This window comes from Bos indicus, chromosome 9, assembly GCF_029378745.1.
Source record: "Bos indicus isolate NIAB-ARS_2022 breed Sahiwal x Tharparkar chromosome 9, NIAB-ARS_B.indTharparkar_mat_pri_1.0, whole genome shotgun sequence".
Classification (NCBI taxonomy): domain Eukaryota; kingdom Metazoa; phylum Chordata; class Mammalia; order Artiodactyla; family Bovidae; genus Bos; species Bos indicus.
Genome location: NC_091768.1, coordinates 55,495,077 through 55,639,255, shown reverse-complemented (window position 1 = coordinate 55,639,255; position 144,179 = coordinate 55,495,077).

The window sequence follows — 144,179 nt, the reverse complement described above, 5'->3', positions numbered from 1 at the left end:
AAGAACTGATTCTATTTACTTATTCAATCATTCTTTCTCCATTCATTCATTTTTATTTGTCTTTCCTGGGCTCAGTTTTCTCATCTAGAAATGGCATATAAAATTAGGATTACCTCATAGGGCTATTAGGAATAATTAAGAAACTCTGTGTAGCATGTTGAATATAAAGCTCCAATGTGTTAAGCACATAATATTTATTAATTGTTACTTTTATTGTAGTAATTGGTAAAATGAACTCTTTCCTAGGTCTGTTCCTTCTATAGAGAGGATTTTGCATGTAATTACTCTTTGGAGTCCTCCCAACTTATATATATATATCCCTTTTTCTTTTTGTCATTTTTTGCTCTGTACATTTAGGAAGTTTTCTGTGTTTGAATGTAAAGCACACTATTTAGCATCACTGATATGACTGTAGTTTCACCTCTCAATTCTTAATGAACAAATGATCAGGAGAATTCTTAGCCAGAATTTGTTAAGAGAAATGTATTTATCCTGTCCAGAATTTATCCAGTTCCTTATTCTTCATTAATCAACTTGTTTTGATCCAGACACTTTAGAAGTCACATTGTTCCACTGGAAGGTCAGTTCCTTGCCTCATTTCTTTTAACATAACTTGCAGAAATTCATGATTCTACATCAATTGTATTTCTTTCTCTTTTTTAAAAATTTATTTTTAATTGAAGGATAATTGCTTTAAAATATTGTATTGGTTCCTGCTGTATGTAAACATGAATCAGCCATAGGTACACATATGCCCCCTCCCTTCCTCTTGAAACTCCCTCGTGCCTCCTTCCCATTCCACTACTCTAGGTTGTCACAGAGCCCCCGTTTCAGCTCCTTGAATACAGCATATTCCCACTGACTATCTATTTTAAATATGGTAATGTATATGTTTCTCTGCTACCCTCTCCATTCACCTCCCCCTCCTTCCCCAACCCCTGCCACATATCCACAAGTCTGTTTTCTATGTCTGTGTCTCCATTTCTGCCCTGCAACTAAGTTCATCAGTATTATCTTTCTAGATTCCATACATACACGTTATTTGTTAATATTATTTGTTTTGCCTTTTCTGAGTATTTCTTAATGATAACTACTTCATAGACTTAAAAAACATTGAAATATAGAGAAGAATTGAATTTTCTTTAAGTTATTGCTAAGTGCTTTCTTCAACTAGTTATTGTCCCAGAAATGACTTGTCTTTGAGATTTTTCATGCTCTTTCAGCACTCCTCTTTTACTCTGAAAAGATACCAGAGTTCATTCTCAATTACTATCTCTGGTCAAAGTTTAAAGCAGACCTTTTGAAAACCCACATCAACTTTTGGAACAGAGTAAAAACCAATTGGTAAAATTGGTTACATTTTCTTTAACTCTTCTTTGGTCTCTTAATACAGAGTCAAAGTATAACCCTTTAAAAACATAACTAAGAATATATAATTGAAATACATTAAAAGAACAGAAAGAAAAGCATAAGGCATAAAACAAAATTTTTCTAAATTTTATTACATTTAAGAAAATGAAAGTTTTAAGACAAAGCAGAAACATTCATATATTGCAGATGATAAGTAATTATACTGTTAGAATTGATAAAATGGAAATTGACCTAAATTTGACCAAAATAATGAGAGAGAATGTTATGAAAAAATAATTTTTAAGAAATATAAATATGCATTTACATAAGAAAAATTATCAACATGTAACAGTAAACATATTTAAACTCTTTGTAGTAAAATACAAAATTAAATACTATTAAAATACTGTGTCCTACCTATTACATTTGAAAGATATACTGATGTAGCTATTATCCAGATATCTACCAGTGTGAGTAAGGGATAGGTAAGGAGATGTAATGTGACAATGCTGGTAATAATATAAAGTAGTTCAGGCACCTGGAAATCAAGAGGAAGTGGGAATGAAAAACTGTAAAAATCACACATATTTGTTAAAAAAGAAAATCCTTTTGTAAGAATTTATAATTATAAAAATAATAGAAGCAACTAAAGAATTTATAAGAATAATCATCACAATATGATCTGCTATAATATGAAATAAAAAATAATCTCAGTTCTCAAAAATGAAATTGCATAGATAAATGACATTGTATACAGTTAGTCAGAGTCAAGTTGTAGAATATAATTTTGTGACTGAATAAAGCAAGCTAAAACATCAAGCCCCAAAGCAGAATGTGTAGTAATTATGACATGTGCATTTATGCCAAGAAACCTTTTACTCAAGGATATGGACTTATGGGTGAAATTTTTTCTGTGTCAACCAATTTCTTTTCCAGTGAATATAAACTGGCTTCCTGATAAATGTCACAAAATTATGAAAATAAATAAAAATGTACAAACATTTACAAGCTTCAAAACAAATGCTTTAGATCTAGTAAGTGACAGTCAAAATTAGAAATGCAATAAATATATATTGCTCAGTTTCTCTAGTGACCCTGAATTAGAAATCAAATATGAAACAAACTGATTTATAACTAGGTTAAATTTTGAGATGATGTAGATCTTTATGAAGCTTTTTTGAGAAGCACACAAAACTGCATAATAATTAACATTCTATATTTTTTAAAATGACAGCAGTAAATGGAAAGAAAATCAGCTGATTATGTACACAGGAAGCATACTTTGTGAAATACTGTGGGATTATTGAAGTTGTGTATAAATAAGCCTGTGTTCTCTTTCAAATTGTTAACTGTTCATCCATAATTTCTAATAAAGCTATTGAACTGTTCACTAGGGATAATATATCTGTTTAAAAATGAATTTGTGAGTTTCAGGGTTTTTTGATCTGAAAAAATTTGAGATTCAAATTCATTATGCATAGTTGACTTTTGCCCCTCCATTCAAAATGAAAAAGGACGTAACAACAGTGTTTTCTCCTGTCAAATAAAGCTGTCATTCTGCACATTAATAAGAACTTCATCTATTGATTGAATCTAATATGAATGGTATGGATGTCTCCTTTTGGTTTTATCACTTCGCTGTAAAGTCTATTGATATTTTATTGAGTAGAGAATGGAAAATCAGTAGTTTTATTCTCTATGGCCAACATCTAATTTAATATATCCTTATAATCAGATGCAAAAAAGCAAAATGGCTGTCTGGGGAGGCCTTACAAAAAAGATATAAGGATCTGAATTCAGAGTTCCAAAGAATAGCAAGGAGAGTTAAGAAAGACTTCCTCAGCGATCAGTGCAAAGAAATAGAGGAAAACAACAGAATGGGAAAGACTAGAGATCTCTTCAAGAAAATTAGAGGTAACAAGGGAATATTTCATGCAAAGATAGGCCCAATAAAGGACAGAAATGGTATGGACCTAACAGAACCAGAAGATATTAAGAAGAGGTGGCAAGAATATAAAGAAGAACTGTACAAAAAAGATCTTCATGACCCAGATAATCATGATGGTATGATCACTCACCTAGAGCCAGACATCCTGGAATGTGAAGTCAAGTGGGCCTTAGAAAGCATCACTATGAGCAAAGCTAGTGGAGGTGATGGAATTCCAGTTGAGCTCTTTCAAATCCTGAAAGATGATGCTGTGAAAGTGCTGCACTGAATATGCCAGCAAATTTGGAAAACTCAGCAGTGGTCATAGGACTGGAAAAGGTCAGTTTTCATTCCAATCCCAAAGAAAGGTAATGCCAAAGAATGTTCAAACTACTGCACAATTGCACTCATTTCACACGCTAGTAAAGTAATGCTGAAAATTCTCCAAGCCAGGCTTCAGCAGTACATGAACCGTGAACTTCCAGATGTTCAAGCTGGTTCTAGAAAAGACAGGGGAACCAGAAATCAAATTGCCAACATCCACTGGATCATGGACTATGCCAAAGCCTTTGACTCTGTGGATCACAATAAACTGTGGAAAATTCTGAAAGAGATGGGAATACCAGACCACCTGACCTGTCTCTTGAGAAACCTATATGCAGGTCAGGAAGCAACAGTTAGAACTGGACATTGAACAACAGATTGTTCCAAATAGGAAAAGGAGTATGTCAAGGCTGTATACTGTCACCCTGCTTATTTAACTTATATGCAGAGTATATAATGAGAAACGCTGGGCTGGAAGAAGCACAAGCTGGAATCAAGATTGCCAGGAGAAATATCAGTAACCTCAGATATGCAGATGACACCACCCTTATGGGAGAAAGTGAAGAGGAACTAAAGAGCCTCTTGATGAAAGTGAAAGAGGAGAGTGCAAAAGTTGGCTTAAAGCTCAACATTCAGAAAACAAAGATCATGGCATCTGGCCCCATCACTTCATGGGAAATAGATGGGCAAACAGTAGAAACAGTGTCAGACTTTATTTTGGGAGGAGCTTCAAAATCACTGCAGATGGTGATTGCAGCTATGAAATTAAAAGACACTTAATCCTTGGAAGGAAAGTTATGACCAACCTAGATAGCATATTGAAAAGCAAAGACATTACTTTGTCAACAAAGGTCTGTCTAGTCAAGGCTATGGTTTTTCCAGTAGTCATGTATGGATGCGAGAGTTGGACTGTGAAGAAGGCTGAGTGCTGAAGAATTGATGCTTTTGAACTGTGGTTTTGAAGACTCTTGAAAGTCCCTTGGACTGCAAGGAGATCCAACCAGTCCATTCTAAAGGAGATCAGCCCTGTGTGTTCTTTGGAAGGTATGATGCTAAAGCTGAAACTCCAGTACTTGGGCCACCTCATGCAAAGAGTTGACTCATTGGAAAAGACTCTGATGCTGGGAGGGATTGGGGGCAGGAGGAGAAGGGGATGACAGAGGATGAGATGGCTGGATGGCATCATTGACTCAATGGACGTGAGTTTGGGTGAACTCCAGGAGAATGTGATGGACAGAGAGGCCTGGCGTGCTGCAATTCATGGGGTCACAAAGAGTCAGACACGACTGAGTGACTGAACTGAACTGAATTATAATCAGATATGTTAAGAATAAGTGTACTAACAATTACTTTCAAAGTTCATTACTAGAAATTCTTGCAACTTAAATATAAAGTTTAACAGAGAACTATATGCATACAGTTTCCTGGTGGCATTAGTGGTAAAGAACTGGCCTGCCATTTCAGGAGATGGGTTCTATCGAACATGGGTTGGATCCCTGGGTTGGAAAGATCCCTTGAGGAGGAAATGGTCACTCACTCCAGTATTCTTACATAGGAATACTATAGATAAGGAGCATGGAAGGCCACAGACCAGAGGATTGCAAAGAGTCGGACGTGACTGAAGTGACTTGGCATGCATGTATGCATACAAGCATACAAAAATAATTGGCATATATTCCTCAAAATAATTATGCTAATAAGCCCATGAAAATCCTAGTGAGCATAATGTGATGGTATGTTTTATATCCATGAATCAATATTAGACTTTCTGAATAAATATCTTATCACAGATTCTTTGAATACAGGAAAAGTGTGAACTAATCTAATACCAAAACAAGAAGAAAGTATAAAACGCAGTAAGAAAGAGAATGAAAGAAAGGAAGCAAGCAAGGAAGGAGGAAAAAGAGAGAAGGAGAAAGACACTTTCTCAGCTGCAGAGTGAAATACTTCTGTGGAGTGAAAAATTCCAACTTTTCCTATTTCACCTTATGCTTTTTAATACACTGTGCTATTTAATCTTCTATCTGGATCAATGCTTACAAGCCCATTTTGAAGGTCTTTTTGCTGTACTAGATGCTCTCCAATTTAAAGGCATTCTTAGGTCATTAGTTTCATAAGTAACATTTTTTTCAGGTCACTAGGTTCTCAGAGTTCTTTTTTTATGATATATTTTACTTGATATTTCTGTACTTGGTCTCTTGATAGACGCCTCTGAGTAAAAAAGCAGAAGAGAAAAAGGGCAAAATATGTAGGCAGTAACCTAAGCAGCAGTGCCAGAGCGTATTAAATGCTCTAATTTATTTGAACCGATAAAGTACATAGACCAATTTTATTGTTGTGAATGGGCACTTTTAAAAGGTGTGCAGCTGTGCATGTGTGTGGGTGTGCATGTTTTGTTTGTGTATATTGATAAATGAATTTTAAACATTTCTTTACTTCAACTCTAGTCAAAATTATGAAGAGACAAATGATTGAAGGTGCATTTCATGTCCTTAATTTTTGGGCATATACCCTAAACTTCAAAGATACAAATGAAAAAAAATATTATCCAATGTTATAATCCTTGTTGATATAAAATATATACAAGAATATAAAAGACAAGTTTTTCTGTTTTTTTTCTGGAGAAAGTGAGAGAGAGCATTTAAGTCTTTGAGAATAGACTTGTATCTTCAAGTTGCTTCAACCCATATGGATATATGGAAAGAACCATTTCTCTGCCATCATCTTTAATCTCAAGACATGTGAAAAATGCCCATGAGTCTGAGGGAACAAATTCATGATGAGGACACTTATGAATAGCAGTAGGGGTAAAAAGAACTAGGAGAAAATTGAAATAATGAAACTATTTCCAAAGTCACTTTGGAAAAAGCCAAAAATCAAATAGCAGGGACATCGTTGCAATGCAGAACAAATTCAGAAAGCATGAGGCAAGAACTACTGGAGAAGAGAGAATTCAGAGTTTTTCAGAGATAGGATTTAAATAAAAGCATGTAAATACAAATGAGGAAGATCCAGGAACTATGGCTAAATGAGGTGGTGGTGGTGGTTTAGTCACTAAGTAAAGTCAGACTCTTGTGACCCCATGCACTGTAGCCCACCAGGCTCCTCTGTCCATGGGATTTTCCAGGCAAGAATACTGGAATAAGTTGCCATTTCTTTCTCCAGGGAGTATTCCTGACCCAGGAATTAAACTCCAGTCTCCTATGTTGCAAGCAGATTCTTTACCAACTGAGCCACAGGTTGTAGTCAAGTGGTATATGTGGTTGTAGCGCTTGTCCTTATGTCCTTAAAGAGCTAGAGACAGGATGAGATTAGTGCTTTACCCAAAATATCAATAATAAAAATATTAAGTGAGGAAAAGATTAACCTAATTTTCTGAGTGACATAAGCCCTTTCATTTTTATATTTTTCATATGCATAACATAGGAGAAATTTAGGGGATTATTGGGTAGGAAGCAATATAGCTATTATAACTATTAGCATTATTATTATACATAATTATTATTATAACTATTATAATCGCCCATCAATAGAATAAGTTATAATATTTTCAAAGTATTTATTTAGGCAGAGACTGAAAACAACTATTATGTTTGCTGCTAAGGAAATAACTGAATTATCTCAGCTTTTTCTTTCAATGCTGAAATTCTGTTTTGTTCAAGCAAATAGACTTTTTAGAGACAAATATGGTAGAGTGGACCTCATTTTGTTAAAATGAAGAACCATAAAAAGTAATCTGCCAAAGCAAATGCCTAAAGAACCATTTTGGTCCTAATTTAAGTTCCTGTAAACAAAAGAAGATACTTCTAATAAAGTAATTCTGATCTTGCTCCAAGACATATGTGCATATTTACATAGGCTGTTTATTCAAATATAGAGGTTTTTTTTTTTTTTTAATTTTACTTTCACTCCCAAATGGCACACACAATCAGAGGCTTTCTTGTATCACATCTGAGTTTCTTGTTCCCTTGCATGCTGAAGGTTTTCATCTGTAATAACTCAAACTCCCTTCATTAGAGATCTCAGGGATCAATACACCAAGTTCAGCTCAAAGCAATAACAGGCGGAAATCAATGAATGAATACATTCATCTTACCGTAACGGGGCTATATATCTTTGAAGAAGTTTTATATGTCTTCCAAAAGGTCCACTGATTTGCTGGAAGTTTCCCAAAGTGCTGGGCTGGATGAAGCACAAGCTGGAATCAACACTGTTGAGAGAAATATCAATAACCTCAGGTACATAGATGACACCAACCTTATGGCAGAAAATGAAGAAGAACTAAAAAGCCTCTTGATGAAAGTGAAAGAGGAGAGTGAAAAAGTTGGCTTAAAACTGAACATTCAGAAAACTAAGATCATGGAATCTGGTTCTATCACTTCATAGCAAATAGTTTGGGAAATAATGGAAACAGTGACAGATTTTATTTTTGGGGCTCCAAAATCACAGCAGATGGTGACTGCAGCCATGAAGTTAAAAGACACTCACTCCTTGAAAGAAAAGCTATGACCAACCTAGACAGTATATTAAAAGCAGAGACATTACTTTGCCAACAAAGGTCCGTCTAGTCAAACCTATGATTTTTCCAGTAGTCATGTATGGATATGGAGAAGGAAATGGCAACCTGCTCCAGTATTCTTGTCTGGAGAATCCCGTGGACATAGGAGCCTGGTTGGCTACAGTCCATGGGGTCCCACAGAGTTGGACAGGACTGAAGCGACTTAGCAGCAGCGGCATGTATTGATGTGAGAGTTGGACTATAAAGAAAGCTGAGCACCAAAGAATTGATGCTTTTGAACTGTGGCATTGGAGAAGACTCTTGAGAGTCCTTTGGACTGCAAGGAGATCCAACCAGTCCATCTTAAAGGAAATCAGTCCTGAATATTCATTGGAAGGACTGATGCTGAAGCTGAAACTCCAATACTTTGGCCACCTGATGTTAACAACTGACTCACTGGAAAAGACACTGATGCTGGAAAAGATTGAAGGCAGGAGGAGAAGGGGACGACAGAGAATGAGATGGTTGGATGAGATAACCGACTCTATGGACATGAGTTTGAGTAAGCTCTGGGAGTTGGCAATGGACAGGGAGGCCAGGTGTGCTGCAGTCCATGGGGTTGCAAAGAGTCAGACATGACTGAGGGATTGAATCGAACTGAACTGAACTGACCAAAGTGCAAACTTTCCTATTAATGTATTCTTGGTGGATCTTATTTCCACCCATGTCTCATTTTCATTCCTTTCCCAGTGTTTGCTTGAACTACTTCTCACAACAACCAAACCTAAGACAAACGCCAACTACTTTTTCTACAAAGATTTTTGTGATAACTTATAAGAATACAAGTGACCTAATAAAATGGAGATGAGAAATACTAAGTTCCTAAAGTTTTAAATTATATGGCATAGTTAAAATAAGCTTGAAAATTTCAAAGCAAGTATTAAAGTCACAAAGGTATATACAGAAAAAAAGTAATCCTATAATTTTATCAACATATTGAAATCACAGCATATCTGTGATATAATAAAAATAATTACCTTGGGAATTGCCCATAAAATAATCATTGGAATATCATTATTGAATATGATCCACTTAAATGTTGGAAGCATAAATAATGTTTTAAAATTGTTGACATAAAAATATTTTTTCTGAGACTAACCATCTATTTGCTTGTGAAACCAAACCTATGTAATAAGTATTTAACAGGGTCTTGGTTTTTTTATGTAATACAGGGAGTGAGACATGATTCACACAATCAGAAAACATTTGTTAGTTAAAGCATAAGTTATATGAAGGGATGTCATTTCAGTTCAGTTCGTACCTCAGGCATGTCAGACTTTTTGGGACCCCATGGACAGCAAGACACCAGGCTTTCCTGTCCATCACCAAATCCCGAAGCATGCTAAAACTCATGTCCACCGAGTGGGTGATCCCATACAACCATCACGTTTTCTGTCGTCCCCTTCTCCTCCTGCCTTCAATCTTTCCCAGCATCAGGGTCTTTTCCAATGTCAGTTCTTCGCACCAGGTGGCCAAAGTATTGGAGCTTCAGCTTCAGCATCAGTCCTTCCAATGAATATTCAGGTCTTATTTCCTTGCTGATTGATTGGTTTGATCCCCCTGTAGTCCAAGGGACTCTCAAGAGTCTTCTCCAACACCACAGTTCAAAAGCATCATGGCTTTTTTGGAAAAACCATAGCTTTGACTAGACAGATCTTTGTTGGCAAAGTAATGTCTCTGCTTTTTAATATGCTGTCTAGATTGGTCATAGCTTTTCATACAAGGAGCAAGTGTCTTTTAATTTCATGGCTGCAGTCACCATTTGCAGTGATTTTGGAGCCCCCCAAAATAAAGTCTCTCACTATTCCATTGTTTCCCCATATATTTGGCATGAAGTGATAGGACTGGATGCTATGATCTTAGTTTTTTGAATGTTGATTTTAAGTCAGCTTTTTCACTCTCCTCTTTCTTTCATCAAGAGGCTCTTTAGTTCTTCTTCACTTTGTGCCATACTAGTGGTATCATCTGCATATCTGAGGTTATTGATATTTCTCTTGGCTATCTTGATTCCAGCTTGTGCTTCATCCAGCCCATCATTTCTAATGATGTACTCTGCATAAACATCAAGGCTGTATATTGTCACCCTGTTTATTTAACTTATGCTGGGCTGGAAGAAGCACAAGTTGGAATCAAGATTGCCAGGAGAAATATCAATAACCTCAGATATGCCGATGACACCACACTTATGGCAGAAAATGAAGAGGAACCAAAACACCTCTTGATGAAAGTGAAAGAGGAGAGTGAAAAAGTTGGCTTAAAGCTCAAGATTCAGAAAGCTAAGATCATGGCATCTGGTCCCATCACTTCATGGCAAATAGATGGGGAAACAGTGGAAACAGTGTCAGACTTTATTTTTTGGGGCTCCAAAATCACTGCAGATGGTGATTGCAATCATGAAATTAAAAGACGCTTGCTCCTTGGGAAGAAAGTTATGACAAACCTAGACAGCATATTGAAAAGCAGAGACATTATTTTGCCACCAAAGATCTGTCTAGTCAAGGTTATGGTTTTTCCAGTGGTCATGTCTGGATGTGAGAGTTGGACTGTGAAGAAAACTGAGTGCCAAAGAATTGATGCTTTTGAACTGTGGTGTTGGAGAAGACTCTTGAGAGTCCCTTGGACTGCAAGGAGGTCAACCCAGTCCGTCCTAAAGGAGATGAGTCTTGGGTGTTCATTGGAGGGACTGACATTGAAGCTGAAACTCCAATACTTCGGCCACCTGATGCAAAGAGCTGATTCATTTGAAAAGACCCTAATGCTGAAAAAGATTGAGGGCAGGAGGAAAAGGGGACGACAGAGGATGAGATGGTTGGACGGCATCGCTGACACAATGGACATGGATTTGGGTGGACTTAGGGAGTTGGTGATGGACAGGGAGGCCTGGCCTGCTATGGTTCATGGGGTTGCAGAGAGTTGGACACGACTGAGTGACTGAAATGAAACTGAACTGAACTCTGTATAAAAGTTAAATAAGCAGGGTGACAATATACAGCCTTAACTTACCTTTCCCATTTGGAACCAGGTCATTGTTCCATGTCTGGTTCTAACTGTTGCTTCTTTTCCTGCATACAGATTTCTCAGGAGGCAGGTCAGGTGGTCTGGTATTCGCATCTCTTTAGGAATTTTCCACAGTTTGTTGTGATCCACAGTTAAAGGCTTTGGTATAGTCAATAAAGCAGAAGTGGATGATTTTCTGGAACCTTCTTGCTTTTTCTACGATACATAGGATGTTGGCAATTTGATCTCTGGTAACTCTGCCTTTTCTAAAACCAGCTTGAACATCTGTTAATTCTTAGTTCATGTACTGTTGAAGCCTTTGGAGAATTTTGAGCATTACTTAGCTAGCGTGTGAGATGAGTGCAATTGTGTGGTAGTTTGAGCATTCTTTGGCATTGCCTTTCTTTGGGATTGGAATGAAAACTGACCTTTGCCAGTCCTGTGGCCATGACTGAGTTTTCCAAATTTGCTGGCATATTGAGTGCAGCACTCTTAGCAGTATCATCTTTTAGAATTTGAAATAGCTCAGCTGGAATTCCATCACCTCCACTAGCTTTGTTCATAGTGATGCTTCGTAAGGCCCACTTGACTTTGGACTCCAGGATGTCTGGCTCTAGGTGAGTGATCACACCATCATGGTAATCTGGGTCGTGAAGATCTATTTTGTATAGTTCTGTGTATTCTTGGCACCTTTTCTTAATATCTTATGCTTATATTAGGTCCATACCATTCCTGTTCTTTATTGTGCCTATCTTTGCATGAAATATTCCCTTGGTATCTTTAATTTTCTTGAAGAGATCTCTAATCTTTCCCATTTGGTTGTTTTCCTCTATTTCTTTGCATTGATCACTGAGGAAGGTTTTCTTACTTCTCTTTGCTACTCTTTGGAACTTTGCTTTCAGATGGGTATATCATTCCTTTTCTCCTTTGTGTTTAGCTTCTCTTCTTTTCTCAGCTATTTGTAAGGGCTCCTCAGACAACCATTATGTCTTTTGCATTTCTTTTTCTTAGGGTAGGTTTTGATCACTGCCTTCTGTACAATGTCATGAAACTCCATCCATAGTTCTTCAGGCACTCTGCCAGATCTAATCCCTTGAATCTATTTGTCACTTCCACTGTATAATGGTAAGGGATTTGATTTATGTTATACTGAAATGGTTTAGAGGTTTTTCCCACTTTCTTCAATTTAATTCTGAATTTGTCAATAAGGAGTTCATGATCTGAGCCACAGTCAGCTCCCAGTCTTGTTTTTGCTGACTATATAGAGCTTCTCCATCTTTGGCTGCAAAGAATACAATCAACCTGATTTTGATTTTGACCGTCTGGTGATGTCCATGTGTAGAGTTGTCTTTCATGTTGTTGGAAGTGGGTGTTTGCTATGATTAGTGTGTTCTCTTGGCAAAACTCTATTAGCCATTTTCCTGCACATTTTGTACTCCAGGGTCAAACTTGATTGTTACTTCAGGTATCTCTTGACTTCCTACTTTTGCATTCCAGTCCCTTATGATGAAAAAGACTTCATTTTTTGTGTTAGTTCTAGAAGGTCCTGTAGGTCCTCAGAGAATCATTCAACTTCAGCTTCTTTGATAGTAATGGTTGGAACATAGACTTGGATTACAGTGATATTGAATGGTTTGCCTTGGAAATGAACAGAGATCATTCTCTCATTTTTGAGACTGCACCCAAGTACTGTATTTCGGACTCTTTTGTTGACTATGAGGGCTACTCCATTTCTTCTAAGGTATTCTTGCCCACAGAAGTAGATATAATGGTCATCTGATTTAAATTCACTCATTCCTGTTCATTTTCATTCACGGATTCCTAAAATGTCAATATTCACTCTCACCATCTCCTGTTTGACTACTTCCAATTTACCTTGATTTATGGACCTAACCTTCCATATTCCTATGCTCTTTACAGCATCGGACTTTATTTCTATTACCAGTCACATCCACAACTGGGTATTGTTTATGCTTTGGCTCCATCTTTTTTATTTTTTTCTGGATTTATTTCCTCCACTCTTCTCCAGTAGCATTTTGGGGACCTACCGACCTGGGGATTTCATCTTTCAGTGTCATATCTTTTTCCCCTTTCATACTGTTCATGGAGTTCCAAAGCATGAATACTGAAGTGGGTTGCTATTCCCTTCTCCAATAGACCATATTTTGTCAGAACTCCCCACCATGACCTGTCTTGGGTTTGCCTTATATGGCATGCTTTATATTTTCATTGACTTGGACAAGGCTGTCATTCATGTGATCATTTTGGTTAGTTTTCTGTGAATGTGGTTTTTATTCTCTCTGCCCTCCATGAATAAAGATAAGAGGCTTATGGAAGCTTCTCAATGGGAGAGACTGACTGTGGGGGAAACTGGGTCTTGTTCTGTTGGTTGGGGCCTTTCTCAGTAAATCTTTAATCTAATTTTCTGTTGATGGATAGGGCTGTGTTTGCTACCTGTTTTTTGGCCTGAGGACTCCTGGACACTCACAGGCAAGTCTGATTCAGTCTCTTGTGGGGACACTGCTCCTTTCTCCTGGCTCCTGGTGCACACAAGGTTTTGTTTGTGCCCTCCAAGAGTCTTCCTGATATCAGGGGCTTCCTGATAGCTCAGTTGGTAAAGAATCGACCTGCAATGGGGGAAACCTTAGTTCGATTTCTGGGTCAGGAAGATCCACTGCAGAAGTGATAGACTACCCACTCCAGTATTCTTGGACTTCCCTTGTTGCTCAGCTGGTAAAGAATCTTCTTTCAATGGGTGAGACCAGGGTTTGATTTCTGGGTTGGGAAGATCCCCTGGAGAAGGGAACGGCTACCCATTCCAGTATTCTGGACTGGAGAACTCAATGGACTGTAGTCCACAGGGTTGCAAAGAGTTGGACATGACTGAATGAATTTCACTTTCCAAGAGTCTGTTTCCCAAGTCCTGTGGAAGTTCTGTAATCAAATTCCACTGGCCTCCAAAGTCAAATTCCCTGGGGATTCACCACCCCTTTGCCAGATTCCCAGGTTGGGAAATCTGTTGCGGGTCCTAGAACTTTCTTAATAGTGAGAGAATTTCTTTGGTATAATTGTTCTGCAGTTTGTGGGTCATCTGCTCAATGACTTTATGGTGGGTTACATTGTATGACCCAGGTCTGCTGCAGCCTGAGCCCTGTCCCTGTGGCAGGCCACTGCTGACACTTGCCTCTGCAGGAGACACTCCAACACTCAAAGGCAAGTCTGGCTCAGTCTCTGTGGGGTCTCTGGGTCCTGGTGCACAAATTTTTTTTTTTTTTTTTTGAGCCCTCTGAGCTTCTCTGGCTGGTATGGGGTTTGATTCTAAATGCAATTTCACCCCTCCTGCCATCTTGTTGCAGCTTCTCCTTTGCCCTTGGACATGGGGTATCGTTTTTTGGTGGGACCTCCTGTTGATGGCTGTTCAGCAGTGCATTGAAATTTGCTACTAATTGCAACTAACTGTTAATTTTCTAATCCCTGGGGTATTATCCATTTATAAATTGATCACTACCAAAAGCTGTAGTAGCGTTAGTCACTCAGTCATGTCTGACTCTTTGTGACCCCATTGTCTTAGCCAACCAGGCTCCTCTGTCCATAGGATTCTCCAGGCAAGAATACTGGTGTGGGTTGCCATTCCCTTCTCCAGAGAAGTTATGAAGGGACATATATATATATATATATATACACACACACACACACACATTTGGTATATATCAGATCTAGTCCCTTAAATCTATTTCTCACTTCTACTGTATAATCATAAGGGATTTGATTTAGGTCATACCAGAATGGTTTATTGATTTTCCCTACTTTCTTAAATTTAAGTCTGAATTTGGCAATAAGGATTTCATGGTCTGTGTCACAGTCAGCTCCAGGTCCTGTTTTTTGCTGACTGTATAGAGCTTCTCCATTGTTGGCTGGAGAGAATATAATCAATCTGATTTTGGTGTTGACCATCTGGTGATGTCCATGTATAGAGTCCTCTCTTATGTTGTTGGAAGAGGGTGTTTTCTATGACCAATGAATTTTCTTGGCAAAACTCTATTAGCCTTTGCCCTGCTTCATTCTGTATTCCAAGGTCAAATTTGCCTGTTACTCCAGGTGTTTCTTGACTTCTTACTTTTGCATTCCAGTCCCCTATAATGAAAAGGACGTCTTTTGGGGGTGTTAGTTCTAAAAGGTATTGTAGGTCTTCATAGAACCTTTAAACTTCAGCTTCTTCAGTGTTACTGGTTGGGGCATAGGCTTGGATTACCATGATATTGAATGGTTTGCCTTGGAAACAAACAGAGATTGTTCTATTGTTTTTGAGAGTGCATCCAAGTACTGCATTACGGACTCTTTTGTTAACCATGATGGTTCCTGACATTGTACAGGAGACAGAGATCAAGACCATCCCCATGGAAAAGAAATGCAAAAAAGCAAAATGGCTGTCTGAGGAGGCCTTACAAATAGCTGTGAAAAGAAGAGAAGTGAAAAGCAGAGGAAAAAAAGATATAAGCATCTGAATGCAGAGTTCCAAAGAATAGCAAGGAGAGCGATGCTGGATGCTTGGGGCTGGTGCACTGGGACGGCCCAGAGGGATGGTATGGGGAGGGAGGAGGGAGGAGGGTTCGGGATGGGGAACACATGTATACCTGTGGTGGATTCATTTTGATATTTGGCAAAACTAATACAATTATGTAAAGTTTAAAAATAAAATAAAATTAGAAAAAAAAGAAAAAAAAAAAAGAAAGCCTTCCTCAGTGATCAGTGCAGAGAAATAGAGGAAAACAACAGAATGGGAAAGACTACAGATCACTTCAAGAAAATTAGAGATACCAAGGGAATGTATCAGGCAAAGATGGGCTCAATAAAGGACAGAAATGGTATAGACCTAACAGAGGCAGAAGATATTAAGAAAAGGTGGCAAGAATACACAGAAGAACTGTACAAAAAAGATCTTCATGACCAGATAATCACAATGGTGTGATCACTCACCTAGAGCCAGACATCCTGGAGTCCAAAGTCAAGTGGGCCTTAGAAAGCATCACTATGAACAAAGCTAGTGGAGGTGATGGAATTCCAGTTGAGCTATTCCAAATCCTGAAAGATAATGCTGTGAAAGTGTTGCGCTCAATATGCCAGCAAATTTGGAAAACTCAGCAGTGGCCACAGGACTGGAAAAGGTCAGTTTTCATTCCAATATCAAAGAAAGGCAATAACAAAGAATGCTCAAACTACCGCACAATTGCAGTCATCTCACACACTAGTAAAGTAATGCTCAAAATTCTCCAAGCCAGGCTTCAGGAGTACATTAACCGTGAACTTCCAGATGTTCAAGCTGGTTTTAGAAAAGGCAGAGGAACCAGAGATCAAATTGCCAACATCCGCTGGATCATCGAAAAAGCAAGAGCATTGCAGAACAACATCTATTTCTGTATTATTGACTATGCCAAAGCTTTTACCTGTGTGGATCACAATAAACTGTGGAAAATTCTGAAAGAGATGGGAAGACCAGGCCACCTGACCTGCCTCTTGAGAAAGCTGTATGCAGGTCAGGAAGAAACAGTTAGAACTGGACATGGAACAACAGACTGGTTCCAAATAGGAAAAGGAGTATGTCAAGGCTGTATACTGTCACCCTGCTTATTTAACTTATAGGCAGAGTATATCCTGAGAAACGCTGGGCTGGAAGAAACACAAGCTGGAATCAAGATTGCCGGGAGAAATATCAATAACCTCAGATATGCAGATGACATCACCCTTATGGCAGAAAGTGAAGAGGAACTAAAAGCCTCTTGATGAAAGTGAAAGTGGAGAGTGAGAAAGTTTGCTTAAAGCTCAACATTTATAAAACGAAGATCATGGCATCTGGTCCCATCACTTCATGGGAAATAGATGGGGAAACAGTGGAAACAGTGTCAGACTTTATTTTTCTGGGCTCCAAAATCACTGCAGATGGTGATTGCAGCCATGAAATTAAAAGGTGCTTACTCCTTGGAAGGAAAGTTATGACCAACCTAGATAGCATATTCAAAAGCAGAGACATTACTTTGCCAACAAAGGTCTGTCTATTCAAGGCTATAGTTTTTCCAGTAGACATGTATGAATGTGAGAGTTGGACTGTGAAGAAAACTGAGCACTGAAGAATTGATGCTTTTGAACTGTGGTGTTGGAGAAGACTCTTGAGAGTCCCTTGGGCTGCAAGGAGATCCAACCAGTCCATCCTGAAGGAGATCAGCCCTGGGTGTTCATTGGAAGGACTGATGCTAAAGCTGAAACTCCAATACTTTGGTCACCTCATGCGAAGAGTTGACTCATTTGAAAAGACCCTGATGCTGGGAGTTAGGGGGGCTGGAGGAGAAGGGGACAACAAAGCATGAGATGGCTGGATGGCATCACTGACTCGGTGGACAAGAGTTTGCGTGAACACTGGGAGTTGGTGATGGACAGGGAGGCCTGGCGTGCTGCGATTCATGGGGTTGCAAAGAGTTGGACATGACTGAGCTACTGAACTGAAGTGAACTGAGCTGATAGTATATACATCTTTATACCTAATTTGGATGTTGCAAGGAAATTATATGGTCTCTGATTTTCAAAATAGTATTAAAAGTAGGTATTTTCAACAAGATGGGGTATGTAGACATACTTTTTCCCGATTCTTCTCATCAGTATAGCTAAACACTGTGGACATATATAATTAAACTAAAAAAATATAAGAACATTCTGCAATGTAGAGGAAAGAAGGCAGACTCCATAGGAAACTCTGGACCAAGAGATGTCATGGCAACATATACCCCAGGTTTTCTTTTGCCTCATATATCTAACCTGATGGTAGGGAAGCTGGCAACCCCAAAATACCAATAGCTAAAGACAAGGAAATTCTCAACAAAAACTTGTTCTCTCTCATTGAAGTACCAAGAGAATTCTTCAACCTCGAGGTGTATAGCAAAAAATCTATAAATAAGTCTATAATAAAGAATCTAACATTCATCTCATCAGAGTTCCAGATGGAGAGGAAAAATAAAGTGGGCCTGAAAGAATATTTGAAGAAATAATAGCTAAAATTTCCCCTAATTTGTCAAATTCTACAGATTTTGTAGTTCTACAGATTTAAGAAATTAAGTGAACCTTCCCAACAGGAGTTTTACTTTCCCTCAGATATAAGAGAAAATCAAGACATTAGTTAAAACTAAGAGAATCTGTGGCCAGGTGACCTATTCTAAAAACAAAATAAAACAAATGGAATAACAAAATTTTAGAAAATAACATTTTAAAAATAATATAGAAGAAAATACCCAATTACCCAATTAAAAATACAAATAAAAAGATAAAAACATATCCAATGGGTATTCATGGTACTCAGAATAGATATTAGTCTTATTTCCCTAGGCAGCAATGTTCTATAAGATCAGCTCCTTTCTCTTTCTGTGACTACAGTTTCTGCCACCTTTCCTTTCTGCACTTTAGTCAGGGCCTTTTTTCAATTTCTTAACCTGTAAGCTCCTCAGGCCTCTAGGCCTTTGTGCCGGCTGTTCCTTCTGCCTTGATTGTTTTTCCAGCTTTAGCACTTCTCCTCTCCTACCACTCACACCCATCCTTAAAGAATGAACTTTTCAACCTCAAAGCTAAGCATCACCTGCATTTTTTTTTCATTGCACCCTGTGCTTTTTTCTCCTAGTATTTATCACAAGTTATAATTACGTGTCTATGTGTTCTGCGTTTATTTGCCTTACAGATCATGAGGTCTTGCTACTCACCACTGTAACCGTGAAACCTAGTACATGGTAAACATTCTGTAACCACTAATATAGGAAATGACAACCGCTCCAGTATTCTTGCCTGGGAAATTCGATGGACAGAGTAGCCTGGCGGGCTACAGTCTGTGAGGTTGCAAAGGATCGGACACAACTGAGCATGCACACATCACAAATGTTCAGTAAACACTTCATAACTAAATAAATACTAATGGTAGAATTTGTGTTTGAATATACACTGTTTTAGAGAAGGAAATGGAAACCACTCCAGTACTCTTGCCTGGAAAATTCCATGGATGGAGGAGCCTCGTAGGCTACAGTCCACGGGGTCGCAGAGAGTTGGACACGGCTGAGCGACTTCACTTTCATACATTGTTTAATGCAAGATTTTTTTTTTTTTAGTTTTCTTCTGTGTTTGCAAATGTTCATAATAAAATGGAAAACACAAATATTTAAGTGAGATTTAATAACTGAGAACCCGTAGGATATTTATCATAATTTATTATTAAATATTCCTATGAGTATATTTGGCCTTCCCAGGTGGTGCTAGTGGTAAAACAAAGAAACTAAAAAAAAAAAAAAACAAAAAAAAACAACCACCACCTGCCAATGCAGGAGGCATAAGTGATTCGGGTTTGATCTCTGGGTTGGGAAAATCACCTGGAGGAGGGCATGGCAATCCACTCCAGTATGCTTCCCTGGAGAATCCCATGGACAGAAGAGCCTGGTGGGCTGCAAAGAGACGGACAGGACTGAAATGACTTAGCATGTATGCATTCTTGCACACATACACTTGGATAGATTCAGAGATCAGAAAAGGTCAATAATGCTGAAAATAATTTTGTTGTTGTGGACAGAAGGTTTGAGATGATAGAACATTGAATGATTAATAATGGAATAATTATGTATACATGCCTGCTGGATTTTTTTCTTTTTCACATTTTGTAGAGTATGGAAACCCTATCTGCAAACTCATTAATAAGATCTATTGTATCATGGATTAACTAAGCATGTAATGGAATAATATTGAGATATATAGGCATATAGTCTACTCTATTGGACAGCACAGATATAAACAATATGCTCAGTGCATTTAGACTAAAACATGACTTACATTTGTAGAAAGACTAGGAATCATCAATATATTCAGAGTTTTCCCATTAGACTAGACATCAATAATTCTAGTGGCTAAAACATTCACTGAGTGCAGTTAAATCAAATGAACTATTTGAAGAAAAATACTGATTCATGAGACACTAGACACCAGGAAACCAGAGGCTTTATTTCAAATGTTGTAAAGTATAAGTTCTAAGAATCTTGAGCAATGTCTAACATCATTGTTTATCTATACCCTTTCTTGTGAGTGCCAAAACTTGACAATCCATGCCCCAAATCCATTTTTATTACCAGTTCTAAAGTTAGACCTGGGGCTCTCCAAAACGGTTTGATTTATTAGGTGTATGCTTTTGTGATGCAGTAAGAAGTTTATTGTAAGTTTAACATTTTATAGTGTCCTAAAAAGATTCTTCAGTGTTTGATTTCATATCCTGCTATATCAACCTTGCCAAGGACTCATGTTTGTTTGCTTTTTCTTTCCCCATCCTTTAGTGTATCATAGAAACTACGAGGATGAGATCCATATTTTCCCCAATAGTGAACAAGAAAATTCTCAATTTCATCCATTTGTGTAATCAAAATGAGGAAGGGTTTTCATTATTCTTGATTTCTTAAAATAATCATTCATATAGCACAGCCTTATAATGCAGAATATTGCACATTACTGGTGAGGAAGTAATAGGCTAGCACAAAATTTGGACAATAAATTGTAATTTAACATAATATATCCCTGTTCTTACAGGTTGGACAAGCTGCTACTAGCAACTTGTTTCTGGCTATCTTTAGTTTGACCAGTGCTCTGATCTTACCATCAATGATAACTTCAAAAGTAAAAAAAAAAAAAGAAAAGAGCTTGTGTGGCATTTTTTTTTTAATAAATGAAAGAATATGAGAGAGTGGTAAAGAATTCGGTAAGATATTTGAGTATATTAGTGCCAGATATTTGGCAGTCTTATAATCCATGGAAAATGTATCAATCCAAGTTCTCCAATACAGGAAGTGCAGGAGGTTTGAGAGGGCAACATGTGTGAGAGATATGGATAAAGTAGGATTGGATAGATAATGGATAAAGTAGGATTGGGCATAGAATGAGATAGAATAAGAGGAATAAATAGTGATTTCTGAGATTTTTACAAAATCAGCTGGATTAATGATGGTACCATTTGATGAAAGGAGGAAGATTGAGAGAGTGGTAGGTTTGGGAGGAAGAAAAAAATAGTTTTGCATGTAAAGAGTAAGGTACCTTTTAGATATTCATGTGGAAATACTGAGTAGGCAATTCGATATAGGAGTTTGAATCTCAAAGAAGTGGTCTAAGCTGAATATACATTTTTGTAAGTCATAGCATATCACATTTAAAGCCACAGGATTGTGCAGAATCAATCAAGGGATAAGTGTAGATGAAGAATGAACTCTAGGAATAATTTAATATTCAAAGTCTTGCACTAAGGTAAGAGGGAAACTGGTGGAGTTGGGTATTTAAGAAACTAAGTGTAGTAGTTGGGGTTCTCCAGGAAAATAGAACCTACAGCATATAAATATAGCATATATCAAGCACAAAACGCATTTTAAGAAGGAAGAAGTAATCAGTACTGACAAATTGCTGTGAGAGGTAATTTGCTTTTGTGAGAAGACTCTGTTCCATAGACTTACTGAAAAAATTTATTTTAGGACTGTCTTCTAAACTGAATTATTTTCAAAGTTTCAGGAAATAAATTTAGATTTTCACCTTGGGCCCACATTATTATATACAGAAAAGCATATTAAGTTACTCTGAAAAATCTATATTTATTAAGTTATCAACTTTCAAAACCACAGGAAAAAACCTTAGACTTTTACCATTTAATCCTCCCCTTTCTTTCCACTAGACTTTGGATATAGAAGGAGTTATATAAAATTTATCTGAGAAAATTATACCACTCTATTCAGAAGGTAAGACGTGCCATAATAAAATGTTTTTGACTACTATAAAACAAACAAAACTTTGTTTTCATTCTTATTGCCTCATTCTATGACAAAAGGATTTTAGACTGAATGCAAGACTGAGTACAAGCATGCCCCCTAGTTGTTTGGGGTTTTATAAGAATCCATTTTATACTGACTGTACTTCTTTCCCTTGCAGTCATATATGTTGCTGTAGAGACTCAGGTGTGAAGGCTTTGAAACTGACTAGTGCCCAACTGGAGAAGGCAATGGCATCCCACTCCAGTACTTTTGCCTGGAAAATCCCATGGGCGGAGGAGCCTGGTGAGCTGCAGTCCATAGGGTCGTGAAGAGTCCGAGACGACTGAGCAACTTCACTTTCACTTTCATGCATTGGAGAAGGAAATGACAACCCACTCCAGTGTTCTTGCCTGGAGAATCCCAGGGATGGGGGAGCCTGGTGGGCTGCCGTCTATGTGGTCGCACAGAGTCAGACACGACTGAAGTGACTTAGCAATAGCAGCAGTGCCCAATTACTGTGACAACTTATTTCCATGTTTTTTTGTTCTTCCTCTCCATTATGAATGAACAATGATAAATTCCTTTCTGGCTTCTTAACCCTAAAATTGCTCCAAAGCAAAGGGTCTTAGCTTTTGTAATTAGCAAACATTTTGTGGTTTCTGATATTCCTCAGATATATAATTTCTTCAACACACTTATATGATGAGAGCCCTTTCACATAGTATGGAAAAAAAACATAGTCATTTTCTCTTGTCACTGTTATAGTTCCCTTTCCTCTGTACTGCTTTCCTTTCTCTTAACTTTTAGTGTTTCGGAGACCCTTTATTTAGACAAACTCTGTTTGCTACTTTCTGTGTCAAACTATGTGAGTGACAGGTATATAAATCATGTTTATTTATTAGCACTTTGCTTTTAATGTGAAAATTATGTATTAGTTCAGAAACAACTTCATGAATGCAAAAGCATCTTGAATATTTTAGGAAAGCTATCTTTCCAAAATTTCAAGACACTTCATTTTGTCCAGGGAAGAAGCAGTGATTGTTACACATCAGTCACATAGATTAGAACACTGTGATTGTGTGTGTGTTACTAGCTCTTAATTTCCCATGGGGCCCTGTAATCCACAGAAATTCACAAAGTGCTCCAGTGGAGTGGAGCTGGGGTTGACTGTGAAAGACAGGGCTCCTTCCACTTATACCCTTACTTCAACAAAACTGAGAGGCAGAAATCAGTTTAAAAATGTTTTATAATGCATTTCCAATGAAACAAAGAGAGCTCATTTAATGGCTTATTTAACATGCAATAAAACTTCTCACATCCTGAGGTTTTAGAAATTTGTATAGTCCTTCAGTTAGTTCTTAAGGTAAACTAAGTTTAACCATTGAACATAAAATATATTAAATGGTTTTAAAATATTACTGTAGAGTATATTTTAGACAGTTATAAATATATACCCATCTCTGATCATGTTTCTCATCAGGGGCACAGTGAGAAGTGCCTACAAGTGAGAGAAAGAGGATGGAATATCAGGCTTCAGAGGACGTCCCACAGGGATATCACAAAAAACTGGGAGGCAGAAAGTACATCAAGGAGACTCTGAAAAACTCACACACTTACCCAGGAGAAGACAAGCATTTAAACTCTTACCTGACAAAGAGCATCTCTGTTCTTCAAGGTTGTTTAGAGGAACTTTAAGAAAGTTACAGTTACACTCAGTTTCCCTCTTTCTCCCCAGTTCCAATACACAAGAGGAACTAGACCTTGAAGTTAAAAAAGTGGACAAATATCTCAGAGTCAGACCATGGCTCTCCTGTTTTCCGTAGAGTCTAGAATTCCCCTCCCTCCTATGAGGGCATAGGTGGCAATGAAGTTTAAATCTGTGTTGAAATTGAAACTTTAAATTTTGTTTAAAAATAGAAAGAACCTCAAAACTTAAAGGACCTGCACACGATATAATTGGAGAGGAAGAAAAACCAAAATCTAAAACAGCATTTATTGATCCTTTAGTCAGTGAATATTTGTAGCAAAATTTGCTCTAGCTGTTGAGGGCACACATACAAACAAAACAAACAAAAATGTCTGCCCTTGTGAAGCTTAAATTTAAATTCTATTGAGAGCCCTTTTAAGACAGTAACTAGAGAAAAATTAAAGCAATTCCTATTTTGATTTCAAAGTTGTTAAAACCAGTATGAGAGTCTCTTGAAATAAAAATGTAAGCTGTTTTTTCCCCAAATATATATATGGTTGCAATTTATTGTAATATATCAGCTTTCCTATGGTGCTACACTCTGTAAATTGCTCAGTCTTCCACATTGTCCTTGGCTGTATCTGAAGGGGCCATCAGGGAATGGGTGGAGGATAGCATTTTCAGTTTCCTTCTGCCCCTGGTCTATTAGGGATCTAAAGATAATTTTAAGTCTTAAATAGTAAACTTTCTCTCTCTCTCTCTCTTTTTTTTCTCCCCACATCAGTTAATCATTTAGCAGTACATCTCATATAAATACTTAGTGAACTCCATTGCTAATTAACAAGCCCACAGATCTTTGGGGACATAATTTTCAGCTGCAGGATATTTCTTGGTTTTTGCACCCTTATCTTTGTTTGTCCTTACACACTTGTGTTTGCATATCCTTTGAGCTTATCTGACTTTGGTGGGACTGTCAGTATTCCTGTTTTCCTTCCCTGAGTCATTTTGTCTGAAAGGATTTGGTTGTTCCTAGATCCTCAGCTGATCTTTATCAGACTCTATTAATTTCTGGGTTTTAATAATGTAAGTGATATCATGCCCCTAAATCCATCCATTTTTTTTTTCCTCAAAAATTTCCATATCTTCTTTTCTTATTGTTCGGAGTCTAACATTGGTTGACTTCTCCAATACTGCAAAGCCATGGATTTCTGACATTCTTTCAAAAGTCTCGCTATCTTGCTTGCAAATGGACAAATTCTGAGTTCTTCTCTCTCTCATCAAAGAGAGATGTTTATAAATAGGCAACCACTAATAGGATATCCTCCCCCCATCCTACAAGTTCATTTCCTGTTATCATCTGCCTCCAAATGTGGTGGGTGACACATCACTTTTTGCCACTGTGTGATGTAGATTGCCGCCTTTCAAGCAGACAAGATAGTGTTCCTACTATTCAGTCTTTGGACTTCAATCAAATGCTCACAGATCATTTTTTTCTTCCTTTCTCTCTCTCTCTCTTTTTTTTTTCCCAGAAATATTTTTTTCTTTTACAATGAATGTCAGGAAGAGAATGGGAAACCCATTTAATCTGCATGTAAAAGAGCTATGAGGGCTTTGTTGGGCAAGAGACAGTAAAAGACCTATGGGTTGGGAACTGAGAATGAAGAATTTAAGATGGAGAAAATAGGCTCTATGAGAAAGCTGAGTGCCAAAGAATAGATGCTTTTGAATTGTGGCGTTGAAGAAGTCTCTTGAGAGTCCCTTGGACTGCCAAGAGATCCAACCAGTCAATCCTAAAGGAAATCAGTCTGGAATATGCATTGGAAGGACTGATGCTGAAGCTGAAGCTCCAATACTTTGGCCACCTGATGCAAAGAACTGACTTATTTGAAAAGACCCTGATGCTGGGAAAGATTGAAGGCAGGAGAGAAGGGGATGACAGAGGATGAGATCACCTGATGGATGGCAACACCGACTCAGTGGACATGAGTTTGAGTAAACTCCTGGAGCTGGTGATGGACAGGGAGGCCTGGCGTGCTACAGTCCATGGGGTCTCAAAGAGTCGGACATGACTGAGCTTGTGAACTGAATTGAACTGTAGGCTGGATAAAATGAGCCCAATCCTATAGAGGAATGTTGGGGGTCAGGTATTTCTCTGATGTGTTTTGAGTGATAGATGTAAAGAACATTTTCCTTTATACTAAATGGTTGACTGTCAAACTTTGTTATAGATGCAAAAATACTCAGGTTTTCAACACTGGATCATGATTTCAAAAATGTTTACATGTAAATTACATCAGTCTCTTTTTCTGCTTAAAAAGTCATTGTCATAATTTATGGATGTTAACAATACTGATAATTTTAATACTGGGATGGCTTATTTTGTTTTATTATAATCTCTGATTAGATGTGTATAAGATTTATTATGGAGATTTTAAAGAACTATTTTCCTTTTATTACAAAGTATTAAGAGATTCTTATGTATTTTTAATGTCAAAGATAGTTGTGAAGTTTAATTGAGAGAATTCAATAAGGAAAACTTATTGTATTTTCTTTCTTTCAACCCAAAGTCAGTACAAAGCCACAAAGATTGTATTCTGTTTCTTTCATACCTATCAGTTTGATTCACAGTTACCTTAATTTTCTCTACTTTTCTCCAAAGCAAAAATACAAATGGATGGCTCAGAATAGGCAAGTAGGGAGCAGTTAAAAGTGATTATATGTTTGAAGTCTCTGATCCTTACACTGAAGATGTATGAGTTATATGTCAATTAAATTGAAGGATATATGTTAAATATTTGTTTTTGAACTTTTATTTTACTGAATTGTTTCACCACATTTTACCTTTGGATATGTAAAGCAAAGGAATAATGGAAACTAAAATTTGGAGCATGAATTTAATAGATTATTCTTAATGTATTATGTATTAAGTGCATGTATACTTAGTACAAGGGATAAGAAATGATAGAGTAATTGAAAAAGTTGAATTTTAAAAGTTAAGATTTCACATTAACTATACTGCTTCTGATACTAGCTATATTTGGAATTCTGGCAAGTTGCTTAGCTATCCAGGTCTTAACTTTTGTATCTTAATATGAAAATTGCCGATCTTACTAATTTCTGTTCTACTAAAATGGTATTGCAAAATAAATTTTATTTGTTACATATAAAAATATTTTTGTTTTGCAGTTAATGAAGTCCAGAAAACATGAGCTCATTATTTTAATTTTCTCCAGGTAAAAGGAACATTTGAACCTGAGTGTACATTCAAGTACATATTCTCTTGGATGAGCCGACATCTGGAAGTTTTCTATCCCAACTTTATTATCAGTAAATAATAATAATATTATGCATATAGTCATGAAGACAAAATAATGAAATATAGACACATAGACTATAAGGCAAAAATTACTCATTTTTAAAATATATATATAATATTGTAAAGTAATTAGCCTCCAATTAAAATAAATAAATTTAATTAAAAATAAAAATAAATAAAAACAAAAACAAACAAAAAATATATGTAATGAAAATACTATAGCTATTCCATATTTACTTTTCCTAAAATAGGTAAAACTAGAATCATATGTTAAACAAAGAAGTCACACTAGGAAAAGAAACAAAAAGCATCATCTGTAAGGTCAAAATGTAGCTGATTTAAAAACCAAGGGGGAGTAGAAAATAATAATGACCTTAACATGCTTACATTAGTTGGTGTTTTCAAGACATGAGAGTACCATAATGGAAAGATGTGATAAAAAAAATTCTTCATAAAAATGTTCTTTTCTTAATATTTCTACTAAAACCAAGAAGGTATTTAAAAAGATTAAAAAAACAATAAATTTCTGATAACTTTTATAATACAATAATGATTGGATATTTTAAGAATTCTAGACACCTTGACCAAATTTACAAACATACAACATAGATTCTTATAATACTTTTTTAATATAGCATATAGAATACACAGAAGAACTGTACAAAAGAGATTTTAATGACCCAGATGACCAGGATGGTGTGATCACTCACCTAGAGCCAGACATCCTGGAGTCCAGAGTCAAGTGGGCCTTAGGAAACATCACTATGAACAAAGCTAATGGAGGTGATGGAATTCCAGATGAGCTATTTCAAATCCTAAAAGATGATGCTGTGCAAGTGTTGCACTCAATATGCTAGCAAACTTGGAAAACTCAGCAATGGTGACAGGACTGGAAAAGGTTAGTTTTCACCCAATTCCAAAGAAAGGCAATGCCAAAGAATATTCAAACTATAATACAATTGTGCTCATTTCACACCTGAACAAAGTAATGCTGAAAATTCTCCAAGCCAGTCTTCAACAATACGTGAACAGAGAACTTCCAGATGGTCAAGCTGGATTTAGAAAAGGCAGAAGAAGAGATCAAATTGCCAGCATCTGTTGGATCATAAAAAAGGCAAGAAAATTCCAGAAAAAATAGCTATTTCTGTTTCATCGAAAATGCTAATGCCTTTGATTGTTATGTATCACAACAAACTTTGGAAAATTCTTCAAGAAATGGGAATACCAGACCACCTTACCTGCTTCCTGCAAAACCTGTATGCAGGTCAATAAGCAACAGTTAGAACCAAACACTGAACAATAGACTGACTGGTTCCAAATTGGGAAAAGAGTTTGTCATGGCTGTATATTGTCATCCTGCTTATTTAACTTACATGCAGAGTACATCATGCAAAATGCTGGGCTGTATGAAGCACAAGCTAGATTGCTGGAAGAAATAAGAATAATCTCAAATATGCAGATGACACCATGCTTATGGTAGAAAGAAAAGAGAAACCAAAGAGCCTGTTAATGAAAATGAAAGAGGACAGCGAAAAGCTGGCCTTAAACGTCAACATTCAGAAAACCAAGATCATGGCATTCAGTCCCATCACTTCATGCCAAATAAATGGGGAAACAATGGAAACAGTGAGAGACTATTTTCTTGGGCTGCAAAATCACTGCAGATGGTGACTGTAGACTTGAAATTAAAAGATGCTTTCCCTGTGGAAGAAAAGCTATGATAAACCTACACAGCATATTAAAAAGCAGTAACCTTACTTTGCCAATAAAGGTTTATTTAGTCAAAGCTATGGTTTTTCCAGTAGTGTTGTATGGATATGAGAGTTAGACCATAAAGAAGGCTGAGTGCTGTAGAGTGGATTCTTTTGAGTTGCGGTGTTGGAGAAGACTCTTGAGAGTCCCTTGGACTGCAAGGAGATCAAACCAGTCAATCCTAAAGGAAATCAGTCCTCAATATTCATAGAAGGACTGATGCTGAAGCTCCAAAACTTTGGCCACCTGATGCAAAGAGCCAAATTATTAGAAAAGACCCTGATGCTGGGAAATATTGAAGGCAGGAGGAGAAGGGGACGACAGAAGATGAAATGGGTGGATGGCATCACAAACTCAATGGACGTGAGTTTGAGCACTCTGGAACATAGTGAAGGACAGGGAAGCCTGGCGTGCTGCAGGCCATAAGGTGGCAAAGAGTTGGACATGACTGATGGACTGAACAAAAACAATATATTGTTTCAGTAAAATAGAGATAATTACTAAATGTTTTGATTGAAAGAATTTAAAAGTACAATTGTTCTAAATTTTATGATTTGGAAAGAAATATTGAAATGGAAGCATCATTCCGAATGTTCTATTTTTCACAAATATTGACGTATTTTAAAGATTATGAATTTTTTTAAGGCAAGCTAGGATTTTTTTTTCCTTCTTTGTTGGCCAGCATGAATTTTATAGTGAAACCTGACCCCACTTAAGCTTATAAACTCTTTCCAATTCTCATTAAACTCTTAACAGCTCAAATCACCATTTCATGTATTTGGATGCTTTTTCTGTTTAATGCCTTTACGTTTATTGTTCTGCCCATACGTCCTTTCAGGGTAATATATAATTCTCTCACAATCTGACTTTTGTTTTCAATATGGTGCCTGAGACAAAGTAAGATAGGATATCTTCCTTTATTTGCCTCTTGACTTTGTATGCTGTTCTTCATTTGGTTTTAAGTCCTGAAAATTTCATTAGATATTCAATTCAGAGAATAAGTCAGAAATCTCTACAAGGTAATTCAGTGGGAATTGCTGTAATAAAATTTTACCAGATTCTTTAGACAATTATGGTTTTATGGAACATTTCTTAGAAGAAAAAAATCTTGATAGATCCTGGAGGACAATTTTAAAGTAGTGATATTTTTAATTAAAAAATTTTGTAAAGCTAAGTATGTAAAAATAAATTGCACGTATCTTCATGAAAATTCTTTATCAGTGCTATTATTTTTATTTCATCCTTTTGTTTGTAAACCAGTGCTAACATATATCATGATTCTTAATTTTAAAAATACTTATTGCATCAAACAAAAAATTCAAAATAATGTAAAAATTATAAGATATAGTTTAAATTTTGAAAGCCAAAATTGCAGAGAGATTTTAAATTGCTTCATCTTTCTACTCCATTTAAATATATCTCCAGTAAAGCAAGATGATATCATCTTTACTGCCAATTAAAAGTTTAATATTTTTCCTTACTTTATTTTATCTTGAATGAATATTCTTTCAAGTGTTTCATCTGTTTTTAACTAAATGGACCTATTAAATAGTTAAATATGTTAATTAATAAAAAGTAGCCACTTTTGCAGTCTAAGATTACAAAAGAATGTTTAATAAGGTATATCACACTGTATTATCAATTTATGAAAGACAATGAAATGGTAATAAGTAAGAAATGACTTATGTTATGGCAAGAACTGATTTGCAGTGAAGAGAAGGCCAAAGGGTATAAAATGGCTATTCAATGTTGGAGTTAAATCGTGGTTCATTTCATTTTATGCTCTGGAATTCCTAGTGTTATCTTTTTGAAAGTCTTCCTGAAATAGTTGAGGTAATGACGATCTCATGCTTCTTGGTTTATCTTCCCATAAATCCTCCTCTCAAGCTTTGAATATTGATTGTAATCCCATTTGGTAACCAAATCTTTTTCAACAAATAATGCTAGTCTGCTCAATTATCAGTTGTTAAATATCTAAAGAATATCCTTTGTCTGGCCAGCTGCTAAAATGTCCAGTTGCTGGGTTTATTTGATCTCAAATGCATAGGCTGACTGCCAATAGCGTCCATCTCAACACCCTTCAACCGGTCTTGATATCATCCTTTCAGTGGCCAGCTGTTGGATTTGTAGTTAAATTGTTGCCAAACCAAAGGTCACAAAAAACAATGTCTTGTCTTTATTATTTTTTTTGTGTATGACTTTTATCTTGCCCAAGCTTCATCATCGATGTCATACTGCTGTGAGCTAGTGCCAGCATCCCACAGATATCCAGAAAACTTTTAGAACATATTTTGTATTCATGATAGATGGCAAATAATTGAAGCAATCCACCTGCTCTGGGGCTTGTCTGTCAACTTTGATAAGGTTGTGGCATGAATGACACTTATTTGTTGTTGTAAATTTGGAACTGTTTTTTCAGACAAATGAGAAATCTATGTTTTATGATAAATTATGATAAATAAATTATAGGTCCTTCAGCTCCTGAAAAGTGCAACTGAAAATTACAGTTTTTGATATTCATAACTGCATTACTATTTTACCTATGATCTCATTTTAAAAATAAAAATAAATTGAATTCTGCCCATAAAATAAATAATGACTAAGTGTATGAAATAGTCATTACAGACAGTGTATAAAGGAATAAATTATCTATATCCCTGACATTAAAATAACCACTTTTGATATTAATTTTAATTCTAGTCTTTTGAAAATTGTATATAAATGTGTATAGATGCCTAGAGGAGTAGGAAATGGCAACCTAGGCCAATATTCTTGCCTGGAAAATTCCATGGACAGCAGAACCTGACAGCCTACAGTATGGGGTCACAAGGAGTCAGACATGACTGAACATGCGTATATACATTCCTGCCTATATGAACTAAAATCATTAGATTATCCGTTACCTCAAACACAAATTTGGAATGCTATTACTCTGATGAATCAATACGACTTTAAAAATAATACATAATAATTGAGAAATTAGCAAAAAACATTGAAAAGAAAGAAAATTATTGATTAATGTTTTGTGAAAAATTGCTCCATATTTTTTTATTCAAGCATATTTTTACATATATTCATAGTAGTCTAAGTTTTGGATAACTGTTTATTTTCTTTAATACGTGCTTACAACAAACAGTATACATATGGATTTTTAAAAAAAGTTAATCATTTTCCCTTCTCTTCAATGCAGTGTTTCACAAAATAAATGAACAATATTTATTGTTACCTTTTCAAACATATTTCTATGTTTTTACAAATCAATATAAAAAGATAGATAAATATTCAGTTCTGTTAATTTCTGTCGCTCAGTCGTGTCAATTCTTTGTGATCCCATTGACTAAAACATGCCAGCTTCCCTGTCCATCACCAACTCAGGAGTTTTTTATTAAATATCATATTATACCCATTATTCTATAGCTTGCAGTTTTCATTTAACAAATGTACACCCCATTTTGTTCAGTGATTTTCTCATATATAAAGTTAATAACATTTTCCCAAATTAGTATATACGTATTAAAACTTAATTCCAAAGGAAGATAAAGTTCCACCATCTTTCTGAACACTCTTTCTTTGATTGTTAAACTTGTTCAAATTTATAACTTATAAGCACAGTCGCAATTAGCAACATGACTTGTGTGTGTTTTAGTGAGTTCTGATTATTTATTAGGATAGGCTTCTATATAACATAATGTTAAAATATATATCTTGATTCATATTTTCTCTTGCTTACCAGGAAGAAAAATTGTCTTCCAACAGTTTCAAATAGAATGATATATTCATCTTGATATAGATTTTTTATGTTTATGTACAAAAATCCTTGAGGCACATTTGATTTTGTTTAAAAATTCATAATACATTTGGTCCGTAAGACTTTTGGTCCACATCAAAAGAACCTTGGTATTTTGTTCTGGACAAGACTTTTTTGTACTGGTTTGAAAGCACTCATTTCCATCAAGTTGACTTCTGTTAATTCTTCTGGCATGGTGTTTATTACCTCTGGAATTTTTCCACAATCTATATCTTGAAGCACTTCAACTCTCACATTTGAAAATTTTTTATTTCAGATTGGGGTAGAGATGATTAGGAGAGGGCAATGGCACCCCACTCCAGTACTCTTGCCTGGAAAATCCCATGGACAGAGGAGCCTGGTAGGCTGCAGTCCATGGGGTCACTAAGAGTCGGACTCAACTGAGTGACTTCACTTTCACTTTTCACTTTCATGCATTGGAGAAGGAAATGGCAACCCACTCCAGTGTTCTTGCCTGGAGAATCCCAGGGACAGCGGAGCCTGGTGGGCTGCCATCCATGGGGTCGCACAGAGTCAGACACGACTGAAGCGACTTAGCAGCAGCAGCAGCAGCAGAGATGATTAACAATATTGTGTTAGTTTCAGGTGTACAGCAAAGTGGTTCAGTTATGCACATGCATGTATCTATTCTTTTTCAATTTCTTTTCTCATTTTGGTTCTTACAGAGTGTTGAGTAGAATTCCCTGTGCTATGCAGTAGGTCCTTGTTGGTTATCTGTCTTAAATATAGCAGTGACTACATGTCAACCCCAACTCGAAATCTATCTCTTTCTTTTTGCTGTGGTCAAAATCGCATGATTTTCTTGATTGGATATGCTGTATATTCTGTGAAGTGATGCACATCTGGACAGAGTTTTCTCCAGCAGGAACTTACTATTTCAGGTTTGATGGTTTTCATGGCTTATTCTGAAGCATCAATGCTATCTTCAGTGTTGTAATCCTTCTCGATTTCTATGATGCTTTATTGGAGCTCTCTTTTATAGCATTGACAAATCTTTCCATAGAGTTACCATGTGTAATGGGCCTTAAATTTCCTTGTGATCCCCTTGTTCTAGAGGCTAAATTAGAGACATTGTGTTTGGGGGCAAGTAGACATGGCAATCCACTCTAGTGTTCTTGCCTGGAGAATCTCAGGGACGGGGGAGCCTTGCAGGCTGCTGTCTATGGGGTCGCATAGAGTTGGACACAACTGAAGCGACTTAGCAGCAGCAGCAGACCTCGTCAATCCTTTTGATGTTGAACTCATTAGGCTCTGGAGCATTGTCCAATATCAAAGAACTTTTAAAAGACAGTCCCTTTCTGGAAAGGTACTTCCTGACTTCAGGGACAAAGCATCAGTGGAACCAACTGAGGAAAAATTTTCTCAATGTCCAAGACTTCTTGTTGCACAAACAGAAGATAGTCAGCTGGTATTTATCTTTTCCATTCAAGGCTTGGAGGTTAACAGCTCTATAGATAAGAACAATCTCTATCATAAACCTCACCACATTTGCACAAAACAGTAGAATTAGTCTATTCTTTTGTGCCTTAAATCCTGGCACTTGCTTCTCTCCCTTACTTGTTAGTATGACTCCCCCCCCCCCCCCACCAAGAATAGGACACTTTCATCTTTATTAAATAACAGTTCAGGCAGCTAGCCTTTCTTCACAATGATTTTCTTAAAGGCATCTGGGAACTTTGCTGTCTCTTCATCAGCAGAAGCTGCTTCTCCTGTTATCTTGACATTTTTAAAGACAAATCCCTTTCTAAAATTATCGAACCATCCTTTGCTGACATTAAATTCTCCAGCTTTAGATTCTTCACTCTCCTCATTTTAAATTGTCATATAATGGCTTTAATTTTTATTGGAATCATATTAAGAGTCTATAGGTGGTAGGCTTTTCTTATAGCAATTCTGCACTCACATTAAGGACAAAAATCTTGTTATTGTGTTTTCAATATTGGATATAAAGATATTTTGCCAAAAGAGCAAGGTTCTAGCTCCTGCGGGCAGCAATAACTTCGTGAATTTTCTTTTCTTTTTCTTTCTCTCTCTCTCTCTCTTTTAAAGTAGTACTTGGATTCATTTATCATGAAATGGCAGACAACCACAGCCGCAGACCACAATGTAAAGTACTTATCAAGCAATTCAACTTTTCATGCAATATTCTGACTTCTCTCTGCTTCTTAGGAGCATTCATAGCATCTCTAGTGGCAAGTTGTATGGGTCCTATGATGTTAATTTAAGGTGTAAGGTATTACAGTAAACATGATGGTGATTAGCATCACTAGATGTTTGAAGCAGATATTCACAACACTTGAACTCACTGCAATAGAAACAGAAGATGGATATAAAATTATTACAGTAGTACAATACATACTATAGTTAATTTTACGCACTTATAACTTGCCTCCTTTTTTAAGTTTCTCTCCACTGAAAATGTTTCCATATATGGTCTGCAAGTGTTTGTGAGCATAACTTTAATAAATGTTAACTTTGGACAGGGGAAGCCTGGCATGCTGCAATTCATGGGGTTGCAAAGAGTCAGACACGACTGAGCAACTGAACTGAACTGAACTTTGTATAATAGATTTATGTACATTTTATGGCAGTAAGTGATAAAATAGACTAGTATCTATGTATATTTAATATATTTATGACATCCATGACTTTTTCTTATTTTTTAAGTATTTCCAGGTTATGCAGTTCATCTGAAAATTGCCACAGATCTCCAAATATTTTTCCAATATATTTATTAAATAAAACCTCAATTTAAGTGGGTATTAACTCATGTTATCAAGGATTGACTGTGTACTTTAAAATCATTTTTTATAATCAATTAGAGAACAGCAACCAGTAAAAAAATTAATCTAATAAATAAATGGCATTAGGGAAATTCACTGATGTTTTAATATTTAAATACATATGCTTTCAAGCAGAAATTAATTGCAGTTAAATATTTAAATATAAATAGTTCAAAATCTGAAAAAATTAAAAGTAAAAAATTTTATGATTTTCTTTTTGCATAAAAGTGTATTTTCTTAAACAAGATATAAAAATAGTAAAGGGAAATAGTGATATGTGCAACTACAGAAAAATTACAAATTTAGATTTAATGAAAAATTCCACTAAAATAATAAAATATTAAAATGAGTTATTGGAAAGGTTATGGGAAAAGTATATTCATTGCTATGATAGTACAAATTATTATAACTGGTTTGGCGCAGATATGATAGTGTCTAGTACAACTTACAAGGCATATACTCTAAGACCTACTTAAGATTTCTACCAATTCCAAGAATCCCACTTTAAATATCTATTTTAGGAAACCACCCACATGTGTACCTGTAGAATTATAGAAAGTTAAACTAGCATTTTTTATAAACAAATGATAGGAATATGTATGATAAAAACCAAGAATCATGAGTTGAGATAGTAAAGAAATTTTGTTTTCATCTCTCAGTGCTCCTTTATCTTTATTCAATGAAGTTAGTTATTTTACTTTGAATATTTTTAAAGGACTTATAATTATTTTCTGAATATTCTCAGTCATAAAATATAATCTTAAATTAAAAAAAAAGACAGTACAAATAGAAAGCCCAGTCTTGTAAAATGATAATTAAAAAAACCAAATAACCCTGGTTGCATTATTTCCAAATCTGAGTTCTACTCTGTAGTGAGTGAGGAGTCTCTACCCTGAGGACAAAAATCTTGTCAGATTATTACTTCTTTCCTCTCCTCTATACTAACATTTTGTTAGAAAATGGCAACCTGCTCAGGTATTCTTGCCTGAAAAATTCCATGGACAGAGGAGCCTGGTGGGCTACAGTCTACTGGGATGCGAAGAGTAGGACAGGACTGAGCAACTGAACACACACACACAGCACTTTATTGTGCCGACTTAGAAGGTGTTACCAGCAGACTGTCAGAGCAACTCTCCAACCGTTGTGTTCTTCCTGTGGATCATGTTCTTTTTCTGTCTGCCTCAAACAAGTAATTTGTTGGCCTCCCCAGTTTTAGTCTGCTGAAGTCTACTTTCTTTGCCCGGTGCATCATGGAAAGGCCTAGTACGACACCCTCCTGTGCACTCTCCTCTCAGCCTCCAACGGGTCTATGGAAAACACTAATATGTTCCACCTTTATCCCAGATAAAATTTAGTTCAAGCAGATCCCACTGAGGCAGATAGATCTACTTTGACTTATCAGTTAGCAGCTAGCTAGCCCATCTCTAGACCTGTAGAGCTGTCAAGCAGAAATTTGACATCTGTCCATTGTATCCTAGAGGAAAAGCATCTGAACCTTCCCACATGGGCCGCTTGAATCCCTGTCATTTGACTAGAGGTGATCATCAGAGACATATTATGAACTCAAAGAAAACCAACAGCTATCTCCAGCAATCCTCCTCTAAAACTTACCCCCTATTAATTTCCAAATGATGTGTTTATTCTTAGTATGGGGTTATAACATATAAGAGCAGTTAGAAATAAAATGTAGTTTATTCTTATATTACATGTATGTAAGAAGTAAATTAAATTGCTTAATTTGAAACAATTGATAAAGATAGGTGCTGAAACCTAGTTGTTTATGAAAGAAATATCTTAAAATATTTTTTCAATGAATGATATTCTTTATAATTAAAATAAAAATAACAATAGATCTTATCTAGGGATAGACATAACTATATGAAATTATAAAATGAATTAGAGGAAAATGCAATGATAGCTACATTTTAGTGACTATCACAGGGAAATGAAAGAAAGTAAGGTGGTAAGTCAAATGTATGCATATATATTTTTCTCATTTTTCTTAAATTGTAAAGTTAAAATTTTGTTACATGTATTAAGATTTTGTATAAAATATGTTTGAAAAATTATACTTTTCTGTATTTAATTCTAATTTTTATTTCTGTTTTATTGGGTTTTTTAAAAGATATTTTTAAGGAAAAAAACTGTAGAGATGCTGAAGAGAAATTAAACTGAAGGATGATCCTGAAAACAAGGAAGAGAATAAGATCCATACCAAAATTGAGGGAGTGATTTTTCCTTTGTCATGAGGAGAGACAACTTCATCTTTATGTGTGTCTAACCTAGGAGAGATGGATGGAAATATTATCTATTGTAGGTATGCAATTAAGAAAAATGCTGATTCAGTAATACTTTTTTCTCCTCTTCATGCATTTCTTTGGCAATTCTCAATGCAATTTATCTGTTTCAGGTCACTAGGGAAGAGCAATTTAAATAGTAGCAGAGTGTATCTGTGTGAAAAGCAATGAACATACTCTGCTGGTGAACTAAAAGTAAGTGAATGCCTTTCAAATACTTATTACTTATATCTGGAATTGGAAAAATACAACAAACTAGTGAATACTTGAAGAGAGAAGTAGACTCACAGATAAAGGGAACATATTAGTGGTTACCAGTGGGGGAAGGAAAGTGCAGAGGGACAAGTAAGAAAGGGGTGGGGTACTAAGAGGCATAAATTAGAGTGTATTAAATTAAAAGGATATATTGTACAACATGGGGAATATAGCCAATATTTTATAATAACTGTGATATATAACTGTTAAAAATTGTGAATCACTATGGTAAACTTATAACTTACATAATACTGTACATCAACTACTTTAATTTAAAAAAAGACACTTCCCCAAAAAAGTGAATGCCTTTTAGGGAAGTTTCATTACACAGAACTTAAAATTCACCTTTCTTGACATTTGGAGAAGAAAGCACAATTATAATACTCTGTGGTCTGTGTTTCACCAGGTTAAAGGGATAAACATTGATTGCCACAATCTTGATAATGTGTGAGCTCAAATACTATGCAATAACATTTGTTCATTCATTTTGTTTATCTTGCAGAAAAATCTATGTGTTCCTGTCACCAAATTTCATGTTTTGTTTTTCCCTAAATATTATAGCAGTGTCTTAAGTTTTATCCCAAAAGCTGAGGAACCTTTTTCCCTTGTTCATTTCAGACAGTCAGAGAAACTGATATGGAGAAAGGTTTATATGCAAGCACTTTAATGTAACTTATTCACAACTCATCATACATTAACACACTGTTTCATACAATTTTTACTTGCAATCTCATTGTATCCACATTGTACTTTTTTGCTTTTTACTATTTCTTAGTGTACTTTGAAAATTTAATCTTTCTGTGGATTTAAGAAATCAATATTACCAGTCCATTTAAATTAGCTTATCCTTTAGTTATTCTTAAAGATCTCAGGGTTTATATATTTCTTAGGCATGTGGATGATTACATGAGAACTTTCTTAGTATTATAAAACCTTGATGGATTTCCTTTTCCATCTGCATTTTGAAGGCAATAAAATTTGAATTAAATATTGAATGTGAGGAGCTGACTTCATTAGTAGACCTTAGATAATCAACCTGTCTACTTTTATTTCCTGACTATAAAGTTAAAAAATATGAAAAAGGTCAAAGAAATGTGGTAAATATTGATAGAACAGTGTTCAAAAGAATGTGAGCTTTTTTGTGTGTGTTTAAGCAGAAAATATTATTGAAAGGAGATGTAATTTATCAAACATAATTTGAATATCTCTTGATGGGACATATAAGGGAAATTATAATACTTGCTTTGTTATGACTTTGTTATGAGTAACTCAGTCACCAAGTCATGTCAGACTATCTGTGACCTGATGAACTGCAGTACATCAAGCTTCCCTGTCCTTCACTATCTCCCTGAGTTTGCTCAAACTCATGTCCACTGAGTCAGTGATGCCATCCAACCATCTTATCCTTTGTCAGCCTCTTCTGCTTTTGCCCTCAATTTTCATAGCATTAGGGTCTTTTCCAGTGAATTGGCTTTTCACATCTGGTGGCCAAGGATTGGAGCTTCAGCTTCATTATCAGTCCTTCCAATGACTATTCAGGGTTGATATCCTTTAGGATTGACTGGCTTGATCTCCTTGCTGTATAAAGAACTCTCAAGAGTCTTCTCCAACATCACTGTTTGGCACTCAGCCTTCTTTATGGTCCAACTGTTATATCCAGATGTGACTACTGGAAAAACCATAGCTTTGACTACACGAACCTTAGTCAACAAAGTGATGTCTCTGCTTTTTAACCCTGGCTAGCTTTGCCATAGCTTTTCTTTCAAGGAGCAAGCATCTTTTAATTTTATGGCTACAGTCACCAGCTGCAGTGATTTTGCAGCCCAAGAAAATAAAATCTGTCACTGTTTCTACTTTATCCCTTCCTATTTGCCATTATATGTTAGAACTGGATGCCATTATCTTAGTTTTCAGAACGCTGAATTTTAAACCAGATTTCTTCACTTTCTTCTTTTACCCTCATCAAGAGGCTTTTTAGTTCCTCTTCACTGTCTGTCATTTAAATGGTATCATATGCATATCTGATATTTCCCCCAGCAATCTTGATATCAGCTTATGATTCATCCAGCCAGGTATTTCTTATGGTATACTTTGCATATAAGTTAAATAAGCAGAGTGACAATATACAGCACTGACATACTCTTTTCCCAATTTTGAAACAGTCCATAGTTTCATGTCCATTACTAAACGTTGCTTCTTCTGCTGCACGCAGGTTTCTGAAGAGGGAGGTATGGTGGTCAGCTAGGCCTATCTCTTAAGAACTTTCCACAGTTTGTTGTGATCCACATAGTCAAAGGCTTTAGCATAGTCAATGAAGGAGAAGTAGATTTTTTTTTTTTTTTTTTGTGGAATTCCCTTGCTTTTTCTATGATCCAGCAGATATTGGTAATTTAATCTCTGGTTCCTCTGCCTTTTCTAAATCCAGCTTGTAAATCTGGAAGTTCTTGGTTCATGCACTGCTGAAGTATAGTTTGAAGGATTTTGAACATAATTTTGCTAACATGTGAAATTAGCACAGTTGTATTATAGTTTGAACATTCTATGGCATTGTCTTTCTTTGAGATTGGAAAGAAAACTGACATTTACCAGTCCTGTGTCCACTACTGAGTTTTCCAATTTGCTGGCATATTGAGTGCAGAACTTTAATTTCATCATCTTTTAGGATTTGAAATAGTTTAGCTGGAACCCCATCACATCTACTAGCTTTGTTCATAGTAGTGCTTCCTAAGACCCACTTGACATCACACTTCAGGATGTCTGGCTATAGGTGAGTGGCCACATTATCATGGTTATCCAAGTCATTAAAATTTTTTCTGTACAGTTCTTCTGTGTATTTTTGCCACCTATTTTGAATCTCTTCTGCTTCTATTAGGTCTTTGCCATTACTGTCCTTTACTGTACCCATCTTTCTATTAAATGTTCCCTTGGAATCTCTAATTTCTTGAAGAGATCTATGCTCTTTCCCATTCTATTGCTTTTCTCTATTTCTTTGCCCCTTTCACCTAAAAAGTCTTTCTTATTTCTTCTTGCTTTTCTCGGAAACTCTGCCTTCAGTTGCATATATCTTTCCCTTTCTTCTTTGCCTTTCACTTCTCTTTTTTCCCCCAGCTATTTGTAAGGCCTCCTCAGACAGTCACTTTGCCTTCTAGCATTTCTTTTTCTTGGGGATGTTTCTGGTCACCTCCTCCTGTACAGTATTACATACCTCCATCCATAGTTCTGCAGGCATTCCATCTACCAGATCTAATCCCTTGAATCTATTCATTATCTCCATTGTAAAATCATAAGAGATTTGATTTAGATCATACCTGAATGGTTTAGTAATTTTCCCTGCTTTCTTCAGTTTGAGCCTGAATTTTGCAATAAGGACCTGATGATCTGATCCACAGTCAGCTCCTGATCTTATTTTTGTTGACTGTAGAGGGCTTCTCCATTATTGGCTGCAAAGAATATAATAAATCTGATTTCGGTATTGACCATCTGGTGGTGTCCATGTGTAGAGTCATCTCTTGTGTTGTTAGAAGAGGGTTTTTGCTATGAACAGTGTGTTCTCTTGGCCAAACTCTGTTAGCTTTTGTCCTGCTTCATGTTGTACTCCAAGGCCAAACTTGCCTGTTACTCCAGGTATCTCTTGACTTCCTAGTTTTGCATTCCAGTCTCATATGATGAAAAGGACATTCCTTTTTGGTGTTAGTTCTAGAAGATGTTGTAAGTCTTCATAAAACCATTAAACTTTAGCTTTTTCAGCATTAGTAGTTGTGGTATAGACTTGGATTACTGTGATATTGAATGGTTTGCCTTGGAAATGAACCAAATCATTCTGTCATTTTGAGATTGCACCCAAGTACTGCATTTTGGACTCTTCTGTTGCCTATGAGGGCTACTTCATTTCTTCTAAGGGATTCTTGCCCACAGTAGTGGATATAATGGTCATCTGTGTTAAATTTGTCCATTCCAGTTCATTTTAGTTCACTAATTCCTAATATGTATATGTTCACCCTTGCCATCTCCTGTTTGACTACATCTAATTTACCTTGATTAATGGACCTAACACTCTGGGTTCCTATGCAATGTTATTCTTTACAAGCATTGGGATTTACTTTCACAAGACATATCCACAACTGGGTTTCCTTTCTGTGCTCTTCCCCAGTAGCATATTGGACACCTACAGACATGGGAGGCTCATCTTTCAGTGTCGTATGTTTTTGCCTTTTCATACTATTCAAACTTTCATGGGGTCTCAAGGCAAGAATGCTGAAGTTGTCTGCCATTCCCTTCTCCAGCTGACCACATTATTTCAGGCCCTTACGAGCAGGGACATGCCTTTCAGCAGCTTCATGTAGCCAGAGGACATGCCTGGCATCCTGGTTTTTGTGCTGATGGTCCTCTTGAGTGTGTAACCCTTCCCTGGCTGCTGGGTGTTGGTCAGTGTGCCATCCAGGGGCCTGGGCAAAGACCCTGCTGGAGTTGTTGGCTGGAGCTCATTGATGTTGGAGGATGCCCAATAGTGAAGGACTCCATGGCCTCTCTGCTGCCTCTGGCCACCCTGGGGCCAATGGAGCCATGGGTAGTAGAGGGCTCCCCAGCCTCACCATTGCTGCTAGCTGTAAAAAAATTTAAATATAAAAATATTTAAGTATGGGTAATTTTTAGGTTATATTTTATTTCATAGCTTTATGATTTCATTTTGTTACTGAAAGGGTTGTTCTCTGAAGAAACATTTTAAAAAATTTAGAAAAAAAAAAACCCTTAAAAATAGAACCTTAGGATGTCCTGCCCAGCTATAACCACTAATTCATCATGTTTATTTTATTTTTTTAATAGAAAATCTTAACAGATCCATCACAAGCATGGAAATTGAAACTAATCAGAAATCTTCCAGCAAACAAAAGCCCAGGTCCAGATGGCTTCACAGCTGAATTCTACCAAAAATTTAAAGAAGAGCTAACACCTATCCTACTCAATCTCTTCCAGAAAATTGCAGAGGAAGGTAAACTTCCAAACTCATTCTATGAGGCCACCATCACCCTAATACCAAAACCTGACATCATGTTTATTTTTAAGTACTTACCTGATTTTTCCAAATTGAGTGCCTTTAAATGTACCTCTTGAAAATAATTCTATTGCATTTATATATATAAAAAAAAACCTATTGGAGAAGGCAATCGCAACCCACTCAATAAAATGTATTGATGATACTAATTTCAGGTTGAGACCTTACAACCAGTTCTAAGGCAAAACTGAGAGAGCATGGTGGGTGATAGTGGAGGAAAGAAGGGAGAGAGACAGAATAAAAGAGCAAGAGAAAAAGGGAAAGGGGAGAAGGAAGGCAGGAAGGAGGAAAGAGAAAGAGAGAAACTTTTTAACATATCCAGGAATTGACAATGCTATTTAGGAAAGGTATGTTCTATAGCATCACTGATTCAGTATACAGCATTTGAAATTAGACACTATCCTAAAGCCGTTGAAAGCCTTAGTGATTCTTGAGTTTATAATAGAGAATACTAAACATTATCTGAGCTCTCCCCTCAAAGCATCAAGTTACAGTGCTCTAAAGTCATTTGGTGTATTTTTATTGATTTATAGACCCTGGAAATAATGACAGAAAGAAAGAGATTCTGCAGAGATTTGAATACATTTATTGTGGCTCTTGACAGTCATCTGATAACTTGACTATCAAGTGGGGCTTGGGGGCCTGTTAATGGCAAAGCTGTGGAAAAAACTGGAAACTTTAATAGTATTGGACTGCTGATGCATTAACTTGTCTGTATCACAAATTTTTAGTCTATTAAACAAGAAGAAGATAGTGTGAATTCATGTAAGATCAAAATAATAAATCCAAGTGATTCTTTTTTCAGTGGCTCTGGGGAGTTATTTTGCACAGAAGAGAATTCCTGAGAAGCTGCAATCCAGGGAGACTTTTAATGAAAAACTATGTTTTACAGCCAGCTCAAATTGAATATTAAGTTAATTTTGTTTTAAAATAACAAGGACAAATGCTCCATGTGAGCACTGTAATGATATAATATAAATAGTAATTATAGCATATCTCATGTTTACAGGGTCATTGTAAGGATATTATACAAAATGCTTTATGTATATTTTCTCACATTTTCCACACAACTCTATGAGGTAGATTCAGTCATTATCTTCCTCCATAGATTATAAAACTCAGCCATAAAAAGATTAAGAACACATTAGATTCTATAAGCAGATCTAATAACCAGCAGATCTGGGATCTGAACCCAGAGAATTTAACTATATAGCCTATTCTTTGAAACAGTTTCTCCAAATTCTGGTTAATTTAAATTAAATGAGGCAAGAGTAATGCGGAGACATTACATTGGACATTATCAAGAGGAAGGATTACATTTTAGAAACATTCTTTGCAATTTTCTATTCCCTGGATCCTAATGTACCCTCTTCTTATCATGTATAACTTTTACTTTCAACCCAGTAGTGGTTTACTGTTACTCTGCTATTTCTCAAACCAGTCTTGAACCAAGAAATATTTTCCTTTGTCATCTTTAGGTTGTTAACCAAAATTTTAGAAACAAATACGTGATTGAAATAAAAAGGTGTCTGTTTGGAGTTAAGGCCAAATCCTGGGAGACACAGATTCAAGATACACTTAATTTGTGTTCCACTGGACTACAAAATGAGTGAGACTTATAAAAGCAAAAAACTGCAAGGTTATATTTATTTACATGAGCTGCTTCTCAAGAATTACAAGTGGAGCTGGCAAGAAGTAATGATGCTTTTTAAGTAAGGGCTGATTTGGATTCAAAATCATTGCATAATACAAGGAGACACCTTAAGACCATAAGCTTGTAGGTGGCAGCTGGTGTCCTTGGGCCTGGTACAGTTCAGAGAAAATTCAAATTCTCAGTGAGGCAGAGATGTGCCTGACTCTTTTCGACCCTGTGGACTATAGCCTGCCAAGATCCTCTGTCTGTGGGATTTCCCAAACAAAAATACTGAGTGGGTTGTCATTTCCTCCTCCAGGAGATCTTTCCAAACCAGGTGTTAAACCCACATCTCCCGTATTAGCAGGCGGATTCTTTACCACTGAACCACCTGGGAAGCCCCGAAATATGATTACTCCATTATAATTTTAACTTTTCATCAAAATTAACTGGCTGACTGAAGCAATGCAATAGAAAATGTTTGTATTATGTGACACAATATTAAATACAAATAGAATTTGTAATAGTCACAAAAAGATTAGTGTCTTGGAAAAATTAGGCTCAGAGTACAGGCATGATGGCACATATTATATATCTTCTTTATAGCATTGCAGGCAATTCAACAAGTGACACTGTATTCCTGATTAAAACTGAGATCCAATGGAAAGAGAAAAGAAAGACAGAGAGACAGAGATGGGAATGAGTCCTATTGCTGCTGTTGTTGATTTGTTCAGTAGTATCTGACTCTTTTGTGACCACAGGGACTGAAGTCCACCAGGCTCCTCTGATCATGGGATTTTCCAGGCAAATTTCCTGGAGTGGATTTTCATTTCCTCTTCAAGGGGATCTTCCCGACTAAGAGCTCAAACCCACATCTCCGTGTCTCCTGCATTACAGGTGGATTCTTTACCACTGAGCCACTGGGGAAGCCCATGAGTCCTATTACTGATTGGTTAAACAATTTGCTTAAATTTCTGGTAACTACAGTGACTTGTTAATACTCCATCCATAGATCAGGGTCCTTTCTTTGCACAGACATTGGCAGAATTATAAGCCTACCGGCCTTGTGCCCAGCACAGGGCATGCATACTCCCTTGCACTCACGCATGGCTGTGGTGACATGGGACTCAGATTGGAAGGTAGGAAATACCAAAGTAGGAAGAAGGAGGCAAGGGCCTGAGGGATACCTTCACAGTGTCTTCTTTAGAAGAAGACTATGATATACTATTACTCTGAAAGAATATGGAGTGTGTGTGTGTGTGTGTGATTCAGCAGAGGGTTCCAGTGGAGTAGGACAAAAGTCTAGTACTGACATTCTCATCTGAAACAACAAGAATTAGGAAATCATATTCCCCATTGTTTCTTAGTATGGACAATAATTTAATTTAATCATGCAAAATATTTTCATTTTATATTTAAAACATAATCAGAAATTTGAAAACAAAGCATGTCTATGATGTTTTATTTTATTCCTATAATATCTCTATAATATTTTTATTATTTTAACAGAAATATATAACATTTTCCTTCATATCATCTTAATTTTTCTCATTTTAAAAGATCAAATTATGTGTGCCCTATTATTCAGATTATCTTGTCTCTCTCAATCTCTCATACATATACAAACACACATCATGACAACCTTTTCATGATATTATATCATACTCTTCATTACTTCTTAATTGCTTCTTCATTGCTGCATTCACATACAATTACACAAGTTTTACTTAAACCCCTTTACAAGGACATTTGATTTCTTTCTGTTTTATAATTCCCATCCTCACTCATTGGAACTGTCCATCTTATTTAACTTTAAGCATATTGTTGATTAAGTAGCTTTCCATAAGTTATTGGATTTCCTTTTTAGGCAATACCTGTTCAAACTTCTCATTTGTGGGCGTTGGGGTGGGGAGTTTCTGCCATTTCTTATGGAATTCTAGTTCTTTATATAATTCCAATCTGAATGTTTTGTCTTACTTTCTGTGACTAGCTTCCATTCTTTATCTTATGTCATTTATTAATAGACAACTTAAAAGAATTTTAATGTAGTCCAGTGGAGCAATCTTTAATCCATTAGTGATTGTTTTTAGGCAATGATTGTTTATTTCCATGTTATTAAGGTATTCTCTTATGTTTTCTTCCAGAAGTTTTGCTGTTTTGATACTTATTAAAGTTGCCTAGAATTATTTTCTGTATAGAATATAAGAATTAAATTTATTTATCATTATTATGACTATTTGTCCATATGCATATTCAATTGACCTAACACCAATTAATAAAAAGACAACACTTTCCCACTGTCTTAAGGCACCTTGGTCACAAACCAGTGCTAAATGCTATTTCTGAATTCTACAGCTGATCTTCTTCTGCCCTTTCCCTCCAGTTAGTAGAGTTTTAGTATGAATCTTGATGTTAGATGATGAATTTCTTTCCACATTGCTCTAATTCATCCAGTATATATGAGATATAATTGATCCTTTGCACTGCTAATAAATTTTGAAATTTTTATTTCAACTGCCACCACAAAACATTTGAGATTTTTTAATGGAATTTAATTAAATATTTTGGGAGTACTAATATCATTAAAGCATTAAGATAACTATTTCATAATATAATATATTGCTGCATTTTTCTTTCTTTATTAATGTTTTTGGCAATGTTTTAAATTTTATTTGAAGCTTTTTTGTACATTATTTATTAGTTGTTTTCTCTTCACTTTTTAATATTTAAAAACAATATTTGAGTACATCTCATTTACAATGTTGTATTATTTTCAGGTGTACAGTAATGTGAATCAGTTTTACATATACATATATCCACTCTTTTTTAGGTCTTTTCTCATTGCAGAGTGTTGAGTAGGGTTTCTTATGCTATACAGTAGGTTATTATTAGTTATCTATTTTATATGTAGTTGTATATATATATGTCAATCCCAGTCTCCCAATTTATCCCTCCCCTCTTTCTCTTGATATTATATTTTCAAATTTTATGCTATTAAAAATTTCTTTTCTGTTTAGTTTCTAATTGCCTACTGCCTGTTTATAGAAATATAGCTTATTTTTGTATATTGACCTTGTGTTCATCAATCCTTGCTGACATATTTATTTACTATCTTTATAGGCTTATAGGTTTAATTTTTTACAATTAAAATAAAATAGTAGTAGTCTTATTTCTTCATTTTCAACCACTCATTGTATCATTTTATTGTAGCTTTTCACTAGTTATACCTTCTAATACATAAAAATGATGATAATGAGCATTCTTAAATCAATTCCAATCTAGAAAAAATATTTTACTATTAAATGTGACGGCAATTGTGTAATGCCATCTGTTTATCTACTCACACACTTTCCATTTGATAAATGAATGCTCTTTCTTCCTAGTCTGCTAAATTTATCACAACAAACTTTAAAATAATCTTGATATAATCATATAAATTGTTTTCTTTATTCTGTTAATCTAGAAAGTTCATTGATTGATTTTAAAATGTTAAATGAAAGTCATAATTCTGGAAAAAATAACTTTGATTATATTGCCTTATCCTCTTTATATACCATAATCATTTTGCTAATATATTTGACTCTATGAGAGTTGGACTGTGAAGAAGACTGAGCGCCGAAGAATTGATGCTTTTGAACTGTGGTGTTGGAGAAGACTCTTGAGAGTCCCTTGGACTGCACGGAGATCCAACCAGTCCATTCTAAAGGAGATCAGTCCTGGGTGTTCTTTGGAAGGAATGATGCTAAAGCTGAAACTCCAGTACTTTGGCCACCTCATGCGAAGAGTTGACTCATTGGAAAAGACTCTGATGCTGGGAGGGATTGGGGGCAGGAGGAGAAGGGGACGACAGAGGATGAGATGGCTGGATGGCATCACTGACTCAATGGACGTGAGTCTGAGTGAACTCCGGGAGTTGGTGATGGACAGGGAGACCTGGTATGCTGCGATTCATGGGGTCGCAAAGAGTCGGACACGACTGAGCGACCGATCTGATCTGATGTTTTTATTATGGATTTTTCAAATTGTTAACATTCTTACTAAGCTTTGTTGTTCCATAAGTTTCTATAAGAGTGTTAACATTTTCCAGTTAGATTTTGAAATTTCTACCTCTCAATTTTGTTTTATACATTTGAGGGTACATTGTTATAATGGACAATGTTAGTATTGCTATATTTCCCTGGTAAATTTCACTTTTTTATTATAAAATTTTTCTTTTTATCTCTAGTAACATTTTGTCATGACACTGCACTTCCAAATTCCAAATATTATTGGTTCTGTCATTTGCTAAGACCCTTTAACAAATGTGAATGATTAAAACGCAAGATCTTTGTAAGATTAACATAAAAATCCTTTAAAGTTTCCATGCAATTAAGGATAAATTCTATCACATGGCATTCAAAGATCTTCCATGACTTTTCATAAAATTAGCTTTCTAACTTTCAGCTCAGCTCTGAACAAATATACTTCGGCTTTTCATTTGCTTCCTCCTCTTGCAGTTAAAGTGACTAGAATGTACAACCCCTAAATTTTCCAGTCAACAAGGTTCATCTTTTAAGATTCATTTCAAATGCCAACTCACCTACAGAGACATCACACATTCCCATTGACTACACTTTCATGTTAGCTTTAAGTGAAGTGAAATTTGCTCAGTCATGACCAACTCTTTTTGACCCCATGGACTATACAGTTCATGGAATTCTCCAGGCCAGAATACTGGAGTGGGTAGCCTTTCCCTTCTCTAGCAGATCTTCCCAACCCAGGGATCAAACCCAGGTCTCCCCCATTGTAAGCGGATTTCTTACCAACTGAACTATCAGGGAAGCCATGTTAAATTTATTAATTATATTATGTATATAGTATATATGTAATTATGAATGGTGTAGTATAATATATAAGGTATATAGAGATTATATACTCTACCATAATATATTATAAAATTGTTGTTGTTCAGTCACTAACTCAAGTCTGACTCTTTGTGATTCAATAAAGTGCAGCATACCAGGCTTCCCTGTCCTTCACTATCTTCTGAAGTTTGCTCAAATTCAAGTCCATTGAGTCGGTAATGCTAACTCTCTAATCCTCTGCTGCCTTCTCCTCTTGTCCTCAATTTTCCCAGCATCAAGGTCTATTCCAGTGAGTAAGCTCTTTGCATGAGGTGGCCAAAGGATTGGAGTTTCAGCTTCAACATCAGTCCTTCCAATCAACACCAAGGACTGATCTCCTTTAGGATGAACTGGTTGGATCTCCTTGCAGTCCAAGGGACTCTCAAGAGTCTTCTCCAACACCACCATACAAAAGCTTCAATTCTTTGATGCTCAGCTTTCTTTATAGTCCAACTCTCACATCCATACAGGATCACTGGAAAAACCATGGCCTTGACTACACGGACCTTTGTTGACAAACTAATGTCTCTGCTTTTTAATATGCTGTCTAGATTGGTCATAATTTTCCTTCCAAGGAGCAAGCGTCTTTTAATTTCATGGCTATAATCACCATCTGCAATGATTTGGGAGCCCAGAAAAATAAAGTCAGCCTCTGTTTCCAGTGTTTCTCCATATATTTGCCATGAGGTGATGGGACCCGATGCCATGATCTTAGTTTCCTGAATGTTGAGCTTTAAGCCAACTTTTTCACTCTCCTCTTTCACTTTCATCAAGAGGCTTTTTAGTTCCTCTTCACTTTCTGCCATAAGGGGGTGTGGCATCTGTATATATGAGGTTATCAATATTTCTCACAGTAATCTTGATTCCAGCTTGTGCTTCTTCCAGCCCAGCATTTCTCATGATGTACTCTGCATATAAGTTAAATTGTCATCCTTGACAATATACAGCCTTGACGTACTCCTTTTCCTATTTGGAACCAGTCTGTTGTTCCATGTCCAGTTCTAACTGTTGCTTCCTGACCTGAATACAGGTTTCTCAAGAGGCAGGTCAGGTGGTCTGGTATTGCTATCTCTTTCAGAATTTTCCACAGTTTACTGTGATCCACACAGTCAAAGGCTTTGGCATAGTCAATAAAGCAGAAATAGATGTTTTCCTGGAACTCTCTTGCTTTTTTGATGATCCAGCAGATGTTGGCAATTTGATCTCTGTTTCCTCTACCTTTTCTAAAACCAGCTTGAAAAACTGGAATTTCACAGTTCACATATCGCTGAAGCATGGCTTGCAGAATTTTGAGCATTACTTTACTAGCGTGTGAAATGAGTGCAATTGTGTGGTAGTTTGAGCATTCTTTGGCATTGCCTTTCTTTGGGATTGAAATGAAAACTGACCTTTTCCAATCCTGAGGCCACTGCTGAGTTTTCCAAATTTGCTGGCATATTGAGTGCAGCACTTTCACAGTGTCATCTTTCTGTGGCCTTCTACCTCTGCTTAAATGGGAGAAACACTCATGCTTCATCTAAACCCCAGTCTCACTAGACTACAGTGACTAGTAACCTCTGGGATGGCCATTACTTTGGAGAAATGGAAAGGGCCTTAGACACTATTAAGGGTCTTGAGACACGAATATTGTCACTATTGAGACACTTGCTGCTGCTGCTGCTAAGTCGCTTCAGTCGTGTCCGACTCCGTGCGACCCCATAGATGGCAGCCCACCAGGCTCCCCCATCCCTGGGATTCTCCAGGCAAGAACACTGGAGTGGGTTGCCATTTCCTTCTCCAATGCATAAAAGTGAAAAGTGAAAGTGAAGTTGCTCAGTCGTGTCCGACTCTTAGTGACCCCATGGACTGCGGCCCACCAGGGTCCTCCATCCATGGGATTTTCCAGGCAGGAGTACTGGAGTGAGGTGCCATTGCCTTCTCCAGTTGAGACACTTAGGGCTCATTATTATAATCCTCAGAAGTATTAGAAGCTTCTACTATATTCTTATTTGCTTAAAGTTTAAGCCCCAAATTAATGACCCAACCATGACAAGATGTTTTAATTTTACATTAACTGAGCCCAGATTATCATTACTACCACTGTGACATATGCAGCTTCTTGATATGACTCTATTATTGATTTTTGTAACTTTGAAATTTATTTATCTGGTCTAAATCAACAATTTCATAAATAACAAGCATAAATTAACTGAATTATTTGTTAAAAATAATTAATAGAACTATTTGTGGGTGGGGTTAAAGCAAAATGAATTTATATTTTATATAAATTTTATAAAAAGAGGGCAAGACTTCCTCTTTAATTTTACTTTAGTAATGAGTTTGAATGAATTAAATATTTGTAATTACTGTTATGTTGTTGTACTTAAACTAGCCATGCATAAGAATAAGTTGGGAGAGTTTAAGAAATATTTATTCTGAGTGACATCCCTGGTGGCTCATATGGTAAAGAATCTGCCTGCAATGCAGGAGACCCAGGTTCAATCCCTGGTTCAGGAAGATCTACTGGAGGAGAAAATGGCAACCCACTCCAGGAGTCTTGCCTGGAGAATCTCATGGACAGAGGAGACTGGCGGGCAAGCTACACCTCCATGGAGTCAAATAGAGTCAGATATGACTGAGGGACTAACACTTCCACTTCATCTACCTCTAGATTATTTCTGAGAATCCAATAAAAATGGTGATTATGATGGCTTAAATTTTTTCTCAGCTTGATGAAAGTTTAGATAGGTGTTCTTACAGACTATGGGCACTTCACCTCCCTTTTCCAAGAGGATTTATTTTATAAAACTTACAATTATATATTTGTTCTTTTTCCTCATGTGATGTGAATCTTCTATAACTCAGAAATGTCTGTCTCAAGGACCAGGGAGACATTCCCTTGAATGCAATCATCAAGAAAGTTGGGCCCCTATATCCCAGTCCCTTTTGGATGGTGGAAACCTAACTCAGATAAAGCATCGATTATAAAGCACAGATGTACTAATGACAATGACCGATCTCTCATTAATGTCATTTAGTAATTTTTCTACTGGCTCACCCTTTTGTACTTATCCCTCCTTTTGTTTTAGAGGAGTTGAGTTCAATCCCTATTGCATCTCTTGAGTCCAAATATTGCTTATTTAACAAGTCCAGTGCAACTTTTTCTGACAATAGTTAACTAAGTTAACTGCTTTCACATACTTTCCTCCCTCACTCCCTTAATGTTGCTAAAATGATGATGAAAGGGTATCAAAAAGGAGAGATTCACAATGGCACTGAGAATAGGAGTTATAGACATAAGTGACTAGAATCTTAGAAGAATTTCTAGAAGATAACAGTGGGATAGTTTGAGGAATACACCAAAATATAGGAAATCATAGGTAACAAACATTTTGGAGAAGATGGTAGTGAGGATGGGATTCCTTTGCCATTCTTTCTAAGAAAGACTCTTTGGATCGGGGATTCAAGAAAGGAATCTACATGTATAGAAGCAAGATGGAGAAATAGGACATAATCAGCGTCATTAGCTAATGCCTTATAGAAATGACTATGTTAGTTCTCTTATTCACCTGCTCAATATTCTTACAGGTATAGGATTTATGATGGCAAACCCAATACCACTTCTTTGCTAAATTCAGAGATCTTTTCTTTTAAACTACTGAATAATTTGCCTGACAAGATGATTTTGGATGTGAATTACAGAAATTTCAAATAATTTCAAATATTTATATGATATAAATGTTTATCTTACATGATGAGAAGTCTGGAAGAAGGATTATATATGGTTTGACTTTGAACTCTCCTTCACCTTCTTCACCAATGATATAGTCCTTAAATGTGTACTATCATTGTTTTAAAATGGAATCACAGTCAGATGTATTAACATCGAAACAACAATACATCTGCTTTTCTGGCAATCTTTTCTGGAAAAGAAAAAAAACTATTTCTATAATTTTTTTTTTTCCTCAAAATTTCCAGTTGGGTGAAGTCAGAATATAAAAATATGAGTGCATGTGTGTGTGAATGACATAAGTGAATGCATGCATGACTTCTGTGATGCAAGCTAAACATCACAGTAATCAGCCAGATTTAGTTATCATCCATCCCAGGAAGGAATTTTTATAAATTTTTTCAAAGGAAAAAATTTTAAAAACTTATCTTCATTTAAATTTGTTTCTATGATTGTAATACTATATTTTAAATGGCTACTTCCACATACATTACAAATTTTACTTGAAACTGCTGTTTCAAATAATAATCTAATTAGTTAAAATATATATATATATACTAAAAAAGGAGGATCTTTACTCATTTATTTTTAGTTACCTCAAAATGTAAATGTTATATAATAAAGTCCTATTTCTCTTAAATTAACACTAGATAAAACATGAAACATATTTTTTTAAATGCCCTCTATGATGACATTTATTTTTAATCTATTTTGAGCACTTTTCATTCAATTTTTAACATCTAAAGACTGTTTACTTTGCATCAGGCACTGTATTTGCCACTGTGTAACTGACTACACAGATATGGAACTTGGAGACACTGTAAATATATACTATTTATTATAAAAAATCTTAACATAGCAAATAAATATACTACTTATTTTTATTTATCATAGCAATGTAAATATAATATTACTAAATATATAAAGTATATGTACTTCTTTTATAATAAGTTTGTGTTAGTAGCTCGATTGTGTCTGACTCTTTGCAATCCCGTGGGCTGTAGCATGCCAGACTCCTCAGTTCATGGAATTTTCCAGGCAAGACTACCAGAATGGGTTGTCATTCTCATCTCTAGAGGATCTTCCCAACACAGCTATCAAATCCGCATCTTCTGTATCTCCCCAACTGCAGGCAAATTCTTTACCCCTGAGCCAACGGGGAAGCTGATGTATAATCTACATATGTGCATCACTAGATGGTCAATATCAAAATCAAACTGATAATATTCTTTGTAGCTGAGGATGGAGAAGCTCTATACAGTCAGAAAAAAAAAAAAAAAAAAAAACAATAAGGAGCTGACTGTGGCTCAGATCATGAGCTCCTTATTGCAGAATTCAGACTTACAATGAAGAAAGTAGGGAAAACCACTAGGCCATTCAGGTATGACCTAAATTAAATCCTTTATGGTTATACACTTGAAGTGACAAATATATTCAAGGGATTGGATCTGATAGAGTGCCTGGGAACTATGCATAGAGGTAAATAATCTTGTACAGGAGGCAGTGACCAAAATCATTCCCAAGAAAAAGAAATGCAAGAAGGCAAAGTGGCCATCTGAGGAAGCCTTACAAATAGCTGAGAAAAGAAGAGAAGCAAAAGGCAAAGGAAAAAGGGACAGATATAACCAAATGAATGCAGAGTTCCAAAGAATAGAAAGGCGAAATAAGAAAGCCTTTAAAGGATCAACCTGTGGCGGATTCATTTTGATATTTGGCAAAACTAATACAATTATGTAAAGTTTAAAAATAAAATAAAATTAGAGAGAAAAAAAAAAAAAAAGAAAAATAAAATAAATTAAAAAAAAAAAAAAAAAAAAGGATCAACGCAAAGAAATAGAGGAAAACAATAGAATAGATGAAGACTAGCGATCTCTTCCAGAAAATTACAGATACCAAGGGAACATTTCATACAAAGATGGGCATAATAAAGGACAGAAATGGCAGGGACCTAACGGAGGCAGGGGCTTCCCTGGTGACTCAGCTGGTAATTAATCCATCTGCGATGCAGAAGACCTGGGTTCAATCTCTGGGTTTGGAAGATCCCCTGGAGAAGGAAATGGCTGCCTACTCCATATTCTGGTCTGCAGAATTCCATGGACTGTATAGTCTATGGGGTCACAAAGAGTTGGACAAGACTGAGTTACAGATGACACCACCCTTGTGGCAGAAAGTGGAGAAGAACTAAAGGCCTCTTGATGAAGGTGAAAGAGGAGAGTGAAAAAGTTGGCTTAAAGCTCAACATTCAGAAACTAAGATCATGGCATCCGGTCCAATCAGTTCATGGAAAATAGATGTGGAAACAGTAGCAGACTTTATGTTTCTGGGCTCCAAAATCACTGCAGATGGTGACCACAGCCATGAAATTAAAAGACGCTTGCTTCTTGGAAGGAAAGTTATGACCAACCTAGAGAGCATATTAAAAAGCAGAGACATTATTTTGCCAACAAAGGTTCGTCTAGTTAAGGCTATGGTTTTTCCAGTGGTCATGTATGAGTGTGAGAGTTGGACTATAAAGAAAGCTGAGTGCTGAAGAATTGATGCTTTTGAACTGTGGAGTTGAGTCCCTTGGACTGCAAGGAGATCCAACCAGTCCATTCTAAAGGAGATCAGTCCTGGGTGTTCATTGGAAGGACTGATGTTGAAGCTGATACTCCAGTACTTTGGCCACCTCATGCCAAAAGTTGACTCATTGGAAAAGACTCTGATGCTGGGAAAGATTGAGAGCAGGAGGAGAAGGGGACAACAGAGGATGAGATGGCTGAATGGCATCACTGACTCAATGGACATGGGTTTGGATGGACTTTGGGTGTTGGTGATGGACAGGGAGGCCTGGCGTGCTGCGATTCATGGGGTCGCAAAGAGTCGGACACGACTGAGTGACGGAACTGAACTGAACGGAAAGTAGCCATCTATGACTATTGAGCATTTGAAATGTAGTTAGTCCAAACTGAAAGTTTGTAAGCATAAAATACACAGTGGATTTCAAAGACTTGGTTAAAAAATAAGTAAAATGGTTCATAATTTTGTATTGATTGCATTGTTTTGTGTTCTGTACATATTGCATTAAATATAATTTACTATTCAAATTAATTACCTTTTTTATTTTTTAATACAGCTACTAAAAATTTATATTTATGCATGTGATTCATATATTTAATTAGATGATGTTGTTCTAATGCCTTTAAATATTGAATTTTGCCTTTAATGTCAATGTACGGGTTTGTTAGACTCTGGATACCTAAACTGAAACACAGGTTGCAAAGAGTAGAAAAACCAGTCTCAGAATCACCTCCCATGATGAAAATCAACAGAAATTTTACTAAATTTCCAATATACAACTATTTTTGTATATTATAAAATTGTATATTATAAAACATAAACATATTGTATATTATATAAATTGTATATTATAAAATAGCTAGTTCAATGTTTCCATCCTTCATATTTCCTTTGATTTAGAAGCTTACTAGTATTTTCTTGTGATATCAAATGACCATAATCATTTCTTTCTTAACTCATAGCTTCCAATCTAATTCTTCTGTATCAGTGCCCAAAATTCTAATTTTCATAAGAGATTTATGTATGACAATATGTTGGCTGGGTCAGAATCTCTCTCAATTTATTTTGAGAAATTATGGAAAAATGCCTGTGTGATTGTGGGTTCTTTGAAACCTACTCTCAACGAATAATAGAAAGTTTATGGTTTGTCTTAATAGTCTCAGAATATTAGGGTTATTGAAACATGCAGAGTGATGCCCTTTTTGATTTTAATGGGGAGAGGAGTTAATCTTAATTCACTATTAGAATTCTAATTAGAATGAATTTGCTAAATAGACTGGATGTCCAAGAAAATGGAAGTAGAAAGAGGTCATGAAAACTAAGAGGGAAAAGTCACAGGACTGAGGTAGTATGACTGTAAGCCACAAAGGAAGATAGAAACTGAATGTAAAATTAAGTAATATTTCTTACTACACTGTACATCTATGTCCGACTGCTCTTTGATCTGACTACCCTTAAAACTCTGGTGTAAATGAAAGAAGTGTACCACTATTGACCAAAGAGCTTTGCTATGGAAATTTTCTCTAAAAGAGTTGAGAATGATGAGACAGGAAGGAGTCTCCATGCTGGATGTGGGGAGAGAAAAGACCACAGAGGCTGACAGATTGAACAACCCAAGTTGGGACAGAGCCATTGAGGACAGAGCCATGGATAGTGAACAGAGTAGGATGTTAGGAAACAAAGTGAAGAGCAGAGGATTTTTTTTTTAAGTAGCAAGCAACATGTCTGATTATAAATGGCAATTCCTCAGTCTCAGAGATGGCTAGAGAAACTTTAGGGAAAATAAGTAGAATTGCACAAACAGCCTGAATTTTGAAAGAATTGTAAAAACATCCTTTGTATCATCAAGTCAAGAGTAACAGAACTTTGGGATATTATTGTAGATATGGCAAAATTTCGCTGTCTGGTGCGTCAGATGAGAAAGCATATATATATATATATATATATATATATTTAAGTTTCCATCCTTATTCACCTACTCCTGCACACATATTTACATTATCACCTGAAAAATATATCTCATGATATCCGCATTTTAAGGTTGAAATATCCTGGCCAAATTTAGGGCACATTAAAGGCTCCTTAGATTATAATATATATGGAAGACATCCATAGATTTTCAATAGTGGATATTTTCTTTTTTCCTGTAAACTTCAGGCTTTTCTCAAGTCTATGATATATATAAAGACAGTTTCTGTTATATACTTTAAATTATAAGATGATTTGTCTGTTATAGTCCAATGTCAGTGTTTAAAAATTCAACTTAGCTCAGTTGATAATGCCTGTTTCCTAAAGGTTTCAAGTGACTCACTCTGATTCCTTCAAGCAAGTCTGTGATACAACAGAAAAGTAGGACCCCTCAGTGAAGCAATTGTATCAGGTAAGAAATTCTACATAAATTATTCTTTGGATTGATATCTTGGCTTGTTTGCCTTCCTACACACACATCCATACACATATGCAGATCCTTTACCCTCTTTGATCACCTGAATGAGCCTTTACTCTTTCCCAACATTCTGCTATATGTTGTGGATGGAGTGATGAATCGAATTTTATGTGCATTAAAGTAATTGTCAGTTCCCATAGTAATTAGTAGTGAACCTTTGTTTGCGAATATGGAAATTATATGGAAAATTCAGCAGTGGGCACAGGACTGGAAAAGGTCAGTTTTCATTCCAATCCCAAAGAAAGGCAATGTCAAAGAATGTTCGATTGTAATATCAGTTCAGTTCAGTCACTCAGTTGTGTCCGACTTATGGCGACCCCATGAATCGGCACGCTGGGCCTCCCTGTCCATCACCAACTCCCAGAGTTTACCCAAACTCATGTCCATCGAGTTGGTGATGTCATTCAGCCATCTCATCCTCTGTCGTCCCCTTCTCCTCCTGCCCCCAATCCCTCCCAGCATCAGAGTCTTTTCCAATGAGTCAACTCTTCGCATGAGGTGGCCAAAGTATCGGAGTTTCAGCTTCATCATCAGTCCTTCCAATGAACACCCAGGACTGATCTCCTTTAGGATGGACTGGTTGGATCTCCTTGTAGTCCAAGGGACTCTCAAGAGTCTTCTCTAATACCACAGTTCAAAAGCATCAATTCTTCGGTGCTCAGCTTTCTTTACAGTCCAACTCTCACATCCATACATGACCACTGGAAAAACCATAGCCTTTACTAGACGGACCTTTGTTGGCAAAGTAATGTCTCTGCTTTTGAATATGCTATCTAGGTTGGTCATAACTTTCCTTCCAAAGAGTAAACGTCTTTTAACTTCATGGCTGCAGTCACCATCTGCAGTGATTTTGGAGCCCCCAAAAATAAAGTCTGACACTGTTTCCACTGTTTCCCCATCTGTTTCCCAAATTGTGCTAATTTCACATGCTAGCAAGGTCATGCTCAAAATCCTTCAAATTAGGCTTCAACAGTATGTGAACTGAGAACTTCCAAATGTACAAGCTGGATTTAGAAAAGGCAGAGGAACCAGAAATTAAATTGCCAACATCTGGTGAATCATAGAAAAAGTAAGGGAATTCCAGAAAACATCTAGTTCGGCTTCATTGACTAAAGCCTTTGACTGTGTGGATCACAACAAACTGTCAAAAATTTCTTAAATAGATGGGATTACCAGGCCACCTTACTTGTCTCCTGAGAAACCTGTATGCAGGTCAAGAAGCAACAGTTAGAACCAGATGTGGAACAATGGATTGGTTCCAAATTGGGAAAGGAGTAAGTCAAAGCTTCATATTGTCACCCTGCTTATTTAACTTCTATGCAGAGTATACATTTTGAAATTCTGGGCTGGATGACTCACAAGCTGGAATCAAGATTGCCAGGAGATGCCTAAGACATTCAGCAAATTCCCATTGGTTATCTATTTTACATATGGCAATGTAAGTTTCTATGTTACTCTTTCCATACATCTCACCCTCTCCTCCCCTCTCCCCATGTCCATAAGTCTATTCTCAAACAGGGGCTCTATATCAACCTAGAGGGGTGGGATGGGGAGGGAGGTGGGAGGGAGTTTCAAAATGGAGGGAATATATGTATACCAATGAATGATTCGTGTTGAGGTTTGACAGAAAACAGCAAAATTCTGTAAAGCAATTATCCTTCAATAAAAAATATCAATTAAAAAAATATTGCCAGGAGAAATATCAACAACCTCAGATGTGCAGATAACACCACCCTTATGGCAGAAAGTGAGGAGGAACTAAAGAGCCTCTTGATGAGGGTGAAAGAAGAGAGTGAAAAAGCTAGCTTAAAACTCAACATACAAAAAAACTAAGATCATGGTATCCAGTCCCATCACTTCATGTCAAATAGATGGTGAAGAAGTGGAAGCACTGACATATTTTATTTTCATGGGTTCCAAAATCACTGTGGATGGTGAGTACAGCCATGAAATTAAAAAAACACTTTCTCCTTGGAAAAAAATCTATGACAGACCTAGACAGCATATTAAAAAGCAGAGACATCACCTTGGCAACAAAGGTCCATCTAGTCAAAGCTATGGTTTTCCAGTAGTCGTGTATGGATGTGAGAGTTGGACCATAAAGAAGGCTGAGTGCCGAAGAACTGATGCTTTCAAATTGTGGTGCAGGAGAAAACACTTGAGAGTCCCTTGGACATCCAGGAGATGAAAACAGTCATTTCTAAGGGAAGTCAACCCTTAATATTCACTGGAAGGACCATGCTGAAGCTGAATTGCACTACCTTGGCCACCTGATGTGAAGAACCTACTCACTGGAAAAGACCCTATGCTGGGAAAGATTGAGAGCATGAAGAGAAGATGGTGACAGAGGATGAGATGATTGGGTAGCATCACCAACTCAAAGGACATGAATTTAAATAAACTCCAGGAGATAATGAAAGACAGGGAAGCCTGGCTTGATGAAGTCCATGGAGTGGCAAAGAATCAGACACGACCTAGCAACTGAACAGCAACAAATGAAAATTTAAAATAAGCACTAAATTTTTTTTAGTTCTTTAATTTTCCTAGATCATGTTGCCAAATTCTAATTTCCAATGAATATAGGTCCAGATTATGTGACACTTTGATATTAATGTCTAGCTAAGGAATGCAAAACTAGGAGTTGTCTCTCTTCAATTCTCTCCCTGTTTTTCATTGATAATGGCTAATTTTAAAATTTCTGTTAAAAAAAATATGATATGTGATATCTACTCATTCTTTCATTCAAACAAAAGCTGAGGAGTGTAATCTTGAATTTTATAGTCATTAATATTAACTATGGCATATCTGGGTTTCGCAGGTGGCTCAGCTGAAAATAATCTGCCTGCCATTGCTAGGGACATAAGAGACGTGGGTTAGATCCCTGGGTTGGGAAGATCCCCTGGAGAAGGGAATGGCAACATACTCCAGTATTCTTGCCTGGGAAATTCCATGGACAGAGGAACCTGGAGGGCTACAGTTCATAGGGTTGCAAGGAGTCAAACACGACTAAAGTGACTTAGCAATCAACCAAACATGGCATATCTAGTTAATAGGCCACCTTAAACCCCTTTTTCATTCAAAAAATAAATTATATTGTTATGAGTCTCTTAATATCTTTCACATTTATATCCCCCTCTATTAATAATGCCAAGAATGCATCAGTTCAGTTCAGTCACTCAGTCTTTTCCCACTCTGTGATCCATGAACTGCAGCACGCCAGGCTTCCCTGTCCATCACCAACTTCTGGAGCTTGCTCAAACTCATGTTCCATCTATTTGGTGATGCCATCCAATCATCTCATCCTCTGTCATCCTCTTCTCCTCCTGCCTTCAATCTTTCCCAGCATCAGGGTCTTTTCAAATGAGTCAGTTCTTTGCATCAGGTGGCCAAAGTATTGGAGCTTCAGCTTCAACATCAGTCCTTCCAATGAATATTCAGGTCTGATTTCCTTTAGGAATGACTGGTTTGAGCTCCTTGTTGTTCAAGGGATTCTCAAGAGTCTTCTCCAACACCACAGATCGAAAGCATAAATTCTTCAGTGCTCAGCTTTCTTTATGATCCAACCCTCATATCCATACATGACTACTGGAAAAACCATAGGTTTGACTAGAGAAATCTTTGTTAGCAAAATAATGTCTCTGCTTTTTAATATGCTATCTAGGTTGGTCATAGGCTTTCTTCCAAGGAGCAAGCCTCTTTTAATTTCATGACTGCAGTCACCATCAGCAGTGATTTTGGAGCCCAAGAAAATAAAGTTTGTCACTGTTTCCACTGTTTCCCCATCTATTTGCCATGAAGTGATGGGACTGGATGCCATGATCTTAGTTTTTTGAATGCTGAGTTTTAAGCTAACTTTTTCACTGTCCTCTCTCACTTTCATCAAGAGACTCTTTAGTTCTTCTTTGTTTTCTGCCATAAGGGTTGTGTCGTCTGGGTACCTGAAGTTATTGATATTTCTCCTGGCAGTCTAAACTGGAATGCATAGTCCATGGCTAATTTGCTTTCTCCTGGGTACTGAAATTTTTGCTTTAGAAATATCACTGCAACAGTATAGTGAGTAGGAGATTAAACATCAAGAAAATCTAAACTAAGTGAGGAGGCAGTCAATTCATGGCAGTGGTAGAGGAGGTGAGGAAGGGTGGAAAATATTTAGAACATAGGATTAGAAGGATTCTTTTTTGAAAGGATATTTAGGATGAGGAGAAAGTCTAGGAATCTAGGATGGCTTGTTTAACATATAAGTGCTTTGCAAATATTTTTCATTACTTGTTTTTTTTTTTCTAAGCATTTTCTTTTGTATAGGCATTTGTGAAATGCCATTGGATTGGCTGCAAATATGTGAGATTTTTCAGAGAGATAGGAACTAAAAGAAACAACACAAATATTGATTGAAGGAATGAAATGGTTGGGAAAGAAATAACTAAATGTACAGATACATGAATGTTTTGAAATTTGAACTAATGGTGATTAATATTTATTATGCAGTGCCAGATGTACTCTTTTAAATGTTTTTGTTGTAATACATAAACTAATATTCATAATAGCTCTGTAAATTAGGCACTGTTGTTTTTCAAATTTAACAAATGAAGAAACTAAAGTCTGAATCATTTAGTGTTTTCTCCAGTTCTATAGTTTGACAGGATAAGGATTAAAAAAAATTAAGTCTATAGACTTATAGACTTGCCTAGTAATATCTATACTCTATTGTCCCTATAATTTAAATTTCTGAAGTGCTCTTTAAGGGAAAGTACTGTATCATTTTGTTTTTGAAGGCAAAAAACAGTACACATTAAAATTCATTCTTTATACCTACTCAAAAATATGACTACTTATGACTTTGATAATCATTATATCATAATTTTATGTATAGGATTCTTACAGCTTAGCCCTATCCCTATCAACAGATTATTTTTCTATTTCTCTGTGTGGGAATTGCTCATAAATTGATATTCCTCACTAATAAAACATTATTAATATAAGTTGATAATTCCTACTAGAGTTTACCTAAACTTTTGATTTTTGATAACTTCATATCAAACTGATTAGAAGAGTTTGAAGAATAGTTACCTTAAAGCATTTATTTCCAGTTGTTTTTAAACTATATCATGATTTGATCAGCTTACAGCTTCCAGAAAAGAGGCAATCTGGGTTCAAAATCTGTAGTAGCATACAATTCTTCTCAAACATTCTTTAGTGACAGAAAACATAATAATATTATAGTGAACATAACTAACCAACCATTTTCAAGTATTTTTTCATTAATACATTGAACTTCAGACAACCTAAAATGAAGATTATTGTAGACCTCCATAATATCTGGAGAAATTACACATTTTACAAACATGTTAAGGAAGCTCTTTTGATTTTAATATCAAATAAGTCCTCTAGAATAGGGCTTTTCAATTTTGGCCTACATGAGAATCATCTGAAAGCCTTGTTAAAATTTCAATTATTGGACCCCAAGCCCAGGTATTCTTATTCAGTGTTTAGAAGTAGGCCCATGACTTTGTGTTAGTGACCAGCCTCCAGGTTATGCCAATGTTGCCGTTTCATGACTCATATTTCAAGGGCCATAGGCATAGTGCACATTTAAGATTATTGAAATATTGTTAAAAAAATTAAAATAAAATAAAAAGCAATCAAATGAAAAGAGAGAAAGATCTGTTCTCAGCTTGAATACTTCTTGTTTTGTGTATTTGTTTATTTTTGAAGCTGAATGTCTACCTATAAAATGAAAAGAAACAAAACCCCCCAAACTTTCACTAGCATAGTTTCTATATGGTAGAAGACAAACTACACGTTTCTGTACTGATGAATACATCCAGTCAGCCTCTGGATATAAACCAATTTGACCTGTGTGATTTACCTGTTAATCTTCATCTGTTCTGGCCATCCCATTCTCATTAGATCCAAGGCACACTAATCATGTATACTAAAATTAGAAACTTCAATAGAAAATTAGCAAAGGCAGGCCATGAAAACCAGCAATCTTAGAATTGTAATTTACATTCCAGTGGGAGCCATCTATGAAAAGACTTATTTTAATTTAATCCTCAGTGAGGGGTCCTGTTTTAAGAGTAGAAAAGAAACTGAAATCGGCTCTCTATGAACGATGCATAGTTTTAATATAGTTAGATTATAAGGTAATAACATTTTGAAAGTTTCTCAAAACTGATGCTCCCACACAGGTTTAATTGCTACAAGCCATTAATGGAGAACATTTTCCTGAGAAATATATATTAAACAAAAAAGGTGAATGGAAAGCAACGGTTTCAATATCTCAAACTGTGAAACTTCATGTTCAATATTTTTGTTCAATAAAAAAAAAAAAAACATTATGCTCTAATATAAGTTTAGCAGTTCTCAAATTACTCATTAAAAAAAATACATCACTGGGAACAACCTGTCTTGGAAATACAAAGAGATCTCCTTTATCCAAATTTCCTTTTTGTGTGTTATTTTAAGAGACTGAGTTAATATAAATAGCACAGTAAAATTTCAAAACAAACCAGTCTGGTAAGTATGCTTTTTCTCAGTTTACCTTACTATTACTACTAAGTTGCTTCAGTCGTGTCCGACTCTGCGCGACCCCATAGACGGCAGCCCACCAGGCTCCCCTATCCCTAGGATTCTCCAGGCAAGAACACTGGAGTGGGTTGACCTTTCCTTCTCCAATGCATGAAAGTGAAAAGTGAAAGTGAAGTCTCTCAGTTGTGTCTGACTCTTAGCGACCCTATGGACTGCAGCCTACCAGGCTCCTCCGTCCATGGGAATTTCCAGGAAAGAGTACTGGAGTGGGGTGCCATAGTTCTATTCCCCACCCTTTTCTATAATGCTCTCAGTCCAGGATGCTGATCTCTGGACATTGTATTTCTAAGATTCCTTTGAGGTGATACTCATTGCAGATTTAATTTGCATTATTCTAATAATTAGTGATGTTGAACAACTTTTCATGTGCTTTTTATCCATCTGTATGTCTTTGGAATCAGCCCAGTTTTTGATTGGGTTGTTCGTTTTTTGAGCTGCATGAGCTGTTTTTTATATAGCTTATATGTGGAATCTAAAAAATTGGTACAAATTAATTATTTACAAAACAGAAACAGAGTTACAGATGTAGAAATAGTCATATGGTTACCAGGGGGGAATGGGAGATTGAGATTGACATATGCACACTGCTGCTGCTGCTGCTGCTAAGCACTTCATTCGCGTCCGACTCTGCGACCCCATAGACGGCAGCCCACCAGGCTCCACCATTCCTGGGATTCTCCAGGCAAGAACACTGGAGTGGATGGCCATTTCCTTCTCCAATGCATGAAAGTGAAAAGTGAAAGTGAAGTCGCTCAGTTGTGTCCAACTCTCCGCGACCCCATGGACTGCAGCCCACCAGGCTCCTCCGTCCATGTGATTTTCCAGGCAAGAGTGCTGGAGTGGGGTGCCATTGCCTTCTCCACATATACACACTACTGTATATAAAATAACATATTAGTAGGTCCCAGTGCTATTCAAGCATTTCCAGCTCCTTTCTTACTAACTGTAAGGTAAGGCTACATTTCTCTATCCTACTGAAGTTAGATCTAGTCACATGACATTCTTTACTCAAACAAATATGTGCAGAAGCAGTTTCTTTCTGTTCTTTTTGGAATTGATGTTCTATAACTGGCTCTCATATTTAAACACAGTGAGAGTGAGTATTGGTCAGTTTCACATGTAATGATAAATAACATATATCATCACCTAGTCACAATGTTTACTGAGTTCATTAGTTTAATAAAGTTTATCTTTTATGTCTATCCTAAAATTTCAAGTTATTAAAAGCAAAGTTAGTCTTTTGTTAATTCATCATTTATGATGAAGGTATAAATAAAACACTGCATACAATTATAAACATCTTAGATTAGATTTAATATTATATTAATTCACAGGGAAATATATTTAATCACTTAAATGAAAAGCTAATATCTGTATCATATAACTCTTAGTACTTTAAGAAGGGTAAACTATTTTGCAATTAATTCTCTCTAAAATTATAAAATAATATTAATTATTAGCTCATCTACTCTCAACTCTTGAGAATTATGGAAATTGAAAATCTGCTGGCTGTAGCATATCTGAATTTTAAACTCATCTTTTAAATCCTCATCTAGTGATTTTTCTACTATCCTCTTTTTTCCTTTCCTATGGTATTTCTAGATCATACGGTATGATAAACCAATATCACATAATATAATCCTTTAATTTTTAAATCTAAATATTATCAGAAAGCGTAGACCACAACATAATGTGTTCTGTGGCTGGTAGAAGTAATAAAAGCAACATACTAATATTTAAGTGTGTATACAAGGTGCTGGCAACCATGAAGGGGAGCATTCCAAATGCAAATTCATTTGATCTTCACAACTATGCTAGAAATGTCTATTGACATTGTTGTTTCTGTGATACTTAAAAGATAGATGAACAACTCCATTATATTACTTTATTTTTCAAATTACAACTCCAGTGTGTAAGCAGCAGCTGCTCTTAAAGCAGCTTTTCCTTCATTGAAAGACTATTGAAGTAGCAAAAAACAGTCTCTTGAAATAGTTATCAGAATCTCAAAATTTAGGAAGCAGCTAGCTAGTAAAGGGGCTTCCCTCATGGCTCAGTGGTGAATAATTCACCTGCAATGCAGGAGGCACAGGAGACACAGGTTCGACCCCTGGGTCGGGAAGATCCCCTGGAGGAGGTCGTGACTACTCACTCCAGTATTCTTTCATGGAGAGTCCCCATGGACACAAGAGCCTGGCGGGCTACAGTCCATAGGATTGCACAGAGTCGGGCATGACTGAAATGACTTAGCATGCCTGCACTCAGAGACACATGGCTTACAAATGTGTAGACAAGTCTTCCCTGGTGGCCCAGTGGTAAGGAATATGCCTGCTAAGGCAGAAGAAATGGGATCGATCCCTAATCCGGGAAGGTTTCATGTCTTGGAGCAACTAAACCCGTGCACCACCACCACAACTTGGCTAGCAAAAAAGAAAGGATTAGGTTGTCTTTTGGCCATAGTTTTTCAAGATCAAGGACATTTATGTGCAATACCAATCAGTCTGGTTCTAGTTTAGTGAGTCTTCATTGTGTTTGCCTATCATTGGAAGGGAGAATGATTGCATGCCTCACAAGGATATTTACAGTAAAATATAAGCTGTATGAAAGAAGTTTGCAGCTGTAGGATATGCTTGGATAAATTTGAATTTGTTTTGTTCAATGCTGCATCCCCAAAATATTGGCTACAGTTTAACATATAGCAGATATTTCACAACTTTTGCATTGTTGAAGACATCAATAAATAATCAGAGCATCATTTGGATAATAAAATGAGGATTTGAAACATAAAATCAGAGGAAATATATTGAAAGATAAAGTTTTTATTATTATGAACTTACCTGAATAGTAGCCTATAGTTTTGTCTGGTAAACATTATTTTCGTAGTGTTCCCATAAAGATGATAGCCTAAGGACTTAATGTACATTTAGTGAGAGAAACATGTACAGGTCTATTTTAGATTCTATTGTATCATAATACAGCTGTCTGTATAAAATGTACATTTTAATAATAACTATGATGCCAATTTCCATGCTAGCAGCAGTACAGAGGTCCTGTTGTGAATACAGCCAAGATTTAGCACACTAAAGCTCAGAATATTAGGTTTCTAGAATGTGATTTGTGAATCTTACTTCTTTCCTCATTTGTGTAGTGTGTGTATGTGTGTGTGTGTGTGTATGTGTATAATTACACCAGATGCTAAAGTCTTTTTAAACTTCAAAATGGATATTTGGCTTATTATTATTGATTCTCTTCTGAGCCTTACTATTTATACTCATCTGAATTGTTATATCATGTTAGCAAGTTTGAAAATTAGCCAGAATTGGAGAAGGATCTTGCTTATTTTTGAAAATTAATTAATCTGTTTCACTTTCATTATTGTTTTTACTCTTCAACCTCCCTCACCCCTTTCCTCAATTGACTTCAGTCACAAACAAGTTTTTTAAAATACTCTGCAACACTATAGGAAAATAGCCTGGTGAGTGGAGAGCTAGAAGCAGTACCAGAACGCATTAAACCTTGCACAAATTATGCCAGTAAGGTTTACTACAGCAGCAGTGGTGAACTCAATTATAAATAATAACACAACTACAAGTGCATGCCCTGGGCTTTCAGCTGATTAAATATCATAACTACACAGGCCCTAGTATAGAGGCATGAAAGAAAGATTCCTAGTTTTTACCTAGAAACTGAAACTCTATCACTTAAGTGTTAATTGGTGTTACATTGAATAACTGAAAAGGCAAGACAAGGGCTCCCTGCTGTAATGTGAAAATGGTATGCATCTATCCTCAGCTCCCTAAATTACTGGTAGTGTGCACACCACCTCATCTAGCTGAAATAATGCAGGAGAACAGTAGGGGGTGAGTGGGGCAAACCTGCAAATTGATACGTAGATCCAGTTCAGGGAGATCTGAATGATATCTCACTCTCACACATCCTAAACCATATGAATGACTAAAAATGAAGCTACTTAAATGAGATTTGGTCATGTATTTCAGAAGTAATACCATGTAGATGCATTTGTAATTAAAATGCATATTTAATATTTTATACCATGCACACATAAATATACACATAAATGCAAACCTTTAACATTGTTAATGTTTATATTCAGTTGTACAGTTAGAACCCTGGGATCTGTTCTGAGCAAAGCTATAAAAAGATTATAATCCTTGAAATATGTATGGTTTCTCTGCACTATCAACAACTGCACAAATATATATGTGCCTCCAATTTACATGGAAGGTAAATGACACTGAGAGCATTGATGCACAATCAATCAGCCAAGATGACCATTTCTAATTCCTAATTTTGATCTCTTTATTCTGGACTATAAAGTTATTTGTAGATCTGTCAAAATATTGTATGCTATGATAACAAAAAGTTTTCCCTTTATTTCAAGTATCACACTTTGCTAAATTCATATAACAGAAAAAGTCCCTTAAAACCCTAGGGAGTCCTGGGATCTTTTAATACAGGAATAATAAACTAAAATATCTGGTTGTTGAACTTTTATATAATCCATATTTCTTAAGAAATATATTCAATTTTTTGGTAGTTGTTAGTGCTTTTAGATAAAGACATGGAAGATTGTTGTTCATGCTTGATAAATTCTTAGTTGTGAATTAACTCTTCATATAATAGGTGACTAAGAACTTTATATTATTTTCTTTATATGTATTTCAGTGTATACTGGAGCGATTTGTGGTAAATTAGATTCTTTAAATTGAAAATAGGAAGTCTATGCTTAGATTTGATAAATTCTACAGTTGTACTAATATGATAGTCACTAGCTTGATGTGGCAACTCAAATTTAAGTAAAACTCAGTATAGTATAAAATTCACTTCCTCAGTCACACTAGCCATATTTCACATGATTTCTTGGTATAAGTGGCTAGTAGTTCCAAAATCACTGCAGGTGATGATTGCAGCCATGAAATTAAAAGACGCTTACTTCTGGGAAAGAAAGTTATGACAACCTAGATAGTATATTGAAAAGCAGAGATATTACTTTGCCAACAAAGGTCCATCTAGTCAAGGCAATGGTTTTCCAGTGGTCATGTATGGATGTGAGAGTTGGACTGTGAAGAAAGCTGAGCACCGAAGAATTAATGCTTTTGAACTGTGGTGTTGGAGAAGACTCTTGGGAGTCTCTTGGACTGCAAAGAGATCCAACCAGTCCATCCTAAAGGAGATCAGTCCTGGGTGTTCATTGGAGGGACTGATGCTAAAGCTGAAACTCCATTACTTTGGCCACCTGATGCGAAGAGTTGACTCATTGGAAAAGACCCTGATGCTGGGAGGGATTGGGGGCAGGAGGAGAAGGGGACAACAGAGGATGAGATGGCTGAATGGCATCACTGACTAGATGGACATTAGTTTGAGTGAGTTCCAGGAGTTGGACAGGGAGGCCTGGCATGCTGCAATTCACGGGGTTGCAAAGAGTCAGACATGACTGAGCGACTGAACTGAACTGAACTGAGCTACCAAACTAAGAACTTTCAATGTTGCAGAAATCCTGTTTGATATGGCATTTTAAAACAGAGAGTTGTATCCATTTGAGTTTAGTTTTTCATGTCAATTATACAAGAAATAGCGAATATATCATAATATTCATTTAAAATATATACTGTGTGTGACACAGATGTTGAAGATATCACACAGGGCCATTAAAATAAATATACTTAAAATGCTAAACAATTAAATGGTAAAAACAAAAAGCATTTAATATGTACACAAGAAATTCCTTTGGTAGGCTACTGGAAGTAAGAATGAAGCTGTGCAATGAAACAGTGAATTTACAGATAAGTCCTTACGTGTTATTCAAACTGAAGTAAAGGAGGAAAAAGGAGTGAAAATCATCATCAGTCACTATCATGCAGCAGAGAGAGGGCAATATCTAGCAGTCTAATATATGTATTTGGAATTCCAGAAGGAGAATAGAATGAGTCAGCAGAAATATTTGAAGAAATGGCTGGCAACTTCCAAAAGTAATAAAAGACAACAATCCATAGTTTCAAAGATGTCTAGGAGGCAAACAAAATAAATGTACAAATAAATAAAGTAGGACACAGCTTTGCAAGAAAGAACTCTGGAGGTCTACAGAGGAAACTCGAGTGTTCAGATGAATACTGAACAATGTATGCATTTGTTTCCCAAGGCTAGGGAAACAATCATCTGAAAATTTAAAGACAAAAGAGCACAATATTTGCAAAGGGCTGGAAATAGTGCCCGTTCTCACTACTGAAAAAAATGTCCTAATTCATGGGTAATGTGCAGAGTATATAGAAAGCTTTTTTGTCAGTAGTAGGAAATATTTCATCTTAAACATTGCATCAATTCTGGTGAACCTTAAAAACAAGACATGAAAGGAATAAGTACTTCAAAATAAATTAACTGCATTAAAGAATACTCAGCATTCAAAAGCATAAAATTCACAATGTATGCTGACCAATTAAAAATTACCATGCACAGAAAGAAAAGAATAAATAAGACCTATGAATAGGAGAGAGAAAAATCAACCAAATCTACCCATGACTGATATAGATGTTAGGAAAAAAGACATTAAAACTATATTCCATATGTTTAAAGAGATTTGTAGAAACAGAAATGTGGGCGGTGACTGCAGCCACTAAATTAAAAGACTCCTTGGAAGAATAGTTATAACAAACCTAGACTACATATTAAAAAGCAGAGACATCAATTTGCCAACAAAGGCCTGTATAGTCAAAGCTATGATTTTTCCAATAGTCACATATAGATGTGAGAGTTGTAACATAAAGAAGGTGAGTGCTGAAGAATTGATGCTTTTGAACTATGGTGTTGGAGAAGACTCTTGAGAGTCCCTTGGCCAGCAAGGAGATCAAACCAGTCAATCCTAAAGGAAATCAACCCTGTTTATTCATTGGAAGGATTGATAATGAAGCTGAAGCTCCAATACTTTGGTCACCTGATCCAAAGAACTGATTTATTGGAAAAGACCAATACAGGGAGATAGTGATGGACAGAGAAGCCTGGCATGCTGCAGTTCATGGGCTCGCAGAGTTGTACACAACTTAGTGACTCAACAACAACAAACAACAGAAATGTGAAAAAACAATATATATATATATAACTTCTGGAAATGACTGCAATATCTGAGATGAAACATAGACTAGTTAGACATTGCAGGAAGAAAAATTAGAAAACCTGAATACTTAGTTATAGAAATTCTTCAAAATAAAACAAAAAAGATATTAAAATAAAACACAGAATAAAAATTAATAAAAAGTGAAACAGTGAGCTGAGACAACAAGTGTGCTAATATATGTGTAACAGAACTTTGCAAAGTGGGGAAGCCAGAAAAAATATCTGAAAAATAATGACTGAAAGTTTTCCAGTTATGAAGGTACCCAGGTCCAAGATTTTCAATGATTTTCAAGTATTAGAATTGTGAAGAAAAGGACATCAAAACACATTATAATATCCAATCATTCAAAACTGATAAAGGAAAAATCTCAAAAACTAGAAGAGAAAACAGACTATATGCATAGGGGGAAAAGAAACATGTAAGATTGTCTGGTGAAAGAAACTGAGCAAAACACTACTCAGAATTCCGTATCAAATGAAAACACCTATGAAAAATATGCAATGTAAAGACTTCAGATATGTAAAGGCTGAAAAAAATTCTTCCCCAACAAAACAGTATTAAAAAAATTTGTTAAATAAAATCTTCAGGAAGAATGGAAATGATAGTGGACAGAAACTTGGACCTACAGAAAGAGACAAAGTACACCAGAAAAGGTAACAATACGCAAAAATAAACCTTGCTCCATACTTTGCACCACACACACAAAAAAAAACTTGATATGGATCAGTGATTTGAGTGAAGAGTAAAATGATAAGGCCTCATAGAAGAAAATATTTATACCAGAACTTCAACAAGGTAGTCCTGGACTGACATCAAATAAAACATAAACACTTGAGGTCTATCAAAAAAACTTTTCTAAAGCTCTGAAAAGGAGCAAAGAGGAGAATAATGATAATAATGTCTAATAACATTTTTCAAATACCATATCTAATAAAAAAATGTTTGTGTGTAAATGAGAAAACCTCTTACAATTCAAAATAAGACAAACTCGGTGGTGGAGGAGAAGGCAGTGGAGTAGGATTTCTAGTTTCAGTTCCAACATATAAAGACCTTTGAAGTTAGCACTCCCACACTTATGATAAGAAAATGAATGAATTTTCTTAGATGTTTCCGACAGCTAGTATTTCAGAAAAAATCACCAACCTGAAATCTGTAGAGATAACTGAAGCCTCAAAGTCACAGCTTCGAATCTGTTTCCCAGTAGAAGAAACCTCTGGAGCCATAAACTGATAACACTTAAAAGATAATTTCAATTAATAGCTGGACACTGTCTGTAGAATAGTGTAAAAATGAGAAGCTCCTGAGGTTTAAATTCTCAGAGAGGCCACGTACTTTAGGAGGGCTTTAATTCCAGAAACCCCACCATGTTTTTAAGTTGAAGAGCTAAGTAAGAAGACATCATGGTTCTAGCAGGGTGAGGGGAACAGTAGTCATTATTTCCCATATGTACTCCAAGACTTCTCCACACACACACACACACACACACACGGAGAACCTACTGCTGCTGCTGCTAAGTTGCTTCAGACATGTCCGACTCTGTGCGACCCCATAGACGGCAGCCCACCAGGCTCCCCTGTCCCTGGGATTCTCCAGGCAAGAACATTGGAGTGGGTCGCCATTTCCTTCTCCAATGCATGAAAGTGAAAAGTGAAAGCGAAGTCATTCAGTCGTGTCCGACTCTTCATGACCTCATGGACTGCAGCCTACCAGGCTCCTCCATCCATAGGATTTTCCAGGCAAGAGTATTGGAGTGGGGTGCCATCACCTTCTCTGAGACAAACTATTACTCCCCTACTATTTTTGCCTGAAACTTATCTCACGTGGGTGAAGATCATTCCTCCCACTTCATTCCTACCCTTCTGGCATTTCTCTTACCTAAGAGGAAAAGAGTAAACATAATTAACAGGAATCAGGGTTTCAATGAAATAGGTTGGGGGAATCCTCAAACAGGGAAGAGATGAAAGGGTGGAGGAAAAAGGTACACTACTAGACATACACTTGTAAAGATCATAACCCAAAGACACAGATCCATTATAAGCTAAGATGTTGTCTTAAGATTTTAGAACATTCTCCCCCCTCTCCATTTCACAAGCATGCCAATAATGAAGTATAACAGTAAATTACAGACGAAAAAAACCTATAGGTACATTCTCTTTCTCTAGAAATACTCATAGTAGATCAAAGTAAAGAATGATAATGCAAATAAGAATACCAGAGGAACTTGAAATTTCTGGAATATACTACAAAGAATAAATTGCAACTACAACCAACATCAAACATCCCCAAAATACATATAGCCGTATTATGTTCAAACTACAGAAAACCAAGGTAAGAATAATCTTGAATCAAGTAAGAAGAAATACATCTTGCCCATAGATGAATATGTGCTTCCTATGTGGTGCTCATGATAAAGAAACTGCCTATATATGCAGAAGATGTAAGAGTTCAATTCAGTTCAGTTCAGTCATTCAGTCATGTCCAACTATTTGTAACCCTGTGGACTGCAGCATGCCAGGCCTCCCTGTCCATTGCCAATTCCCAGAGTTTACTCAAACTCATGTCCATTGAGTCAGTGATGCCATCCAAACATCTCATCCTCTGTTGTCCCCTTCTCCTCCCGCCTTCAATCTTTCTCAGCATCAGGGTCTTTTCCAATGAGTCAGTTCTTCACATCAGGTGGCCAAAGTGTTGGTATTTCAGCTTCAGCAACAGTCCTTCCAAAGAATATTCAGGACTAATTTCCTTTAGTATGGACTGGTTGGATCTCCTTGCAGTCCAAGGGACTCTCAAGAGTCTTCTCCAACACCACAGTTCAAAAGAATTAATTCTTGGGCACTCAGCTTTCTTTATAGTCCAACTCTGACATCAATACATGACTACTGAAAAACCATAGCCTTGACTAGACAGAACTTTGTAGGCAAAGTAATGTCTCTGCTTTTTAATATGCTGTCTAGGTTAGTCATAAATTTTCTTCCAAGGAGTAAGCATCTTTTAATTTCATGGCTGCAGTCACCATCTGCAGTGATTTTGGAGTCGAAAAAAATAAAGTCTGTCACTGTTTCCCCAGCTATTTGCCATGAAGTGATGGGACCAGATGCCGTGATCTTAGTTTCCTGAATGTTGAGCCTTAAACCAACTTTTGCACTCTCCTCTTTCACTTTCATCAAGAGCCTCTTTAGTTCTTCTTTACTTTTTGCAATAAGGGTGGTGTCATCTGCCTATCTGAGGTTATTGATATTTCTCCCAGCAATCTCGATTCCAGTTTGTGCTTTATCCAGCCCAGCATTTCTCATGATGTATTCTGTATATAAGTTAAATAAGTAGAGTGACAATATGCAACCTTGACATACTCCTTTCTCTATTTGGAACAAGTCTGTTGTTCCATGTCCAGTTCTAACTGTTGCTTCCTGACCTGCATACAGGTTTCTCAAGAGGCAGGTCAGGTGGTCTGGTATTCCCATCTGTTGAAGAATTTTCCACAGTTTGTGGTGATCCACACAGTCAAAGGCTTTGGCATAGTCAATAAAGCAGAAATAGATGTTTCTCTGAAAATCTCTTGCTTTTCAATAGTCCGACGGATGTTGGCAATTTGATCTCTGGTTCCTCTGCCTTTTCTAAAATATGTCTAGAAATTCATGGTTCACATACTGTTGAACCTTGGCTTGGAGAATTTTGAGCATTACTTTGCTAGTATGTGAGATGAGTGCAATTGTGCGGTAGTTTGAGCATTCTTTGGCATTGCCTTTCTTTGGGATTGAAATGAAAACTGACTTTTTCCAGTCCTGTGGCCACTGCTGAGTTTTCCAAATTTGCTGGCATATTGAGTGCAGTACTTTTACAGCATCATCTGTTAGGGTTTAAAATAGTTCAACTAGAATTCCATCACCTCCCCTGGCTTTGTTTGTAGTGATGCTTCCTAAGGCCCACTTGACTTCACACTCCAGGATGTCTGGCTCTAGGTGAGGGATCACACCATTGTGGTTATTTTGAAGATCTTTTTTGTATAGTTCTTCTGTGTATTCTTGCCACCTGTTCTCAATATCTTCTGCACCTGTTAGGTCCACACCATTTTTGTCCTTTACTGACTCTAGACATGTGTAGAGAACACTCTACACATGGACATCACCAGATGGTCAATACCAAAATCAAATTGATTATATTTTTGTATTCAAAGATGGAGAAGTCTATACATTCAGCAAAAATAAGACTGAGAGCTGACTGTGGCTCAGATCATGAACTCCTTATTGCCAAATTCACACTTGAATTGAAGAAAGTAGTGAAAATCACTAGACCATTCAGGTATGACCTAAACCAAATCTCCTGTGATTATACAGTGGTAGTGAGAAATAGATCCAAAGGATTAGATCTGATAGACAGAGTGCCTGATGAACTATGGCAGAGGTTTGTGACATTGTACACGAGACAGGGATCAAGACTATCTCCAAGAAAAAGAAATGCAAAAAACCAAAATGGCTGTCTGAGGAGGCCTTACAAATAGCTGTGAAAAGAAGAGAAGTGAAAAGCAAAGGAGAAAAGGAAAGATATACCCATCTGAATGCAGATGTACGAGATGTGGCTTCAATTCCTGGGTCAGAAAGATCCTCTGGAGAAAGAAATGGCCACTCACTCCATTATTCTTACCTGGAGAATCCCATGGACAGAGGTACCTGATGTGCCACATCCTCTGGAGTCACAAAGAGTTGGACATAACTGAAGCAATTTAGCATGAATACATGTATGCGTAGATGAATACAGATAAGAATTGGAATGGATTTATCAGAATCCAGATGAGCAGGAATAGAGTAGAATGAAATATTTAAAAGGATAAAAGAGACGTGCCAACCTAGAACTTCATTCCCAGAAAAATCATACTTCAGAAATGAACAAATAGTTTTTTTAAGAGATAAAAACTGAGAGAAATTATCAACAGTATACCTACCTTGCAAAAAAATGCTAGAAGAAGTCTAGGCAAAAGAAATTTGAGTTTACATCATAATCTTGGTTCTACATAAAAAAGAAATGAAGCATTTGAAAAAATACAAATGAGTAAATTAAAGGTTTTTAAAAAATTTTTCTTGTATTTAATCTAAATGATAACATTTTGTTTATTTTTTGTAGAATTTATTTATTTATTTTCTCCATAATTATTTTATTTTATTTTTTAGCTTTACAATATTGTATTGGTTTGTTTAAAAATATTAATCTAATTATAGCATATGGATAAGTTAACTGAATAATAGCAATGACACAAGTGATATGAGAGAAAGTTGGGAATACACTTCATAGGTATTTATAGTACATGTGATATTGTATGTATTATTTGATGGCAGATGGAAAATGTATATGGGAAACTTTAGGGCAACCAATAAAAACATTTTTAAGAGCCTTCATATATCTATGATTACAGTAAGATACAACTTAAAAAATAAAAAAGAATGCGAACCATGCAAAGTTTATTCTCAGAACCACAGTGAAATTAAACTAGAAATCAATGGCAGAAGTATATCTAGAAACCTCCCAAACATTTAGAAATTAAGCAACACACTTCTAAATACTTTGGGTCATATTAGGAGACTCAAGATAATTTAAGGAATATTTTGAACTTAATAAAAATGAAATACACCTTTTGGAAATATGTGGGGTATAGTGAAAGCAGCATTTAGAGGGAATTTTTTAGCATTTAAAACTTGTGTTAGAGAGGAAAAAAATTTAAAATATGTAACATAAGCTTATACATTTATAAACTGCCTTAAAACTAGAAAAATTTAAATCCCATGCAAGCAAAAGAAAATAAATGATTAAAAATTAGAGTGGAAATCAAGGAAATTTAAATCAGGTCAACAATAAGGGGAAAAATCATTGAAATAAAAAGGGATTTCTTCTAGAAATTAATAAAATTGATAAATCTTTAGGTCCACAAAGTGATATCATAAGTGAAACAGACAAAGTCACTGAAAGACATAAACATCATTATATAGAAAATGCAGGGAATCTACATAACAAGTAGTAGAACTAACAGACAAATATAGCAAAATGGCAAGGATACAAGGTCAATATGTAAAAGTCAAATGCATTCTTATATCCCAGTAATGAATAATTGGAATTTGAAATTTAAAACTCTACCAGTTATAGTTATATTCCCTATCCCCAAAAAAATTTTAGGTGCAAATCTAAAAGTAATAAGTATTGGGTCTATATGCAGATAACTACAAAAGCTGATGAAGACAATGTAAAACGATATAAATAAACAGAGAAATATTTCAGGAACGTAGATTGGAAGATTCAATATGTTTAAGCTGTTAGTTATTCCTAACTTGATCTGTTGATTCAATTAAATCCCAATCAAAATCTCAGGAAGCTATTTACCCAGTTATTTTGAACAATTCTGTAAGCATGGAACCCACATATAAATATATAAAAGTTTTAAAAATTCACAAGTGCCCTAAACTGGAGGCAATCAAGATACCTTTCCATTAGTTAGCTAGTTAGTTAGTTCAATTGCTCAGTCAGTCGTGTTCAACTTTTTGCGACCCTGTGGACTGCAGCATGCCAGGCCTCCCTGTCCATCGCCACCTCCCAGAGTTTACTCAAACTCATGTCCATTGAATTGGTGATGCCATCCAACAATCTCAGCCTCCATCATCCCCTTCTCCTCCCGCCTTCAATCTTTCCCATATTCAAGGTCTTTTCCAATGAGTCAGTTCTTCGCATCAGGTGGCCAAAGTATTGGAGTTTCAGCTTCAGCATCAGTCCTTCCAATGAATATTCAGGACTGATCTCCTTGCAGTCCAAGGGACTCTCAAGAGTCTTCTCAACACCACAGTTCAAAAGCATCATTTTTGGGGTGCTCAGCTTTCTTCACAGTCCAACTCTCACATCCATACATGACCAATGGAAAAACCATAGCCTTGACTAGACGGACCTATGTTGGCAAAGTAATGTCTCTGCTTTTTAATATGTTGTTTAGGTTGGTCATAGATGCATGATTAAACAAACTTAGGTACATCTATATAATAGAACATTCACTGATCAGCAACAATTAAGCCATGCAAAGGCATGTGAGAATTTTAAATGCTTATTACAAAATGAAGAAAGTCAGAAAGTGCTGTGCTCCATTTTTTTGGAAAAGGCAAACTTGGAGACTGAATGGATTTGTGAATATTTGTAAGAGTTGAATAGCTGATGCACAGGGAATATTTTAGGACAAACCAAGGTTTTCTTTAGATATATGAAGCATTTGTCAAAAACATAGACATTTATAACACAATGACATTAGTACAGGCAAATTTTAAGATAAGTCAGTTAGATTTGGAAGACTCAGCAGTGGTCACAGGACTGGAAAAGGTCAATTTTCATCCCAATCTCAAAGAATAATGCCAAAGAATGTCCAAACTACCATACAATTGCGCTCATTTCTCATGCTAGTAAGGTTGCTTTAAGTTAGACTTCAGCAGTATGTGAAGGGAGAATTTCCTGATGTTCAGGCTGGGTTTAGAAAAGGCAGAGGAAGGAGATGTCAAATTACCCAACATTCGTTGAATTGTAGAGGAAGCAAGGGAATACAGAAAAGAAAAAATCTTCTGTTTCATTGACTACACTTTAAAGCCTTTGACTGTGTGGATCACAACAAAACACGGAAAATTCTTAAAGAGATGGAAATTAAGAAACATGTATGTGGATCAAGAAGCAACAATTAAAATATGGAACAATGGACTAGTTCACAATTTAGAAAGAAGTATTTTGTCACCTTGCCTATTTAACTTCTGTGCAGAGTATATCATGCAAAATGCCAGGATGGATGAATCACAAGCTGGAATCAAGAATACTGGGAGAAATATCAACAATGATGATACTTCTTTAATGACAGAAAGTGAAGAAGAAAAGAGCCTCTTGAAGGTGAAAGAGAAGAATGAAAAATCTGGCTTAAGGCTCAACATTCAACAACTAAGGTCATGGCATCTGGTCCCATCACTTCATGACAAATAGAAGGGGAAAGAGTGGAACAAGTATCAGACTTTTATTTTGGGGGCCTCCAAAATCACTGTGGATGGTGACTGCAGCCATGAAATGAAAAGATGCTTGCCCCTGGAACAAAGCTATGACAAAATTAGACTGCATATTAAAAAGCAGAAACATCACTCTGCCAACAAAAGTCCATATAGTCCATAAGGTCCATATAGTCAAAGCTGATTTTTCCAGTAGTCATATATGGTTGTGAGAATTGGATCATAAAGAAGGCTGAGCACCAAAGAGTTCCAATCCAGCAATTCTCCTTGGCATTTAGTCAATAGAAATAATAACATATGACCACACAAAAAACTTTATATAAATATACCCCTAAAGTCCATAAGAGATTAATTCATAACTGCAAAATACTGGAAGCAAATAAACCATTCATCTCATAATTAGATAAGTAATATTTGTTGCATCCATATAATGGAATACTATTCAGAGATAAAAGGGAATGAATTAATGATGCATTTAACAACATGGATGAAATATAGTTGCATTATATTATGTGAAATATTGATAAATAAGATGGCTACAGGTCAGGATGAGGTTATGGATTTGAACAAGACAAATGTCTTTGCTAATTTCCATGAGAGTCTTTAATATGTGCCTCTATGCCATTTTATATTTACTTCCTTTAAACCATTTAATACTCAGTTTGGGGATTTTCAAATCTGAGTCTGTGTTTAGATAATCAATGATTTATATAGAGAAAAAGTGTTTGGTTTTCTTTATTGTTTACATTCACAGAGTAAACCCAGATTCTACTACTTAGTTGATTCTCAAGAAATACAAGTTGAGCAAATAAGAATCCATTTCTAAGGTTTTTTTTTTTTTTTTTTTTTTTTTAAGATATACGGCTGTTTAAATAAATTTGACCATGTCACTAAGACACAATACATGTGTAGGTATCTAAAACTGTATTTGATCTTGCTAAGATATAATACTACAAACCACAACAGAAATTCAACACAGAAATGTATGGCTAGAAAATCCATACTTATTTTATTTCATATTTATATTTTGTATAAATATTCCTCTCCAATTTTGTTCATTTGTGAATGTTCATGTTTTAAAATTTATTTTGGTATATACAAAATATTTATTAAGTTGTTCTAATATGTGATATAATTTTTAAACATAGTAAATCTCTAATTTGTTATTTTCTAATTTCCTTTTGCCAAAAAATTAATTTTCCTGGCAACTGATCATAATAGACAGTTATTATATATAAAATGGCAGTCATAATCAATAAATCATAACCTAAAATAAAACTGTCACATTAGTAAATTATCTATTACTTGATAAATCAAAATTAATTACATGTTGATGTTGAAAACAATTTAAAATGAATTACATATTGTAACAAAGAAAGATACTTCAAAAATATTTAGGCTATTCAACCTATACATATTCCTGTTACCCTTATATATATCCTAAGTGTTTCTTTTTAAAAGCTATATATCTATCAATCCACTTTACAGATAACAAATGAAATATGTTTAGTGAAGAAATAATATTTATAAATAAAAATATGGGAGGGGAGATAGGCTGTAACTCTAAGCCCCTCTCCCAACCACTGCTAACATATTATATTGCTTTCCAGTATAATATTCAGTTCAGTTCAGTTCAGTCACTCAGTCGTGGTCAAATCTTTGTGACTCCAAAAACTGCAGCACGCCAGGCCTCCCTGTCCATCACCAACTCCCGGAGCTCACTCAGACTCACGTCCATCGAGTCAGTGATGCCATCCAGCCATCTCATCCTCTGTCATCCCCTTTTCCTCCTGCCCCCAAACTCTCCCAGCATCAGAGTCTTTTCCAATGATTCAGCTCTTCTCATGAGGAGGCCAAAGCACTGGAGTTTCAGCTTTAGCATCATTCCTTCCAAAGAACACCCAGGGCTGATCTCCTTTAGAATGGACTGGTTGGATCTCCTTGCAGTCCAAAGGACTCTCAAGACTCTTTTCCACACCACAGTCCAAAAGCATCAATTCTTCAGAGCTCAGCTTTCTTCAAAGTCCAACTCTCACATCCATACATGACCACTGGAAAAACCATAGCCTTGACTAGATGGACCTTGTTGACAAAGTAATGTCTCTGCTTTTTAATATGCTGTCTAGGATGGTCATAACTTTCCTTCCAAGGGGTAAGCGTCTTTTAATTTCATGGCTGCAGTCACCATCTGCAGTGATTTTGGAGCCCAAAAAAATAAAGTTGACACTGTTTACACTGTTTCTCCATCTATTTCCCATGAAGTGATGGGACTGGATGCCATCATCTTCATTTTCTGAATGTTGAGCTTTAAGCCAAATTTTTCACTCTCTTCTTTCACTTTCATCAAGAGGCTTTTTAGTTCCTCTTCACTTTCTGCCGTAAGGGTGGTGTCATCTGCATATCTGAGGTTATTGATATTTCTCCCAGCAATCTTGATTCCAGCTTGTGCTTCTTCCAGCCCAGCATTTCTCATGATGTACTCTGCATAGAAGTTAAACAAGCAGGTTGACAATATACAGCCATGATGTACTCCTTTTCCTATTTGGAACCAGTCTGTTGTTCCATGTCCAGTTCTAACGGTTGCTTCCTGACCTGCATATAGGTTTCTCAAGAGGCAGATCAGGTGGTCTGGTATTCCCATCTCTTTCAGAATTTTCCACAGTTTATTGTGATCCACACAGTCAAAGGCTTTGGCATAGTCAATAAAGCAGAAATAGATGTTTTTCTGGAACTCTCTTGCTTTTTCCATGATCCAGCGGATGTTCGCGATTTGATCTTGAACATCTGGACGTTCATGGTTCATGTGTTGCTGAAGCCTGGCTTGGAGAATTTTGAGCATTACTTTACTAGTGTGTGAGATGAGTGCAATTGTGTGGTAGTTTGAGCATTCTTTGGCATTCCCTTTCTTTGGGATTGAAATGAAAACTGACCTTTTCCAATCCTGAGGCCACTGCTGAGTTTTCCAAATTTGTTGGCATATTGAGTGGAGCACTTTCACAGCATCATCTTTCAGGATTTGAAAGAGTTCAACTGGAATTCCATCACCTCCACTAGCTTTGTTCGTAGTGATGCTTTCTAAGGCCCACTTGATTTCACATTCCAGGATGTCTGGCTCCAGGTGAGTGATCGAACCATCATGATTGTATTGGTCGTGAAGATCTTTTTTGTACAGTTCTTCTGTGTATTCTTGCCACCTCTTCTTAATATCTTCTGCTTCTGTTAGGTCCATACCATTTCTGTCCTTTATCGAGCCCATCTGTGCATGAAATGTTCCCTTGGTATCTCTAATTTTCTTGAAGAGATCTCTAGTCTTTCCCATTCTGTTGTTTTCCTCTATTTCTTTGCATTTATCGCAGAGGAAGGCTTTCTTATCTCTTCTTGCTATTCTTTGGAATTCTGCATTCAGATGCTTATATCTTTCCTCTTCTCCTTTGCTTTTCGCTTCTCTTTTCACAGCTATTTGTAAGGCCTCCCCAGACAGCCATTTTGTTTTTTTGCATTTCTTTTCCATGGAGATGGTCTTGATCCCTGTCTCCTGTACAATGTCACGAACCTCAGTCCATAGTTCATCAGGCACTCTATCAGATCTAGTCCCTTAAATCTATTTCTCACTTCCACTGTATAATCATAAGGGATTTGATTTAGGTCATATCTGAATAGTCTAGTGGTTTTCCCTACTTTCTTCAATTTCAGTCTGAATTTGGCAATAAGGAGTTCATGATCTGAGCCACAATCACCTCCCGGTCTTGTTTTGCTAACTGTATAGAGCTTCTCCATCTTTGGCTGCAAAGAATGTAATCAATCTGATTTCGGTGTTGACCATGTGGTGATGTCCATGTGTAGAGTCTTCTCTTGAGTGTTGTTGGAAAAGGGTGTTTGCTATGACCAGTGCATTTTCTTGGCAAAACTCTATTAGTCTTTGCCCTGCTTCATTCCGTATTCCAAAGCCAAATTTGCCTGTTATTCCAGGTGTTTCTTGACTTCCTACTTTTGCATCCCAGTCCCCTATAATGAAAAGGACATCTTTTTTGGGTGTTAGTTCTAAAAGGTCTTGTAGGTCATTCAACCATTCAACCATTCAACTTCAGCTTCTTCAGCATTACTGGTTGGGGCATACACTTGGATTACTGTGATATTGAATGTTTTGCCTTGGAAACGAACAGAGATCATTCTTTCATTTTTAAGATTGCATCCAAGTACTGAATTTTGGACTCTTTTGTTGACCATGATGGCTACTCCATTTCTTCTGAGGGATTCCTGCCCACAGTAGTAGATATAATGGTCATCTGATTTAAATTCACCCATTCCAGTCCATTTGAGTTCGCTGATTTCTAGAATGTTGATCTTCACTCTTGCCATCTCCTGTTTGACCACTTCCAATTTGCCTTGATTCATGGACCTAACATTCCAGGTTCCTATGTAATATTGCTCTTTACAGCATCGGACCTTGCTTCTATCACCAGTCACATCCACAACTGGGTATTGTTTTTGCTTTGGCTCCATCCCTTCATTCTTTCTGGAGTTATTTCTCCACTGATCTCTAGTAGCATATTGGGCACCTACTGACCTGGGGAGTTCCTCTTTCAGTATCCTATCATTTTGCCTTTTCATACTGTTCATGGGGTTTTCAAGGCAAGAATACTGAAGTGGTTTGCCATTCCCTTCTCCAGTGGACCACATTCTGTCAGACCTCTCCCCTATGATCCGCCCGTCTTGGGTGGCCTCACACGGCATGGGTTAGTTTCATTGAGTTAGACAAAGTTGTGGTCCTAGTGTGATTAGATTGACTAGTTTTCTGTGATTATGGTTTCAGTGTGTCTGCCTTCTGATGCTTTCTTGCAACATCTACCGTCTTATTTGGGTTTCTCTTACCTTGGACATGGGTTATCTCTTCACAGCTGCTCCAGCAGAGTGCAGCCGCTGCTCCTTACCTTGGACGAGGACTCTCCAAAAATGCAATAAGCAAAATGCTATCATTAAATGAGGAAAATCAATTCTTTGTGCCTATTCACATTGGGAACCTCCCAAGCACCTGAGACTTTGCCTTCAGTTCAGTACATATCAGCTTGTTGCCATATCTTAGCTGCTATTTTACATTATAATAGCATGGTAAAGAAGAGACAAAACTGTTGTTTCCCTGCTGACGATATAATCAATACACACCTGTTTTCTGCTGGGAAAACTACAGCAGTAGATGTGGTGGCATTTTAACCTGTAAGACGATGACAAAATAGCATGCTGGAAACACATGAATTTGATAAAATTTCACATACTGTTTGCAAATTGAACACAAGCAGTGGGATGCTGGCATATGTTACTATTTCCATGATGACAGATTATGAAGCTTCAGGTAAAAGTTAGAATCATTCTTGGAAAAAAAGATGAAACCCAGTCATGAGACAAAGCTATAAAGTGTATATATATTTAATGTTTTCTAATATCTTCCAAATATATTTATTTTAATATGAAGTTTCTTCTAAAAGCAAAAAAGTTGTCTTTTATAGTATCTTTTATAATATCTATAAAAAATCCATTAAAGTCTTTTATAATATCTATAAAAGTGGGGGGATGTAAAATACATTATACTTTTCCTTGAATTCTTGGTATTAATATATTTCAGACAAAATTAAAAGGTCTAAATGTGATATTTTGAATAATTGTTTTAATTTTTTAAAAAAATAGTTATTTAAGCAATGCATATGTAAAGAGATGCTATATCTAAATGTAATTACACCATCAGTTACTCTTCCTGCAAATTAGGATTATTATCTACATTGTTAGTCTATTTCATACAAAATTGAACAAATTGGCCACATGATCAAATAGTTTCTTACTTAGAACAAAAATAAATTATTATTGAGTTTTTGCTCAATTATTCTTCATTTGCTGAGTATGCTTTTAAAGAATGTTATCATTTTAATTTTATGATGAAGGGAAATCCAATAGCATTTACAAGCTATTAAAATATTATTTGTATTGCCAATTTTTGTAAATATTCTTCTTCATTAATAACAAATAAAATTTCAAGTTTTTGTATATTTATCAATACATTTATTGATTTATTAGTCAGTAACTTTTCTTCATATATTATCATACAAAAATAATGCCTCTTTGTTTTCTAGCTCTAATTAAGTTGATCTGAAGACAATATCCAACCAAAACTATGGTATTTTGAAAGAATTACTTTGGTACTGGGAATCATATAAAATTATGACTTTAACCTTATTTTTTTCTGGAAAAAGGGTACAAATTTTATAGTTACTTTTTGTTATCTTGTAAGTTATATTACAATATTTAATTTAGTTTTTATGTATATGGTTTGTATAATGCCATATTCATCCAGTACTAAATAATAAAGTGGTTTAGAAAGTGAAGCTAAAAATTCTAATTGCACATGATTCTGTTTACAGCAGGAAGTCATCAATGCTTCTGTAAGAAAAAAGAGAAGGAAAACCTGAGATAACGAAAAGCATTTTTATCTTTCCCTTTTGAAAGTTTGTTTTGTATATCATAAAAACCACCAATCACCCAAGTGGAGATTACAGGAGATAGAGCCCCAAACATCTCTCTTATTCCAATTAGCCAACTGACCTGTCCATCATTTACAATTTATAATCTGCTATTTACTGAGAGGCTAAATAATAATGCTGTTGGGTTGCCACTTATGTCTCATAAATCTAGCTCCTTGGATGATGCCTTCCCTGACTCATTCCTATTTTTCAAGTATTTTGCTCACATGAAATTGTTCTTGCTCATTTATTTGCCCTTGATTTTGTTGTACTTGTTGTCTAATGTCCTAAAATAGAATGTAGAAATTCTTAAAGTAAGTACCCTTTTTGGTCTATGCATGAGTGCTGCAGTCCATAGGGTCACAAAGAGTTGGATATGACTGAGCAACTGGACTGGACTGAACTGGATGTTAAAAATTTTAAACGTATTTTAGAATTTGACCCACATTGTCTGTACTATGTAACTTTATTTTGACCAACCTGTGGCCATTTAATTCTTTGTCAATAAGAATACTATCAAAATCCAGGCTAAATCTCTAGGGCCACTAAGAGTTCTAGTCAGTCTTGTTGACAAGACTAATATGTATCTTTTCTATTATTTTTCCCCACTGTGCTTATTTAGAGATAAAGAATAAAGCCATAATTTTAGACTTGGATATTTATCTATTTGTATTTATGCTTACGTTCCACGAATTCCCTATAGTAAAATAATTTAGAGTAGAAATTCTAGATTCTTAATACTGTTTTGGAAGGAAAATATCATCTAAAGAAAATTATTCTTGAAGCAACTTTATGAATCTATAAGATTGCACTCTTACATATCATCCTACGAAAATCCAAACCAGCTAGTTTTCCTTCCAGTTTGAAAAAGACTACTGTTTCTTCAGTTAAGAGTTAGAAGATACAGTTGGTTTGTGTTTAAGGGCCATTTTGGTTAAAATAGGAATATTAAACATGAGAATTGCACTTATTATTTTATCATATGCTACCAGAGGACATATCCGTATTCATTACAGTCTCAAGTCTTACTTCTAGGCACATATGTCAATTGAGTGGAAAAGTGGGAATAAATGCTTATACAACTAAACTGATTATCTCTCAGGAGTAGAATTCAACTTCACTCTAATATATCAGGGTCCTTTAAGACTTGATCAAAAAAGAAGATATAATATACTCTTCTTGCCTTTAATCAGGTAATTATTATGAGATTGAACAAAGCAGTAATAGCAGCTTACACAGAACTACCCTTAGTGGCCCTCGTCTGTGTTCATTTTGATACATTCAGCTGGTCAGCTTATATCCGACTTGTGTTCAGTCCATCTCTACATTCTTAAATCCAACTGTCTTGGGATCTAACTCTGCCAAGGCTTGGTCTACACCATCTGCTCTGACTGCCTGCCAGGATTCCCGGCTGCCCCAACAAGCCTACAGAGACATTCTGGTATTTGTGTCTTCTGAGAATATTTGAGGTTTCCAAGTAGATGGCTCTCAGATAAGTGAAGTTTTGCAGTGTCCCAATTACAGAACGTAATACTCCTCTTCCATTGATTATGAGGTGACATCTAACTATAAAAGTCTCTGTCACCTAAAGTGTGTCACTTTGTTTATAGGACAAAACTGACAATAAGCACTGAGAGCTTCTTCTCACTAAAACAAGGTTGGGAGAGGGAAAGTGAGAGACCCAAAGATACAACTACAAAAAGGAAGCTCAAAAACATTAACAACATTACAAGAAGACTACCAAAATGCAACATTTATTAGAGCACATACAGCAAACTAGGTTTCATACTCTGCAGTGATTATGTAACAGAGAAGTATTATGGTTAAAAAAGGGGAAATATGATAGTTGGAATTCATAATGTACTAATCATTAATAATTAGTGGATTTCTGAGTATTTTTCTGCACCAAATAAAGGATGGTTTAATGCTTTTCATGTAAATATATGTAGGACAAATTATAACTCTCTAAATAAAAGATTATTAGTAACAATAATAAAGAACATTATATACCTTAAACATAACACAACTGATTTCAGTATTTTGTCTCCTAACTTCTTTCATGAAAGAATTTATCGTATCATCAGAGAGATATTCTGTAGCTAAAAGTTTAAATCTACTTTATCCAGTTTCTAAAAGTGCTATAAATTATCACTTAATAATAAATATTTAATTAGAGCAGCCTGCTATTTATTTTTAAAAACCTGATTCTTAGCCAGTATACAACTCAAAGATGGTATAAAATTTTATATCCTGTCCCCCCAAAACCAAAAATCCCCAGTATATTTTTCTACTTAGATACTTTATTTATTCTTCAAATATATATTAATTAAGCATGAATTTTGAGACAAATTCAGTCATCTGTAAGTATGATACGCTATGAATGCTTGCTTAATGGAAATCAAGTGAGGATCGGTTCTCTCCATTTCTGTAGAAGGAAGATTGATTAGTGCTCAGAATTAGTGAATGCTAGGCACTTTCATTTTTCACTTTAATAACTCAGAGTTTTTTTAGGTTATTCTCATCTCCTATTATGGCATGAGTGTGTTATGAGGAGACAAATGGAACTTTAGTTTCTGGATTGCAAATATGAGGTGGCACATTTATATCTGATATCACGGTCTACCCAGCACCAGGTATAAAAGACATTGTGCTTTATTGAGTAACAAGATATGACCTTGTACTTGTCCCACTTTGGGAGGGGTAAATGCAACTAATATGACATTGATTTTAGCAGTTAATAAATGATATTTTACATCTTCCTTCCAGGGAAGATGAGTAAATGAATGAAAGGAAAACTGAGTGAACTAGCTAATTAAGAGGGATTATCAAAGTTGAGAGATTATTTTGCCTTTTACATACAATGCTTATTATTTTTCCTTTTATATACAATCCTTATTTTCCCATAAAACATGTAATCTGATGCTGAAAATGGAAACCACTCACTAAGGAAGGCAGATAAGGGGTTGAAAAACAAACTAACAGCAAATAACAGGAAGATGCTGGATCCTGATATCACTGGAGTTTCCATTAACACCCTCAGTTTTCAACCTCCAGAATCCTTTTAGGTAAGAGAAACTAAATCTGTATCTTGAAATTTTCACTATTATTTTGTATTTTAAAAAGCATATATTCTAAATGATAGAGTATCAGAGGGACAGCAGGACTAAAGAAACAGTTTGTGTTAACATTTTTAAAGGAAAAATTAAGAATTTTTCCCTTAAAATTTTTAAGTGAATTTTTAAACAAGGACAGATATTACCATCTCATTAACAATGATATATGTTTTGGGGAGTTAATTATTATAGAAAAATGATAAATAATTGGTGGATACACATTTTCTATCATTTTAGATTCTTTAAGAAAAACAATTTTTTTTCTGTTATTTTGATAAAATTTAGCAGAAAGGTATTTTAGAAAAAAGTGACTGAATCACCATAGATACAAAATAGTACCAAATAATAGTCTTAGTAAGACACTGGTTCTTTTACTATAGAAGAATGTAACATGTAAAGTTGGTCAACATAAACTGCTGTACTGAACAAACAGTCTATCTGAGTCTGAATGCAGAGTTCCAAAGAATAGCAAGAAAAGTTCAAAAATAGAGGAAAACAATAGAATGGTAAAGACTAGAGATCTCTTCAAGAAAATTAGAGATACAAAGGGAACATTTCATGCAAAGATGACCACAATAAAGGACAGAAACAGTAAGGACATAACAGAAGTAGAAGAGATTAAGAGGAGGTAAGTATACACAGAAAAACTGTACAAAAAAAGGTCTTAATGACCCAGATAACCACAATGGTGTGATCACTTACCTAGAGCCAGACATCTGGAGTGTGAAGTCAAGTGGGCCTTAGCATCTTAGGAAGCATTACTATAATCAAAGCTAATGTAGGTGATATAATTAGAGTTGAGCTATTCTAAATAATAATAATAATAAAACCTATGCTGTTAAAATGCTGTACTCAATATACCACAAATTTGGAAACTCAGCAGTGGCCACAGGACTGGAAAAGGTCAGTTTTCATTCCAATTACCAAGAAGGGCAATGCCAAAGGATGTTCAAACTACCAGACAATTGTGGTCCTTTCACAAGCTAGTAAGGTAATGCTCAAAATCCTTCAAGCTAGACTTCAGCAGCCAGTGAACCAAGAACTTCCAGATATTCAAGCTGGATTTAGAAAAGGCAGAGGAACCAGAGGCCAAATGACCAACATCCATTGGATCACAGAAAAAGCAAGGGAATTAAAGAAAGAAAACAAACAAACATCTACTTCTGCTTCACTGACTACACTAAAGCCTTTGACTGTGCGGATTACAACAAACTGTGAAAAATTCTTCAGGAGATGGGAATACTGGACCACCTTACGAGCCTCCTGAGAAACCTGTATCCAGGTCAAGAAGCAACAGTTAGAACCGGACATGAAACAGACTGGTTCAAAATTGGGAAAGCAGTATGTCAAGAATGTTTCTGGTTACCCTGCTTATTTAGTTTATATGTAGAGTACATCATGTGAAATGCTGGGATGGATGAATCATAAGCTGAAATCAGGAATGCCAGGAGAAATATCAACAATCTCAGATATGCAGATGAAACTACCCTAATGGCAGAAAGTAAAGAGCCTCTTGATGAAGACAAGAGAGTGAAAAAGCTGACTTAAAACTCAACATTCAAAAAACTAAGATCATGACACCTGATTCCATCTTTTCACGGCAAATAGAGGGGGAAATGGAAACAGTGACAGACTTTATTTTCTTGGGCTCCAAAATCACTGCAGATGGTGACTGCAGCCATGAAATTAAAAGATACTTGCTCATTGGAAGAAAAGCTATGACAAAATTAGATAGAGTATTAAAAATAAGAGACATCACTTTGCTGACAAAGGTCCATGAAGTCGAAACTATGGTTTTTCCAATAGTCATGTGCAGATGTGAGAGATGGACAAAAAACATTGAGCACCAAGGAATTGATGCTTTTGAGCTGTGGTGTGGACAAGATTCTTGTGGAGTCCCTTGGACAGCAAGAGCATCAAACCAGTCGATGCTAATGGAAATCAACCTTGAATATTCATTGGAAGGACTGTTGCTGAGATTTCAGCTCCAATAATTTAGCTACTTGATGCTGGAAAAGATTGACGGCAAAAGAAGAAGGGGACAACAGAGGATGAGATGGTTGGATGGCATCATCAACTCAATGGACATGAGTGTGAGCAAACTCTGGGATATGGTGAAGGACAGGAAAGTCTGTCTTGCTGCAGTCCATCGGGTTGCAAATAGTTGGACATGGCTTAATGACTGAACAACAATCCAAGTCTACATGAGTATTTAAATACCATAAGTACTGGATATAAAATATGTATTATTTCAAAAAAATGACAGGTTTTATTATCCCCCTACATTAAGAAAATTCTTATAGCTTACAGTTTAAAGTATTAATAACTGCAAAGTTTCTTTTGGGGTAATTTCTCATTCTTTATAGAAAATGAAGCTTCACTGTGGCTCACATTAGTCTATTCATTTTGGCATCCAATTTAAAATAATAGTTACATGGTTATTATTGCTACTAACATGAGGACTTAAAATCATAGAATAATTACAAAATAAGTATTTTTAAAGTTCCTGCTAGTTTCCAGGCATAAAAATTACTTTAATTTTTAAAAAATTTGATGATAGGCATTGAAAAATGAAAGTTACTTAGTCGTGTCTCAAGTCTTTGTGATCCCATGTACTGATAGCCTTCCAGGCTCCTCTATCCATGGGATTCTCCAGGCCAAACCCAGGTCTCTTGCATTGCAGGCAGATTCTTTACCATCAGAGCCACCAGGGAAGCCCCAGAAATCTTAGTGACCTTTGATAAACACACAGAGGTGTGTGTCTCTTCCACCACAGTCAAGATAAGCAACAATTCTACTACCCCTAGGAAATTTGCTTGTGTTGCCATTTTATAATCAATCCCTCTCACACTCCCAATCACAAGCAACCACTGTATTTATATAAATGGAATCATTCAATATTTAGCTTTTTGAATGTGATTCATCTATCCAATTATATGTATTAACAGTTTATTCCTTTTAACAGTTAAATAGTATTCTATTACATAGATATACCACTGTTTTTTTATCCAATCACCAGTTAAACTAAAAAAAAAAAAAAAAGTAATTATAAAGAAAGCTACTATAAATATTTGTATAGAAGTTTTTGCATGAGCGAACTTTTTTAAATCATACAATAGACATCAGTTTAACCTTATAAGAAATTGACAAATTTTTTTCCAAAGTGGCCAAAGTTTTGTAATCCCACAATGAATGAAAGCTCTGAGAGCTAGGCATGTATGTCAGAAGATTTTTTTTCCCTCTAAGTTTCATTTTAACTCTGCTTTCTGACATAAACCATTTTGTAGTGCAAATAACACAGTGAGGCATAGAGTTTTAATTTCCTCATTCAAAGACTATCTCAGCCACAAACTATGTGATCAGGTGCACAAAATTGATATTTTTTCTTATAAAATGTAATATTTACCCTTCATATCATTGACAATATCTTCAAACAAGGCAAACTTATTTTCTCAAAGCGTCTGTTATATACTCACATGACTTTTGAGGCTTTGAGAGGGTTTTTTTTTTTTTTTTATGTCAGTTATCATATAATCTCTCAAGAACTACAATCTGTTTATAATCAGTATAAACTGAATACCAACTGTTATATATGCAAACTTGCATTTGATATTCACATGTAGTGATTCAAAGACAAGTCTAAAGAACATAGGTTAAAATAAATGATTAAACACATTACTAGATCAATCCTGGTTAACCAAATATATACACATACCCATGATTTGAGTTTGCATGCATATATACATACATACATCTGTAATACGTGCATGTAATCACAGATTTATACATACATTTAAAATTTTTATTTCTATTTTAATGATGTCAATGATAAAAATTTTAATAATGTTTTATTTTTATGTTTAAATGCATTACTCATTAGTTTCTATCTAATAATATTGAAAACACATTAAGTTGAAAAATAATAAAAATGGCTGTAAACTATATTATTAAATTAAATACTGTGTTTATAAGCATCTTAGATCATAATTTAATTACAGATATTGTCCTATTTGTATATAACTGGATTATATTCTACAAACAGTTCTCTAATATGGATATTTGAAGCACATGCAAATTATGGGTTGGAAGACTGCATGTCAAAAGCTAATGACAATTACCCACTAAGTGGTGATTTTTTTAAAAAAAGAAAAACACCAATACAGTATACTAATGCATATATATGGAATTTAGAAAGATGGTAACAATAACCCTGTGTACGAGACAGCAAAAGAGACACTGATGTATAGATCAGTCTTATGGACTCTGTGGGAGAGGGAGAGGGTGGGGAGATTTGGGAGAATGGCATTGAAACATGTATAATATCATGTATGAAACGAGTCGCCAGTCCAGGTTTGATGCACGATACTGGATGCTTGGGGCTGGTGCACCGGGACAACCCAGAGGGAGGATATGGGGAGGGAAGAGGGAGGAGGGTTCAGGATGGGGAACACAGATATACCTGTGGCGGATTCATTTCGATATTTGGCAAAACTAATACAATATTATAAAGTTTAAAAATAAAATTTAAAAAAATCTTATATTACAAAAACAAACAAAAAACACTTCATCACATTAATTCTATCAATTAAAAATTAAATATAATAAAACCTATTTACTCTTAAAGATTTAAAAATCATTAATAATTTTAGAGCAGTTAACTGCATATACACAGTGTGAAAGTAAACAGTTGTATGTAAGCATAAAATTAAACATAAAATTATGAGTATTGTTTAAAATGTGTATCATGGCTCAGCTGGTAAAGAATCTGTCTGCAATGCAGGAGACCTGAATTCGATCCCTGTGTTGGGAAGATCCCCTGGAGAAGGGAAAGGCTATCCACTCCAGTATTCTGGCCTGGAAATTCCATAGACTCTATAGTATGTGTATAGTAGAGTATTGTAGTAATCTATAGTAGTCTATAGACTTCACAGTACATGAACCATGAACTTCTAGATGTTCAAGCTGGTTTCAAAAAAGGCAGAGGAACCAGAGATCAAATTGCCAACATCCGTTGGATTATGGAAAAGGCAAGAAAGTTAAAGAAAAACATCTATTTCTGCTTTATTGACTATTCCAAAGCCTTTGACTGTGTGGATCACCACAAACTGTGGAAAATTCTTCAACAGATGGGAATACCAGACCACCCGACTTGCTTCTTGAGAAATCTGTATGCAGGTCAGGAAGCAACAGTTAGAACTGGACATGGACCAACAGACTGGTTTCAAAAGGGAAAGGAGTACGTCAAGGCTGTATATTGTCACCCTGCTTATTTAACTTATATGCAGAGTACATCATGAGAAATGCTGGGCTGGATGAAGCAAAAGATGGAATCAAGACTGCCGGGAGAAATACCAATAACCTTACATATGCAGATGACATCACCCTTATTGCAGTAAGTGAAGAAGAACTAAAGAGCCTCTTGATGAAAGTGAAAGAGGAGAGTGAAAAAGTTAGCTTAAAGCTCAACATTCAGAAAACGAAGAACATGGCATCTGGTCCCATCACTTCATGGCAAATAGATGGGGAAACAGTGGAAACAGTGACAGACTTTTTGGGGGCTCCAAAATACTGCAGATGTTGATTGCAGCCATGAAATTAAAAGGCACTTACTCCTTGGAAAAAAAGTTGTGACCAACCTAGACAGCATACTAAAAAGCAGAGACATTACTTTGCCAACAAAGTCCGTCTAGTCAAGGCTATAGTTTTTCCAGTAGTCGTGTATGGATGAGAGAGTTGGACTATAAAGAAAGTTAAGCACCAAAGAATTGATGGTTTTGAACTATGGTGTTGGAGAAGACTCTTGAGAGTCCCTTGGACTTCAAGGAGATCTAACCAGTCAATACTAAAGGAAATCAGTCCTGAATATTCATTGGAAGGACTGATGCTGAAGCTGAAACTCCAATATTTTGGCCACCTGATGTGAAGAACAGACTCATTGGAAAAGACCCTGATGCTGGGGAAGATTGAAGGCAGGAGGAGAAGGGGACGACAGAGGATGAGATGGTTGCATGGCATCACCAACTCAATGGAGTCGAGTTTGGGTAAACCCTGGGAGTTGGTGATGGACAGGGATGCCTGGTGTACTACAGTCCATGGGGTCACAAAGAGTTGGTCACAACTGAGTGTCTTTCACTTGTTGTTAAAGTGAGAGTGAAGAGTGAAGTCACTCAGTCGTGTCTGACTCTTTGTGACCCCATGGACTGTAGCGTACCATGCTCCTCCGTCCATGGGAGTTTCCAGGAAAGAGTACTGGAGTGGGTTTCCATTTCCTTCTCCAGAGGATCTTCCTGACTCAGGGATCGAACCGGGGTCTCCCACATTGTAGGCAGATGCTTTATCGTCTAAGGCACCAGGGAAGTCCTGGTGGCTCAGATGAGTATGCCAAACTGCCAGTTGATTTTATAATTCACTCACATGTTTATAGTTATGCAAACTAGTAAGAGAGAATTCATATCTCATGCTTCAGCACTCAAAAATTATTGATGTAAAGTAAAATCATTACTTATTTTTATGTTGCTTTTACAGTATTATGTCCTATAGATATTTAAAACAACTCATTTAGTTTTAATTATTGATACAAGTAAAACAAGTCTTACAAAATTAGTTTAAAATATTTGTTTCAAGATATTGTTTCACAAAAGTAAATATATATTCATAAGTAAAGATAAATTACTTTGCATAACACTGTTTTCACTGTAGATTTCTAATAAATAAGCCCCATAGAATTGCTTAACCATATATATTATTTTACTGAATAAATTAGTTTAATTTAGTCAACTAATTATTAAGCCTATCTCTGAACTTTTAAATGAGGTTTACTTCTCTCTCTAGTTCTTCCTGAATTCATGTATAATATCCCAGGGAACACAGCAATCCTGCATTAATTCTCAAAATTGCTCTCAATCCTCCTTTGATCTACAAGTCATTCTCCTATAAGTCACTTTACCTGGAAGAGTGTCTGTGTCACTGTTTCATTTTGATTGGCATATTAGTTTATTAATATTTTAAAAATTGTTTAAATGTCATTTTTCAAATTCTACTTTAGTTCTCATAGGGTTTTGTAATAGAGAAGTAAAAAATAAATGATTACTTGCTTTTTAATGACACCTCAACAGTAATTCACATATTTCTGTCTTTTGAACTTTTGTAAACATTTTGTTCTCTTTCAGCACTATAGGGTAATGTTAATTCTTGCTTATTTGAGTCTCGTGTCCAATAAAACATTAGTTCAATAACAAATAAGATTTAAAATGACTACAGCATTTTATGGATTCTGTTTTTGACCTCATTAATTAAGGTAGAACTTCTATTAGATGCCAAATATATTGCTTACCAAATTTTTGCCCATCATGTTTTTCCCTATATCCATGTATTATAAGAAATTTTATTTTTATATATAGTACAAAAGAACACAGCTGGGTTGTAGATATTCAGACACACAAATGTAATGGAGATCCCCTCTTGTTTCTGCTAGCCAGGTATTAATAGCTGAATACTTGTGGGAAAAGATTAAGTTGTTGCATTTTTGAAGCTGACATAGATAGGCCTAAGTATAAGGTCTGTAATACAGGCAGTCACACATGCTTGAATACTAAAATACTTTCCACAAAAGCTTCCTTCACTTTCATGCATTGGAGAGGGAAATGGCAATTCACTCCAGTATTCTTGCATGGAGGATCCCAGGGACAGGGGAGCCTGGTGGGCTGCCGTCTATGGGGTCGCACAGAGTCAGATACGACTGAAGCGACTTCAGTTCAGTTCAGTTCAGTCATTCAGTCCTGTCCAACTCTCTGTGACCCCATGAATCGCAGCACACCAGGCCTCCCTGTCCATCACCGACTCTCGGAGTTCACTCAGACTCACCTCCATCGAGTCAGTGATGCCATCCAGCCATCTCATCCTCTGTCGTCCCCTTCTCCTCCTTCCCCCAATCTCTCCCAGCATCAGAGTCTTTGCCAATGAGTCAACTCTTCCCATGAGGTGGCCAAAGTACTGGAGTTTCAGCTTTAGCATCATTGCTTCCAAAGAAATCCCAGGGCTGATCTCCTTCAGAATGGACTGGTTGGATCTCCTTGCAGTCCAAGGGACTCTCAAGAGTCTTCTCCAAAACCACAGTTCAAAAGCATCAATTCTTCGGCGCTCAGCCTTCTTCAAAGTCCAACTCTCACATCCATACATGACCACTGGAAAAACCATAGCCTTGACTAGACGGACCTTTGTTGGCAAAGTAATGTCTCTGCTTTTCAATAGACTATCTAGGTTGGTCATAACTTTTCTTCCAAGGAATAAGTGTCTTTTAATTTCATGGCTGCAGTCACCATCTGCAGTGATTTTGGAGCCACAAAAAATAAAGTCTGACACAGTTTCCCCATCAATTTCCCATGAAGTGATGGGACCAGATGCCATGATCTTTGTTTTCTGGATGTTGAGCTTTAAACCAACTTTTTCACTCTCCTCTTTCACTTTCATCAAGAGGCTTTTAGTTCCTCTTCACTTTCTGCCATAAGGGTGGTGTCATCTGCATATATGAGGTTATTGATATTTCTCCCGGCAATCTTGATTCCACCTTGTGCTTCCTCCAGCCCAGCGTTTCTCATGATGTATTCTGCATATAAGTTAAATAAGCAAGGTGACAATATACAGCCTTGATGAACTCCTTTTCCTATTTGGAACCAGTCTGTTGTTCCATGTCCAGTTCTAACTGTTGCTTCCTGACCTGCATACAAATTTCTCAAGAGGCAGGTCAGGTGGTCTGGTATTTCCATTTCTCTCAGAATTTTCCACAGTTTATTATGATCCATGCAGTCAAAGGCTTTGGAATAGTCAACAAAGCAGAAATAGGTGTTTTTCTGCAACTCTCTTGCTTTTTCCATGATCCAGCGGATGTTGGCAATTTGATCTCTGGTTCCTCTGCCTTTTCTAAAACCAGCTTGAACATATGGAACTTCGCAGTTCATGTATTGCTGAAGCCTGGTTTGGAGAATTTTGAGCATTACTTTACTAGCATGTGAGATGAGTGCAATTGTGGGGTAGTTTGAGCATTATTTGGCATTGCCTTTCTTTGTGATTGGAATGAAAACTGACCTTTTCCAGTCCTGTGTGCACTGCTGAGTTTTCCAAATTTGCTGGCATTTTGAGAGCAGCACTTTCACATCATCTTTCAGGATTTGAAAGAGTTAAACTGGAATTCCATCACCTCCACTAGCTTTGTTCGTAGTGATGCTTTCTTTCTTTTTTTTTTTTTTCATAGTGATGCTTCCTAAGGCCCACCTGACTTCACATTCCAGGATGTCTGGCTCCAGGTGAGGGATCATACCATTGTGATTGTATTGGTCGTGAAGATCTTTTTCGTACAGTTCTTCCGTGTATTCTTGCCATCTCTTCTTAATATCTTCTGCTTCTGTTAGGTCCATACCATTTCTGTCCTTTATCGAGCCCATCTGTGCATGAAATGTTCCCTTGGTATCTCTAATTTTCTTGAAGAGATCTCTAGTCTTTCCCATTCTGTTGTTTTCCTCTATTTCTTTGCATTTATTGCAGAGGAAGGCTTTCTTATCTCTTCTTGCTATTCTTTGGAACTCTGCATTCAGATGCTTATATCTTTCCTTTTCTCCTTTGCTTTTGGCTTCTCTTCTTTTCACAGCTATTTGTAAGGCCTTCTCAGAAAGGCATTTTGCTTTTTTGCATTTCTTTTCCATGGGCATGGTCTTGATCCCTGTCTCCTGTACAATGTCACGAACCTCTGTCCATAGTTCATCAGACACTCTATCTAACAGATCTAGGCCCTTAAATCTATTTCTCACTTTCACTATATAATCATAAGGGATTTGATTTAGGTCATACCTGAATGGTCTAGTGGTTTTCCCTACTTTCTTCAATTTCAGTCTGAATGTGGCAATAAGGAGTTCATGATCTGAGCCACAGTCAGCTCCTGGTCTTGTTTTTGTTAACTGTATAGACCTTCTCCATCTTTGGCTGCAAAGAATATAATCAATCTGATTTCGATGTTGACCATCTGGTGATGTCCATGTGTAGAGTCTTGTCTTGTGTTGTTGGAAGAGGGTGTTTGCTATGACCAGTGCTTTTTCTTGGCAAAACTCTATTAGTCTTTGCCCTGCTTCATTCCGTATTCCAAAGCCAAATTTGCCTGTTACTCCAGGTGTTTCTTGACTTCCTACTTTTGCATTCCAGTCCCCTATAATGAAAAGGACATCTTTTTTGGGTGTTAGTTCTAAAAGGTCTTGTAGGTCTTCATAGAACCATTCAACTTCAGCTTCTTCAGCATTACTGGTTGGGGAAGACGCTTGGGTTACTGTGATATTGAATGTTTTGCCTTGGAAACGAACAGAGATCATTCTATCGTCTTTAAGATTGCATCCAAGTACTGCATTTCGGACTCTTTCATTAACCATGATGCTACTCCATTTCTTCTGAGGGATTCCTGCCCACAGTAGTAGATATAATGATCATCTGAGTTAAATTCACCCATTCCAGTCCATTTGAGTTTGCTGATTTCTAGAATGTTGACGTTCACTCTTGCCATCTCTTGTTTGACCACTTCCCATTTGCCTTGATTTATGGACCTGACATTCCAGGTTCCTATGCAATATTGCTCTTTACAGCATCGGACCTTGCTTCTATCACCAGTCACATCCACAACTGGGTATTGTTTTTGCTTTGGCTCCATCCCTTCATTCTTTCTGGAGTTATTTCTCCACTGATCTCCAGTAGCATATTGGGCATCTACTGACCTGGGGAGTTCCTCTTTCAGTATCCTATCATTTTGCCTTTTCATACTGTTCATGGGGTTCTCAAGGCAAGAATACTGACGCAACTTAGCAGCAAGCAAAAAATACTCCTAAGATCATAGCTTTCATTTTCTTTTATGTTTCATGTTATATGTTTCTAATGTTTACATTTCAGTTCAGTTCAGTCACTCAGCTGTGTCTGACTCTTTGCCACTCCATGAACCACAGCACGCCAGGCCTCCCTGTCCATCACCAACTCCCAGAGTCCACACAAACCCATGACCATTGAGTCATGATGCCATCCAACCATTTCATCCTCTGTCATCCCTTTCTCCTCCTGCCCTCAATCTTTCCCAGCATCAGCGTCTTTTCAAATGAGTCAGCCCTTTGCATCAAGTGGCCAAAGTACTGGAGTTTCAGCTTCAACATCAGAAAGCATATAAAACAAAAATAAAAATTTTCATTGTTTTTGATGTAAAACTATCTCGCATATCACCACTGGTATTTGGGAAACACTAGCCAAGACAACTTAATTGGAATGAATTTATGGAACTTCAATCAAAGCCTAACATCCTTTCTTCTTATTGAATTACATGAATACCAAATGTAGCTTAGGCATACATGTTTTGTTAAAACAATCCATAGAAGTTAAATACTATTACCTTACTATTTTATGAATCATATTTATTTTTTGACTAAAATAATCAAATTTATTTCTCTATTATATTACTCTTTGCATTACAGGAATATAGCCTAGTACTTGGTTCATAATAGAATATGCAAGATATACTTGAACTGAATCCTGAAATTAATTCAAATTTTAAAAAGCATAACATAATTATTTATAATACTATAATATGATACTTTCTTTAATATATGTATATATATTAATACACACATATATATTCATTATGTACATTTACTATTGTAGTACTATCACTACTGTGCAAATTTCTCATCTCATATATTTTATCTTTCTCATTTTCACATCTATATTTCATATGTTTTTTTTTTTCTTTCTATCTGTCTATCTAACTAGCTTTCTTGCTTTCCTCATATATCAGTCCAGGGAGTTCTACAAATTTCTGAGTTGTATCTGAGATTCTGAAAGAGATTCTGATATAGTAAGTGTGGAGAGGTGTTCAAAGAAATGAGTTTTTAGCAAAGACTGCTGGTAATTCTAATGCAGATGGTCTTTTGATAACACTTGGTCATTCCCAATAGTTATAAAAGGAAGATAATTTGGTTAATTTGTGAAAACAAAGCAATATGTTAATGAACCATTTTGGCAAACTGTAATGTTTCATAAATAAAATGACACATCATTAACACAAGAGATTAAGAAATAGAGAAATCAACATAGACTAGAAATACAGTAGTCTCTTCCCAATTAGATGTTTAGCTTATACTGTATAGTCAGTAGAAAACTTTTGATAGAGAAATGTAACACCTATAATAAAAGCATGAGTGAACTAATGAACTCACTTAAAAATTTACCATGAATAACAATACCAACGACAATCTTAATAGCAGGAATGTAAACAAGAATATCAATAATATTTTACATATGTTAACTATAAAACAGTGGATTATATTTTTCCTCTCTGTTAGACACAGTTCATAGTCTATCTGAATGTGAATCTTGGATTTACTAAAATCCACTGTTCAAGATAACCTGTGACTTAAGAGATCTAGAGAATGTGTTTAAACATTCTAAATCCATCCTACTTCATGTGCTTTTGTGGAACCACAATTACAAAGCTATTTTTATAACCCTATATTTATATATTCTCTTTTAGTTACTGAAATATAACAAACTAATAAAGAAATTTATTATGATAAAGAGAGCCTTCAGGTTGACCACATTTTAGACAGCTTTTTCCCCCCATCTACCTCAGACCTCCCTTTTCTCAGAGTATTTACTTTAGAAAACTTGCAATTGTAAAAATTTTCTTCACCCTTTGAGATGTACATTTTCTCCCAGTCTCTAGTCAGTTTCACAACCCAAGGGTACCTTTCTTAAGGGAGTCATCCCTTTGAAATATAGTAAAAAAGAAAGAACGATTCCCAATTCCCAGTCTCCCTTAAGCAGAAAGGCGCCTAACTTTAATAGGCTTCAGGTGGCAAATAGATGACCTTATCATACCCTCCAACCTCTGCCCTGATGTCCTCTAGAACTTTCCCACTAGTTCACCCTTCCTGCCTTGAGTTTTAGGGGATAGGGTTCAGTCTCTCTCCATTACTGCAACAGTCTTGAGTAAAGACTTACTTTCCTGTCTAACAACATCCAGTGCAATTTTTTTTGGACACCATTTCTCACTTCTTTTACTTTATATCACATTAAAAGCTCTTAAATTACCAAGAAAACTTTAAAAATTCAGAAACTTTTAACATGTAATATCAGAAATCTCTTCAGTCCCAGGATATATAGACAATCAATGGTTGCTTAATTAGATTTATAATTGCTAACGACTCTCTCATTTTATATAGCAGTCAATATTGATTTGTCATTTTAACTTATCTCTGTAGTCCCAGGTTGCCATTAGTATCCCCACCAATAATCTGTTTCGACAAGCTCCATATTTGTATCAGCCTTACTTCCTAATTCAAATAAAAAACATGTAAGATGAAAATAATGGGACTTTTTTTTGAAAAAGTGAACAGTTATTAATATTATTCTCTCCAAGTCTTAGTTTTCTGATCTGTAAATGCTGTCTCAAAATTTGCTAGATTGAAACAATTTACCTAGTAAATTCTTTCATATGGTATCTTAAAAATATAATATGAATATCCAATTAAAAATCCTGATTATTCAAAAACAAAACTGATTCATTTTACTGAAGAGATATACATTCACGATGTCCTGATTTTAAGGCAACATCAATTAAATCATTTTTAATTTTCTCTAGACTTAATCATAATTTTCTTAAAAGAAAAAAAAAGGCCAGAATGAAAATTAGTTAAAATAATTTCTTTCATAAGTATAAATCCTAATAGTATTGTTAATGAATTTGAATAGCTTTCACATCACTACAAGGCAAAGGCAACCATAAGTTGACATTAAATCATAATACAATGACATTAACAAATTTATGGGGGGAGCAATTAAATTTCAACATGTAAGGGAATGCTTTGGGAAATTTAAATCTCTTTTATAACCTCATTGTATTAAAATTTAGCTATCAACTGAAGCACATATTCACAGCTAGGGCTTCCTTAAACTACACTAGGAAATTGTTTAATTGTGAAAACGGAATATATAGCCACACTTTTACAAATTTTTCCCATGCGACTGTTTTTTTTCTAACTTGAAAATAATTTATCTTAAATATGTGATGATTAAAACATGCACTAATTGCACGCATACACAACAAAAAAGTAAAACAAGTACCTGTATCCTGCCTCTCACAATGCACACCACTTCCATCAGGCTTCCGGGTGGTGCGGTGGTAAATAATACGCCTGCCAACGCAGGAGACACGGGTTTGATCCCTGGGTTGGGAAGGTCCTCTGGAGGGGGAAATGGTAACATACTCCAGTATTCTTCCTGGAAAATTCCATGGACAGAGGAATCTGGCAGGCTACAGCCCATGGAGTCTCAAAGAGTCAGACAAGACTGAGCAACCGAGCACGCATGTGCCACTTCTATCAGTTGGTCTTAACTTCCTCTCATTTCTCACAATTTAGGAACAATATGTTCACAGTTTTTCTTAATATCCCTCATATCTTGGCTTTAGCTATTGGCAGATATGACTTAGAGTCAGAGCTATCAGACACTATGATATGAATTTTCTGAGTTTTGAAATACTAAATATCTGCCCAATAGACGATTTGTTCAAGTCCCATTTAAGCAAAATCCTTAGTCACTAAATCTTGACTAAAATTAATTGACTTAAATTAACTTTCAACTAAAACAGGTCCATCGGATTGTTCCTGGAACCTATAATTCTCTAACATTGGGGTATTGTCCAGGAAAGAATCTAAAAACCAAATAAAAATGTCAGTCTCTCTAGTAGGAAAAACCAAAGAGTGAATGTGACTATTGATTTTGTTAACAAAGCAAACATTTGTTCTAATAAAATTGTAGTCTTTTCCCCCCTCAAACTATAACTTGCATTTTCAAAACAATTTAGAAGCAATGTTGCTGCTGTTTAGTTGCTAAGTCATGTCTGACTCTTTGTAACCCTGAAATATTAATGGATAAAATGACATCCACTGTTAATAATGTCACACTTATAACTATTAAAAATTTACATTAAGTTAAAATTTCATTCAAACTTACTATGCATCCTTAATATTTGCATTAAGGAATAATTTTTAACATTCAGCTCATTTAAATAGTAATAGTTTATTTCTCAGAACTTTGCTTTCTATAAAAGTACATGGATGCTTGAAAAACATTCTCCTTTCCAAAATATTTATATTGAAATTGCTATTTTATTTTTTATAATTAAAATAGCACAAAATATTGCAAAGTATAAAGGCAAAATTTCTACTTACTAAATTCATTCCCATAGCTCTTCAGTATCAAATAAGTTTTAAAATTCAAATTTTAATATAAAATATTTTATTTGATAGCTGTGCTATCAATAATTTATTGGCTGCATAAATCATGTACAGAGACGAAATTGTAAATTAGTGAAAAGAATCCAGGTCATTAGTAGGAGACAAGAAGAATATAGGATGAATAGTGTGGTGATGATGAGGCATAGACATATCTACACGGTCAGTGATTTTTTTCTTTTAAATAAAATTACAAATGATTCAAGAGTAATAAAAATTTAGCAAGCTTCTTGGCCCATTGCTAAATCTATGCATAAATTGAGAAATGAAGTAGCCATATTACTAAAACTCATGGTCATACTTTAATTACATTGGACATACATTTTGATTTTCCACCATCTAATACTGAAAATTGCTTTGGCTATAACTGTCCTTTTTTTCCCCCTGTTTTAAAAATATAGCTCCTGTATTTTAATCTATAATCTCCTAAGGTATTAAATTACATGGTTTGTCTTTATGCTGCGTGAAGATTGAGTATTTCTTTTTGTTCCTTTTAAATTAACCTTCCATTATTTTGAGTGGTCTCTCCTTCTTGTATTATGAAATAGTGTATAAAAGAGAATCTTATCAATTTTTACTATACCCTTAAAAATCTTAAATAACTCAATTATAGTCACTCCATCTCTTCACATTTCCAGGCTAAATAATCTTAGCTTCCATACTTTACATTTGTGTATGCATAAGTTTCATTCTACTTTAACCATTTTATGTGTCCTTTTAAGAACTCTTTCATCCTTATCTTCCCCCAGGGAATGTATCCTAACTTAAGACATTGCTTCACTTTGGAAGATTCTATATATAATTATAGCATACATTAGTGCTATTAATTTGCATTTATATACCATTTCATTTATGCAAAGTGCTTTTCAGTTTATCTTTATAATATTTCTGGGAACTTATTAGCATATGTTTTTGGAAAGAGAAAGTACAAAGAGGTTGAAACTAACCCCAAATCACTAGAGGTACATCTAAATCATCTTTTTAAAACAACAAAAAATGATCCTTTTTATTTAAATAATCTATTTAACATGCTAATTTAATTGATAGGAACATACTAAAAGTCCTTGTTAATTCTCTAGCAATAGAAAGAACAGTGAACAAAATGATAATTTTGATATATTCTTTTCAAACTAGTAAAGCACTTTTATAATGTGCAGTAGTGACTTAAAAAAGTATAACTTTGCCACTTATTTTGAGTTTAAAATAATTTTGTCCAAAGAATAATTTCTGATATTTTAAAAACTAAAAGTAATTGCAATCAAAATTAATTGAGGTGACTTAAATCTGGGAAATACCCATTAGGGCTATAGATTTCAGTTTGATATCAACAAATGCCTCCTTTCCATTTTTATCTATATTAAAGATAACTGTACTAATATTTTTGAGTTATGCAACCCTGTTTGGAGTCATAGATTGGTGGAAATGTATCATCTTAACCCCTGGACTTTCTTTTCCTCACATAAGTGTAATGTCTGACATTGTTTCAGAGCTATGTGCAGCCTTGATTGGTGAAATCAAGAAAGTCCCAAGTGGCCTAACCAAAAGTTTAATGTTTTCTCTCTGCTCCTGCACATACGGTCCCCTTAGCCAAACAAACCTCCTTATCAAATGGACCAGGTGAAATTGCTGCTTATCATTAAGTAGCAAATTTCAGTTTTAGGCTAGGCCACAAAGTGATTCAAACAAGCCTATCACATCCTCTGGGAAATCACTGGGCTCCTTACTTACCCTTTTGTGCATTTGCCTTCCACAGTGCCTGGTTTTTCATTCTGTCCCAGATTGCAGACCTTGTGCGGCCCTGTGTCAAGTAGTGTCCTCCCCTGAACTGTGAGTATTCATGACTCATAAATTACTGTCTATCTTATCTATCCAGTCCCCAGGATCATGTGTCTGAAAAATGAAAGTGTTAGTCACTTAGTCATGCACAACTCTTTGCGACCTCATGGACTATTGCCCACCAGGCTCCTCTGTCAGCCATCCTGTAATTCCAGGGTGAGCATCTCTGTGAAAACAATGACAATTCTTACATAACTGGATACATTGTCTGCCAATGAGGACAACCACAGAGAGCATTTCAGTTGTTAAAATGTTCATATTCCACATTGATTATTTAAAAAATTGTAAATATATGGGCATTTACAAATAAATATGAAGGTTTTAAAAGAGGTTTTTCACTCTAGCATCCCCTAGCCAGTAGTGTTTGAAAATCATTTTTTAAAATGCTAAAGCCAAATTCTTAAGGTATCAACTGGTTTTCCTAGGGCAAGCACAATTCTGCATTTTTAAGAACCTTAGTGAAATATGGTTAATTTCAGTTTCTCATCTAGAAGTATCACAAGGAGTTAGCAAAAAATATATCAGAGTAGAAAAAAGAAAGGCCTATTAATAAATCCTAAATTTATTGTGAAGAATCTCTGTGGCAATAGAAATACTAAGACATTATCTCACTTAATCTTCATGATATGTCTAAGTGATAAATGCTATTTTCTCATTTAAAATATAAAGAATATGGTTCTGAGAAATATAATGCAAACTTTTCAAAATTTATACAGCTGGTTAATATCAGTATCCTCTTTGAAAGTTAAAAAAATCCACATTTATTTTTAATTATAATAGAAAGCAAAACAACAAAAGGAAAGAAAGAGAGAGAAAGAAGAAGGAAAGAAGGAAGGAAAGAAGGAAAAACACAAACTGGAGGAAATCAGTTCCTTTACTTTTTTAAAAGCATAAACATTTAAAACTGTGGAAGAAAAGTAATTTTGTTACTCACTTTAAAAATTAATTCTGTATTGGTGTTTTTCTTTCTGGCTTACTTCACTCTGTATAATAGGCTCCCAGTTTCATCCACCACATTAGAACTGATTCAAATGTGTTCTTTTAAATGGCTGAGTAATACTCCATTGGATGATTTGGGAGAATGCCATTGAAACGTGTATTATCATATGTGAAAGGAATCGCCAGTCCAGGTTCAATGTATGATACAGGATGCTCAGGGCTGGTGCACTGGGATGACCCAGAGGGATGGTATAGGGAGGAAGGTGGGAGGAGGATTCAGGATGGGGAACACGTGTACACCCATGGCAGATTCATGTCAATGTATGGCAAAACCAATACAATATTATAAAGTAATTAGCCTCCAATTAAAATAAATAAATTTATATTAAAAAATAATTCTTAGTTTCCTTTTCAATAAAATTACTGTGGAGACTAGTGGTCCTCCTTACCTCTTACTGTTGAAAAGTATATGAAAAGTGCTACCAAAAAAAAAGGTAGATTTAAAACTCAAAATGAGGTTAACTACAATAAAGTACCAGAACCATTAACTACAAAAGCCATTGAAAGTGTCTAAAAGTCTCCTTTAAAACTCTTCACCATGCTTCTCTTCCTCTTTTAGCTATAATTGCTTTTCCTTAAATATAAGCATCCAAGATAAAAGTAAAAACCTAGTTTATAGTTAGATTTTCTGTTTTATTTGTTTTTATTTAAAAATATGTTGTTCTTCTCTTTTAATGTTCAATATTTTACTGATGATATGGGATCTATAACTTTTTATGGAGTAGCCTAGAAAGGTTTAGAAACATTAATCTACGTAAAACTATTTACATGGAAAATACATTCCTAATTATAAATAATGGACTGACAATATTATTACTACGAGCAAAGGGAAGCAGTGGTGCTTTATTTAGGAAAAAAATTTCAAGTTTAACATTTTTTTTTTCTTTTTATAAGAGAAAAGCACAATGTTCTTTTCAATGCTTGACTACTTCACAATTCTTGACTACTTCTCAAGTAATTATCCTGTGTGTTAAATGTTTAATGGAAGTAATATTACATATATCACTGGTCTTGAGTCATATTTACATATCATGTATAATTAGTAGTGAATAAGTATATTGTGACTTAAGCAAGATTGATCAGTCTCTTCATCCACCAACCTGAAAATTCTTCATTCCCTTCACTTGGCTATAGAGGGAATAAATATAACTTTGTTGTCAAAGTGGAGAGTAAAAGTAATTATTAATGCTTCCTGCTATTATTTACCTTAAAAATCTGAAGTTTAGAAAATCCCATGTATCCCAAATTTTATGACTTTTAAGGAAAGTGAAGTGATTTTTTTTTTTTTTTTGAGATAGAAACTACCTACATAACAAGTATAGGGCAGTGATGGGTCTTTTTTGTAATTGTTACTATTGCCTGGTTTCTCCAGCTTCTCTGATAATAAAAACTTACTTGGAAACTTGATAGATGGAAGAATCAGCCTCAAAAAGGAGTCTTGCTATGTAGGACCCAACCTTCTCTAGTCACATCACTGCATCATAATGTGTCAAGTTCTTAACTGCTAAACTAATATATCACCTGTGTTACAGTTCCAGTCATCTACACATATAGTTCCTTCAGTTTGAAATCCTTTCCTCATATTCTCTGTCTAGTAAAGTTTCATTTATCAGTTAAATTTTTACAGGTATATGATCCTCATTCACGAAGTTATATTAATTCCATTTATAGAATTGTTCTTTTCTCTTTTGTTTCTCAGTTGGCATCTCTCTTTATAAATGACCTCATACTCAGTCATAATATTATATTATTTTTATACTAGCTATGATATCACAGCACCTTTAAGTACCAGATCTGCTATGTGCTTTGTTTTCAGTGCTTCACTTAATCCTCATACAATATTATATCTTCATGTTATGAATATAAAAACTGAGATTAAGAATAAATTAAAAATTTTTCTTGATACCATATAATAAATTATGACAGAAAGAATAATCAACACTTCTTAAGTCACCTCTGGTTGAAAGAACAAATATGCAAAATAGCTTAAATAAGAGAAATGGAGGTATTATTTTAAGGGCATATGGCTTATAGAATTCATGGGAAATTTTGTACCTGTGTCATATAGAGACTGGGACAATTCTAGAGATTTTAGAGATAGGTGACTACAGACCTGTACCCTGATGCTCTACTCTTGATGTAATTCCATGATCAATGGACAATTTCTGTACTTTTTGGAATGCTAGTCAAGAATAATACCAATGATTCTAAACCACCTTACAAAGTTGAGCAAAAGTATATGAAAATATCTTTTAATTAACTGGTCAATACCTTATTATTTAATTAAAAGGTTTAATACTTATTTGGTGTCGATTTTCTTGCAAGAAACCACTCATGTGTTTTAAGTAAAAAGAGAAGTGAGTTGAAAGTCGAGAAAGTCATCTCATGGAAGCCATGCAGAAAAAGAATCTAAAACTCGAGGAACACAAATTCACCTGGGATATCAGAATAGATCACTTTACTTATAGCATGCTTTTGTTACTATTTGCCCTCAGATTCTCTATTTGGGTTTACTTTTTTCTAACTCTCTACTGATAGATTTTCTTTGTACCTCAAACATAGTTTTACATAGCTTTCAGTTAAAATTTATATCAGAGATGTCATTGCTTGAATATTTACTTTATGATTGAAAGAAATGGATACATCCAATTTAGATTAGTTGTTCACTTCCTGTCTAATCAGCTAGTGATGATGGCTTGATGATTCTCATTTCATAGAGAAGGCACTGTATGCCAGAAGTCTTCCCCCAAATCATATTCCTATTTTCCTCATAAGGGTAGTACCAATAACATTCAGACTCACTCTGAATATAATCATAATTATATTTATGATAAACATATTTAATAATTTGGCTTTAATAGTTTAACTGGTAGGGCTGTACAACAAGAAATAAGAATTTTATAGTTTATAAAAAGAAAATAAACATTTATATCTTTTGAAACATTTGTCCTAGTCTATTTTAAAATATGGCAAACCAATGACTTGCATCAGAATTATACTGAAGGAAAATGATTCAACTTCCATAATGCTATTCTTATGTGCCTATGTAAGCCTAAAAAATCATTCCAGCATCATGATTGATGAATTTGCTGCTGTCTCAGGTTTTAAAATTAATTGGAGAGAAATAAAAATTGTAATACAACTAGCTTTGATTGCACAGCATGTCTCCTATGTAAATCACTAAATGAACACCAGAGGGAATTAAATATTTTTGAATGGCATAAAAAGAAATTTGAAACAAATGCAAAACTTTGGAATAAAATATATAAATGATTTTTTAAATTCTCTATAATTATGAAATTTTAAAATAATTAGCTATATTGTCTATAAAGATAGTAGCGTTGGTTAATTAGGTCAGTTTTTGCTAATTTTGTCTTATACTTAAGAATAAAAGTTTTTATTTTATCTATCATATGATAGCATACATTTTCTCAAGTTATATCTTGTCAACACTTTCAGAAGCAGATAATCATTCTATGTCATTTTTCAGAGTGAATAGCTCCCTTTACATAGTCAGGGTTCTAAAAACAAGTAGCGAACTGGTCTCCACATTCTGGGCACAGACAGCTCAACTAGATGTCCAGTTGATGATCTGCTTAACTGAATTTCTGAAGGTGGCACAGAGACTTCTCTTTTGAAAGGATTATTTGTTTTGTTTTAGATCACTGATGTCAGTATTTTATCTGGATTATGCTAGGGATGCCATAACTTTACATTTTGGACTCCAGGTTTGTTATTTCCCCAACCTTGGCCTGTCCTACAATATTTGTAATATTCCAATTACCAACATATTATTATTGATTTTACCTTGGGTACCTTTTTTTTTTTTTTTTTTGCTGAAAAAGCAGTTAACCATGAAAAACAGAATATTTAAAAAATTCAGGAATATATTTTTTGAAAGCACAGTAGAATTCCTGGTTCATATTTAGCCATTTTATATAAAATAGTACATGATGCTTCAGGAGGATTACCTGATAGGCCATGTACTTGACATATTCCTGATAATAAAGAAATTAGCATTTCAGTGAATGTTTCTCTGTATTGTCAAAACCCATTATGAAACATGTGATTAATTTACAGTCTAATCATAAGGAACACATCAAACAAATCCCAACTGATGGACATTTTACAAAATACCTAACCAGTATTTCTCAAAATCATCAAATTCATGAAAAACAAGGGAAGTCTAAGAAAACACTTCCACTGAAAGTAATATTAAGTTATAAGGAAACTAAGTGAAATGTATTCTGAATAAAATTTTGGAACAGAAAAAGGATATTAGGTAAAAAATAAGGGAATCTATCAAGTATGTATTTCAGTTAATAATAATGTATCAATATTGATTCATTAAGTGTTAAAAGTGTAAGATTTTAATAATGGGAAACTTTGTGCTGGATATATATGAACTCTTGGTACTATCTTTGCAAGCTTCTAAAAATCTAAAACTACTCAAACATAAAAAGTTTATTAGAGTTATCCACTGGCATTATTTGAATTCAACTTTAATTATAACTAAAGATGTATTTCTATATTATAGAATAGAACTTAATATTGCTTACTTAAAATTTACGTGAGTTTTCCAAAGTATATTGGCATGTAAACTAATATAAAACTCTACTTTTATATTGTTAAGGAGTTGTATACAGTAAATAATAATGTATATACTATCTATAAATATTATAATAGTTTTATATAATATATATGGGTTAAAGAGAATATATTGATTTATATATTTTTTCACTTGAAACACTATTATTAATATTATTAACATGTTAATAATAGACAGATGAGCCTGGTGGGCTGCCGTCTATAGGGTAGCACAGAGTCTAACACGACTGAAGTGACTTAGCAGCAGCAGCAGCACATCCATACATGACTAATTTTATTAATATGTTAACATTATTTGTTACTTGAAACAAATATCTATATAATATTTCTTTAAGGAAAGGAGAAAAGAAAGAAGAATAGGAAAGAGTCGTCCTAAGCTCCATAGTTCACATACATTCATTATTAAGATTCTGTTGTAGATCTTTCTGGAGAGCCTATTATATATATATATACATATTTTAAATTAAGATAATCATAATCACACAATAGTCAGAGATTAATTAGGACACTAAAAATAATAATGAATCACATGTATAAAAAGCCTACTTTCTCAAATCATAATAATAGAAACATTATTTAGATATTAAAAATTGTCAGTGTGATTAATTATAATAGGGACATAATTTTTCATTGGGAAAATTTTTCTTTGTTTACTTAAATAGTCACCTAATGTAGGACATTTACTCAGTCAGTCAGTCAGTTCAGTCTCTCAGCCATGTCTGACTCATTGCAATCCCATGGACTGCAGAACACCAAGCTTCCCTGTTCATCACCACCTCTCAGAGCTTACTGAAACTCATGTCCATTGAGTTGGTGATGCCATCCAACCATCTCATTCTCTGTTACTCCCTTCTCCTCCCACCTTCAATCTTTCCAAGCATAAGGGTCTTTTCAAATGAGTCAGTTCTTTACTTCAGGTAACCAAAGTACTGGAGTTTCAGCTTCAGCGTCAGTCCTCCCAATGAATATTTAGGACTGATTTCCTTTAGGATTGACTGGTTGGATCTCTTTGCAGTCCAAGGGACTCTCAAGAGTCTTCTCCAATGCCACAGTTCAAAAGCATCAATTCTTTGGTGCTAAGCTTTCTTTATAGTCCAACTCTCACATCCATCCAGAGGGAAATGGCAACTCACTCCAGTGTTCTTGCCTGGAGAATACTGTGGACAGAGAGCCTGGTGGACTGCTGTCCATGGGGTCGCACAGAGTCAGACCTGACCGAAGCGACATAGCATGCATGCATGAATTGGAGAAGAAAATGGCAACCCACTCCAGTATTCTTGCATGGAGAATCCCAGCAACACATGAGCCTAGTGGGCTGCCATCTACTGGGTAGCACAGTGCCTAACATGACTGAAGCGACTTAGCAGCAGCAGCAGCAGCACATCCATACATGACTACTGGAAAAACCATAACCTTGACTAGACAGACCTTTGTTGGCAAAGTAATGTCTCTCCTTTTTAATATGCTGTCTAGGTTGGTCATAACTTTCCTTCCAAGGAGCAAGTGTCTTTTAATTTCATGGCTACAACCACCATCTGCAGTGACATTGAAGTCCAAGAAAATAAAGTCTCTCACTGTTTCCCCATCTATTTGCCATGAGTGGTGGGACCAGATGCCATGATCTTAGTTTTCTGAAAGTTGAGTTTTAAGCCAACTTTATCACTGTCCTTTTTCACTTTCATCAAGAGGCTCTTTAGTTCTTCTTTGCCTTCTACCGTAAGGGTGGTGTCATCTGCATATCTGAGGTTATTGATGTTTCTCCCAGCAATCTTGATTCCAGCTTGTGTTTCATCCAGCCCAGCATTTCTCATGATGTACTCTTCATATAAGTTAAATAAGCAGGGTGAAAATATAGAGCCTTGATGTACTCCTTTTCTGATTTGGAACCAGTTTGTTGTTCCATGTCATTTTCTAGCTGTTGCTTCTTGACCTGCATACAAATTTCTCAGGAGGCAGGTCAGGTGGTCTGGCATTCCCACCCCTTTAAGAACTTTCCACATTTTGTTGTGGTCTACACAGTCAAAAGCTTAGGCATAGTCAATAAAGCAGAAATAGATATTTTTCTGGAACTCCCTCTTGCTTTTTCAATGATCCAATGGATGTTGGAAATTTGATCTATTGTTCCTCTGCCTTTTTTAAATCCAGTTTAAACATCTGGAAGTTCATGGTTCACATACTGTTGAAGCCTGACTTGAAGAATTTTGAACATTACTTTGCTAGTGTGAGATGAGTGAAATTGTGCAGTAGTTTGAGTGCTCTTTGGCGTTGCCTTTCTTTGGGATTGGAATGAAAATGGACCTTTTCTAGTCCTGTGGCTACTGCTGAGTTTTCCAAATTTGCTGGCATATTGAGTGCAGCACTTTCACAGCAGCATGTTTCAGGATTTGAAATAGCTCAACTGGAATTCCATCACCTCCACTAGCTTTGTTTGTAGTGGGCCTTCCTAAGGCCCACTTGCCTCTGCATTCCAGGATATCTGGTTCTAGGTGAGTGATCACACCATCGTGATTATCTGATCATGAAGATCTTTTTTGTATAGTTCTTCTGTGTATTCTTGCCAACTCTTCTTAATATCTTCTGCTTTTGTTAGGTCCACAATATTTCTCTCCTTTATTCTGCCCATCTTTCATGAAATATTCACTTGGTATCTCTAATTTTCTTGAAGAGATCTCTAGTCTTGCCAATTCTATTGTTTTCCTTTATTTCTTTGCATTGATCACTGAGGAAAGGCTTTCTTATCTCTCCATGCTATTCTTTAGGATTCTGCATTCAAATGGGTATATATTTCCTTTTCTCCTTTGCCTTTTGCTTCTCTTCTTTTCACAGCTATTTGTGAGGTCTCCTCAGACAACCATTTTGCCTTTTTGAATTTCTTTTTCTTGGAGATGGTCTTGATCACTGCCTCCTGTACAATGTCATGAACCTTTGTCCATATTTCTTCAGACACCCTGTCATAAGGGATTTGATTTAGGTCATACCTGAGTGGTCTAGTGGTTTTTCCTACTTTCTTCAATTTAAACCTGAATTTGGCAATAAGGAGTTCATGATCTGACCACAGTCAGCTCCTGGTCTTGTTTTTGCTGACGGTATAGAGTTTCTCCATCTTTGGCTGCAAAGAAAATAATCAATCTTACTTCAGTATTAACCATCTTGTGATGTCCATGTGGAGTCTTCTCTTGTGCTACTGGAAGAGGGTGTTTGCTATGACCAGTGTGTTCTCCTGGCAAAACTCTATTTCCTTTGCCATGCTTCATTCTGTACTCCAAGGCTAAATTTGCCTGTTACTCCAGGTATTTCTTGACTTCCTACTTTTGCATTCCAGTTCCATACAATGAAAATGACATCTTTTTTGTGTGTTAGTTCTAGAAGGTCTTTTACGTCTTCATAGAACCGGTCAACTTCAGCATTTCTGATTAAGGCATAGACGTGGATTACTGTGATATTGAACGGTTCTTTTGGAAACGAACAGAGATCATTCTGTCATTTTTGAGGTTGCATCCAAGTATTGCATTTCAAACTCTTTTGTTGACTATGATGGCTACTCCATTTCTTCCAAGGGATTTTTTGCCCACAGTAGTAGATATAATGGTCATCTGAGTTAAATTCACCCATTCCAGTCCATTTTAGTTCACTGATTCCTAAAATGTTGATGTTCACTCTTGCCATCTCCTGTTTAACCACTTCCAAACAGTAGGACATTTAGGTTACCTTGAAATCATTTTTAAATTATATTATTTATTTTTGTACTTGTAAGCAGTTGAAAGTTCAGGTTTATAAAGAAGAGATACACTTGAAGAGGAAAAGAGATGAGAGATAGATTGAGAGAGAGAGAATTTGAGTGATTTTTCTCTTTGTGCATTTGTCATTTATATTTTTCTTAAAGAATTAAAAGAACTGCACTTGTCTAGGGATTAGCCTTTTACTGTGTGGATTACAGTAAACTGGAAAATTCTGAAAGAGATGGGCATACCAGACCACCTGACCTGCCTCTTGAGAAACCTATATGCAGGTCAGGAAGCAAAAGTTAGAACTGGAGTCAGAAACCTATATGCAGGTCAGGAAGCAAGAGTTAGAACTGGACATGGAACAACAGACTGGTTCCAAATAGGAAAAGGAGTACGTCAAGGCTGTATATTGTCACCCTGCTTATTTAACTTATATGCAGAGTACATCATGAGAAACGCTGGGCTGGAAGAAGCACAAGCTGGAGTCAAGATTGCTGGGAGAATATCAATAACCTCAGATATGCAGATGACACCACCCTTATGGCAGAAAGTGAAGAGGAACTAAAAGCCTCTTGATGAAAGTGAAAGTGGAGAGTGAAAAAGTTGGCTTAAAGCTCAACATTCAGAAAACAAAGATCATGGCATCTGGTCCCATCCCTTCATGGGAAATAGATGGGGAAACAATGGAAACAGCGTTAGACTTTATATTTCTGGGCTCCAAAATCACTGCAGATGGTGATTACAGCCATGAAATTAAAAGCCGCTTATTCCTTGGAAGGAAAGTTATGACCTACCTAGATAGTATGTTAAAAAGCTGAGACATTACTTTGCCAACAAAGGTCCGTCTAGTCAAGGCTATGGTTTTTCCAGTGGTCATGTATGGATGTGAGAGTTGGACTGTTAAGAAAGCTGAGTGCTGAAGAATTGATGCTTTTGAACTGTGGTGTTGGAGAAGACTCTTGAGAGTTCCTTGGACTGCAAGGAGATCCAACCAGTCCATTCTAAAGGATATCAGTCCTGGGTGTTCATTGGAAGGACTGATGCTATAGCTGAAACTCCAATTCTTTGGCCACCTGATGCGAAGAGTTGACTCATTGGAAAAGACCCTGATGCTGGGAGGGATTGGGGCCAGGAGAAGAAGGGGACGACAGAGGATGAGATGGCTGGATGGCATCACCGACTTGATGGACATGAGTTTGAGTAAACTCGGGGAGTTGGTGATGGACAGGGAGGCCTGGCGTGCTGCGATTCATGGGGTTGCAAAGAGACATGACTAAGCGACTGAACTGGAACTGGAGGGATAAGCTATAATGGACTATCCCCTATTAAAAAACTCAGTGAAGTGAATGGCCCTTGGAAATTTATTAAAGACAATAAAATTTGATTCTGTTATATTCACATAAATATTTTTATATTTCTGTTTTAAGTCCGAGGCATATGTATGTAAACTTTTATATCATATTTTATAAATATTTCCAAATGTTTGCAATTAGCAATTTAATAGTTATTTAACACTCACAATTGATGGTTGAGCTTCTAAGAATTCATTTAAGAACAAGTTAAAATATGATTTATCCTAGTTCCAAAATCAAAACAAGCAGCAGAACACAAGTAAAACGCAAGATATTTTATTTCTTGCATTTAACTCATTTTGGGCTTCACTGTTTCATGGACCAGCATGTAGTCATTCAAGAATAATCTCAATGTATCAACCAAGGAATTTAGAATTGCCATTTAGAACTATATGGCCAAATTCTCCTAAAATTTACTTCTACACGTATTAGCTTAAGACCAGCAGTGTACTCGCTTACCTTGTGATTTTTTGCAGTATACCTCATTTGAGTTTGATTAACTGATAAGACTAATGCTTATCTTTGGCTTCTAAACAATCTCAGAGATCTTAACTGCTCTGTGTACTACATATCTTAACTGCTTTCATGCTGCTGAAAGTAGCAGTTATCCTAATTATGTATCAGAAGTGAAGTGCCTGTTCTTCATTGCCACACCCAGTAAGATCTGAAGACACATCTTCTGTTCTGCCAGTCTTATCAGCAATAAAATAACCTTTCTGAAATGTAGTCATAAATAATTGTGTTGCCATAACATATTAAAAATGAGTTTTTAATTTAACTAACCAAATATTATTCAAGTTCCACAAAAAAACAATTCTCTACCAAAGAAGTACTAATAAGAAAGAGGTGCTTATGTTTCAGGATATCCCGTCTCCACTAGTCCTAACTCATGGAATTTCTGAGTTAACATGAAGAAAATAGAGGCTAAATCTTATATAGATTCTTTTTTCTTAGTAGATTCTTAACACTATTTTATATGAACAATTTGGGACTTAAATAGACAATGCAAAAATTCATTTTCAACAGATTTAGCAATATTTTATATATAGATTGTGTTATTTTCTATATTGCCCCACTTTTGCTGTCTCTTTTAGTTTGATTCTCTTACCATCAACACAACAGAAACCAATATCCCATACTAGTTAGAAAGTATTATAAAGATAGATGGGTGAGTGTAACCCTCTTCATGGGATGAATTCCTCCAATTTGCAGTTGTCACCATCAATATTAAGTAAATCTGCATTCCCTATTATTTTCCTTAGAACCAAACATTTTGTGAAAGTGGAAGTTGCTCAGTCTTGCCCAACTTTTGGTGACCCCATGGCTTATACAGTCCATGGAATTCTCCAGGCCAGAATACTGGAGTGGGTAGTCCTTCCCTTCTCCAGGGGATCTTCCCAACCCAGGGACCAAATCCAGGTCTCTCACATGGCAGACGGATTCTTTACCAGCTGAGCCACCAGGGAAACACTGTACATTTTACTTCTTTTAAATTTTATAACAGCTTTTGTTATATCATATCTATTCTTTCACTTGATAGAAGAGTACTGAGTTTCAGGTATGTGCCTGACTGTATTAAGTGTTGAACAAGTAATTATAGTTACAATACACATATGCAATGGATAATTCTATTAGCACTAACACTTTGCCAGATGAATTTGGGTGCTCCCAGTATCTTACGCGGAGAAGGCAATGGCACCTCACTCCAGTACTCTTGCCTGGAAAATCCCATGGACAGAGGAGCCTAGAAGGCTGCAGTCCATGGGGTCACTGAGGGTCAGACACTACTGAGCGACTTCACTTTCACTTTTCACTTTCATGCATTGGAGGGGAAATGGCAACGTACTCCAGTGTTCTTGCCTGGAGAATCCCAGGGACAGGGGAGCCTGGTGGGCCGCTGTCTATGGGGTCGCACAAAGAGTCGGACATGACTGAAGTGACTTAGCAGCAGCAGTATCTTACTGTCAAGGATATTGATAAAATATGCATCCATTTGTAGAAGATGAGACAATTCCAATTCTTACATTAATTGTACATATGAATTGTGGGAAAGAGAAGCTTGTCAGTACTGTTATCTTCTTTATGCAAATATACCCTAGTAAATAACAATACCAAACAGGTAACAAAAAACCCCCACCAAACACCTGTAAAGTAGTTCTAAGGAAAATAATAGGGAATGTAGGTTTATTTAATATTTAGGTCAGGTACTGACTTAGGCCCTGCTGGTTATTATGTTAACTATCCTGGGGAGAAAAAGGAAAATAAAAGAACAAGAACTTCAGGATAATTTTTTTGATACTAATGTGTTCACCAATGGAAATAATATAAAGTGAATGACAATATCAAGTATGCTGTACAGGAGCATGCACAGCTGCTACAGCTTGGATGGTAATACATAATCTGGGTACTATATCAGCTACATGGTTATCATGGGGTTTTTCTGTCTATTAAAGAAGAAATGCAGAAAAATAGAGAATTGTGGAAACTAAATTAATGTGGGAAAGAAAACACAAGTCAAGAATGCTTAAGGTTCACTTTAACCTCTGAAAAATTAAGACAGGGGTCCGACTATTTCAGTTTTGTGTATGTGTATCCTTTACTGAAAAAGGAATAGCAACTTATTTTCTTTAATTTCAAAGCTAATCCTAACCTTGTACTTTGACAGTTTGGCTCTAAGGACATAGATAAACTGCTTAACCTTTGTTTATCAGTTAACTCAACTGTAAACTAGAGTTATAAATGTACCTAACAAGTTTTGAGAAAAAGATGAATTGATTTATGAAAATATATACAAAATCATAAAGTCAATGCTAATTCACAAAATGTAAAAAATTACATTCACTTATAAATTACCAACTAAAATTTTGTATGTGTGCTCAGCCCTGTCTGACTTTTTGAGACCCCATGGACTATATAGCACACCAGGCTCCTCTGTCCGTGGAATTTTCCAGGCAAGAATACTGGAGTGAGTTGTCATTTCCTTCTCTCAGGGCAATCTCTTGCATTGGCAGGCAGATTAACATTGCACCATCTGGAAATTGTTTATGTATATCTAAAGGATACCTGAGCTTTCTTGGTGGCTCAGTGGCAAAGAATCTGCCTGCCAAGCAGGAGACTCATGTTCAGTCCCTGGGTTGGGAAGATCCCCTGGAGAAGAAATGGCAACCCACTCCAGTATTCTTGCCTGGGAAATCCCATGGACAGAGGAGTCTGGGAGCCTATGGTCCATGGGGTTGCAAAGAGTTGGACATGACTTAGTGACTAAATGACAACAAGAATGTTATTTGACACAATGTAAAAAATACTTATCTATATTATGAGTTTAAAGTATCTTATTGTAATTAAATATGGCCAATTATATTCATTTCCTTGGGATGCCTTAAACTGGGTGATTGAAAGAATAGAAAGTTATTCTCTTAGACTTCTGGAAACTAGATATCCAAAATTAAGGTGTCAACACATCACGTTCTCTTCAAAACTCTAAGCGAAGATCTTGGCTTGTCTCTTCCTTGCTTCTGGTTGTAGCTGGCAATCCTTTGTTTGCAAACTCATCAGTCCAACCTCTGCCTCTGTCTTCACATCATATGCTACTTTTGCATCTCTGAATGTAGTATTCTACACATGTATAGTGTTCTCCTATGTCTTTGTGTCTTCCCTTCTTCACAAGGATACCAGTCATATTGGTTTAGGGCTCACGGTAACCTGATGAGATCTCATGTTACCTTGATTACATCTGCAAAAGCTTATTTCTAAACTCTGTCACAGTCACAGGCACCAGGTGTTAAGGCTTGAATATGTCTTTTTTTGTGCATGGGAGACACAGTTCAATCCATACCGATTCTTTTCAAAAATTCGTTTGGTCATTCCAATAATATTTATTATATACTTTTTAATAGTCTGGTCACTTCACCAGGTACTGTTTTGAAAATAATTTTGAAGCCTTTAGGTTATAAGCTAAAAGAGATACTAATATCAGTGGGAGCTCTCCTGTGATTTTAACAGATGTTGAGAACTACTAGGTAGTGTGCCTAATGATATCATAATTTTATTGAAAGTGAAACTTCAGTATTCAAAAAGTTAAGTCCCTGTTTAATACTATACAGTCGGTATATCAGAACTGGATTCTAAAACAGTTCTTTCTGCTGCCAAATGCTTTGTGTGGTTATCATTAATTGCATCTATTAAATAAAATTTATAAATTTATAGTCAAAGAGACAGATAGATTGAGTTATAATTAGGCTTGGGTTAGTAAGACACCACACCTCACTTCACTGTATACTTGAGTTTGTGTGCATATGTGTATGTGTGTGAAAACCATATGCTCAACATTGCATGTAGTAAATAAATGTGCAAGAGATTTAATTTTCTTGATGTTTTCAGTAGCCTTTGAAACTGAGCAAAAAAATAATATGGTACAAACCAACCATAGAATTATTTCTCCATAACTACTGCTGAGAATTGTATTCTCAGGAAATGCTTATTATTCAGAGCTTTATATAACTAGAACATTTTAAGATGATAGACAGCAAAAAAGTTATTTCTGTCAGGCAACATGTCAATAAAGAGTCAATAATCTCTTTTGGATAGATAAATGTCAAATAATTTCTTATAAAAAGAAGATGACATTTAATTCAGTATTCAGTATCTTTATAAATAATATGAACCATTATTTGAAATAACCTTAATTATATTGATTATGTATAAAATATTTAATAGAATAAAAATATGAAAATATCATCCTTATTTCCATGATTGCTTATCAGTGTAAATATATAGGAAAATATGTGAAGATGAAGATTGTGACTATTTTTTAAATAAATGCTTCTTGGAGGCAGTTCAGGATGGCAATATAGGGAACTCTTGAACTTACCTCCTCCCACAAACACAACACATTTATGACTACATAATCCTAAAATTTACATGGAACCAAAAAAGACCCCAAATAGCCAAAGGAATATTTTAAAATAAGAATAAAACAAATTACCACAATCTCAGATTTCAAACTGAAGTACAAAGCTACAGTAGTAAAAAACAAAAACAAAAATGTGTTTTATTGCAATAAAAACAGGTATACAGATCAGTGGAACAGAATAGAGAGAGTTCATAAACTCACATATATAGAGATAGTTCATTTGTGACAAAGGAGCCAGAAACGTACAATGAAGAAAGAACAAGCTCTTTAATAAATGGTGTTTGGAAAATTGGACTGATCCATGCAAATGAATGAAACTAGGCCACTACACTATACCAGACAAAAAGTTAACTCAAAATGGATTAAAGACTTGCCTATAAGCCCTGAAATCATAAAACTCCTAGGAAAATAAAAAGAAGAAAAGCTTAAGCAATACATCCTGACTTTAGTCTTATCAATATTTTCCTGGATATGTCTCTTCAGAAAAAGCAAAGAAAAGCAAAAATAAACAAATATGGTTATATTAAGCCAGAAAGCTTCTACACAGCAAGGGAATCATTAGCAAAATCAAAAGAAAACCTACCAAATTGAGACAGCATATTTGCAAATCATATACCCTAGAATGGGTTAATAGGGTATATGGTTTGCAAACATATATATATATATATATATATAAAAGTGAAACTCACTTGTTTGTATCTGACTCTTAGTAACTCCTATAGTTCATGGAATTCTCCAGGCCAGTATACTGGAGTGGGGTAGCCTTTCCCTTCTCCAGGGGATCTTCCCAACCCAGGGATTGAGCCAGGTCTCCCACATTGCAGGCGGATTCTTTACCAGCTGAGCCACAAGGGAAGCCCAAGAATACTGGAGTGGGTAGCCTATCCCTTTTCCAGGGGATCATCTCAACCCAGGAATTGAACCGGGGTCTCCCGCATTGCAGGCGAATTCTTTACCAACTGAGCTCTCAGGGTATAAAAACTCATACAGCTCAACAACAAAAAACACAACCTGATTAAAAACAAGCACAGAAAAATAGACATTTTTCCAAAGAACACATACTGGCACATGAAAAGATGTTCAACATCAGTAATTATAAAGGAAATACAAATTAAAAAAATAATGAGATATCACCACATAACTTTTAGAATAGCTTTATCTAAAAGATCACAGATAGTCAAGTGTTAGCAAGGATGTGGAGAAAAGGGAACCCTTGGACATTGTTTTTGGGAATGCAAATTTTCATAACCACTACAGAAACTAGTATGGAGATGCTTCATAAAATTAAGAATATAATTGCTATATGATTTAGCTTTCTTTTCTGCTTTTTTTTTTAAAGACTATGAAAACACTAATTAGAAAAGATATATGCAACCCTTTGTTCAATGCAGCATTACTTAGAATAACTAAGATATGGAAACAACCTTGATGCCTTTCAATGGATGACTGGATAAAGAAGATATGGTGGTCATTTGTGACAACATTAATGAAACTTGAGGATTTATGTCTGTGACATAAGATGGATAGAGACATATTATATGATTTCACTTATATGTGAAATCCTAACAGAACAAAACAAAAACAAACTCATTGATACAGAGAACAGATTGGTGGTTACCAGAGTGGAAAGCAGTGGCTGCTGCTGCTGCTAAGTCGCTTCAGTCATGTCCAACTCTGTGTGACCCCACAGACAGCAGCCCACCAGGCTCCCCCGTCCCTGGGATTCACCAGGCAAGAATACTGGAGTGGGTTGCCATTTCCTTCTCCAATGCATGAAAGTGAAAAGTGAAAGTGAAGTCGCTTAGTCGTGTCCAACTCTTCACGACCCTTTGGACTGTAGCCTACCAGGTTCCTCCATCCATGGGATTTTCCAGGTAAGAGTACTCGAGTGGGGTGCCATTGCCCTCTCTGGGAAAGCAGTGGAGGGGGTGGTTAAATGGACAAAGGGAGTCAATTGTATGGTGATGTGTTATAATAGACTTATGGTAGTTATTACTTTGTAGTATACAGAAATTGAGTTATAATGTTCTATACCCAAAACTTATGTTACATACCAAGTTTACCTCATAAATAAATAAATTCTCTGATGGACTGAGGAAATCTTAAAAAAAAAAAAAAAAAAAACTCAGAAAATGTAACTGTTAAAAATCCAACCAAGAACATGTTCTTTCCCTTTAAAACTATGGCTGTTAAATAAACGAGACAAATTTTAAATAACTAATTACAGATTTCTCACAGTGTTTCCTTTACTTGGAGGAGAACAAAAGGGTAGGAGACTCATTTCTGTGTAAGGCGATAATCTAAAAGTGCCAAAGATTTCAGCAAAACCCTGCCTAGATGAGGAGAACAGCCCACTCCATAAAGTTCTGACTTGTTGGATGAACCAGTTTCATTCTCCCTTTGTGCAGCTTGTGTATTCTAACTAAAACCAACTGTCTGACTCTAAGAACAACTGGAAAATATTTCCTTCCTGTATCTTATGAGCATCATTTCTTTTCCTCAGCTTTGGAAACAGATGGAAAAGGAATATAGTTGCTTTGGTAGAAAGAATCAGGGGTGAATTTGTGAATGGTTAGTCACATTTTTTGTTTGTTTGTTTCAAGGAATGAATTGTTTATAGAAATATTTGAACACTGGTTTTGAAAGGAAACTAATATAATCAATCATTTCATAAAGGTACAGCACTAAGCATCTTTCCCTGAGATGTCCACGGTATATTAAGAAAGAAAGTACTTCAATAAAAAGCTTCTTTTCATTTGCTAATATTATTTTTACATTTTATATGTTCCTGGAGATTCTATAATCACACACCTTTTATAAATCATGAATAATGAAAATAAATATACAAGGAATGCTTATATTGTAAGAAAAAAAAGTAACTGTTTACTTTCATGAATGCCCCAATCTTCTAATCATAATGTACCTTTCTTTTTATATGTCAAAGAAAAGAACACCCCCTGCAAGAAAAAAGTCTAAATATGTCTAAAAATTATCCACACAAGAGGGTTTTATAATATACCTTTAAAAATATACCCATACATGAGAACAAGCCCATTACATAAAATTGTATATCATTCAAAATGATAAAGAAAAAACCTTTTACTGCTGCTTGCACTTAGGGGTATAATTTGAATACCTAGGAAATCAATATCTGCTTTACTATGTGATTACAAGAAAATAATTGAAGTATCAGACAAGCAGTGAACCACAGGATTTTTATGTTCAAACAGCAAGGAGTTCTAACTATAAAGCTCCTCTCAGTGCTAGTGGACCTCAGGTTGTAATTACATAAAACTTTTAAATGTACTATTTTTTTTTTCCAAAAGGGCCTGTTGGGGTAACCATTCAAGGGAAGAAAAATTTCTAAAAAATCAGAATTTACACTTGATACTGAGGCAAGAAAGAAGGAACTGTTTAAAGGGAAATTGATACGGAAGATTCTAGAGGGCTCTCATTCACACCTTAACAATACTGTCCTCCTGATCACTTGAAGCTTTCCATGCACAGCTTGGAGTACCTTAGAAGCATTCAGCTTCATTCTTCACCAGATCATCAGGGATTTTATATTTCTTTACTTACTTCTAAAAGCTTAAACCTCTTTTTCTGGCCAGCTCTTATATCTTCTCCTGAAAATACTCTCTATCTGATAAGAATAAATTCTTCTCAACGAGAGCCAGTGCATCACTGAAGCCTCTGAGGAGCACAGTTCTTGATATCCCCTCATCCAGTAGTGCATGGATCAAAGACACATACACCTACAGGCCAGGCAGGTGGGGTTGAAGTAAAGTTCTGTGGAGCAAACAGTTAATAAATGTAATTGACATCTAGTTTCAGAGTAGGGATGAAATGGGTGTGGCTTGGAGTGTAATCCAGAGAATTTATTGCATTTCTTACTATACATTATTGGAACTTTATTATGCAAGTATAATTACCATATTGTTGATACTCCTAGAGCAATGCTGCAAAGTTAAAATATTTGACTATACTTTCTACTGATTATTCTAACTTCCTATTGAAATAAAACAATCCATTTACCTTAAGAAAAACTGAGTTATAGACTCTCTGACAGTTCAGTCTGTTAAAGTTACTGTGGGATAGAATGTATCCAGTAACTTTCAAATTTCAAGAAAATTTCTAGTCTTGATGATGTCATTAATTTCAAATCTATACTTATTAGAAAGAGGTCATGATTTTTTTTCCATTGCTCATTTAAAGAAAAAAAAAGCTATATTATGTGCTACATATGAATGTTAGTTCAGTCACTCAGTCGTGTCCAACTCTTTGTGACCTCATGGACTGCAGGACACCAGGCTTCCCTGTCCATCACCAACTCCCGGCACTTGCTCAAACTCATATCCATAGAGTCGATGATGCTATCCAATCATCTCATCCTCTGTCATGCCCTTCTCCTGCCTTCAATCTTTCCCAGCATCAGGGTCTTTTCCAATGAGTCAGTTCTTCCAATCAGGTGCCAAAGTATTGGAGCTTCAACTTCAGTATCAGTTCTTGCAATGAATAATATTCAGGACTGATTTCCTTTAAGATTGACTGGTTTGCTCTCCTTGCTGTCCAAGGGACCCTCAAGAGTCTTCTCCAACACCACAGTTCAAAAGCATCAATTCTTTGGCACTCAGCTTTCTTTAGGTCCAACTCTCATATCCATACATGATTACTGGAAAAACCATAGCTTTGACTAGACAGACCTTGTTGGTAAAGTAATGTCACTGATTTTTAATATGCTGTCTAGGTTTGTCAGAGCTTTTCATCCAAGGAGCAAGCTTCTTTTAATCTCATGGCTGCAGTCACCATCTGCAGTGATTTTGGAGCCCAAGAAAATAATGTCTCTCACTGTTTCCATTGTTTCCCCATCTATTTGCCATGAAGTGATGGGACTGGATGCCATGATCTTTGTTTTCTGAATGTTGAGTTTTAAGTCAATTTTTTCACTCTCCTCTTTCACTTTCATCAAGAGGCTCTTTAGTTCTTCTTCACTTTATGCCATAAGGGTGGTATCATCTGATTACCTGAGGTTATTGATATTTCTCCCAACAGTCTTGATTCCAGCTTGTGCTTGATCCATCCTGGCATTTCTTATGATGTACTCTGTATATAAGTTAAATAAGCAGTGTGACAATAAACAGCCTTGATCTACTCCTTTCCCAATTTGGAACCAGTCTTTAGTTCCGTGTCCAGTTCTAAGTTTTGCTTCTTCTCTTGCATACAGATTTCTCAGGAGGCAGTTAAAGTGATCTGAATTACATATGAATATAATCAACAACAATAATAATAGCTACTGCCTTTTAAGCAATACCATCAAAAGTCTATATTTTAGTAAATGTTTTATTGTATTCAGTCATTCATGTTGCTGCTATGATATTTTTACATATTTGTTACAGATTTATTTCTCTGTAGTATGTTGGCATTTTTTCAAATAAATCTCTAAGTTTCAGGATAGTAACTAGAATATTATTTACCACATACTAAAGGAAAAGAGAGGGTGGGAGAGTATTGTAACTTTTATTATTATTAACTTTTACAATAATAGAAGTTACATAGTTCTATAGACTATGTGTACTTTTTGTTGATCTTCAGAGATAAGTATGAATGAATAATAACATAAAAACTGTCACAAAATTGGGCTAAAGTTCAATAACATGGCACTTATATATATATAAAACCCACATTAATAAGTAGCTTTCAATGAATCACATTGGTATTATCAGCAACCTTTTGACACTTGCCTGGTAGTATTTGTTGATTCCTTTGTTTATAATACTCAACCATTACCAGTCTCTCCTGGGTCTCTGACTTTTATACTTTCAAAGAAGATGAGAAAAATCATGATTAAACAAAACTTTTAATAATTTATCTTCTTGACATTCTAGACCTTCCTAAATTTGATTCCAAAGAGTTATTCTTGTCTCATTTCTCAGTACACAGTATTATTGACTATCTAGGCAATACATACTCAATGTAAATATGGAGAACATCTAAAGCATTCCATCAGATGTCTAAAAAATGCCTTTCACTCATGTTCCTAAATTGTTAGCTTTCTCTTCACTTTCTCTTGTAAAAATACCTTTTTTTCCCTACCACCATCTTTAAACACTTTACTTACTTTTAGCAGACTTTTTTTTTTTTGGTTCAACATCAAAAACCTCTTCAAGAAATTGATAAATCTTGTGGATGGCATAAATCACCCCATATTATTAAAGTACAAAAGATGATGTTCACAGCTCAAGACTCCCATGCATCAAAAACACAGGAATGTGCAGAAGCTTTTAAGGTTAATTAGGTCCCATTTGTTTATTTTTGCTTTTAAGACAGCCTTCAGAATGGGAGAAAATAATTGCAAATGAAGCAACTGACAAACAACTAATCTCAAAAATATACAAGCAACTCCTACAGCTCAACTCCAGAAAAATAAATGACCCAATCAAAAAATGGGCCAAAGAACTAAATAGACATTTCTCCAAAGAAGACATACAGATGGCTAACAAACACATGAAAAGATGCTCAACATCACTCATTATCAGAGAAATGCAAATCAAAACCACTATGAGGTACCATTTCACACCAGTCAGAATGGCTGCGATCCAAAAGTCTACAAATAATAAATGCTGGAGAGGGTGTGGAGAAAAGGGAACCCTCTTACACTGTTGGTGGGAATGCAAACTAGTACAGCCACTATGGAGAACAGTGTGGAGATTCCTTAAAAAACTGGAAATAGAACTGCCTTATGATCCAGCAATCCCACTGCTGGGCATACACACTGAGGAAACCAGAAGGGAAACAGACACGTGTACCCCAATGTTCATCGCAGCACTGTTTATAATAGCCAAGACATGGAAGCAACCTAGATGTCCATCAGCAGATGAATGGATAAGAAAGCAGTGGTACATATACACAATGGAGTATTACTCAGCCATTAAAAAGAATACATTTGAATCAGTTCTAATGAGGTGGATGAAACTGGAGCCTATTATACAGAGTGAAGTAAGCCAGAAGGAAAAACATAAATACAGTATACTAACGCATATATATGGAATTTAGAAAGATGGTAACAATAACCTGGTGTACGAGATAGCAAAAGAGACACTGATGTATAGAACAGTCTTATGGACTCTGTGGGAGAGGGAGAGGGTGGGAAGATTTGGGAGAGTGACATTGAAACATGCAGAATATCATGTAAGAAACGAGTTGCCAGTCCAGGTTCGATGCGCGATACTGGATGCTTGGGGCTGGTGCACTGGGACGACCCAGAGGGATGGTGTGGGGAGGGAGGAGGGAGGAGGGTTCAGGATGGGGAACACATGTATGCCTGTGGCGGATTCATTTTGATATTTGGAAAAACTAATACAATTATGTAAAGTTTAAAAATAAAATAAAATTTAAAAGAAAAAAAAAAAAAAAAAAACACAGGAATGACCTAAACTTGGAAAGTCAGATACACCTACTTTGGATTTTGACTTGGAAGCTAAAGATGCCAAAAAGCAAAACTGATGAAGTCATGTTTGTGTTGACAGAAGTGTAACATTGATATTTATTACATACAAACAGAAATGACAATGATAGCAGAAGTAGTGCCCATTGGTCTTTTTATGGTAAAATTATATAAGTAGTTATCTTTTTACAGGAAATTGTTGCATCTGATGTTTATTGATTGATGTAATAACACTCTAAACAAACTGATCGCATGGTCATGGAGGGATTGTGACAATGACTGGATACCTAGCCTTCTTTGTTACTTTCTGTTTCTATAGCCTGGTTCTTCAGTTATCCCAGTATTTCTGTGAGCAATACATTTACTTTCTATTTAATTAATTATCAGTTTTTGTAGGTTGCAACTAAGAAAACTCAGAATAACACATATTGGTACTAAGCTGTGTACTAAAGACAAATGGGATACAGATGTTGATGAAGAAAGTCCTTTACATTCTCAATCTCATTAAATAAAACTTTTATAGAAATTGTTTTTTTGTCTGTTAGGGACACTAGAACATCTTTTCCATTTTTTTTCCTTCAGATTAAGTGAATTTTAATTTATTCACCATAATTTGAATTATAAATTTTAATCATGTCTTAATTTCATAAACCCATAATTAAATGGGAAATAAGAAATTAATAGAAAACCTATACTTTTTTGAGAGTAAGAGATATATCCCACAGCATCAGATGTTTGGCCTCTGAGTAAATCATCTGATGAAAAGGGAAGCCTAGCATGTTGTGATAGCTTTCACAAAATGGAGGGCAATTTTTTGTACCTTGTGTCTAATGACTCAATATGGGGAACTTTATTGGTAGATTTTTTTGTGTCTGAAAGGCATCATATGATGTTTAGTTGTACTGACAAGTTAACCAGGTGACCCAGAAGGCTAACAAATTTGAATAAAACCCATTGCAACAGAATCCCTTCAGCTGTGTAAGAAACTTCTATACAAGAAACTTGGTTGAAAGAATTTTGGGATCTGGAGTATGGCTTGGCAAACATGTCTTATAAAAGTGAAATAAAGTGTAAGTATTTATCATTCAGTCATATCCAACTCTGTGTTACCCCATGGACTGTAGCCCACCAGATTCCTCTATCCATGGAATTCTCCAGGCAAGAATACTGGAGTGGGTAGCTGTTCTCTTTTCCAAGGGATCTTCCTATTGCAGACAGGTTCTTTGCCACTGAGCCACCAGAGGAGCCATGTCTTATAAAGCCAGATACTAAATATTTTAGCCTGTGTTATAGCAGCTCATATTGACATCATTTTATCATACAAAAAGCCATAGACAATTCTTAAACAAATAGATGTAGCTGCGTTCTAATAAAAATGTATTTATAAAAAAGGCAGCAGGACTACAGGCTATAGTTTGCTGATTTTTGATCAGAGAATTCAATATATTTGAGAAGATTTTAGTTCTCAATTCAAAATGTTATTCTGACAATTTTCTATGATAAATAAGAAGTCAATTAAACAAAATTTATCTCAACATCTAAGTAAAATGAAGATAGCATTATTTCATTGTATGTTTGTATAATTTCTAAAAATACAAGATTTCTGCTGAAATATTTATAAATAAATGGACATGAAACTTGCAACTTCTTTCCAGTAGTATGGCAAAACAATAGAGCTAAACAAAACATGGCAATTTTTTTCTTTAAATTGAAGTAAATTATATAAGAATATGTTTTCTCTAGGATCACAAATGTTTATGAGGTAGGAAAATCATACTAAAATAAGAAAATTACAATATTGTCATTTATATTATTTCAGACGTCATTTAAATTACTATTAATTGTAAATCCTTAGCTATAATATTCATTAGCTTAAATTGGTATTTATAAGGGAAGTAAACTTTAATATGTAATTTACTATCTGTACTAATCATTGGAATTCTATAGTCTCCAACTGGCTTGCTTCATAGGCTCATTTTATTTTATTTTTTAATTCTAATAAAGCATGCTGCTGCTGCTGCTGCTAAATCACTTCAGTCGTGTCTGACTCTGTGTGACTCCATAGACAGCAGCCCACCAGGCTCCTCTGTCCCTGGGATTCTCCAGGCAAGAACACTGGAGTGGGTTCCCATTTCCTTCTCCAATGCATGAACGTGAAAAGTGAAAGTGAAGTCGCTCAGTTGTGCCGAACTCTTAGCGACCCCATGGACTGCAGCCTACCAGGCTCCTCCATCCATGGGATTTTCTAGGCAAGAGTACTGGAGTGGGTTGCCATTCTCCAATAAAGCATGCTAGGATATACTAAATGTTTGAATGTTATAGAAAAAGCTAGAATTAAGAGTTGTGACATGTTTAGCACTTAATACTTTGCAGAAAAAAATAAACATAAACAATTGTTATTACATTTTAAGGTCATCTGACCCTTTCAAGTTCACAAGATATGAGGAAGAAAATTAAACTGTCTACTGTAGACATGCTAATTAATTTTATATTCTTCCTTAGATAATATTAATAGTATTGTTAGCTCACAAGTTCCTTTTTCTGAGTTGATCACAACTTCATTTTTGTAGCCATACTAAGAAACAGATAAATGATGCATGGGTTAGTCAGACTTAATTATAATTAACTGAAGATCATTCCATTCCATTCTAAAACAATCATTCTCCAAGAGTTATGTCTAAACAGTCTGACTCAAGTAAAATAAGTGGATCATTTCCACTCTAATATATAGTAAAATAAAATGGAGTGTTTTGAATTCAGGTGAGAAGTTGTTTAGATTTAATAGCAAAGTAAAAAAGAATTTTAGAAAACTAAGGACATTAAGAGATAGTAACTACGATACTATAAACTAAACATATCATATCATAATTTAATCTAATTTAAAAAGTAAATAATACATTTTTATGATTTCTTTAGAGGCTAATTTCACAAATAGAATCTATATAAAGAATCTGCCTGAAATGCAGGAGACCTGACTTTGATCCCTAGGCCAGGAAGACACCCTGGAGAAGGGAATGGCAACCTACTCCAGTATTCTTGCCTAGAGAATTCCATGCACAGAAAAGGCTGGTGGGCTATACGCCATGGGGTCACAAAGAGTCGTACACAACTGAGTGACTAACATGCACTCACACTGAGGCTAATTTCACAAATAGCCTCACAAATAATTAATCACTATTAATTTCACAAATAGTGTGTGTGTGTGTATATATATATAAATAATAAGTTTCAATAGATCTGGCACAGAAAATAGCAAATTCAATAGATCTGGCACAGAAAATAGTAAATTTTCCACTAACTATGCAATTTGATGTAATTTTATGTCTGTGTAAGTATAAGAATATAGAGGAAGTAAAGTCTGGGAATAGATAAACAAATTACAAATATACTATATTTGCTAGGCAAATATAGTTGATAGAAGAAGTAAATAAGAGAAATTCAAGAAAAAGTACTAGAATGAATAGATAAGAAGTTTTGATGAATGACTAAATTTTACAGTAGACATTTTTCATAATTTACTTATTCTAATGTTTGGAGAGTTAACACATATATTTTTTACATTGATGATATCCCAAGGATATGATTTTTTTCCTTCAGTAAACCTTGCCTTGTTTGTCAACTCTGATGTTTCCAAATTTGTTCAGTACTCCTATCTTTATTTGGCCAAAAACTTTTCTCCTCATATTTTCTCTTTTGGGTCTTCATTGTATTTTTAAATTAAAATACATATAACAATCATAAGTAGAGATAAAAGGCAAAAAGCTTGTGGGAGCAAAAAGAAATAATACTTCTATTAAATAATATTTTTGTATCTGTGTCATGCATAGCATGGAGTGTCATATCTCAAAATTGAACATTTTCAAAATAAGAACGAGAATTTTATTCAGAAGGAAAATCAGAAAGCAGTGGAGCCAGCATTTGTTGAACACAGTACGTGCCAGATTTTCTACTGGACATTTTCTACTGTATTCTCACTTTTAGTCCTCACCAAATCCTAGAATATGGGAGTTTATGCCAGGAAATACCTAAAAGATAAATCACTTTCCATTTCCTCAAATGCTGAGATAAATAAATATGATGCTGGTTGTATTATGGCCCTTCACTCTGGGCAAATTTATCCATTTCTTCTTTACTTTTTTTTTTTCTGAAGAATAAAAAACTGTTCAGAGATGCAAAGACTCCACCAAAAGACCCCACAGCAGTGTAGTAATTTAAAATACAAAGGAAAATATAAAATATAAAAAACAAAAGACTGACACAAATAAAGATGAGAGAGATACATATCAACTATTCAATATAGTATTCTGTATAAAGGACATTGCAATGTGCTTGGAGAAAGAAGAAATAAGCATAGAATGCAAAATACATTGCAAGTGGTACCAGACAATTCATAGTGAAATACAAGAAGCATCGACTTGTAAAGTGTGATTAAAATTAATAGGTGATAAAATAAGAACACAGGATTTCAGTGGAAGAGAAGCTTCTGAGTTGAAGTAATCTAGTGATCTTTATTGAGAAGAATGTATGGCAAAAACCACCACAATATTACAAAGTAATTAGCCTCCAAATAAAATAAAATATAAAAAACTGTGGAAATTTGGATAGTTATAGAGAGAGGGCAAAACAGCAAGAAAAGCTGAAGAATGTAGTAGAGGAGGAGAAATAGCCAATTACAAAATTCTCTTGTGAAGGAAACGTGACTAAATGTGAAGGGTATTGAATTATAGGCCAAATAAAACAGATTGGTTCCAAATAGGTAAAGGAGTACATCAAGGCTGTATATTGTCACCCTGCTTATTTAACTTATATGCAGAGTACATCATGAGAAACACTGGGCTAGAAGAAGCATAAGCTGCAATCAAGATTGCCGGGAGAAATATCGATAACCTCAGATATACAGATGACACCACCCTTATGGCAGAAAGTGAAGAGGAACTAAAAAGCCTCTTGATGAAGGTGAAAGAGGAGAGTGAAAAAGTTGGCTTAAAGCTCAATATTCAGAACACTAAGATCATGGCATCTGGTCCCATCACTTCATGAGAAATAGATGGGGAAACAGTGTCAGGCTTTATTTTTCTGGGCTCCAAAATCACTGCAGATGGTGACTGCAGCCATGAAATTAAAAGACTCTTACTCCTTGGAAGGAAAGTTATGACCAACCTAGATAGCATATTCAAAAGCAGAGACATTACTTTGTCAACAGAAGTCCCTCTAGTCAAGACTATGGTTTTTCCAGTAGTCATGTATGGATGTGAGAGTTGGACTGTGAAGAAAGCTGAGTGCCGAAGAATTGATGCTTTTGAACTGTGGTGTTGGAGAAGACTCTTGGGAGTCCCTTGGACTGCAAGGAGATCCAACCAGTCCATTTTAAAGATCAGTCCTGGGTGTTCTTTGGAAGGAGTGATGCTAAAGCTGAAACTCCAGTACTTTGGCCACCTCATGCGAAGAGTTGACTCATTGGAAAAGACTCTGATGCTGGGAGGGATTGGGGGCAGGAGGAGAAGGGGACGACAGCAGATGAGATGGCTGGATGGCATCACCAACTCAATGGACGTGAGTCTGAGTGAACTCCAGGAGTTGGTGATGGACAGGGAGGCCTGGCGTGCTGCGATTCATGGGATCGCAGAGTCGGACATGACTGAGCTACTGAACTGAACTGAACTGAAACCCTAAGTAGAGTGAAAAGTTGCATTTACTCTCTAGATTTTCATGGGGAAAGAAGCCCTGTCATTATCAAAGGAAGTAACATTTGTTTCATTATCTAAGTGAAAAATTAGTTTTTTTATTGGAATTCTTTAATGTTATTGGAATTCTTTCCCATTCACTTGGTGGTGGAAAAAAAGTGAAAAAAGCAATGGCAAGTTAGTAAATATTTTCAGCTTTGTGAGTAATAAGGAGTCTGTTCAAACACTCAATTCTGCTTTTATAAGGAAGAAAGTTTTGTAGGCAATGGAAATAAATTATATTTGTTCTAATAAAACTTTTTTATAAAAACAGTCGGTGAATTAGATATGGTTCAAAGGCTATGAATTGTCAGCCCACATTTTAGAACACACATTTATTAAAATGACTATGCTAAAATTCCAGTACTTTGGCCACCTTATGTGCAGAGTTGACTCATTGGAAAAGACTCAGAAAAAAAAAAAAAAAAGGAAAAGACTGATGCTGGGAGGGATTGAGGGCAGCAGGAGGAGAAGGGGACGACAGAGGATGAGATGGCTGGATGGTATCACTGACTCGATGGACGTGAGTCTCAGTGAGCTCCAGGAGTTGGTGATAGATAGGGAGGCCTGGCCTGCTGCGATTCATGGGGTCGCAAAAAGTCGGACACCTTATGGACTCTGTGGGAGAGGGAGAGGGTGGGGAGATTTGGGAGAATAGCATTGAAACATGTATAATATCATGTATGAAACGAGTTGCCAGTCCAGGTTCGATGCACAGTACTGGATGCTTGGGGCTGGTGCACTGGGACGACCCAGAGGAAGGGTAGGGGAGGGAGGAGGGAGGAGGGTTCAGGATGGGGAACGCGGGTATACCTGTGGTGGATTCATTTCGATGTTTGGCAAAACTAATACAATATTGTGAAGTTTAAAAATAAAATAAAAGTTAAAAAAAAAAGTCGGACACCACTGAGCAACTGAACTGAACTGAACTGATTCCCAGGTGGCGCTAATGGTAAAGAATCTGACTGCCAGTGCATGAGACAAAAGAACCACAGGTTCAAACCCTAGCTTGGAAAGATCCCCTGGAGTAGGAAATGGCGACCTGCTCCAGTATTCTTGCCTGGAAGATTCTATGGACCAAGGAGCCTAGTGGGCTTCAGTTTATGGGGCAGCAACGAGTCAGACACAGCTAGCTGAGCACTTAGGGCTTTGCTAAGATAAAGGGACACAGTCTTCTTCAAGGAATAGAAGAATGATCAGTGAATTTATTCTTACAAAATCGTGTGAAGACTGAAGTTATTAAAGTCTACTATCTATGAGGACCCTAGAAAAGATGTTATTCTTGTCCTGAAACTCATATCCAAGCAGTCTTTCATGTATACTATGCTTTAACTATATTATTCTCTGAACACAGTGAACAATTTCATTGCCCAAACCACACTGTTTCATCTTTACCTATGTCTTAAATATTATCATTACCTTTCCTCTATTTTAAATACCATCCACACATTATCCAAAAAGAAACTTGCTAATCACTAATACTCAAACTAAACATTACTCTCTCTATATAATTTCCCATGTGTACTTTCTGAACATGCTCTGATATGTATTTCTAGAGAAATTCAGAGCAAAAAATAATAGCTAAAATTTATTTTAAAACCTGAGCTGCATAATTAATATGCAGTTTTTCAAATATAAAAAGCCTGGCAAATCTATGTCTTTTTATATACATTCAAAAATAAGGGCATAGTAGTTAATTTAATCTTGAGTAATTTATTTTCTCACATTTAGTAAAAACTGACACAAATATTTGTTTGAAACTAAATACAGCTTCTCTCCTGTATGTCAGCCTATCTCAATTATAGCTCTTGCCAGTTGCCTTTATTCTTTATACTACAGTATCTAGCCCTGATTAAACAGTTCCTTGAAGGTATTTTTGTACTTCTGACCTTTTACACAGCTCTTCAAACATAATGCCCAAAAAGTTTCATTGAAAAAAATACATTGAAAAAGTTATCAGATATGCTTTCATCCATTACCAATCTTTTCTTCCTAAAATAGAAATATTTGTCTATTCCTGTGGACCATTATTGGAGAAGGCAAAGGCACCCCACTCCAGTACTCTTGCCTGAAAAATCCCATGGACAGAGGAGCCTGGTGGGCTGCAGTCCATGGGGTCGTGAAGAGTCGGACACAATTGAGTGACTTCACTTTCACTTTTCACTTTCATGCATTGGAGAAGGAAATGGGAACCCACTCTAGTGTTCTTGCCTGGAGAATCCCAGGGACGGGGGAGCCTGGTGGGCTGCTGTCTCTGGGGTCGCACAGAGTCGGACACAACTGAAGAGACTTAGCAGCAGCAGCAGTGGACCATTATACATGAATGAGAAAAAGGCAGCAAAAATGTACTTCCCAATTCAGAGGCAAGCTGGTGTTTTTCAAAGTGACCAGCAGAATCCAATATGCCCTTGAAGATATAATGCATTAGACTACACTAGGCTGGGAAAGGTTTCAGTTTTACTTATATTCTTGGAACTATATCTTATATTGCCAATAATAAGGCCAAAGGAGAACTTACAAGATAGATAGCAGAATACCATTACCAACACTAATCTGCTTTTGAGTTTTACCCTTTTAACACCAGGGCAATAGGTAATTTTGGATTGATAGGCTAGACTTTCCTAAATCTCACTTACCAGTGACCCTAAGTGATGGTTTCTGGCCACCACTGCTGGTATGAAGCAAAGATAGTGGCTGCTATATGTAAAATGGATAACCAGCAAGGACTTAAATATAACACATGGAACTCTGCTCAATGTTATGTGGCAGCTGGATGGGAGGGGCGTTTGGGGGAGAATGGGTACATGTATATGTCTTGTTGAGCCCCTTTGCTGTTCACCTAAAACTGTCAGAACATTGTTAATTGACTAAACCCCAATACAAAATAATTAAAAAAAAAAAAAGAAAAGATAGTAGACACTGAGGTAACTCAGACCCTGGTAATAAATTGAGATCTAACATGAACTTGAGTAATTCTTCCTGCTTTGATTACTATAATTTCCATTTCTGTCTATTAATATATATTTAATATTTCATGTGGTTAATGCAACACACACATACACAGACACTGCAAAATCTATTAGTTAAGTTAATTAGTTAAGTTGCTCAGTCGTGTCCGACTCTTTGTGACCTCATGGACTGTAGCCCACCAGGCTCCTCTGTCCATGGGATTCTCCAGGCAAGAATACTGGAGTGGGTTGCTATTTTCCTTCTTCAGGGGATCTTCCTGACCCAGGGATCAAACCCAGGTCTCTCGCATTGCAGGCAGACGCTTTAACCTCTGAGCCACCAGGGAAGCCCTTATTTACCTGTATATAATAAGATGTCAAACACCATGACCCCAGTAGATTGTTGAGTATTTTACTAATACTCTTCAGAAATAGCTTTGTTGCCACATCTCTTTTTTCTTCATTTCTATGAAAGATTTTCATTACATGTTCTTATTTTGCCTAATTTTATGTGGAAATTTGACTTCCCCAGTGGCTTAGCAGTAAAGAATCCACCTGCAATGCAGGAGATGCAGAAGATGCTGGTTTGATCCCTGGGCTAGGAAGATACCCTAGAAAAGGGCATGGCAACCCAACCTGTATTCTCCCCTGGAGAATTCCATGGACAGAGAAGTCAGGATGCAACTGAAGCTACTAAGCACTGCACTGCACTGCATGTGGAAATTATATGATGCTTGAAATAATCTTTATACCTATTTTAAATATGACATCTTAATATTTAATTGATTCATTCAAAATGCTACTCAGTTTGAGACAACGTATTGTTCATAATGCCCTTTGACAAAGCTACTCTATTCTAAAGAATAAATCATCTTATTATAAATTATTCAGTATTCTGTGCTTACAGCTACAGAATCCTTAAGTTTGTTATTAGTAAGCACTTCATATTTTAATTAAAATAAATTTTATATTACTGCAATGAAATTCTGATTGCTGACTATCAGAAGTTTGGACAAATTTCAGAGGTTAAGGGCACAGTCTTCTACACCACTTGTCTCAAATCAGACAACTGCAAATTTGGAAACTCCCAGGCCACACACACACTCCTGATCATTGCTAAGTTTGGGGTTCCAGCTACCTCCTCAGATTTGATAATTAACTAAAATGACTCACAGTAGTCAGTAAAAGACTATACTTATGATTATAGTTTTATTATAAAGTACAAAAGCCAGAACACACCAACATAAGAGACACATGGTGTTGGGTCTGAGAGGGTTCCAATCCAGAGCCTTCATGTCATTTCCCCAGGGAGTCAGGATGAGTCATCCTCTGGCATATCAATATATATCACCCATCAGGAAGCATACCTGAGCCTTGGATGTTCTTAGTTTTTATTGGATTTTATTATGTGGGCATGACTGATTGAATTATTGGTCATGTGTTTAAACTGGATTTCAGCCCTCATTTCTTCCTTGTAGGTTGAACTGATGCCATGTGACTCAAAATTCTATCTAATCCCACATGGCTGGCCTCTCTGGTATGCCCAGTCCCTTCCTAAAACAATCTTTGGATCCACATAAGTCACCTCATTAGCATAGACTCAAGTGTGATCTGAGAGTCTCACCATGGATAAAAACCCTCTCCACAGATGAGGAAATATCCAGAATTTGGAGGCTTCATCCCAGGAACTGGATACAAAGACCAGCCAAATTCTTTATTACATAAGAATTACACTAAGATTGTGCTTTAATATTTTAAGAGGAATCACTGAATTAAGTCATGTACTGAAAACAAGTCAGCAGATCTTAACTATAATCTCAGTTTCAATCAGACTAAATGAAAGTTCACTGGGTGTTTTAAATATCTTATTATCACTATCATGTTAATGGGTAGACACCACACTAAGTCATAAGAATGTCAGTAACTTCTAACATTGAACGTATGCATATGTGTGTATTCATACTCATAATTGAGCATGGTCAAAAGATTAAATCATTTTGATTAACTATGGCCCATTTTTATAACCCTTTGACCATGAGGGAAACACAAATACCAATATCATTATTCATAGAACCGTTTTAGGCAGAAGATAAACTCAGTTATATTTATGACCTGTCTAGCTCTAGAATTTAGTTATCCAAACATTATTTAGAAAAAATTTAAAGTTCACCTCTTTGCCCACAAGTTTATCAAAATTATTTGAACAGAAGCAAATCACTGAAACTCTAACTTGATTTTTTTTTCTTTCTAAAACTAAGGTCAAGAGAGAAATTAGCTTAAATAATCTAAAAAAGTTCTTCCATGGTAACTATTATTAAATTTTCAAACATGAAAATGTATTTGTTGAGGATCTATTGGGTTGGCCCAAATGTTCTGTAACATTTTACAGAAAAAAAAACAAACTCTTTGGCCAACCCAATGTATAAGGGAATATGCATGTCTTTTTGTTTTCCGTACAGTTTATCTGTTTATTATTTATGGTAGTATTTTTTTTGAAATATATTAATCTTCTCAGGTAATAAATCAAATTGGCCTTAAAAATAGCAATGGTGTATTGAGGATCATTTACTGAAAATAATTTTACAATCTTCCACATTCCTTTTAGAAGTTATATGTGCTATGGCCTACACAGCACTGTCTCATTTAGGAGCTATCTCTGCATGTCCATTTTGCTGTGAGGGGACTGAGAGTCCATCATACCCTCCCAACACATAGAGAGGCAAATGAGCCAATTTGACCAATCAGATACCATCTCTTGGTGTTTTCTATGAAGACGAGAAGAAAGAAACATCTTGATTTCCCTCTTTGAATTGAAAAACAGATATTCTCGATTCTTTTGGTTCATTGTTAAGTAGACAATGTAATATGGGACTGCTGCTGCTGCTGCTAAGTCACTTCAGGTGTGTCCGACTCTATGCGACCCCATAGACGGCAGCCCACCAGGCTTCCCTGTCCCTGGGATTCTCCAGGCAAGAATACTGGAGTGGGTTGCCATTTCCTTCTCCAATGCATGAAAGTGAAAAGTGAAAGTGAAGTCGCTCAGTCGTGTCTGACTCTAGTGACCCCATGGACTGCAGCCTACCAGGCCCCTCCATCCATGGGAGTTTCTAGGCAAAAGTACTGGAATGGGGTGCCATTGCCTTCTCCAATATGTGACTAGGAGGTGTCATACCTTACATCATTTTGTAAGGGCCAATCTGCATAAAAAAGAATGAAACCAGGATGCAGAGAGAAAGGAAAGACTGGACTAGGAAATAGAGAAAGAAAAGTAAGATCTCAGATGACATTTTTTTAGTATTAACATACAGCTTGTCTTAAGACAGTTCTACAGATAAATTTCACAGTTATGTGACCTAAGGATCTTTATGTATTACTTAGTGATGCCCTTTTGGATTTGGGCTCAATAATAAATACTCGATTTATGAATAGCATACCATTGTAGAAATAAAAATAAAGAACATTTAAAGCAAATGCTCAGAGACTCCTTAGGTTATATACTTGATACAAAGCTACAAGATATAAAGATTTAATGCAATGAATGTTCTATGTAAAGGAATATATTAAAATAAGTTTTATAGTATATTTCAGATTGCTTACTATGTGTCAGGCAATACTCAAAGCACAGTACATACTGACATCACTAATTCTCATGACAGTCAGAAGAAGGAAGCACTATTATGAGTACTTTTGTAAATGAAGAAACTGAGGAACAGAGAGGCTAATAACTTGCTCAATGAACATAGCTATAAATGTACAGGGTGAAAGGTGAATTCTATGTTCTCAGTCCAGACTCTCAGCTGTTTATATCTAATACTATCCCTGCTAGGGACACTGGGAAGTTTCTCTTGCACATGATAAAATTTTATTGCCATAAACTGATGTCAAATACTAGTAATTTACCTCACTATAATCTGAGCACCAAGTAAAATTTTGCCTACTCAAATGATATGTTCATGCAGGGGCATAGCTGATTATTGGGAGTACAATCTGCATAAACATATCACACAATTTTTACCAAAAAAAAATCTATGAACATAAGAAATAAAATAGTATAAAAATTTATGATATAATAATGATATTTTTCTCAAGGTATTGGTAAAACAAATATCATTGATGATAATTTTTAAATTCGGTTTTGTTTTTATACATCATTATATACCTATACAAGTTTACTGCAAATTTATGGTCATTTTAGTGTATCATATTTTTCATACAAACCATAAACTTTAGTGCCATTTTTAAAATTAACTGTTGCATAGCAAAGGACTATATGGGATTCTATTAATTCGTTCTTAATAACAAAACATGACAATACAATCTGACACAAAATTTGGAAAGAAAATTGAGTTAAATGATATTTTTGAAAAAGAATATAAATTAAAACATTTCACTTCCAGTTTCCTTCCAAGCGTGAAAGAAGCTTGGAAGTCATCACTCTTCACTGCAGTATATGTAAAATATTGAACAAACTGAAAATTAAAAATTATTAGAGAACTGAGAACTGAGATCACAAGGCAAACCTCTGCCCTCCAAATGTGAGAAATAATCAGACACATAAAACTAATAGCTTATTTGGCATAAGCACCAGAGCAGAAACCTATGCTGGGGACAACTTATCCTGCAACTGATGAATTGCTGGAGGCTCAGTGTGGGCAAATTTGAGAGTTAAAAATGCCAGAAGGACAGGTCATATCGTGGCCCCCAAACTTTCACGAGTTTTTCTATCAGGAGCCCTGCCAGGTTCTACTTATACTAAAGACTGAAGAAAAATCATATTCCAGCAAGAGAAGGGGAAAAGTATCTATTAAAAAAAAAAAAAAAAACTCTCAGAGCAATTTTTTTTTTAACTATAGTTACTTTAAACTGCTATGTCAGTTTATGCTGTACTGCAAAGTGAATCAGCCATATGTGTGTGTATATATATATCTCTTTTCAGATATCTTTCCCATTTAGGTCACCACAAAGTACCAAGTAGAGGTCCCTGGGCTACACAGTAGGTTCTCATTAGTTATCTATTTCATATATAGTAGGAGAAGGCAATGGCACCCCACTCCAGTACTCTTGCCTGGAAAATCCCATGGATGGAGGAGCCTGGTAGGCTGCAGTCCATGAAGTCGCTGGCAGTCGGACATGACTGAGCGACTTCACTTTGACTTTTCACTTTCATGCATTGGAGAAGGAGGCAGCAACCCACTCCAGTGTTCTTGCCTGGAGAATCCCAGGGACAGGGGAACCTGGTGGGCTGTCATCTATGGGGTCACACAGAGTCGGACACGACTGAAGTGACTTAGCAGCAGCAGCAGCAGCAGTGTATATATGTCAATCCCAATTTCATGATTCATCCCACCTCTTCTTCCTTGGTATTCATAGTTTCTGTTCTCTACCTCTGTGTCTCTCTTTCTGTTTTGAAAATAAGATCTTTACCATTTTTTTTTAGATTCCACATATATGCATTAATATATAATACAATATTTTTTCTTCTCTTTGTGATTTACTTCACTCTGTAAGACAGTCTCTAGGTCCATCCATGTCTATGCAAATGCACAATTTCATTTTTTATGGCTGAGTAATATTCCATTGTTTACGTGTACCATATCTTTTTTATACATTCCTGTGTTAATGGCTATTTAGGTTGCTTTCATGTCCTGGCTCTTGTAAATAGTGCTGTAATGAACATTGAGATGCATATATTTTTTGAATTATAATTTTCTCTGTGTATATGGCCAGTAGTGGCATTGCTGGGTCATGGCTTCCCAGTGGTACAGAATCTGATTGTCAATACAGGCGAATTCAGTGGTAAAGAATCTGACTGTCAATACAGGCAATACAAGAGATGTGGGTTTGAT